General features: G+C 36.1%; 15 protein-coding genes, 1 long non-coding RNA gene and 1 other non-coding gene across 19 annotated transcripts in view; 8 read left to right on the forward strand and 9 right to left on the reverse strand.

Moving 5' to 3' along the window:
* Window positions 1–11,276: 11,276 nt before the first annotated feature.
* LOC130737006 (uncharacterized) lies at window positions 11,277–12,158 on the reverse strand. The gene has a single exon (XM_057588777.1). The coding sequence runs from the start codon at window positions 12,156–12,158 to the stop codon at window positions 11,277–11,279; it is 882 nt and encodes a 293-aa protein (XP_057444760.1).
* An 11,631-nt stretch (window positions 12,159–23,789) lies between these two features.
* Window positions 23,790–28,492, forward strand: LOC130739391 (SPX domain-containing protein 4). The gene is made up of 3 exons (XM_057591664.1): window positions 23,790–24,217; window positions 27,399–27,564; window positions 27,758–28,492. Exons 1-3 carry the CDS (start codon window positions 23,942–23,944, stop codon window positions 28,243–28,245), a joined length of 930 nt encoding a protein of 309 aa, XP_057447647.1. The 5' UTR covers window positions 23,790–23,941; the 3' UTR covers window positions 28,246–28,492.
* Window positions 28,493–29,848: 1,356 nt separating this feature from the next.
* On the forward strand, window positions 29,849–32,852 carry LOC130739392 (transmembrane emp24 domain-containing protein p24delta9-like). The gene is made up of 4 exons (XM_057591665.1): window positions 29,849–30,156; window positions 30,528–30,740; window positions 31,516–31,592; window positions 32,370–32,852. The coding sequence occupies exons 1-4, from the start codon at window positions 29,947–29,949 to the stop codon at window positions 32,512–32,514; spliced, it is 645 nt and encodes a 214-aa protein (XP_057447648.1). The 5' UTR covers window positions 29,849–29,946; the 3' UTR covers window positions 32,515–32,852.
* Window positions 32,853–34,738: 1,886 nt separating this feature from the next.
* Window positions 34,739–37,040, reverse strand: LOC130739393 (uncharacterized protein At5g39570). Its single transcript, XM_057591666.1, has 2 exons — window positions 36,072–37,040; window positions 34,739–35,073 (listed from the first exon to the last, which is right to left on the reverse strand). Exons 1-2 carry the CDS (start codon window positions 36,951–36,953, stop codon window positions 34,990–34,992), a joined length of 966 nt encoding a protein of 321 aa, XP_057447649.1. The 5' UTR covers window positions 36,954–37,040; the 3' UTR covers window positions 34,739–34,989.
* Window positions 37,041–38,592: 1,552 nt separating this feature from the next.
* On the forward strand, window positions 38,593–42,009 carry LOC130739395 (pectinesterase 31-like). The gene is made up of 6 exons (XM_057591667.1): window positions 38,593–39,173; window positions 39,281–39,385; window positions 40,257–40,334; window positions 40,622–40,809; window positions 40,972–41,145; window positions 41,722–42,009. Exons 1-6 carry the CDS (start codon window positions 38,931–38,933, stop codon window positions 41,882–41,884), a joined length of 951 nt encoding a protein of 316 aa, XP_057447650.1. The 5' UTR covers window positions 38,593–38,930; the 3' UTR covers window positions 41,885–42,009.
* A 1,823-nt stretch (window positions 42,010–43,832) lies between these two features.
* On the forward strand, window positions 43,833–45,716 carry LOC130739396 (uncharacterized). The gene is made up of 5 exons (XM_057591668.1): window positions 43,833–44,063; window positions 44,161–44,247; window positions 44,601–44,750; window positions 44,998–45,198; window positions 45,438–45,716. The coding sequence occupies exons 1-5, from the start codon at window positions 43,887–43,889 to the stop codon at window positions 45,546–45,548; spliced, it is 726 nt and encodes a 241-aa protein (XP_057447651.1). The 5' UTR covers window positions 43,833–43,886; the 3' UTR covers window positions 45,549–45,716.
* Window positions 45,717–47,668: 1,952 nt separating this feature from the next.
* Window positions 47,669–47,741, reverse strand: TRNAA-UGC (transfer RNA alanine (anticodon UGC)). The gene has a single exon. It is a non-coding gene; the product is annotated as a tRNA-Ala (tRNA).
* A 62-nt stretch (window positions 47,742–47,803) lies between these two features.
* LOC130739397 (pentatricopeptide repeat-containing protein At5g15340, mitochondrial-like) lies at window positions 47,804–50,207 on the reverse strand. The gene has a single exon (XM_057591669.1). It carries the CDS (start codon window positions 50,052–50,054, stop codon window positions 48,153–48,155), a length of 1,902 nt encoding a protein of 633 aa, XP_057447652.1. The 5' UTR covers window positions 50,055–50,207; the 3' UTR covers window positions 47,804–48,152.
* Window positions 50,208–51,251: 1,044 nt separating this feature from the next.
* Window positions 51,252–55,104, reverse strand: LOC130739398 (vesicle transport v-SNARE 13). Its single transcript, XM_057591671.1, has 6 exons — window positions 54,953–55,104; window positions 54,619–54,735; window positions 53,709–53,767; window positions 53,431–53,619; window positions 52,022–52,192; window positions 51,252–51,642 (listed from the first exon to the last, which is right to left on the reverse strand). The coding sequence occupies exons 2-6, from the start codon at window positions 54,710–54,712 to the stop codon at window positions 51,490–51,492; spliced, it is 666 nt and encodes a 221-aa protein (XP_057447654.1). The 5' UTR covers window positions 54,713–54,735; window positions 54,953–55,104; the 3' UTR covers window positions 51,252–51,489.
* A 2,557-nt stretch (window positions 55,105–57,661) lies between these two features.
* On the forward strand, window positions 57,662–68,203 carry LOC130739399 (CSC1-like protein HYP1). Of its 3 annotated transcripts, none has more exons than XM_057591674.1 (12): window positions 57,683–57,814; window positions 57,945–58,021; window positions 59,740–60,119; window positions 60,657–60,806; window positions 62,182–62,245; window positions 62,342–62,551; window positions 62,894–63,082; window positions 63,795–64,093; window positions 65,058–65,334; window positions 66,377–66,652; window positions 67,368–67,601; window positions 67,724–68,203. In XM_057591674.1, exons 3-12 carry the CDS (start codon window positions 59,839–59,841, stop codon window positions 67,871–67,873), a joined length of 2,130 nt encoding a protein of 709 aa, XP_057447657.1. In that variant the 5' UTR covers window positions 57,683–57,814; window positions 57,945–58,021; window positions 59,740–59,838; the 3' UTR covers window positions 67,874–68,203. The 3 variants fall into 3 exon arrangements, with proteins under 3 accessions (XP_057447655.1, XP_057447657.1, XP_057447656.1); XM_057591673.1 differs by lacking the exon at window positions 57,945–58,021 and adding an exon at window positions 58,546–58,692 and having other exon boundaries at window positions 57,694–57,814; XM_057591672.1 differs by lacking the exon at window positions 57,945–58,021 and having other exon boundaries at window positions 57,662–57,814.
* Window positions 68,204–73,393: 5,190 nt separating this feature from the next.
* LOC130735653 (ethylene-responsive transcription factor ERN2-like) lies at window positions 73,394–74,897 on the forward strand. Its single transcript, XM_057587573.1, has one exon. The coding sequence runs from the start codon at window positions 73,548–73,550 to the stop codon at window positions 74,793–74,795; it is 1,248 nt and encodes a 415-aa protein (XP_057443556.1). The 5' UTR covers window positions 73,394–73,547; the 3' UTR covers window positions 74,796–74,897.
* Window positions 74,898–84,890: 9,993 nt separating this feature from the next.
* Window positions 84,891–87,757, reverse strand: LOC130735654 (SNF1-related protein kinase catalytic subunit alpha KIN10). Its single transcript, XM_057587574.1, has 6 exons — window positions 87,531–87,757; window positions 86,826–87,010; window positions 86,525–86,707; window positions 85,971–86,102; window positions 85,632–85,817; window positions 84,891–85,235 (listed from the first exon to the last, which is right to left on the reverse strand). Exons 1-6 carry the CDS (start codon window positions 87,721–87,723, stop codon window positions 85,068–85,070), a joined length of 1,047 nt encoding a protein of 348 aa, XP_057443557.1. The 5' UTR covers window positions 87,724–87,757; the 3' UTR covers window positions 84,891–85,067.
* A 2,005-nt stretch (window positions 87,758–89,762) lies between these two features.
* LOC130739400 (cyclin-dependent kinase C-2 C-like) lies at window positions 89,763–95,618 on the reverse strand. The gene is made up of 9 exons (XM_057591675.1): window positions 95,045–95,618; window positions 94,050–94,334; window positions 93,502–93,819; window positions 92,338–92,565; window positions 91,919–92,016; window positions 91,193–91,304; window positions 90,775–91,119; window positions 90,403–90,478; window positions 89,763–90,039 (listed from the first exon to the last, which is right to left on the reverse strand). The coding sequence occupies exons 1-9, from the start codon at window positions 95,384–95,386 to the stop codon at window positions 90,032–90,034; spliced, it is 1,812 nt and encodes a 603-aa protein (XP_057447658.1). The 5' UTR covers window positions 95,387–95,618; the 3' UTR covers window positions 89,763–90,031.
* Window positions 95,619–106,279: 10,661 nt separating this feature from the next.
* On the forward strand, window positions 106,280–112,295 carry LOC130737007 (telomere repeat-binding factor 5-like). The gene is made up of 5 exons (XM_057588779.1): window positions 106,280–106,429; window positions 106,539–106,665; window positions 111,831–111,907; window positions 112,057–112,128; window positions 112,248–112,295. The coding sequence occupies exons 1-5, from the start codon at window positions 106,280–106,282 to the stop codon at window positions 112,293–112,295; spliced, it is 474 nt and encodes a 157-aa protein (XP_057444762.1).
* A 2,851-nt stretch (window positions 112,296–115,146) lies between these two features.
* Window positions 115,147–116,859, forward strand: LOC130739402 (uncharacterized). Its single transcript, XR_009019862.1, has 3 exons — window positions 115,147–115,386; window positions 115,896–116,191; window positions 116,373–116,859. It is a non-coding gene; the product is annotated as an uncharacterized LOC130739402 (long non-coding RNA).
* A 2,649-nt stretch (window positions 116,860–119,508) lies between these two features.
* On the reverse strand, window positions 119,509–125,201 carry LOC130739401 (purple acid phosphatase 23). The gene is given in 11 exon segments (XM_057591676.1): window positions 119,509–119,736; window positions 120,191–120,261; window positions 120,347–120,418; window positions 120,795–120,917; window positions 121,087–121,368; window positions 122,555–122,745; window positions 122,840–122,884; window positions 122,887–123,056; window positions 123,150–123,486; window positions 124,561–124,752; window positions 124,844–125,201. Coding segments are annotated over 11 exon segments (1,761 nt in total). The 5' UTR covers window positions 125,115–125,201; the 3' UTR covers window positions 119,509–119,729.
* Window positions 125,202–139,959: 14,758 nt separating this feature from the next.
* Window positions 139,960–142,537, reverse strand: part of LOC130737008 (uncharacterized) — a 15,894-nt gene continuing 13,316 nt past the window's right edge. The window contains exons 3-4 of the mRNA XM_057588780.1: window positions 140,661–142,302; window positions 139,960–140,519 (exon numbers count right to left, since the gene is read on the reverse strand). Of these exons, the coding sequence (XP_057444763.1) occupies window positions 139,960–140,519; window positions 140,661–142,302 (2,202 nt within the window). The remainder of the gene's footprint in view (window positions 140,520–140,660; window positions 142,303–142,537) is intronic.

Here is a 142,537-nt window from a genome sequence, read left to right on the forward strand (position 1 = left end):
AAAGGACAATTGACCTATACGACTGAGGCTATAACATTTATGGTCTAGCGTTGGCCATGTCAACCAATGTGTTGCATCGATTTAGATTTAGTTTAACCGACACTAAATTGTACCATCTACCAAATGATTTTTGCAAAGTGTTAGCATCGAGCCTTTTAATTAACATCAACCCCGACACTAAAATGATTATAGCGTCAATTTTTGTATTGTTAGCTTCAACTTTTGGTCAACACTAATGAATGTTTCTTATAAACGAATAAAAAACAACTTACTTAGAGCAGACATGTTTGGATACCGGTTAGTCGAACTCAAAAAGCACATTTTCCTCTTTCTAATGCTAAATAGATTATGAAAAGATTAATTGTTAGAATGTGCTTTTTTTTTCTTCAACTTTTAAGCAAACACACAGTTTGGTAAGAGTATTTTTCAATGCGTCAATATGTGTTGACACGCAAAAAGAAAACTGGATATATATCAAATTGTAGCTAGTTGTTAGCTGAAGTCGGGAGCAACAACTGAATGGAGAAGAAATCTTGCACTTGGATGAGATTAGTGGACAAATATGAAAGTCTAGGATTGAGAGTGAAGATATTTTTTCAGGAGTACACACAGAATCTAGGGCTAACCACGTGAAAATCAAATATGACTTCTCTCGTTAAATATATGAATGGTTGTTGCAAGTTAGGAGCCAGCTGATACGATGAAGACTAGTCTTTTAAGCTGACTAGAAGTGAGAAGACACTAACACTTTGCGATTTGTAGTGGCTTGAGCGGAGTTTAAGACGTAAGTTAGTAGTTACATGCAGGGGCGGATTCACCACCTGGCTTGCCTGGGCCCTTGCCCAGGCTCAAAGGAAATAATTTTTTTTTCTTTGGACCAGATAAGCATTTGGGTCAAAATTGGGTGAAGGTGAAGCAGGGTGATTGGGTGAAGGAGGATGAGGGTGAGTGAACTGTGAAGAGGGTTGTATGTGGGTGAGGGTGAGTAAAGCAGGGGTAGCGGCCTGTGGGTGATTTCTTCAAAATCGATTTTCTCTCCCAAAATCGCATCTGACCGAAGCTGAAAATCTTAGCTTCTGCATTCTTGTTTTTTCACTCTCTGCAACTCTCATCCACTTTTGTTCTCTGCATGCACAATACTTTAGGTAGAAATTCCAACATCAAGAAAGCTAATTGTCGTTGTTTGTTGCAGAAAGAAAAAAAAAAGAGAGAAGGAGGTGAATTGTGGGTGTTTTTTTTAGGCTTAATTGCACTTTTGGTCCCCCAACTATTGCCTTCATGCGAAAATCGTCCTCAAACTTCAAAATTAGCAAAAAAACGTCCTCCAACTATACATGTCGTTGTACTTTTGGACTGCTGTTTGCCTTCCGTGAGAAAAATAATGGGCGAAGCTGGTGTGACTCACTCACGCGTGTCTCCCGTGATTTTCTTCAGAGTGCTTGATGACTGGACAAGTCACATGCTTCTCACGTGACTCTAAAATGGTTCATGGTGAAGAAGACGATGAAGGAGAGAGATGATCATTGGAGCCTTTGAGAGTCACGTGAGAAGCATGTGACTTGTCCCGTCATCAACCTCTCTTAAGAAAGTCACGTGAGACACGCATGGGGGAGTCACATCAGCTTCTTACGTTAGTTTTCTCACGGAAGGCAAACAACAGATTGAAAGTGCAACGACATGTATAATTGGAGGACGTTTTTTGCTAATTTTGAAGTTTGGGGACAATTTTCGCAAGAAGACAATAGTTGAGGGACCAAAAGTGCAATTAAGCCTTTTTTTTAAAGGGAATTGTGGTTTGTTGAAAAAGACAGATGTGGAGTATGGAAGGATTTTTTTTGGGTAAGCCAATAATATTATATATATAATGCACAAGAAGTGCTAAAAAGAACAGATACAGATTCAGGTTCAAAGGAGAAGAAAAGAGAAAAAACAGAATTGAGAAAAGAGTGGAAAAAACAGGAACAACGAACACAGGGGAAGGATAGAGGTGGTTAGACAGCTTTGCAATGAATAAAAAGATAAGATACTTGTGGCTGGGATTGTTGGAGCTTAGTGGAGGGGTACAACTGTCATCATGTTTATTTTTTATTGTGTTTGTTTACAATTTTTTTTTAAACTCAAAACTAACCAAACAAACGTTTATTTACAATACATTTCAAAAAAAAAAACGTTTATTTACAATATTTAATAATTATATAATTTGTTTATTTCTCATTAAAAATAATTTCTCCAAGCATGTATATTAATTATAATATTTGTATCAATTTTCGCCATTACACACTCAAAATCAATTCTAATATCCAAACAAAATTCTCTTACAAGAATCTCATTTCTCACAATGTATCTAAGCATAAATTAAATCACTCAAACTCACGTCTCACGTTTACCAGATCCAATTATTGTCAGATCTAATCATGCTAACGTTAATCCAAACACACACTCAATTCTTTAGCCGCACACATACGCGTTTGGCCTGAAGCCCTGAACCCACTTTCTCCTCCTTCCTTTGCCCGTTCGCCGGCCGCCGCCTGCTGATTGGTCGCCACCAGCAGCCACCATCCATTGCGGTTAAAAATATTGCCCATGCTTCACAAAATTTATGGTTCCGCCACTGGTTACATATCTAAACAACAGTCATAGTTAGCCAACTTCTCCCTATAAATTAAATAGGGGGAAAAGTTATTTAAACAAATACACAATTAAATATACAAATTTCCCAAATTATATTTTTATTTTTCTACTTCTTCACTTATTTTAACCATTTATTTATAGACTTTTACTCTTTATTCATTTATTTAACCGTTTTTTAGTTACTACTTTCTAGTCATTTTTCTTCACTACCTTAGTTATATTTAGCTACATTGTCTCTCACATTTCAATAGTAATGATTAAGAGCCTTTGAGAATATCTAAAGAACAAAGACTATTTCTTGAAATCATTTGTTTAGACAATTATTATGTTGGGCTTTTCAAGTGACATTATTTATTTCATTTTTTGAACCAACAATATGTAATATATATTTTATTCAGTTTAAATTTTAAATATTAATGGAAAGAGAAACATGTTGTTATTATAAGTGACACGATCCTAGATTCTAGCTATTCAAATATATACTATACAACGCCATACATGGAAATTCAAGTATGTTCATAATTAGTGAATTTACTATATACAAAGTACACGGAAATTTCAAGTATGTTCATAATCAGTTAAAATTAAGATTAAGATGTGTATCTATGTTTTCTTATCATCTTTATCAGAAGGAAATATGAAAGAACCAATGCCCGCCAGCCTACAATATATGCGTGCCCACTCTAAAAATAATCCTGCACGGCACGTTTACTTTGATGAGCCGGCAATCTAGTTGTGATGTATGGACAAAGAAAAAATTAATTACACAATCACTTTCTACTAGAGAACAAACAGAGCTTTGGGTCTCCATTCAAGACAAATAACTTGTGTCCGGTCAATTATTTACCTGTACAGACTTTTTACTGAGATTTGCTTTGGTATCTCCCAAAATTTGTCTTCATGTGAAACTCTATTTTGTAATATAACAAGACATTTCTGACTAATATTTTGTTATAGAAAAATTTAAGACAAATTTTCTTGCATATCATGTACTTATATAAAGGGATTTTATATTTTAATTTGTCATGTTTTCTTTCATAATTTTATAATTTATAATCTAATTTTTTGTATTCTAAAAAAATAAACGGGAGTTATGATACCCTCTTATTTTAAATGAATACTAAAGCAACATCCAAAGTTTATTTGTGATTTTAGCATATGAAAGTATATTTTTGTCACAAGTTTTAGCAAAAAATTAAAACTTGTTGTTATCTCAAGATAGAGCCTGATGAATTTTGTTGCCATTTTAAGACGAAATTTCACTTTCCAGCACATCTTTTGATGGTATTTGTGTTTTCTCCCAACTTCAATAACAAATTCTTTAATTAGCATATTTGTCCTACACACCACCATTGGAAATGGAAACTTGCCATATTTTCTATCAAAAGATAATGTGTTTTTTTTTTCTTTCAAAAAAGACAAGATTAAGATGGTTGAATATTCTATTCTCGCGATTCATATGATTTATCGCGGATGGCTAGATTAATGTGCAATTTAATAATTAAGCTTGTGGTACCTCTTCATGAAATTAAGCTTGGTCAGGTCTGATTTTTTCTCATACCAGCTGCTTCTGAATGTTAGTCCAGGAATCTCAAGAGTAACACAAAGAAGAAGAGTGAATGAAAAAAGAGAACACACGTGTATGGGGGAAAATTCTGTTTTGACTATTATTCAACACACACTCTGATTTCTCAGTACAATTAGCCTTATTTATACTATCTAGCTTACACACCTTCCACATCATCAGCTAGTGCCACATAGGCAATTAAGACTAACAGACTAATTAACAAACTAATCAACTTTGAAATTACATTCTAAACCCCCCCTGAATTCCAAAGTTCAACAATTCACAACATTTAACATCAACCTCAAAGTTCTAAACCTATCACCTCTAAGAGGTTTAGTCATAATGTCTGCAATCTGCAAATCTGTAACACAATGCTTGAGCTTGATCCTTTCCTTGCTGACTTGATCTCTAAGGTAATGAAATTTTGCTTCAATGTGTTTACTTCTGCCATGTGCCACTAGATTCTTTGCTAAATCAATCGCAGATTTGTTGTCAACCATAAGTGTCACAGCTTCTCCAAGATTCAAACCCAATTCATTCAACAATGTTAACAACCATTGTGCTTGACAAGCAGCATAACAGGCTGCTATGTATTCAGCCTCACAAGTGGAAAGAGCAACAACAGTTTGCTTCTTTGAACACCAAGATACTGGGGTTCCAGATAAAGAGAAGACATAGCCCATGGTGCTTCTCCTCTCAATTTGATCTCCACACCAGTCAGAATCCGAGTAAGCTACAAGTTGTAACTTAGTGTGTTCCTGCTGATGTGGGAACAAAACACCAAAATCTGGAGTACCCTTCAAATATCTGATGATCCTCTTCATTGCTACCAGATGTGATTGCCTCGGATCATGCATAAACCTGCTCACCAGACCCACACCAAAAGTGATCTCAGGTCTGCTATGGCACACAAATCTCAGACAACCAACCACTTGTCTATACAGAGTGCTATCTACCTTTGATTCTGACTCAGCACTAGTCAATTTCAGATTACCTTCCACTGGTGTATCAGCTGGGTTGCAGTCCTTCATATTGAACCTTTTCAAAATCTCAGAGATGTATTTCTCTTGATGCATCAGCACTCCCTTTTATGTCTGAGTAAATTGAATACCAAGGAAGTAAGACAACTTCCCTAGATCAGTCATCTCAAATTCCTTCTTCATGCTTGACTTCAATCCTTCTATCTCAGTCTCATTATCACCAGTGACAAGCAAATCATCTACATACAAGCAGATGACTAGCACACCTCCTTTCACAGTTTTGATGTACAAGCCATTTTCCACTGAGCATTTGGTAAACCCAGAACTGCTAAGAAAGGAGTCAATCCTTCTATTCCATGCCCTTGGGGCTTGCTTCAAGCCATAAAGTGCTTTTCTCAATCTCAAGAACCTTTTCTTCACTTCCTTTTACAATGAAACCAGGTGGTTGTTGTATGTAAACTTCTTCTTCAAGTGACCCATTCAAAAATGCTGATTTTACATCCAATTGCCACATATTCCAATTGTTCCAGCTTGCTATAGCAACAAGTAGTCTCACAGTCTCAAACCTGGCCACAGGTGCAAAGACTTCTGAATAATCAAATCCCTCTCTCTGCATAAATCCCTTGGCAACAAGTCTTGCCTTATGCCTAGAGATTGAACCATCAGCATTCAATTTTACTTTGAATATCCACTTAACAGCAATAGGTTTCCTTTGATAAGGAAGATTCACCAATTCCCAGGTCTTGTTCTTCTCAATGGACTTGATTTCTTCCTCCATTGCTGCCTTCCAGACTTTGCTAGTGATTGCTTCTTCTATGGACACTGGTTCTGAATCAGTTAACAGTACCATGTGAATCAACTCACCACCATCACCAATTGCACTATCTGGAAATACTTCAAAGTCTCTCAGTCTAGCTGGTAGACTCCTATTTCTCTGGGGTCTAGCTGCATGATTCAACACTGGTTCTGGTTCATGTGCTTCAAGTCTGATTTCTGATTCCTCTTCTGAGTCCTCAAGATGCAGTGTGGTCTGCTCAATGGATGATGACCCTTCATTCCTGACTAAATCATCCCAACATCTCATTTCATCAATGAACACATCTCTGGAGTAGACAATCTTCTCAGTTCTAGGACAGTACAATCTGTAGGATCCAGTAGGATTATAACCTACTAGAATCATTGCTTCACTTTTGTCTTCAAGTTTCCTTCTCCTCTGGTCAGGAACATGAGCATAAGCAAGAGATCCAAACACTCTCATGTGTCTAACTGTGGGTTTCTTTCCAGACCATATCTCTTCAGGGACTTGCTCCCCTAAACTCTGAGTTGGACACCTATTAAGAATGTATGCTGCTGTAACTGCAGCTTCTCCCCAAAACTTCTGAGGTAGCTTCTTGTTCCTTAACATGCTTCTGACCATGTTTAGAAGTGTCCTATTTCTCCTCTCAGCAATACCATTATGCTGAGGGGTATATGGTGCAGTAATCTCATGTATTATTCCACTTTCCTCACAGAATTTGCTCATTTCATTGGAGCAAAATTCTCCACCCCCATCAGTCCTAAATACTTTGATGAATTTACCAGATTATTTTTCAACCTCAGTTTTGAAAGCTTTAAAAACAGACAATACTTCATCTTTGGTTTTGATCAGAAATAACCAAAGCTTTCTACTGAATTCATCAACAAATGACAAAAAATATCTACTACCAGCAAGTGATTTTGTCTCCATTGGTCCACACACATCAGAGTAGATAACATGCAGAATAGAAGTGGATCTAGGTGATGTGAATGTGCTAAAATTGCTTCTAGGTTGTTTACTAACTAAGCAATTATCACATACCTCTTTTGGAATTGAAATCTGAGGTAAACCAATCACCAATTCTTTATTGCTCATCATGCTGAGATCCTTGAAGTTCACATGTCCCAACCTTTGATGCCACAACCAAGAATCATCCTTCACAGTCTCACTCTTCAAGCATTGAGCATCTAATGCAGAGATCTTCACCCTGAATGTCCTGTTCCGTGCCAATGGTGCCTTGAATATTTTCCTCCCATGTGTATCATACACATGCAGAAACCTGTCTTTCGTGTTCATCTTGAACTCCTTTTCCACCAATTGACCCAAACTGATCAAGTTGCTTTCCAGATTTGGCACATACAACACTTCTGTGATCAGGGCACTTCCTCCATCTTTTCTCTTGACTGTAATGTCTCCCATTCCAGCAGACATGGTAGATCTGTTGTCAGCAAACCTCACTGGAGTAATTTTACTCTCATCAAAGTTGACAAACCACTCACGATGCCCAGTCATATGGTTGATGCATCCTGAATCAATATACCAAGTGCTCTCAGATGCTTTGTCGGAGCATGTGGTCATCATTAGCATAACGGGTTCGTCATCTCCATCATTGCTCCCTTTGGCCATGTTAGCTTCTTCATCCCTTCCCTCACGGTTGTCTTCGCCAGTTGAGGGTGAAGCTTTGCATTCTGAAGAAAAATGACCAATCTTCTTGCAATTGAAACACCTGAGCGTCTTTCTATCTACCACTTTTCTGCCTCCCCGATACTGGTTGTACCCCTTCTTTTTCGATGAAGATTCTGGTTGATCTTGATCGTTCTTGGACTGGGTTTGACTCTGTTGAGATTGTCCTTTCCCGGAGTAGTTCCGATTGTCTTTGAAGTCACGTCCTCGTCCTTTACCGCGGAAGCTTCCCTTTCCTTGAGAATTTCCTTTCCTATCGGTCTGGACCTGTAGCGCCTGATCAATGGCTTTGTCAGAGGATCTTTCATTGAGCCTCTGCTCGTGAGCTTCAAGAGAACCCTGCAGTTCATCAACCTTCATAGTCCCCAAATCCTTCGATTCTTCAATGGCTACCACGATGTGGTCAAATTTGGGGCTTAGGGTTCTTAGGATTTTCTCAACAATCGATTGATCGGAAATCGTTTCCCCATACAGTTTCATTGCATTCGTCAGTGTGGTGATGCGATTGAAGAACGCAGCAATCTTTTCTTGATTCTCCATCTGCATAATCTCGTATTGACGTCGCATCGTTTGAAGCTTGACCTTCTTGAGCTTTTCTGCTCCTTCACTGCACCTTTCCAGAATCGTCCACGCTTCCTTCGCGTTTTTCGCCGCCGAAATCTTCTCAAAGTGCGGTGGATCGACGCCTTGATGCAAGAGAACCAGCGCCTTACAATCTTTCTTCTTGTTCTCCTTGTACAGGTTCTTCTGTTCCTCGGTAGCGTTGTTTGCTAGCTCTGGAAATCCTTCTGTAACGATTTCCATGACCTCTTGAGAACCAAGAATGGCCTTCATCTGAACACACCATCGATTCCAGTTCTTTCCGTCGAGTATCGGAAAGTTCGCAACGAGGTTGCCGAAGGGCGGTGCCATCGTTGTCGTCGTTGTGCAGCGGATGCTTGAACCAATAGCTCTGGATACCACTTGTTAGTCCATGAATCTCAAGAGTAACACAAAGAAGAAGAGTGAATGAAAAGAGAGAACACACGTGTATGGGGGAAAATTCTGTTTTGACTATTATTCAACACACTCTGATTTCTCAGTACAATTAGCCTTATTTATACTATCTAGCTTACACACCTTCCACATCATCAGCTAGTGCCACATAGGCAATTAAGACTAACAGACTAATTAACAAACTAATCAACTTTGAAATTACATTCTAACGCTGAATGATTTTTCTGTAAGATAACATCTTATAAATCAGGAATGGAATCAGTTCCATTCTTTGTAAATTTTACGGCATATAGTCATGAAGCATCATGATATGAAGTCAATTCACATTTTCCTTTGGGAAACTTGTTTAGTTACTTACTTTTGCTTACTTAGTTGCGATTATGGTAATATGCAGATCTCTGGTTTCATAATGTTTTAAATTAACTATTTTCATCTTGTAGAGAGTAGAAAAAGACACACAAGACTTTGGTCACGTACTTCGGTCAAATTGCCTACGTCTGTGACTATAGAGCAGTTATAGTTATGTTTATTGATTAGGACTCAGAATACCATAAGTTGCAGTACAAACATATATAAAGATATTAATGCATGTTCTGCGCCTCGCCCCTTACCCACTTAACATTACTTATGAGTCATACTCAACACATATATGTAAGCGTTATCCCCAATAGTGGTAAGTTTAGTATTAAGAAGGATCTTAGTATGCAGATACACAATGGGATGAGAAGATCTAAACAAAATTCAAGTGTTAAAATTATTGTCTATCATCATTATAAAGACACTATACTCTTTTATGAAGATTTGATGAGGTTGTGAAACTTATGAGAAGCATAATGAGCTTGAACATAAATCAGATAAATGCTTCTTTGCTGGATATTTAAAGGAAACTAAGGGTATGTTTGGTGGTCAGAATAAGATATGATATGTGAGCATGATAGCAACAGGATAGGATAAGAGCACGATAGACTCTTATCATATCCTGTGTTTGAGGTGCACATGATAAGGACATGATATGATAAGGAAAAATGTTATATTTGAATAAAAAGATATATTTAAAAATTGATCATTCTATTAAATTTAATTTTTTTATATTTTCATGAATGAGTCTATATTTTAAAATAAATAAAATTAATTTAAATTTTATTAATTAGCCTATTTTATTGTTTTGAAGATAACCTATATTTTAAATAAAATTATGCTACTAACCAATTGATTTTCACTTAGTTGTGACATGTGATAATTAACAATAAAAGTTAACTAAATTAAGAATATTATTATTTAAAAAGTACTTTATATTTAAATTATAAATTATTATATAAGTAGATAAATAGTTTTAAATAATAGGAGATGAAAATAGAAAATTAGTCCATTACTATTAAAAAATAATATTTGTAATCAATTGGTTTTCACTTAGTTGTGACACGTGATAAATAATAAAAATGAACTAAATAAAAAATATTATTATTTCAAAATACTTTATATTTAAATTATTATTAATTTTTAAATAATAGGAGATGAAAAATATTAAATTAGTTTATTACTATTAATACATCAATAGTTGTAGTCTATTTTACTATTTATGAATAATAATTTTATTTATTTTTATTTTATTTAAATTAATATTTTTATATTTATTAATGAATATTATTTTAAATTATATAATATTAAAATAATTTATTTGGAGTTAGGATACTGAAAGAAAATATATAACTGGTATTCTATCCTATCCTGTTCTATCCTACCTCCCCCTCAGGATAACGTTTACACATGATGGACATGATAGGATAGGAGACATGATAACGTTATCCTATCATGCTGGTGCAACAAACAACATATAACAACATGATATGATTACTATCCTGTCCTATCATATCCTGTCCTTGCCACCAAACGGGCCATAAGGATTACTATTTTTACAAATTTATCAAAGGTAAAATATTTGTCGCTAGAACGGTTGTGTTCTTGGAAAGAGAGTCTATTACCAAAGAAATCTGTGGAATGAAAGTATAAATTGAAGAAGTGCAAGAACCACCAAGCAGAAATGAGCCTATGATGGAGCAAGAGTACAAATCGATCAATATCATTCATAGTTGTGGTACTTGATCAAGTTCAAGTAGCGCAAGATACGATTTTTTGTTACTTGTGATGTAGGTTGTACTAGTGTTAATACTAAGATTTCAAATTGACTAAGCATGGAGAGAAGGTCAAAGTTGATGTTTTTTTTTTTGTCAATGGTTCTTGGATTACTGAAAACAGGCCCAAAAGCCAAGAGAAGGGGGCACGAGGCCCAGAGGATACAACACGGGGACACAACCCCACAGCAACAGAACGCATAGCTTCTTAGGTTTGCAGGGAATCACTAGCTAGCATGTTGACACAACAAAGTGCTATGTGCACACTTCCACTAGTGGTCAGGCAGAACAGCAATGAAAGCAGTAATAATTACAAGCACCTACTCAAAACTGAGAGGTTTGAAAAAACTGACTCTAATAGACACTACCAAAAAAATTCCCAATGATAATTCACAGCCACACCCATCTCCGATATAAAAAGACTAGATAGAGAGGATGCCTGGACAAAACTACTTCTTCAACAATGGAATTCCTCAGCCGATTGCCTTCTACTACCCGGCCCGAGCTTCATCTCTACGGAGAGCCTCCACCACACGCCGAGGCAGGACCCATGCCCAATTCGGAGCAAGCTGTTTTTTCCTTGCTAGATCTCCAATTATGTGAGCCACTTCATTGCCTTCCCTGGGTGTCCAGATGAATCTGCAGTGAGCAAAACCTTGGGAGAGAAGCTGGATGTCTTGGATTATGTTACTGATTTCCCCGCAAGGCTTGACACCATTGCATGCTTGGATGACTTCCAAGGCATCAGCCTCAAATAAGACATGGGTGCATCCAAGATTAGAGGTGTGGACAGCTGCATCCCTCAGGGCTATGGCTTCAGCCACCACAGGCGATCTTGTGAAGAAGAGCCTTGCATGGGCAGAGAGAAGGTGGCCAGAATCATCCCTCAAGACAAGACTTCCTGCAGATCTGACGTCAGGTGCCTTGAAGGATGCATCAGTGTTACACTTTACCAGGCCAGCACCCGGTTTCTTCCAGCTGGGCTGCTCCCTGACCCTTAGGCTCTGATCTGGATGGCGTCTAGCAGCTATGTGCTCCTTGAAATATTCCCCTTGAAGGCTTTGTACTAGCACGATTACCTCAGTTGGGTTGAGAGCATGGCTATTGAAGACTTTGTTGTTCCTTGCTTTCCAAATTCCCCAAAGGAGGAAGGCAAGGTAGGATAAGGAATGGTCAGCACTATCATTGCCCATTCTGAACTGGTATACTCTTGTTGTCATCCACTCATCCATTCTCTGCACACCACATAAAGAAGCACTGAGATGTAGTTGCGATCCAAACCAAACGGGTCTTGTCCATCCACACTCAAGCAGGGCATGAACTACAGTTTCTCTACCTCTGTTGCAAACTGGGCAAGAAGGATTTTGGGCCATGTTCATTCTATGGAGGTTGTCTTTTACCGCAAGAGCATTGTGGCAGACCTTCCAAAGGAATTGTCGAATTTTTTGAGGTGCAACTACTCCCCAAACGGCTTTCCAGAGTGAAGGAAGTGGTGAGAATGACGAAGAAGCTCCGGGATCACTAGTGTGGTTGTGTTTGTTTGCATGGTAATAACCTGAACTTATAGTGTATTCCCCAGACTTATGGTGTGGCCAGATAAAGAGATCTTCATGGTCATGCCAACTTATGGGGGTTTGAAGGACTTCAAGCATCTCACTGTGCTGGATTTCCTGGCTGATCTTGTCAAGATTCCAACTTCTCGGTTCCAGATTGATCCAGGAGGCAAGGGGGGTTTGTTCGCGGTTCTGTCCATTCTGCAGGAAGTTCCCTGAGCTGAGCCATCTATCCTTCCACACATCAATGTTCCCCCCACTACCTATCAGCCATTGCCCATGTTCAAGCAACAAATCCCTTCCATGCAATAAACTGTCCCAGCCCCAAGATGAGTTCCTGCGCCTTCTAACCCGAAGGAAAGAGCCATTAGGGAAGTAGAGCTCTTGAAGGGTTTGAACCCAGAGCGCATTTGGATTTGTAACAATCCTCCAGGCTTGTTTGCAAGCAGTGCAAGGTTCATTGTTTGGAAGTCTTTAAACCCTATCCCACCCTCAGATTTTGCAGTAGTGAGGGTATTCCAATTCCTCCAATGCACCCCTCTTTCTTTGTTTGTCTGGCACCACCAGAACTGAGACACCTTAGAGCAGAGCCTCTTGCAAACCCCTTTTGAAAACCTCACAACGGCCATGGCATAAGAGGGAATTGCCTGGACCACAACCTTTATTAAAATTTCTTTTCCTGCCTGGTTTAGCAAATTTCCTTTCCATCCTGAGATTTTAGTCATAACTCTGTCTTCTATCCACTGCAAAGCTCTCTCTTTTGCTCTCCCCCATTCTGCAGGCAAGCCTAGATACCTTCCAGGATTTTCCCAAACTTGCATTTGCAGGATTGCTGCCAGGTTATAGCCACCACTCTTGCTGGAACATTTCTTCCCCCTATGACTCCAGATTTTAAGGTGTTAATCCTCTGGCCAGAGGCTAACGAGAAAAGGTTGAGGATAGCTTGAATGTTGTAGAATTCAGTAGGAGTTGCCTTAGCAAATAGGATGGAATCGTCAGCGAAGCGTAAGTGAGTGAGACACGGGCTGTGGGGTGTAGGCTTAAGCCCAGAGATTATTCCTCGAGACAAAGCACCCTGGAACATGTGCAAGAGAGCATCTGAGGAAAGAATGAAGAGGTAAGGGGACATGGGGTCCCCTTGCCTCAGGCCTCTGTGAGGGATGAAAGGCTTCCCGACGAAGCCATTGAGTTTGATTCTATACGTCACCCCTCTGACCATGAGCATAACCAGATGTACCCATGGCGCTGGAAATCCATAAGTTAAGAGGATTTTTTGCAAGAACTCCCATTCCAGCCTGTCAAAGACTTTGCTCATATCTAACTTGATGATAGCATGCCCTTCTCCTTTCTGATTACTTTTCTTAAGCAAGTGGAACATTTCCTGGACAATTACAAGGTTGTCTTGGATTTGTCTCTCTCCGACGAAAGCGCTTTGATTCTGGGAGATTAGGGATTTCATACTCTCTTTAAGCCTTAGCACCATGATACGGGAGATGATTTTGGAGGTGAAGTTACTGCAACTTATAGGACGATATTGGCTTAGGGTTTCAGGGTTGTCGACTTTTGGCACTAGCACGAGGAGCGTCTCATTTATCTCACTAGGGAGTTGGCCATGGGTGTAGAAGCTTTGGATGGCCTCACAAATGTCACCTTTGATTGTTTGCCAGTTCTTCTGGAAGAATAACCCATTATAGCCATCGGGCCCAGGAGCCTTTAGGTGACCAAGGCTGAAAACAGCCTTTTTAATTTCATCCTCCTCCACGGGCTCAAGCAACTGATGTTGGAGGCTCATAGGAACGATATTAGGGATTTCCCGAAGGCATTCTTCGATGCGCTGCATGCCTTCAGACTCAAAAACCTTATGAAAGTAGGATTGAGCCTCACAGCTGAGCCTACTTTGCCCTTCCACCCAGTCCCCTTATTCAAGCTTTAACCGGTGCACCCTGTTAGTTTCTCTCCTCTGGAGCGTAGAAGCATGGAAAAAACTCGTATTTCGATCACCCCAGTTTAGCCATTTAACTCTAGATCTTTGCCCCCAATAGATTTCTTCTTGTTTCCACAATTCTTTTATTCTCGTCTTGATTTGATGAACCTCATCCCAATCCACGCTGCCACTGCTAACATTTTGCGCTTGCTCTAGAGCTCTCTTGAGATGTTGTATTTCCTGGGTAGCACTTGGAAATTTCTTCTTATGCCAAATCTGAAGGGACTTCGCGCAATTCTTAGTCTTTTTAATAAGGGTTAATGGTCAAATTAGTCCCTGTCTTTGTAGCGAGTTTTGATTTTAGTCCCTCCCTGGAAAATATTAAGCGATATCTCCCTGCGTTTGCATGCATTTTGGTATTAGTCCTCGTCGGAGGACGGAGCTCCGGTGAGATTGCCTAGTGGCAGATTAACGCTTATGTGGCATGCCACGTGTAATTTTTAAATGAAATTTTAATTCTACGTGTTAATTAATAATTAAAATAAAATAAAATTATTAATTCAAAATTACAAAAATTATTTAACACTAAATTATACATAGAAAAAAAATTAACCAAATTATTATTCACTTTGTAATTATTATTCATCTTCAGCATGAGTTCATCCCCTTCACCTTCATCCTCTTCATCTTCATTATTCAACCACCCCCAACCCTACCTCCCAAAACCCATTAAACCACCCTGACCCCCACTGCCAAAACCCCACGCAACGAACCCAAAGAGGAATCGGAGGAATTTTGAAACCCTAGATTGAACCTGTGGAGTCCGTTTTCAGAAAAAACCCAAGCCCCACCCCCAGCCAGAAACTGAGCCCACAAACCTCATCCAGAACCAAAGAGGAAGATGAATAAGCAGAAAACAGAGGTGCGATGGCTGCAGATCTATCCCTCTACCGGAACTAGATGGTGGCCATCACAAAGGTTGAGGCACATATCTGGGATCTGGGATGATTTTCAGGTTTTGGGGTTTTTGGTGGCTGGGTGAAATGAAGGGAGAGAACAGAGGAGGTCGTGGTGGTTGTGGGCTACGACGGAAATTCCGCGGTGGTTGTGGGTGAGGGCGGAGATTCACCTGTGCTACCATTCGGATTTTTTCCTTGGATAATTCGAAGGATTGTGGCTAGGTACACATGCAAAAGATTTTCTACTACCCTCTGTTGGCTTTTTGCTGGTGTTTTGGGGCTTTTGATCATCAATGCTGTGAATGTGGTGCTTTCGTTAGTATCTGTTTGAGATATTAATCTAGTTTTCTCTTTTTCCCTTGGCTTTTTTCTTTTCTTCGTGTTTTAATTGATCTCTTCTTGCTTTGCATAGGAGGAAATTTCTAGCATTCTTTTTCTATGTAATCTGTTTTTCTTTTTCTAGCAATTTTTAGTTTTTTTTTTGTAATTTTTATATTAAATTAATTATTTTATTTTATTTTAATTATTAATTATACACGTGGAATTAAAATTTCAATTAAATATTACACGTGGCATGCCACATGAGCGTTAATCTGCCCCTAGGCAATCTCACCGGAGCTCCGCCCTTCGGTGAGGACTAATACCAAAATGCATGCAAACGTAGAGAGATATCGCTTAATATTTTTCGAGGAGGGATTAAAATCAAAACTCGCTACAAAAACAGGGACTAATTTGACCATTAACCCTTTTAATTAGTCTTTGTTATATGTGGTCCCTTCTTAATGGGCCAATGACCTTTGAAAGAAAAAAAAAATAGGAACAAAGCATTTAGTGGGCCTTACCCCATGGTTTGTTTTAAATTAAGGGGTTTAAACCTTTATTTCCTTTTACGAAAAAAAAAACCCCTTATCTAGTCCGTTTTAATTAAAACTTGTTGTTTTAATATATTTTATTTTAGGTTTTATCTTCTCTAGTGACTGATTTATTGTGTTATTATGTTGAGTTTTTTTTTTGTGTGCTTATTCCATAATGGTTATTTTGATATTTTTTATAAGAATATATATTATATTGTATCCATCATTTTCTATAGGGGATGATTTATGATTTTTTTTCGTGGTTTTTTTATTCTCTCACATTGTGTCTCTATTTTACTTTATTGTTATTATTGATTTTGTTTGGAAGTTTAGCGTTAAGGTTCTCATAACTAAAGAGAAATTTTTGTGCTCTCCACTCTCCGTTGTGCCACTCTAGTACCAACATTTGGTATAAGAGGTTAGGCTATTTTGTGGTGATTTATCTTGTGGTGAACAATGAAAGTCAATTCAAACGGAATAATTTTTTATAAGCTAGTAGAATGTATTAAAAGGGAGTCCGAATAGTGACTTTGAATGACATAGAGTCACTAACTATTTCCTTTGGAAATAAATAATGGAAGATTTGTTTTATGTGGAGAACTTCTATCAACCTATGTTTATTGAAGTGAAGCTTGCAAATTAAATAGTTGAAGTCTGGACTCTCTTACATATCCGTTAATGGGTCAATGACAATGTGTTGAACCACATTAGTAGAGTGACAAATGCTCGTAACATGTGGAGCCAATTAACTTGAGAACTTATATGTTAAGAAGATTGAGGACAACAAGATGTTTTTGATCAAGTAGGTGATGACTTTGAAAAATTAAGATGGTACTCCGCTGGCCGATCATTGAATAATTTATAGGGTATTATGAATTAATTGTTCGCCATGAGACTGGATTTGAAGGTTACCACACACACGAAACATAAATCTTTCCGTACGACGCATTCGTCCAGAACCCTCACATGCACCATGCATGAAGCATTATTCAGTTTTTCTTAAGTAGCCTCGTTTGTTCCGTTCGCACACCACGCCTTCATTGAACGTGAAGAAGAAAGTGGAAGAAGAAATGGGGAGGTCGAAATAAAGGGGTTAGAATATGAGTTTCTCCCTATTCATTTTTTTTTTGCATAGTCTGAATTTCCCATGTATTTCTCATCTACAAAAATTGCATGGTAATGAGTGATATAAATGGGTGAGATACTGAGATTACAATGCTAAATTAGATAAAAATCTCAAGTAGGAAGAGGAGCCATCATTCAAGCAATGAATATTCTCAAGAATTACAGGTTAAAACCAGCATATGCTATATGGCGGTGAAGCCAATTTGAAAGAGAAAAAAATAACATATTGAAGCCAATTTGATTTTAATTAAATTGAATCAATTTGCAAATTTGGATCCAAACATTATCCAAACATCGTTTGGCTCTCCATCACTGTTTCTCTCCGTCTCCAAGCAACCCCAGCTTGCTGTGCGTGTTGCCTCTGCCTTTCTACCCACTTTGTTGTACCTTCATCACCTTCTGTCAGCGTGCGTGCGTTCGTTCGTTGGCCTCATCTATTTCCGGAAAAGGTGGGAAATAAGCTTCACACGTTTCCAGTGGCTACTGTGAAAGAGATTGATGTTGCCCGCGAACCCCTTCTTTACTTTGGCTTTCATTTTCAAAATATTAGGTCATTTTCCTACTTCTTTTGATGAAATTACTTTATATAATCTATCATTGTCATCTGAGACATGACAAAGGAAATTTGAGTATAGTTTGTTGGAATCAAGAAGTAGTCCTTTCACATTTCAACCCTCTTAGTTTGGTAACACAAAGTATGCTGGTATAATGCACAATAGGTTACCTTTTAAAAATGCATTATCAATGTAATTATTAATTGAAGATGGGTTCCTAATAGATAACACCAAAGTTGATTATCGCAGCTTGATTATTCGTCAGGACAATTTATTACTCAGATTTATTTTTAAATTTTTAATTGCTAATGATAGGGTACTCTATCTTCTGATTTGCTGCGTGACTTATAATGTTATTTTCTCAAGCTAATTTAGTAACAAACAATGTATGATTTATGAAGTATAAGATCATCTACTTTTTTCTTCCTTAATCTATATTTTCATACCTTTACTTCTGCAGAAAACTGGTACTTTATCTGCATTGAATTTTCGACTACCATCTTGGACTCTTACAGATGGTGCCAAGGGGATATTAAATGGTGAAACTTTATCTCTGCCAACACCAGGTGTGAATCTCTCTTTAATCTCTTTCTATTATAAAACATTTAAGATTCCCCTACTTATCTAATCACAGACATAGGTGCATAGATTCTCGAATGTTTAACCACCAAAAAAAGCTGCTAGGCTATTAAGTTAGGACACATGCACACACACACACTAGAAAACTAAACTATATATCTGTGTAATTTAAAACAGAAAATTTTGACACCTGAAACATAAAAACACTCAGACCATGGCTTCTCCCCTAAAGGGTGTGCTTGGTACAACTAATAGATGGTACATTTTCTATGGAAACAATATCTTGCTCTCGCTACACTCATCAATTCTTGCTAATGTAATTATTTGAAACACCTTAGAGTTCCTGGAAACCAGTTTTATTGTTTGTTTCAAATATGATTTTCTTTTTTATTAGTAAGAGGCGTTTGGCCGTTTTGTGCTTTTTGCTTTTGCAGTCAAGGTTCAAAGAAAGGTGTAGTAGGATGCCAACAGTATTGTTAGATGGATCTAAGATATAGAAGAGAAAACAGGATGTGGTTAGAAAAAAAAAACAACCGGGGTTTCTTTCTTTTTATCCTGTTTTTATGTGTTCCTCTCTCTTCCTTTTTCTCACATGAACCGGTTCATGAGTTAACAAGAGTTTGAACTAGAAAAAATTTCCTTTATCATTTTTCTCACTTGCTTCAGTTAAAGCAGAGTGAATTATGGTGTTTTTTCCAACCTTTTGTTACATGTCCCTCTTTTCTTCATCCTCCTTCACCTGCTTCTTGCTCCTCTCTTCTTATCCTTCTACATCACTTTTCATTTTCCTGCATATTCTCATCCTTATTCTGCAGAATTTTCATTACCTTAGATTTGATTCATTCTCTAAAACAGCCACATGTATGGTAGAGACTTATTCTCTACAGCACTAACACTTGATAACCTGCACTTGATAGCACCTAGAGCACTAACACTTGATTAAATCTTATAATTTTTAATTCTTAGATGGCTTCCTTTTTTATTTTTGTAAAGTCTCATTAGAACGATTGTAATGAATATAGGAATTACATGAACTTATGAAGTTTGTTTTAAATTGACAGATAATAGAACTAACTGATACTCTTTTATACTTTATTAAGAGTAGATAATTGGATTGTTCATTGTTGAATATCCTGTTGACCCCATTTAAAGGAAAATGGAATATCATGACAGAAATATTTCATACAAAAGTAAATGATGACTGATATTTTAATTCTTTTGTGACATGTATATTGGTTGAGTTTTTTGTTTATATTGTTTTTTTAATATAAATATCATTTTCCAAAATTGATAGAGGGTGTTGACAGCACCCATTTGCAGACGTTGCTCTTACCTTGGATCTTCAATATTATTTTTATGGCATCGATCTCTTATATATTTGCTCATTGTCTCTTTGTGGGAATCTTCTTTCCAGATATATAATGGGACTAAGAGTGACATGTACTTATTTATATTCTTCGTTACTTTCACATCTTTAAGCTAATTATGATTGGGGAATTATTAATGTATTGGTAAAAAGTGTACTTTTACATTTGAGCTATTTAGCCAACACATTTTAGAAGTACAGTCAATTTAAGCAAAGGTTAATGTTATCCAGAATTTTTGTGAAAACAAAAGTTAACATAATTTGTTGCTTTTCCAAACTACAGTCAAAGACATGCTTCAAAATTCAAATAATCCTTTTTCATGCTACATTTGCTACTTAAGATTTGTGTGACATGCTCATATACTTGCAACCGTTTGTGTCATTAGTTTTCCTAGATTTTTTAATCTCTTTTAAACTTTCTGTTCTTGGCTATTATCATGAATCTGATTTTTTTTTAATGGTTGTATTTGCTTCCTTTTATTAGCTGATCTTGGTGGATGGACATGTGTTATTGTAGAGAAACCTTTTGGTAAGGATCTACAATCTGCAGAACTCAGTACTGAGAGTGTAGAGTTGTTTGAGGAGCCACAAATTTAGCGCATTGATCATTAGTTGGGAAAGGAACATGTGCAAAACTCGGTAGTTAATGCATATATACTGATTTTCTTCTGGCTTGATGTATGCATTATGCTTAATCCCTCTTCATTTGACTCATATTGGCAGTTAGTGCTTCGATTTGCAAATGGACTTTTCTTGCTTCTTAGGAACCACAACATTGTACATTTTTTAGACTTTTTTTCTTTTTAGTGGCAGTTCTGGGCTTTTTTATCTATGATTCTCATTTTCACGCTTTGGTTTTTGGGTTTTGGTTTTGAAATGGTCATGGCTTTCTTCTTCAATGAGGATGGCAGGGGTACTGCATGGTGAGGAAGGTTAGAGCTCTTGAGGGAAATTAAGGCCTCACAGCATGGATTATTGGGCAAAGAAAAGATTAGTAACCTTGTACCAGGTATGAAGTACCTGGTGTTCAGGTTGATCCGGGTTTTAAAGGAATCGATGGTGGAATTAGCAGCTAGGTGAAATTGAATCCTGTTGCAAATTCCAAAGGCTATTTATAAATGAAATTTCCATAGGACCATGAATGTGCCTTTGAGTTCATTGCATTCAAAAGGATACATTTTCAATTTCCATTGATGCACATGCACCAGGCCTGTTTTACCTGGGCAATATGAAAGGGAGGTTTTTGGTGGTGGCTGGAGGATGGCAAAGCTAAGGAGCATGGTCTCCACAAAGGAAATATAAACCAGGATGTTGGGGCTCAGCTTAACCGCAATGGTGCTGTCCATGCAAATGACACTGCCACTGTCATTCACATCTTCAATACTTATTTAATAATCATAAATAGTATTATTTATATTTTTGTGCATTAAAATAAATATTAACGTAATTTTTTTTATCATTGGTGTAGTTTGTGTCTTGCAGCATATTAATAATGTTATTGTAAAATATTTATAATTTATAATTATAATAATATTGTAAAAATTCTATATATGTGTAATGTATTATCTGCACTTATATAGTGGTAAAGAAAACAATTAAAACGAGTTGAGTTTGGAACTCCTGAATTGACTATTGGTATGTAAATTGCTTATTTCATGGCAATTGATCTCATTCTGCTATTTTATTGTGATTGCAGAGTATGGAGTTGATAACTATGACCTTGGAGGATCTAAGCTCTTTGAAAGATAATTAAGTTGTTAACATGGGAAATGATTGTGTTTTCTACTATATTTTCCCTGGTCAATAAACATATTTGAAGGTATGCTTTTTACCTTTTTATTTCATCGTGCATATGATTTTTGTGGTTAAACATATCTTATTGTTCTCAACTAATTTTGAAATTAGTGTGCACAAATATAATTACTATATTTTGAGACTAAACCCCTATATTTTGAGACTAAACCCCTTTTGCTGCAGCAAAGTTTTTTCAAATTTACAAAATTGGAATGATACCATTTTTCCTATATGCATGACCTAACAAGAGTGAATCTGATTTTTTTTGTCCTTGCAAATGTTCTGTCTCATAAGCTTAATCTCATTGATTTTGACTATTTAAACACTCAACTACTGTAGTTAATGCCCTTTTGTTCTCTAATTACTAATTAGTGAATAATTTGTAGCATGTTTTAGATGCCATTGAGGATGTTTTATACCCCTTTGAAACATATGATGTGAAAACAATTAGAGCAAGCATACCCATATTTCTAATGTTTATGAAGATTAAATCACTTTATGCCAAGTGGGTAATCTCTGGAGAAGGATCTGATGAGATGTTTGGTCGGTATCCGTACTTCCACAAGTCACCTAACAAGAGTTTCACACAGAAGTATGTCACAAGGTCATGGACTTAACATGTTTGAAATTTCGTGCAACACATTTAGGCAGAAAGAAAAATTCAATGATTGTATACTTTTGAAGGTTACTTTGGTAGCGAATGTATACTTTGGACATGACACATGTTTTTTCAATAAAAGGAATTGTATAAATTTTTTGGGTGAAACTTAGAAGTATGTAGAGAACTGCAATGATATATATTTCTTATTTTTAATGCAAAATTGGTTTATTCAAAAGGAACACATTCACAGCAATAGTGAAACCAAATTTCCTCTTTGGTTGTTACAGCTTTTATGTTGTTTCTTTACCACCAAATTGTTGTGTCCCACCGTTTTAATAAAATAATAAAAGATGTTTCACACATTCCGTATGTTTGTATGGTTCTATATCGAGCATTCTACTCAAACAAGTTTTTTCACACACCCATATATTTGTATGTTAGCAAGAACTTTATCTTTAAGGAAGTTTTCTAAAATATTTACATCATCAATTAGTTTGTATGATTTCCTAACTTTTTTTCGATAAGGTGGGTACTAATTCAATTAACCAGCATTTGAGCAACATATTATATACTTTATTCATACCTTTTTGTACGAATTATTTATTTATCTTTTATATGCAAAATTGCGTCGGAAATCACAGCCAAAAGCTCCATACTAATCGTAAAAGGCGAACCAAACCTAATATTGCACAATTATCCAATTAATATTTATAAGTAAGATGAAAGGGAAGATAATAATAACACTGAAAATTGTATGTTTTAGTAAATATATCATTCTATTGCTCCATATATATCAAATACTCAATGATTATAAATAACAATTGATTCTTAAACACATAGAGGTTAAACATAGCGGCGGTTGCAATCAATGCTAAACCAACAAATTGACAGACGCTAAACGAGCGAATTTTTGTAGTGGCGCTTATGATGTGTTTGACAATGTAGTAGCTCCATATATATCCAAAAACCATCTCCTATCGGTCATCCCTAATTGGCCCAATAACTTTTATTTCATGTTATAGTTTTTTGTGACTTTACTTGACATGTACATCCAATATTGTGCATAACACCAATCATATAGAGATGTAGCTATTACAAACTTGAAAACTATATATCCAAGTAATCTCCACTCAGTTCAAACAAAAAGTAATCTCCACACCGAAAGTGAGATGTATAAACATCTATAGAAAATAATTACAATCAATAACTACGTCATTGCAATATTCCATATATATCAATACTCATCTAAACTCAATCATAATAATTAGTAGTTAATTCAAACGAAAATTCCCCGTGCATCGCACGGGTAAACGGGCTAAAAACTAGTAAGGAGAGACCAACACCTAAGATGAATAGTTCAGTTGGCAATGCAAGTGTGTGAGAATGAGTAATGATATATACACACCTCCTTATTTATACACTTCATTTTCACCTATTTTTATTTCTATCTCTCTCCTCTTATCATTTATCACATCTTATACTTTCTCTCTCTTACTTTTTCTTTTCTTCCTATCTCTCTCCTCCTCCACCTCTTTCCACCTCAATTTAGAGATGTGGACAAATAATTATTGGTGTGAGAATAAACTTAGAGGAAGAATTATGAATATTAACTCTGTGACTAAATCTCAAATTCGACGATATCCATGAGGGGCAGTGCCGAGTCTATATACCAAAAGAGGAGAGACCAACTTGTCCCCTCACTACATTCCATTTTACTATTTCTGAACAATCAAATATTCTAGATTCCTCCGAATCTTGAACACACTGTCTTTCTCTCTCTCTGAAATATCCTCAAATATGCAAAGCTAAATTCCAATCATTGAGCTGCTTTCAATTCCACAGCGGCGATGAAATTCGGGAAGGAATTCAAGACCCATTTGGAAGAAACCATCCCTGAGTGGAGGGACAAGTTCCTCTGTTACAAGCCATTGAAGAAGCTCCTCAAGCACCATCATCTACCCACCACTGTTGCACCACCCCTTGACCTCCATCTTCATCTTTTTCAACAACCCATTTCACCACACCTTCTGCAGGCTTGGTTTCTTCGGATTCTCAACCAAGAGCTTGAAAAATTCAATGATTTCTACGTTGATAAAGAGGAAGAGTTTGTCATCCGCTTCCAGGTTTTTCTTGTTGTCTTTTTCCGAACCATTCTGCGATTCTTGTTAGTTTCTGTGAAATTGAGTAATTGATTCAATTGGGTATTTGAGAAAGTTATTGCCTTGATTAATTTCATTTTAGGCATGTGGTTTGACTTCTTAGTTGTGACATATATATGAACATGATATGTTGGTAGTGGTACTGATCCATTCTTATTGGTTTGGATCAAAATGGGTCATTGCTAATTAGCCAATTGAGTTTCCACAATTGGGTATTGAAAAAGCTCATGACTTGGTCAAGTTTAGACATGAATTAGTATGCTACCTTAAATCAGTAGGGACTAGGGAGTTCTGCTGAATAACATGGCTGCTGATACTATGGGAGTTGTTCAAGTGTTTTTAGCAGTCTTTCTAAATAGTCTAGGTTGAGAATGAACTTGGCCATTACAAATTGGTACCATAGCTTTTGATAATTGTAGTTGAAAGGTTCAGTAGAATCAGTATCATCCGTCTGTTTTATTTTCATACCATCAATAGTCTATCAGTCTTTAGGTATCATTTTCATTCAATATATATGTTTAGGTATAAGGGTTGGACGCTGATGATTGTTGGATCCTAGGGTGGTTGATGTAACCAATGAACAGTAGAGAATTATCAAACAAAAGGCACTCCAATGCAAGTTAGAATTTCAGCATAATGATTAAGGTTGAAAGAATAGAATATAATACATATAGAAGACTAATATTGTTATATAGAGAGTGCCAATCATTCGAGTGAGAGGCTGCATGGTGCCATTATGCAGATAATTGGATATTCTCTCATGATTGAGGTGCAATGTATGCACGTCAAGTATGAGCCATGAGGAGCTTTGTGCCGAGGTTCCTTGAGGACCCATTAGGCCATTACCAAGTCCATAACAATTCCTGTACCCAGTTGTTTGCTGAGTCAATCTATTTGTAAATTGAGCCAGTATGACTTTGTAATTTGTAAATTGTTGGGAGTAGCAGATGAAAATAATATGGTTGCAGCTAGGAGTTATTAGGAGACACTCTGTTTGCGTTGGCAACTCTCACATACAACATGAAAAATGAATTAAGATAAAAACTGGAATGCTACTAACTTCCAAATGGTTCACTCATAAATCATAATGCTTCTTGGGTTTGGTCTAGTATCCTACATAGTACATAGGAAAAGAGTTATTGCTAAAAATTGTCTCTTATATGGGCTCAAACTGTCTCCCCATGCTTGGCTTTTGAGGCTCACTCAGACTATGATTTCCCTTGGGTATATACAATGTTAAGGTGATCATACTCTATTAACATTCTCCGGGAGGCAAACTCACTCTTCTGATCTATGTAGATGATATTATTATTGCATGTAATGATGTGCCTGAAAATCTGGAGCTAAGGGAGAAGCTAGCTGCCCAATTTGAAATGAAGGACCTTGGGAAGCTAAAGTACTTCCTTGAGGTAGAGGTTTGCTACTCTAATAAATGAATCTTTATCTCCCGGATAAAATATATCCTTGATCGTCTTAGAGAAATTGACCAGATTGGCTACAAGACCAGTGGAGCACCCATAGAATAGAATTACAGGATTGGAGATCATAAGGAGATAGCCCCAAGGTGGAGAAGGCCCAATACCAAAGACTTGTGGGGAAACTTATATATCTAGCTAAAACCTGACAGATAAAGCATAACATATGTAGTGAGTGTGGTGACCCAGTTCATTCTCTACCTGTGAGAAAAACATTAATAGGATGTTAATGGAATTCTTCTATATTCGACGTCAATCCCAGGTCTTGGTCTATTATTTAAGAAAGAAGGGAACCTGTCCTTGAAAGTGTACACGGATGCAGATTATGCCAGACCGGTTGTTGATAGAAGATCCAACATTGGATATTGCACATTCCTAGGTGGAAATTCAGTAACATGAAGGAGCAAGAAACATAACATTGCAGCAAGGTCAAGTGTTGATGCAGAGTTTAGGACAATGGCTCATGGGATTTGTGAACTGTTATAGATGAAAATAGTTATTGACTGCCTCAAAACAAGGTATAAAGCTCCTATGAGATTGTTGGGTGATAAGAAGTTGACCATCAGCATAGCTCACAACCCGATATAGCATGGCAAGACTATACATGTGGAGATAGACCAATATAGTTTGACATTTCATTGAGGAGAAGTTAGATAGTGATGGAAAGACTGAGCATGTTTCTTCGATGCATCAACCACATGATTTTTTGACAAAGGGCTTAGCAACAAAGCAATTCCAAAAGCTTACTTGCAAGTTGGGAATAATAGATATTCGTTTACCAGGTTGAGGGGAGTGTTGTGAATACTATCATTATTTTCCTATTTTATTTCTGATCCTGTAAATCATTTGGTATTGTACTGTTTTTAGAATAGATCTATTTCCTTTTATATAGCTTGCACCTGTCTATAAATTAGTGCTTGTGGCGTAGCTCATAGTATAGATAAGACAATTAAGTAAAGTTTTCAGTCCTTTTAATTTTAGATTCCTCTCAGTTCTTCCTACAAGCTGGATAATGCCTCTTCCGTGAATAGTTTTTTCCCTTAGGTTAACGCAAGACACGAAATCTGCAATGGCGTAGCTCTAGCTAATTTTATTGATGATTGTTAAGAAGTTCCACATTGACTAGAGATATGACCAAATAAGCCTTTATATATGGAAGTGCAATCCTCACTTCTAAGCTAGCTTTTGGGGTAGATTAGATCTAACCCAAAATCTAATATTGTATCAGAGACCACCCATATATGGGTCACCCGCATATGTTCATTCTTGTAGATCTCACTCTCCAGATGTCCATCCTTGGGCATGAGGGGTGTGTTGAGAAGCCCCACATTGACTAGAGATATGCCCAAGAAGCCTTTATATAGGGTAGTGCAATCCTCTCCTCTGTAGCTTTTGAGGTAAAGTTAAGCTTAACCCAAATTCTAATAAAGATGTTCAATAGTAACTCTTGCTAATCTGATGTCTGCTTTTCATACTTTTCGGGGGTAATTATTGACATTTCAGTTATAATTTGTATAATGTACTGAATCCAATTGTTGAAATGCTTAGTTAAAAGATCAATACAAAAGATATTGGTCACTGCCCAGAGAATATCTTCCAATTAAAATGTTATTTCGTTACAACTGGGCAGCTCTGTTTCTTTACCGATTTTTGTCTGCAACTTTCAACAGGAGCTGAAAGAGAGAATTGAGCGTCTTAAAGATAAAAGCTACCAACGTGAAATGTACACTTTTGACTATGAATTTAGTGAAGAAATGATGGAAATCAGGAAGGACTTGGTCACCATCCATGGAGAGATGGTGCTCCTAAAAAATTACAGTTCCTTAAACTTTGCAGGTACAACATCTAATTAATCTGATATGTATCAAATTGCCTCTTTAGTGTCGAAGCGAGCATATCTATGAAGTTTCTTGATATGCACGTACATATTACATGATTCATATATATATCACCTTTCTTATATATTGTTTGATGGGGTTTGAGTTAAATTGTTAATTGTGAAGCTATTAACAGATTTCCACTTCCACAGGATTAATTAAAATTTTGAAGAAGTATGATAAAAGAACTGGTGGACTGTTGCAGTTGCCTTTTACACAGCTTGTTCTCCGTCAACCTTTTTTCACTACTGAGCCTCTCACGCGGCTAGTTCATGAATGCGAGGAAAATCTTGAACTACTCTTTCCGCTAGAAGCAGAAGTAGTTCAATCTACTTCCCTTCCAGAACATGAGTCTCGACCAGCGGTAGATAATGCGACAAATGCCTTACCTGAGACATCCTCAAATCTTGGGGATGAACCTATGTATCTATATCGCAGCACTCTTGCTGCTATGAGAGCCATAAAGGGTCTTCAGAAAGCAAGCTCCACCTGCAATCGATTTTCATTTTCTTCCCTCTTAAGAAACCAAGATGCTGATAGTACTGGTGCTGTAACTGCTGAAAACTCTGCAGCAAATTCTCCAGATACCTTGCAGAATGAGGAAAGTGCTAGTAAAGAGGAATTCGACCCTAAACCCTAAACGAAACAGTATCTCTTTACTCGCGCAAAACAATAAATCAAACATAAATAATGTACTTTCTTTAACTTCGAAAGTAATACTTGAACACTGTCTCTTCCCCCCCATAACTTCTATACTTTGTTTGCTTCCTTGTAACACTTGCTGTTTAAAGGTTTTGAATTGTGATTGTAATTTGTAAGTGGTGACATTAATATACAACAACTTAGGAGTAACATGAGGTATACTGATTTAGCATAACTTCAGAATATGATATGTGCCCACTGGCTCTTAACCCACCCCCCCCCCCCCCCCCCACATTTACATGTCACCTTTCTATGTCTTACGTAATTAATCCAATTGTTTATTTACTAACATATAGTTATATACAAACTAACAATTAGGATTTCCAAATTTTCTAGCTACTAATTACTGAAGATAGGTTCATTCCAAAACAAACTGAATTTTACACATGAACTCTATGTATTAACATGGTATTCTATGAAATCCGTTGCTAATTTTATGTTGTCTTTCTGCCATAGGTTAGGTCTATGTTGTTTTTCATCCCTTCTTTAAAATAGAGTTTGCAATTAAAAAAAAAATAAGGATACACATAACTTTTGAATGTATATTGATGTATTTAAATCATTGCATTGTTATAGTTATATTTTTTTTTTTGATAGGCATAGAATTACTCGAACCCACGAAGATTCATGGATATTTTCTTTACCTAATTATTAATGAGGCAAGTATAAATATTCGTACTCATGGATACTCATTACTCGATACTTAATATGCTCCTAAATATATATAATAAATTTTCTTAATCTCATTCTTTTATATGCATATATGTAAATTATTATTATTTAAATTTTCTTAGTCTCAACCATTGACCCAGTTAACCCCCTGACAGCCACCCCTCTGACGATCTAGTCAATAGCGACTACCCTTTCACTAAGAAGCAAGCACTCATACGTCTCAGAATTCATAACTGAATACCGAAATTAGGGGACTATTGTTTTGGTGGATGACTCAGACAACCCGTCGGGTTGACCCCGCCAACTTTCCGACAATCACCCCTCTAACGATCAAGTCAATGACGACCACGACCACACTCTCACCGACCGAGTTCTACCTTGGATCGAACACCCCCTCTGATCATGTTACCCTAGAAACATATTTGCATGATCGTTACCTCCGTAGGAGCTCTACCTCCCTTGAACCAAGAACTCTCAAGTCTCAAGATACCATTTACCTTTTCACATCCCATTGAAAGCCCCCATCCTAGCTACAACTACAGGTGTAGGCTCCCAGCTCCAGATCCGGTCATATATTGATTTACACTGACAATACATATACATTTATTGCATGTTTGTGTATGTTTACTTGAATATTCAATTGAATTCTATCAAATAAAAAAAAACATTTTAATGAAAATAAAAAATGAATGTAACTCTTCATCCTACGCGACATACATTGATTGAATGCCATTTACACGATTTAACACTGAAAGTGCATATCCATTAAACTCTTTATAAATTACATTTTATTTTTTACCTTTTAAAACAATATTTTATGGTAGAAAATTGTTTTTCAACATAATTTAGTTTCTTTTTACTGTTGAGTAACTGCTTCTCCATTGCCGTTTTGTATTTCCCCCTTGTTTGTGAATTCGAACCCTAATCCGATCCCAAATTGGAAGCCTCGCGAATTCCCATCGTCGCAATGCTCAATTCAATTCTTCTTCTTGCTGCATTTCTTACCCTCGCATTGACTTGTAGCCTCGCGAATTCACTGAGATTCGAGCTGAAATCGGGTCACAGCAAGTGCATAACAGAGGACATTAAGAGCAATGCCATGAGCGTGGGGAAGTACAGTATCGTTAATCCCAATGAAGGGTACCCAATTCCTGATACTCACAAGATCACGGTCAAGGTAACAAGCTCGTGATTCTGTCCCAAACAAACCCAATTGTGTGTGTGTGCTAAATTTGAGTGCTTTTTGCCCTTTCCTAATTTGACTGACCATGAAGTATGAATTAACCTTAACAACTAAAAAAAGCAGTTTTCGAAGTTTATAGTAGGAATTAGGAAATGCATGTAAAAAAATTAAATCTTTATATGATATAATATTGAATCTCAAATGAGGCAGCTGTACAATGTTTCCTAGGAGCATTGGTTAGTGGAACCTTATGATTTATTTTGAGTTGTAAGGTTTCTTAATTTGGAATGCTTTATAGTTTTTATGATAATGTGATCCTGTGGCTTGTCTAGAGGGTTGACTTTGTTATGATGTGTGGTTGCAAGGTGAGTTCTCCTTATGGAAACAGTTACCACAATGGGGATCAGGTGGATTCTGGTGATTTTGCATTTACTGCAGCTGAGGACGGCGACTACACAGCTTGCTTTTGGATACCGGATAGTAGGGCCGGTGTCTCAATTGTGACCATTGAATTCGATTGGAGAACTGGGGTTGCTGCCAAAGACTGGTCCAAGGTTGCCAAGAAAGGGCAGGTTGAAGTAAGTAGCATTCTGTTGTTCCTTGACTTGTGATTTATGTGTGTCAATAGGTATGCGGTAATTTTTGTTATTGTTGCATTTATTTTTGTTCCTTGACTTGGGATTTATATGTGTGGGCCAATTGGTATGTGGTAATTTTTGTTATAGTTGTTGCATTTTAACTCTCTATGTTGCCAATCCCAAGCCTTAATATCGAGGAGGGCTGTATTAGAAAGCTTGTTGCCAAAGGAAAACTTTGTTGAATCTGTATTACATTGATCAGTGATACACTGGTGCTAAACTTTGCGAAAATACTATTCAAAAGCATTGCTATCTAATTGGATTTATTGAAAATTTTGATTTTTGATAGAGCTGAATAGGTTTATTTTGAACCATGTTGGTAAACCCACCTGGTGGATCCATTTGTAACTCCTTAGACATATTTGCCTGAATGATATTTCGAATATTACACACAATGCTCAAATATGTTGGTGTGCTCTTCGGACACCTACAATATTGATAAACTAATGCTATGCTGGTGTCCTCTCATTCTATCTGGAAAGCTCTGATACAAAGCAGCACTGTCTTGCTATGATTGGCTACATGGTGAAGATGTGAATAATATTCATATAGGGAATAGTATCACAATGTTCTTGGTTTCAATTACTTCTCTCCGGAAATCCTTGACAATTTAACTTTTATATTAAAAAAAAATCATCTGTGATGAATTGCACAAGATCTTTCTATAAATTTAAGTATTTTGGTATTTAATATGTTGTTACTTCCCATTGTCTAGGTAATGGAATTTGAGTTGAAGAAGCTATATGATACAGTTGCATCCATCCATGAAGAGATGTTTTACCTTCGCGAAAGGTATAATTGTCATGAGACTCTGATTTCTGCCAACAAGTGTCCTGATACTGTTTAGTAATATTATGGTTGACCATGTATCTTTGATGGAAAAAGTATTTTGCTGAGTTCATTCAAAATTTCTTTAAATGGAAGATAGAAGAAATATATTGTCGTTGGGTCATAAGAGATTGCAATCATTTGCTGAGAGGGATCTCTTGGGCACAAGCACAACTAAGTGCATATTTCTCGTCGTTTTTCCATATACATATGCCTTTTGCATTGCATCAAAGTTTTACCATCCAAGAAGAGTCTATTATTCATTTAATTTTTTCTCTCTCCCCCCTGATATAGATTGATGGATGAAATCTGGGTCTCCATAACAAATCCTAAGGCCTAACCAATAAAATAGAAAAGGGAACAGTTCTAGATAATTCATGACATTACTTTTTTTGTCCCGGTTTAGCAGATTATTATGTCTCATTTACCATATCCTCCTTTCTAATAATTTAACGTGTTGGAGTGGATCAGAAATTTGTTGTTATATCACCAACATACTTATTTCCTGTGCTCCACATAATGAACCTCTTTGCTTACATGTTCTTTTGTATGGTTCATTAGACTGATAAGTGATAAGCCAACTAAGGAAGTAAGTACTTTTATATATATGTCAAGTTTTTGAATGTCTGGCTTTGGCCTCACATGGTCATGCACTCTATTGGAGCATAATAATTTTTTGTTCATTCTGATGATGCTTTTTACCAAAATTTGATGATCTTTTTATTCATGTGGCTGATATAGGGAGGAAGAGATGCAAAATCTTAACAAAGCAACTAACAGCAAGATGTTCACCTTCGGTTTTCTTTCAATTGTGGTCTGCTTGTCCGTTGCTGGTATGCAACTATGGCATTTGAAGACATTCTTTGAGAGGAAGAAGCTCCTCTAAGTTCCTCCTCAAATTTTTCTTTTTGTCTTATTTTTTTATCATCTGTTGCCCGTTCCTTATGTATTCTAATATATGATTAGTTCATCTTTCGTGTATACTTTATGATAGTTAGAAATTGCTACCGCATCTTAAGTCATTGAAATGGTAGATCTTAGAAAGAGTTCATGGAACCGGCCTTGTGCAAATGCAAGGTAATACTGCCTACAATAGATCCATAATGAGATTGACCCTTATTTGGAACGAGACCCTTTGTAGCTCCAGCTACATTTCTCTAGGTCCTTTGATTTGTAATTTGAATAGTTATCTTTCAAATTCTGAGCACTGATATTATGACTTAATGTTTTGGTAGTTGATATGAGGACTTCCTTCAATGTACAATCGGTACATACAATTGGTAAATATCTTCTCTTTATTTTTTTAGTCTGAAACGTGAGGAACAGATAGAGGGAAATGATCAAAAGAATGCTGAATGTACTTCTAATGCAAGTGGCAATTTGCTCTTTCTGTTGTTTTGTCAAGCTTCTGTGATTTGATGAACCTAATTACTAGTCTAGGCAACTAGTGGTGACAAGCATAAAAGAATGGCTTAAAAGCACTTTTAGTCCCTCACAAATGCGTTTCGTGCAAAATGAGTCCCTAAACTATTTATTTAGCATTCTCAGTCCCCCACGTTACATTCCGTCAATAGTTTTGATCCCTCTTCAGTTTTCCGTCAATTTTCTATCGTTTTTGTCCTACATGGCAATTTTAAGTGATGTAGAATCTTATTAGGAGAGAGAATTCATAATTAAAAAATCATAAATATATTAAAATGAAAAAATATAACAGAATAACATTTGTTATTTTTATTTGATATCTCTAAAATTAAAATTAAAATAGAAAAATAATCTAAACAAATCTAAAATCTAAATAGAAAAACAAGAAAACTTAAACAGTGAAACACTCCAGAACTTCAACCTTTCTTCTTCCCTTCCAATGTCACTATCCCTCTCTCTATTGTTTTCTTCATTCGTTGCAATGTTTCTTTTTAACCGTAAAACCTTCTGCAAACAAAAAGGAGGAGGCTTCTCCTCTGCCGTCGGAGGTTCAAGAACTGGGCATGGGTTTACCCGATTTGAGAATCGAGAAAAAAGGCAAACAAAAGGTTTCTAAAGATACCCATGTCTCCGAAGCCCTCAACAAGCTCAGGGAACAGACCAAAGAGGCTGGAAAACCCTCCCTCAACCCACACCCAAACTCACCATCGCCAGATCTGGAAAAAGAAAACTCGAGATAGACACCATTAACGAGAGAGAAGGAGAACACGATCGATGGCTGGGAGAGGGAAAACGCGATGGCTCCGAAATGGCTTTGGGGTTTTGGAGGTTGCAGGCAATGGCTCCGAGAGACATGATTTTGGGTGTTGTGCAATGAAGAAGGAGTCTGGCATGGTGAAGGTGTTGGGTGGTAGGGACTGATTTTGGGTGTTGTGTTGTGGCTATGGGTGGAGAAGGTTTAGGCCCCGTTTGGAAGAGCTTATTTGAGCTTATCTGATAGCATAAGTTCTTATGCCAGTGTTTGGGAGAGCTTATGCAAACAGCTTATAGTCTACCATAAGCTGTTTTGAGCTTATTTTCATAAGCTATTCAAAATAGCTTATGAAAAAGAGCTTATGCTTATCTATAGCTTATTTTCAATTTATGTCAATAAATATTTTAAAATAACTTATGAATAAGCGCTCATGATAATCATAAGCGCTTAATTAAGCTGTGTTTCCAAACACGGCCTTAACATAAGTGGAAGACTAAACTGTTGAAGAAGGTTACAAACTTACAGATGAAAGATGAAGAAGCCAGATGAGGATTGTAATTTTTTTTTATTGGAGTTTTTTAATTAAAAAAAAAATCCTAATTGAGATTTAAAAAAAAATGAAGAGTCAGCACTCAGCATGTGGAACTCTCTCCTACCAACCTACTTCTCTCTCCTCCAAGTCACTTAAAAAACTCCACCAAGGCAAAAACCGTTTAAAATCTAACAGAATGACTAACTATGGTAATAAGAGATAACGTGGGGGACTGAGAATGCTAAAAAAATAGTTTAGGGACTCATTTTGCACGAAACGCATTTGTGGGGACCAAATATGCTTTTAAGCCTTTATCAAACTTGGCATGCACATTGTGCCAATATTCAAATCTTTTGAAGTTTAGCCAGCGGCAATTACAGGATGGGCAATTAGGAGGCAAAATGACAAGATAATAAGTGTAAATGCATTCAATCTTTCCAAGTAAGAAATAATTAAACACAACAACCCAAACATGAGGGATATTATAAAAACTCAAAAGCCAAATAACACATTCACTTTAGACCAATAGTTCTGAAAGCTCAAGATTTCAGAGTAATAGTCCAAACAAACTGGGGGATATAAAGTGCCAACCCTTTATTTAGTAGGTAACTATGGGATGGCATCCATTCACACGGCCACAAATGGCATTTTGTTTACTCATCATCATAGTTCTTGCGATGGTGATGCTTGTGGTGATGCTTCTTCCTCTCATCATCATCATCAGAGCCATCATCTCCCTGCAATGGTATGAAAATAACATAAAATGAATAACAATTTGAATATGAACAACTTCATATACAATGCAAATCTAATATTTACAATTATTAGGTAGGAATTTATTCTGCTAGCAAAATCTATTTAGAACACCTTGTTGAGTTATGATTCATACACACCTCACGAGTGAAAGGTTGTGCTAAAGAAATGCCACAACTCAAAAGTGAAAGGTTCGTTGAGTAACACATTCAGAGCCTAAGGTTGTGCTCCAACACATTCAGAGCCTAAGGTTGTGCTTGGATTAGTAGTAAGTGATAGAATGGAAATGAAAGGTAATAGGTTCCATCATTTGGAGTACAAGAGACAGAGAATGGAATGAAAGTGAATGGAATCCACCCCACTTCATAGCATCTCATCCCCCCATTTTTCTTCCCAGCAAATTGAGGGAATGAGGGGTGAGAGATGTATACTCCCAATTCCCAAAGTCAGACTAGTTTCAAACTAAACATAACATGTTAAGCAATATTTGACTAAGTTACATATATCGCTTCTTATTCCCTTTTCACGCATTCATCAAATGAAGTTAAAAAAGGATCATGACATTTTAGCATTCATCAAATGAAGTTCAAAAAGCCTCATGACATTTTAGCATGCGGTACTACCAAGGATCTAGATATATAGCAGTGCATCAATGTAATCCACTCAATTATATCAACTAGAAGAACCAATGCAGCTAAATACCAACATAAGGTTTTGACTTTTGAACTCTATCTGTACATAATAAAGAAAATCAAGCTTCAACACTTCAATTCTATGAAACTAACAAGCTATATATGTGATACTATACCAGATACACAGAGAATTACACTACTAAATCACCAATTAGTTTAAGCAATTACACTAATAATAATTTAGGAAATGAATCAGACACATGATTTGAATCAGAGTGAGGTGCATTATTAGCAATCAAAAGCTAAAGTATACCAATTAGTTCATGGAATGGAATGGAAAGAGTACTCACATATTTCTTACGAGCATAGCCCTCATTATCATCATCATCATCATCAAGCCTTGGAGGGCGCTCACGACCATACTCAACCTCCTCCTGTCCCTCATAGTTACTCCTTCCATAGCTCGGCTTCTTCTCCTCATACTCACTCCTTCCTCCATACCCACTACCCTGTTCCTCCCCATAGCTAGGCTTCCTCCCACCACCATACCCGGATTCATATTCTGACCCACCCGTCTCATACTCAGTCTTCCTCCCATACCCGGGATTCTCCTCCTCACTCCTCCCACCATACCCACCTCCATATCCAGAACCTTCCGTCCTTCGACCATACCCGGGTTCCGGAGCCTCATACTCCTGCTTCCGCCCATACCCGGATTCAGGGGCCTCATACTCCTGCTTCTGCTCATACCCTGATCCATATTCAGATTCGGATTCCTGCTTCCGCCCATACCCGGATCCATATTCAGATGATTCCTGCTTCCTCCCACCATACCCGGATCCATATTCCGACCCGGTCACCTGATGCTCCTGCTTCCTCCCATACCCAGATCCATATTCCAATCCAGAATACTCCGACTCAGGCTTCCTCCCATACCCGGGGTTAAACGAAGCCGGAGCAGGCCTAGGCTTAGGGCGAGAGTAGCTACTATACTCAACATCGAGAGCTTCATTGGCATAAGCAGAAGGCTCAGCGTGAGAGGAGTACTGAGGACGATCGTAGTCGAAGGATTCATCTGATCCTCCGATCGGGTAACAGGTCTCGTCGGAGGGAGGAATGGGGCGGCCGTAGGTGAGGTTGATGTCGTAGCCGCCGCCGTAGGGGGTTGGATCGTAGTCGTCGAAGTCGTCGACGGTGTCGTCGTCTCCTCTGTTCCTTGAAAAGAACCCCATGTGTTTCTCTCTGGTTTTGGGATCACACACAGACACGGACACTGATTGATGAAGATGATTGAGGATCCGCAAAGAGCGTTTTATTGCACCGGGAAAAACTCAACACTGCTTTTATTAAACGACATCATTTTGACATTTTTTATTTTTGGGCCGGATCCGGGACCAATGAATATTTTTGACAGGTTTCAATATGATGTTTTTGAACAATAATAATAATAAAATGATGATAAAGTAAGTGTGTGTTTAGGTCCTTTAGGATCAGCATTAGCAGAATTGAATCTACCCAGAATTAAATTTGATCAGAATTGGATTTGGTAAACGTGAGTTTGAATTACGTATATTAGTGGCAACTTTCACAATTCCACATAAGTTGCCGGTTAATATCAGCTCATTGACATGTTACTTCTAAGGCAGCAACTTTGGCTTACCCAGGGAGTGCACTCGATCAGCGTCAAGTATCGGACCATTGTGTTTCTTCGGGGGTTCCCCTTAATGTGGTTTTCTCTAGGTTTGAGCCTTTTTTTCCGTTGTTCTTATGTGGAAAAGGAGCTCGTAAGGGCCTAGGTTCTTATGTTGGGAGAAAAAAGAGGTTGTCCTAAGAAAGTCACGAAGAGGGGCAGGAAAAAACAAGGTTCTCAGAGGTTTTGGATAACTGAATTTAGTTTGGATAACTTTAGTTAGAATTGATTTTGACTATGCAAAGACTAAAATGGGTATGAATCTTTTAAATCATTATACAAGTAAGATTCATCATTATTGTGGTGAGCTCTTAAATGAAACCCGCAACTCTCATATATAATTGTTAGATGTTCAGGTAAAACGTAGGAGTTTGAACCATAAATGTTGAGCAGCCATTGTAAACTCATGGACATACAATGGGTCGTTAGTTTCATTTCGTAATATTGAGCATTGCCCTTTTTTATTCAAGCTTGGACAATCATCAAGTCCCCCTAACTAGCAACTCACTTGGGCTCTTGCCTTTGATATTATTTTTTATTTTCTAAGATATCTGTTGAGGAAAAGAAAGACACAACTTGATTCAGACAGTACGATAGAGCGAGAAAGCACGAATAAACCACACAGAATCTTTGTTCACGCAGTTCGGCCAATTGAGCCTACCTCTGCGGCTATAGAGTAGCTATAGCTCCTTTTATTGATTCTCAATAATCAATTGTGTTTACAATAGCAATTTCTCTCAACTGCCTAACTGTCTCACACATATGCAATAACGGTTTCTCTCAACTGCCAAATTGTTGTGTACCCTCGCACACTCCGCACACACCTGGTGCACACTAGCACATGACACACTTTTATTGTTAGAGGTCTTATCTATTTATAGGACACTACTAACTCTAGTATTACAAGATAAGATAATCTAAACATCTTATCTAAACCCATAATAAGATAAGATAGAATCTTATCTAAACCCATTAGATAAGATAGAGTCTTATATAAACTCATAGACAAGATAGAGTCTTATCTAAACCCATAAGATAGAATCCCTCTAACCCAATATCACAATCCCCTTAAATCAAATTCAACTAACTGATAAGATATGAGTCAATCCCAACAATATCTCCATAATCAATAGTTGTGTGATTAATCACCCGATACTCCAATACTCTAATATCGAGTAAGTCTTCACTACAAATCAAATTTTATGAAACATAATTTGGGACACATAAGATTTTGATTTAGCATAGCATATGTATGCGTGATTCATGCATTTGCATGTAAGATCAAGCACAAATAATAAGATTCCGTAAAAAACAAACCAAAAGATAAAATAACAGAGCACTGACCAAAGATTCTATATGCTATGCATGTCTTTTTTCTTTCTCTGCGTGTTGTGTCCGCAACCAAGGCTACTTAATACAGCAAAAACAACACACTGCACTCATTATCATACATTCAGACCAGCAATAATCACACAAGAAAGCAACTGTTATTGAAAGTGCAAAGTTTTCAGGAAAGAAAATGGCAGCTTTAGTATTGACCGTGTCACAAGATGGAACCGGGCACTACAGAACAGTGCAGGAAGCCATTGATGCAGTGCCACTCGGCAACACTCGCCGGACGGTGATTCGGGTGTCCCCGGGAATCTACAGACAGCCACTGTACGTGGCCAAGACCAAGAAATTCATCACCCTCGCTGGTGTGCGCCCTGAGGACACTGTTCTTACATGGAACAACACTGCCACCAGAATCGAGCACCACCAAGTAGGTGTTTTTTTTTTGGGTGTTCTCTTCGTTTGGGGAAATGGGCATGTACCAAAGATCACAATTGTTTTATTGTTTGGTGGTGATACTTGTGAGTTTTGTTGCAGGGTGCTCAGGTAATAGGGACTGGAACCTTTGGTTGTGGCAGCATCATTGTGGAAGGGGAGGACTTCATTGCTGAGAATATTACTTTTGAGAATTCTTCCCCTGAGGTAATCATTTGTTGTGTTTTTGATGTGTTAGCTGGGTTCTCTGTCATTGTTTTGTTGGATGAAATTGACTTGGTAAGTGAACATTAGTGCATTTAGGTAGAGTGGTAGACAAATTTAATTGTTGTGATGGGTCTATGACAAAAATAGTTGATCAAGTTAATTATTTGGAACCTTTCAAATTTCAATACTCTCTCCGTTCTAGAAAGTGTGTTGTTTTGCATCATTTTTCAATATCCCAAAATGTTTGTTGTTTTAGAAAACCAATGCATTTTTTGCTAATTTTTTTCCACTTATAATCTCATTTAATACATTTTCTCTCACTTATCACCTTTCATATTAACCAACCACAACTCTTCTCTATTAATTACATTCTTCTCTATCTAAGTATATTTTAATAGTTGCACATCATACTAGTAAAATTAAATAAGGGCAGTCTAGTCAAATTATACTATCAATAATTGTTTTCTTACTCTTTGTGTCACAACCTTAAACTACAAACTTTCTGGAATGGAGGGAGTACTATTTTTGTTCATGAAAAGATAAAAAAAAACTTGAATGGTGCCCTTTGTAATTTGAAGCTTTGCATTTTCCTTTTTTATTGTGAGAAATAAAGAAAAGAGAGAAATGAAAAATATGAGGGGTGATGTGATGAGAAATAAGAAGAAAAAAGAGGTGAGATTGAGATGGAAGATAAGTGAATGTATCAAAGTTGGGGTTTGGGGGGTGTAAATTTAATAGACGTTATAGTTCTTTTCTGAATCCTCATACTAAATAGTGTCTAAATAAGCTTATTGAAGAAAGCCTTTTTAACTGGTGCACTAACCAAATTGTCATATACCTTTTTATTTATTTTCCTCCTTTTTCCTCAAAGGGTTCAGGGCAAGCAGTGGCAGTTAGGGTAACAGCAGACAGATGTGCATTCTATAATTGCAGATTCCTTGGATGGCAGGTAGCCACAATCTCTTAATGTATAAGTTAGAGAGGCTAAAAACAATATCTTATATTTTTTTTTTTCCGGTAAGCAATATCTTATATGGTGATGTATTATTAATTCCCATATTGACTAGAGATACGGCAAATGAAATGAAGTACTTATAAATGAGAGGGTTAGAGTAAGGTTTAGCTTAAATTCTAATATGTCATCAGAGTTAATCCCAGTTCCTTTGAAATGTCAAATAGTGATTTTTGTGTTGGATGGTGTCTTTTAGTATAACTTCTTCAATGAGTATGATGCAGGACACAGTGTATTTGCATTATGGCAAACAATATTTGAAAGACTGTTATATTGAAGGAAGTGTGGACTTCATTTTTGGTAATAGCACTGCACTCTTGGAGCACTGTCATATCCACTGCAAGTCTGCAGGGTTCATAACTGCACAGAGCAGAAAATCTCCACAGGAAACAACCGGTTATGTATTTCTGAGGTGTGTGACTTTGTCTAGTGTTAATTAACAACCTCATCTTCGTACCTATCAGGCTATCACTGCATTTTATTCCATAAGTTCAACATGGAAAAAGCTAGTTTCTTAATTAGTAACATGTTTTCCATACAACAATATATTGAGTGATTTCTGGTGTCATTGCAGATGTGTTATCACAGGTAACGGAGGAACTTCATATGCATATCTTGGACGACCATGGGGACCTTTTGGAAGAGTTGTCTTTGCATTTACTTACATGGATCAATGTATAAAGCATGTTGGTTGGAATAATTGGGGAAAAATTGAGAATGAAAGAAGTGCTTGCTTCTATGAATACAGGTATATCATTCCCATTTTGCAGTTCTAGATGTTGCTGATATAAGGCCCAAATCTTTTTCTCATTAAATCAATAACCAGTGAAAACATAGGATGAGTTAAGACAGTGAACTAAAACATATAAGAAGAAAAAATACTATGTTAACAAAAGGGATCCAGATTTTCAGTCTCCATATGATGTCTCAAATTCCTGTCTCACCAATGAAATATTTTCATGTCACTTAAAAAAGACATAAGTGGGGAAGTTGCAAACTTATATGGTGGTTTTCAATTGGCATTTCAAATTTGTTTTGGTGCAACAAAAAATGAGACACTGTTCGTGGACAGAAGATTTCAATCCTACCGGAAGATACAAAGATAAATTTGATTTGATACAATAATGCAACATATGCTACCAATTACATGACATAAACATGCCAGGGTTGTTGCTTCTTCCAAGTGTATGTATGCTTGTCCCATTAGACATACAAAAGAGTTATTTGACATGTATATTTAATTGAAATAATTTAAACTTTTTCAATGCAAAATTGTTGTTTATTGAGTACAAAAGCTTAGAGTAATTTCATATAAAAAATACAGGTGCTTTGGACCGGGTTGCTGTCCATCCAAACGAGTAAAATGGGCTAGACAATTAATGGATAAAGAAGCAGAACAGTTTCTCATGCATGGCTTCATTGACCCCGAACCAAAGAGACCTTGGCTTGCTCAAAGAATGGCCTTGAGGATTCCATATTCTGCTTAGAAATTGTTGGAGACATTACCAGAAAGCATTGATACCATGACATATGAATTTGATGTGTAATAACACTATAATACAGCAACTTTTTTAAAAATAAAATGATATTACATGAGTATTGGGCTATGAAATGATGTGTGTAATTAATATAAATCTACAAGTTGGCTGAACGGGAGAAGTTAAATATATTAATATGAGGATCATAATATTTATCACCAATATTCATTGAATTGCAGGGAAGCACTACATAATCAGCTACAAATCGAAATAGCATTCTATTTAATATTTCTTATTACTTCTAGCATACATTGAATAGAAAACGTTGGAGATGAAACATTTGCAGCCACAATATCTGTAGTGAAACTTTACCTGTAGTTGCTCCATATCAGTTAAAGACATGTATTGGTTAGTTGCTTCTGCTGAAGTATAGATTTTCCATTCTCTTGATGCTTGGTTTTAAAGCTAGTCTGCTAGTGCTGCTACCTAGAGAAGATTATTGTCAATCAAATAGTTAAAGGGCAAGAGGATGACATAACCCTGTTAGCAATGTTAGCAAAATCTATAGAGATTTTGCGATTTTGCAGCACTGTTCCGATTCAAAACGCATGCAAAATCTTTTTTTGGTGGAATCCCGTAGAATCTTAGATTTTAATCGTAAAATCCTATTGAATCTTACGATTCTAGTATTTTTTTAATTTTTGAAGCTGATTCCTAAAATTGGGGAAATTAGAGAGTTTTTTTACTTTGTGGAAAAAACAACCCACCACCCAGCATTTAGGGGATTTCGAAATTGAAGCTCTAGTTGATTGTAGTTGCCAAATTTGAATGGTTAATTGATAAGAATTAATAACTGATTGTATATTTCGAAAAATCAACCCTTGTGACCCAACCTTCATGCCTCTAATTGCCTATTTAATTCACTCATAGTAGAGTGAATTGAATCACGCATTCACGTTCTGTTTTTTGTACTCTCTTCCTCTTATGTTTTATCTTCATTCTTCAACATCTTTGTTTTCCTTTATTCTTCAACGTCTCTGTTTCATCTTTTAATTTCATGTTCTAGTACTCTTATGATTTTGGACTGAGATTATGACTCATATGGATGTTAATCTGATGAATTTTTATTCCATTTTTTGTTAAATGATGTGACTTACAAGATATCAATGCTATTTTTTTTTTCTATTTATGGTAGAATCTTACGATTCAATTTAGGATTATACGATTATACGATTTTGAACCCCCTCTCCGATTCTACGTAGAATCTAGTTTTTCACAACATTGCCTGCAAGTGAAGAAGACTAACCTATCTTTTTTAACATTGCATTTATCGGCAAAAGAGGAGTCAAAACAATTTTCCATGCATACATAATGATAATAGTCTTGTGTTGGTTTTAAAGTGCTTTCATTTAGCAGAGAACCAAAATGAAAGATATTTTCTTTTCTGATCTTCTACCTCCATGCTTATGTTCTGATTTGCAAGACTAATAAATAAAATCTTAAGATGAATCAAACTACAATATAGAACAATTAGGATGTGCACTATAAGGAAAAGGAGTTTGTGCCTAAATCCTTATTCTATTCAAAGTTTATTTTCTGAAAGGTATTTGCTTTTTAACTACAAGTAACAAATAATGAGTCGATTAAGGGAAGTGTAAACATTCATACCTAATTATGAATCGAGCGGTTCTGAGCCTTGTGGGAAAGAAGATGGCAGGAGAGGGGCCTTGCCTAATATACCTTTCTTGGCATATGTTGCTGTCTGCACACAAAAACTACAAGTTTTGAGCCACATGGACCCAAATATTGTGGACTGAATTTCCACACCTTTCCAAAGCCAAATACCACCGACCTTTCACTTCCCCATCACAATTACTATTCTCCAACCATGCATAATTATGATTAATTAGGACTTAGGTCAACAACCTAATGAATTTATTTAAATACCATTCCATGCATATATAGAACTGAGAAGAAAAGGCCTACAAACATCTTAATTATTGTTTCATTCATGTATATTATGGCAAGTGTTGTTATGGTTCCTTTCCAAACCCGGTTACTGAAGAAGCATGTCCTTAGAGGGCATTGCCATACAAAGTCAGCATCATACCCAATGATACGGAATGAGAAAAAATCCTCATTCAGATACAGAAGCACTGTTGATGTTCCTCTTTATGAGTTGCCTGGGGTATTTAGTTTTAGTTTTACTTAGCACCCTTACATTTTCCTCTTATAACTTATATGCTAGCTAGTTTGTCTAAAACACATGTTAAGTTGTTTCGCAGGCTTCCTTTGATCAATATATGGATGACAAGAGCAGAGTCTTCAGAACAATGTTTCCTGACCAAAAAACAATGGAACAGCTCAATGAGGTATTTTTCACTCATTATCTGGAAAGGGAAAGAAACTAGGGAATTGTGTTTCTTCAGGAAATTTTCTTTTTTCCATTCATCATCATGGGCGATGGGGAAATGGCGATAAAATTTTCTAAGGTTTTGCAATGAAAATGTAGTTGCCACCAGTATTTATTTAATCGGGAAAAATATTGGAAAACTCGTTGAAAAGATTAGTCTGTGAAAACCAAGATGAATTCGGGAGTCGGTGTATGCGTAGGAATGTTCCCTTCTTATATGGATTCTCCTTAATTAAATATGAAGGCAAGGAAATCTATGAAGCTATTGTCACTTTGAAATGCTTGTGGTAATATTGTGTTATGTGTATGCAGGAAGAGTGGAGGATCAAAATGCCCCCCATACAATTCTTATTCTGGAGTTTCCACCCAGCAGCAGATGTCAGGTTATCACTCAAGTCTAATGGGGAAGATTACCCACCTAACATTCCACATCATGTGACCAAAATTATTGAGCTTAATTTTGTAAGAACTTTCTTTGGAATATATGTATTTCTATAACTTGTTTTTATTAAATTTTGTAGAGTTCATCCTTGTTAGAGATATTGATAGCATGTTCCGATGCCAAAATCAATTATGGGAAGAAGTTTATGTGATTAGCTTCTAGATGCTATAACTGATTCTGGACTGGACGGCATAAATAGCTTCAGCTTTTGGGTGAAAGCACGTCTATGACTTTGTCTTATATCTAAAATTTGTTTTTCTTTTGTAGAAAAGGTGGGAGCTGCAGGGCCTCAGTAATGGTATCATCGATCCTGATGATTTTAGCCTAGATTTTAGAAGTGCTATTTATCCAGAAAGGATGAGAAAAAGTAGCTGGCTTAAGAATCAAACGGAGATGCATATAAGCTTTAGTGTCACTCCAGCAATCACTTTAATCCCTGAAAATATCATGCAGGATGCCATAGAGTTGGTTAGACTGCCTATGCTTACTTCCTTTTCGAATTTGAATTCTCTGCACTTAGTGAAATCTCGCATTCAAGTATTTTGAGTCGTCTGATCAAAGATCAGAGGGCTCACATTCTAACGTGAATGCGGGATTTTCCTGGCGGCAGGAATCCAAATTCCTTTCTTTCCTCCTATTTACCACATGCATGCTGCAAATTGGATTTGCTTAAACCAATTCTGATAACAGGCTGATAAAATTAACAGGTTTTCAAAACCATATTGGATGAAATGAAGGAGGAATTAATCGAAGACAGATTATTAGTAGATTATAACAGTTTCAAGAGAAGCAAGCTCCAGAAGATTTCAGTCCAGTAGACATGCTGTTCCATTCATCTATTTGTTGAATCCATTGGCAATAATACCATTCATTTTTCAACTGCATGTAAATCCTGAGTAACTCTCATGAATCTTTGTAAAGGAAAATATGATTCTGTTACCTCATCTTTAATTGCTTACAAGTTGTTACCACTCTTCTTTTCAAAATTTTATTTGTACTCTGTTTTAAGCATAAATTATTCTACTTGTTTTTTCTCTTTTTAATAAAATAAGGGTCTGATTTGGAATTACAAGGAGTTGGAGGACAAGGAAAGAAAAGGTACAAAGAACTGAGAACAAATAAAACAAGCAAGGGTTTGCTTTCCCGGGCTATATAGGCGTCTCAGCACAACTATTACATTACATGTATATGAACTTGTTTCAAGTGACTTGGATTTGATAATTGTTAATAAACACCTCCATATTGAATTGGTTTAATTTATTGAAAATCCTGCACCACGAAATAGTTCTTAACTACGTGTATAATTGATTGATTTGCCTGATTTTTTTTTTTTTTGTATTTTCTAATAAAGATATCATTTAGTCATAAATTAGGAACTCTCTGTAACCCAAAAAAAAAATAGGAACTCTCTACCAAAGAGTCTGATAAACCACCAGTTATTCTTCCCTTTCTAATTTTGTATGGACCATAATTTAATGCCCTTCAATGTATGGTCCAAATCGAACATCCTAAATGAGATGTATACCTATTTTGGTACATAAATGGACGGATACCTATTGTACATACTTAATTAGGTTATCCCATAATTAGGTTATCCTCGCTCATAGGAATATAGCACATTTGTGGCTAGCTTTTTATTACTTAGTGTAAGTATTCACAATAAGAGGATTAATCACTGCTATCGGCGGTGGATAAATGGTTTTAAAAAGTTTCAAGTGAGTGGATGAGTGGCAGAAATTACATGCAAGCCGGTGGATAAGGTTTTCAAAAATTTCAAGTGAGTGGAAGAAATTACATGCATAATTAAACAAAACTACATGTTTAAAATTGAAAAGGACAATACGAGATTTGTTGCATCTTTTGTCATTTAATTTAGGATTTGGATCCTCTCCATCCAGCTTCTCTCCATTCTCTCTCCATCCAAAATCTGAGCCATTGATTTTGAATTTTAAAGGTGAGGATTAGTTTATGTTTTCTCTCTCTTCTTAAATTGATTCAAGCCTTTAAATACAATTCATTTTTTCTCTCTCTTCTTAAATTGATCCAAGCCTTTAAATTTCTAAATCAATGGCTCAGATTTGGATAGAGAGAGGATGGAGAGAAGCTGGATGGAGAGGATCCAAATCCTTGGATTTACCCTTACATGACCTTTAGGCTTTTGCTATGTCATTAAGGCTTCGTTTGGATTGATGGAGGGTGAGGGGCTGGAGCGGAAAGAAGGGGAAGGTGGAAGAGATCCATTTTTTGAATTATTTAAAAATGAATGGAATCTAATAGTACACATTCCATTAGATACCACTCTTTACTCTCACTTTTGCTCCCCCAAATTTTGGGAGGAATGGGATTGAGCAAAAAGGTACTAAAGCATTAAAATTATGAAATTATTAATTTACCCTCACTGAAACCACCAAGCCTGAAGAAACCGCTCACGTTGCTACCAATCTGCCGTTGCTGCTAATTTGTCAATTTTTTCTTATCACAATCACTTTTTGGCTTGTTGAGGCTTGGCTTTCATCATCAATATACAAAAATGCGCGTTTCTGTCAATCAGTGAAGTGGTTATTGGAAAACAATTTATTCTGTAATTCAATTGGTAATTTGTAGGGCTACCTATTCAAAGTATGATTACGCAGCAAGGTAGAATATATATGCAATTCGCATATCTTACGTTCATCATTTTGGAATTCCTGTAGAAACAAAAACTTAAAAATAAAAAAAAAGAAATGGGTAAATAAGAAAATTGGGTAATAGATGCAATTCCATTCACTTTTTGCAATTCTATTCATTTTGGTAGGAGATTTGAAACTACACTGTTTATTTTTGTGTTATTTGCAAAAGGAATGGTTATCGAGTAAAACATCAAAAAGCTTTTTATAACTAGGGTAGTATAGGGATGAAAAAATTAAAACTCATTCCATTCCATTATAATAGTAAAAAATGGAGATGCAGGGGATCGAACCCTGTACCTCTCGCATGCAAAGCGAGCGCTCTACCATTTGAGCTACATCCCCATGATAAAATTATACCATAGTTATAGTATATAACATCTATAACTTCAGAAAGACAACTCATTAACCTGGATTGATCATGCAAACTGAAAAGAATTGGTGATATCTTTCATGTCTATTCTTCTAGGTAATTATAAAGTTCAAGTGCTGTTCAATAGTTACAATGTCATACATATTAAGTGAGATATCGTTCTTGTTTAGATTTAGAACTTCCCAAAAAATAGGTGAGGGAAGTAAACACAACATAGGTCTTGAAACTGAAACCAACTCATTTCATTCTCTTTGTAGTCAGCCTAGCTTTCACTTTCCCCAACAATACTTGGTCTGAGGATGGACCTCCTCATAATGTAAACCGAGTTACTCTAATGAGTCCCTGATGATTGAAACTTCAACTTCCTCGTCCAAAAGGTTCACTCACCAATAGTCAGAGCAAGAACAAGAACCCTGCTTGAAACTGTGGAAACGATAACGATCTCGGACAACAATTTCACGTTTGTATATGTTAGAGGCAATCTTAATAGCAGAATGACAGTCTTGGCATATCCGTAGGTTCTTGAAAATATATAGTGGAGAACCAGATGATGTGCTAATTAGGCCAAAACACAGTGCCAGCTTCTCACTATGAGCGAACAATACCTGTTCTACCTCCTCCAATGCTTCAGTACAATCACCACTGCTGGAACAACCAAACAAAACTTGACAAGTTGTATTGGGGACATAGCCAGCCAACCTCAACCTGCAAATCATGTCGTCTAGCTTTAAGTAAATCTCTGAAGTTCGCGGGTGTGACTTATCCCCTGCGCTGAACTGATGAAGTTGACCATCAACATATATGGAGCTCATTCCTGGCACCTTTCTGATACCTCTTTTCTTAAGAACCCGCCTAAAGGAATTTGCCTTTTCTACTTTCCCAGACAATGCATACATGTTGGAAAGGAGGATATGATACTCTGTGTTGAGTGGATCCATCTCAACCAACTCTCGCACAATCTTTTCGGCCAGCTGCAACTTACCATGTGCATAACAGGAACCCAAAAGGGACCCCAGAACAACTTCATTTGGACGAATTGGCATCTTCTTCACCAAAAGCTCAGCTTCTTCCAAATGTCCAGCTCGACCAAGAAGATCTACCATGCAAGCATAATGCTCTATTTCTGGCCTTATCTCGTAAACAGACTCAAGATCACGAAAGTACTGCCGACCCTGTTCAACTAGACCCGAATGGCTGCAGGCACTTAACAAAGCCATAAAAGTCACAGCATCCGGTTTCACTTCTTCCACCATGTGAGGAAACATATCCACCACAGCTTTCCCCATCCCATGCATGGCCAACCCACCAAGCACAGCATTCCACGCCACCACATTCCTCCTTGACATGTTCTTAAACACCACCAACGCAATACTTATCCTCCCACATTTTGCATACATGTCAACCAAACTTGTCCCCACCATAACACCCAAGTCCCACCCCATTGCTTTCACAGCAAAACCATGAACCCACCTACCCACACACACATCACCAGACTGAGAACAAGCTGACAAAACTGAACAAAGGGTAACACAATTCAACTCAAAACCACAACCAAATACCATTTCTTTCAGGAGCCAAAAAGCTTCCTTTGTAAACCCGTTCCCAACATAACCGACAATCATAACCGTCCAAGCAACCTCATTCCTCTCAGGCATTCCATCAAACACCACCCTCCCACTCTCCACACCTTCCCACTTCACCACACCGTCCAAAACCACTGTCCAAGACACAACACTAGGCACCTCAATCTCTCCAAACACCTTTCTAGCCTCACCCAGAAGCCCAAACTTCACATACAAATCCATTACCGCATTGCACACTCTGGTGCACTTCCCAAACCCGAACTTCACCACACCTGAATGCACCTGAGGCCCAACATTCGGGTCTCCGAGCCTGGCACACGCGTTGAGAGCGCAAACCATGGCGGCCGCGTCAATGGAGAGGCCCAGTTGGCGCATTTCAATGAACAGTTGGAGGGATTCGAGAGGGGGACAGCGACGGATGAGGGCGGTGTAGTCTACGGAGTCTTTGTGCGATTGGGGAATTTCGTCGAACAGTTTACGTGCGTGGGAAGGGAGAGCGCAGGCAGCATAGACATGAAGAATGGCGTTGCGGAGGAAGAGGTTGGGGGAGGAGAGGAGGCCGGTAACGGTAGCGACGGCGTGGAGTTGCTTGCCGGGGCGGAGAGCGGTGGCGCGTGCGCATCTTCTGAGAAGAGAGCGTAACTGGAGAGCGAGGGATGAGGAAGCACGGTGTAGCGTTATATGTGACTGTGACCATCTCATTTACCTGTTCCTCTTAACTTCTCAAAGTTTTATTTGAGGGGGTTCAAATGTCACATAGATCAACAAACTAACTTCATATGACCAGCACAAATGGGTTATACTGCAATGCTAAATGCTACACTAGGCTTCTTTTTTTCTTACTTATCTAGTAAGTTCTTGTACACACGATTGACATACATATTTAGTGTCTATTTTTAACATACATATTTAGTGTCTATTTTTAACCGTTGTTAAACATACAAGTATAAAAAAAAATGTTTAGTGGAGCTTTCCCAAACCATTGGAATTTTTTTGAAGATACTCGGTAGGATTCACCACAATCTGCATATGTTAAATAGATGTCGCGCAGGCACGTATGCACAATTACTGTTATCAAACCCTACGCTTTTTCTGGTATGCTATTTTCAACTTTCAAGGCCTAGCTAATATGTGATGTTAGAGATGGATGATGAAAAGTGGTGGTTGGATGAGGAAGTGGAGTAGGAAGAACATGAAAGAAATAATAAAAGGAAAAAATGATGCACGAAAGGATTAAAAAAGAACCTCACAAAAGAGGGAGATAACTTATCTTAAATGGGTAGAAGACCTCCCATGAAGAGGAGGAGCCCTCCCCATAACAGAGAAGGTTGAAAAGTCATATATTGCGGTGTTGTGTGATAAAGAGAAAAAATAGGGTTTGGAGGGCGTTCTCTGGCGCTTGGGGTGAACAACCTGATGATCTTTACTTGTTTTTCAGGGAAATTATTAGTTTATCAATGTCTTAAAAATCAGAACGATCACAAGACTTGAGCTCTCCTCTGGTCAAGCCTCCCATGCAGCGTATTGGATCCCTCCAGCTACATTGTTGTTAAAATTTATGCTTCTTTTATAAAGAACACTGGTGCAGACTTTGGTCTTGTAGCCAGGAACTAGAGTGGAAGTGCGATGAATGCTTCCTCCTACTGGTACAGAGACATTTGCCCTCCAATTATTGCAGAGGCTATTTACTTCAAATGGCCATTGCGTTTGGATGACGAGCTTTGCTTTAGACATGTAGCATTGAAAGCATGGAACTGCAAGCTACACCAGAACGCAATGAAAGTTGAAACATGTAGCATTGTAGAAACATTATTTACTCCCATTTACAGCCAAACTTCGTTTAAATTTGAACAGGCATAACCACAAAGAATTCTGGTTCCTTGAAACTCACGCAACTCGTCAAAACAAAATATAAATTTCATACATAGCAAACCAGCACAATACACTCATAGAATAAGCCAACAGTGTCAAATTAGCTTGAAGCACTGGACAACACTACATCTTTGTCCCAGCACTCACAAATCAGAATAATAACAATGCTTGTATCTTTGTTCGAGCACTCACAAGGGGAATAATAGTGATGCTTTTTATCTTAATGATTTTTATGAACCATTACGAGAAAAAAGTCGGCCATTGCCTATTTAGAAAGCTTGAAGTATAGGATCAAGGCGATAGCAATAACCAGAACCAAAACAATGCCACAAATAATCCACTTGTTCTTGTTCATCCTTCTTGTCATGTTAGTCAAAATTTTCTTGCTCTTGCCTATGTTATCATCTACTCCATGAAGCTGCATGAGGGAATATAACCATCAGTAGATAAATCATAAATGTATGCTCACTACTGGCACTAAAGAAAAAGAACAGTCAATATTTTCTCTTAAATTTAAAAATTATATGAGTAGATATTTGTCATGATCCAACTATCAGTAAAGTAAAGCTATTGAGTGAACACAAGAATAATACTATTCAAGCATTCTGAACCTAATGCAAGAGTCTTTTCGACCTAAAGTGTGAAAAACGCAAAAGTCCATCCTATCTTGGTCTATCATTTATTTAATTATTTTAGAAGAATGGAAGCAATATAGATCAAACTCAAAATATATGGCCAAAGAAACTAATACCACGTCAAAATCCAACTAACCCAAACACATCATGTCTTAAAATTACCGTTGTATGAGCATGCAACAGAGATTGTCGCTGTGAATGCAAATCTTGAAGAATCGAAACACCGAGCTCTTCTGTTTCCAACATTGTTTTCCTGCTTTGCTGAACTCTATCACCTGTCTTGTTCAACCTGTCAGTTGACATCATTAATCTTGACCTCTGATCAGATGATGCCTGCATTCACATTAGTAGTTGGTGTCAGCTTTGGTTGTGCCGATCCGAGAAATATGAATGCTCAGAAATGAATATTGAATCTGTCCTAACTCCTAACTGAATCTAAGCTCACTCATCCTCCATATCCGAAAACCAGACAAGAAATGCAATTGGCCACAATTGGACGGAAGAAAGGTGATATTTTTAAAATAGTAGCAGAACAATTTTATTATCTAATATAAAATCTTCAAGGCCTCATCAACCTGTTCACCAAATAGTGTCAAAGCACCGATTGGTAGAAAAAGGTATATTAGTCTAATTAAAAGAAGCTTAACTATCAATTAGTGATCAGTTTAAAACATTAATCCTTACTAAACTCATATGAATGAGAAAAATATCAATGTTGACCATATTTTAATTTAGTCTGGATTAGTTAAATACAATTTAAGCAAAAATCATAAACCATTATTACTTTCAAAATTAGTATGAAGTTATCTTTGAGTACTGTTAAATGTCAATACACTTGTCTACTTTGTACAAGTAGCAAAAATGAACAGAGAGGCTGTCATAGAGCCAAATATACAGAGTTATAGAGAGAATCAATTGCGTCTTAAAGAAAAAGGTATTTCTACCATAAAAAATGATGATAAAATCAATTTGGCCTCATGCCAATGGAACAATCTTATAAAAAAAATTGAATAAAAATAACTGCAATCACTTTCAGACGAAAAATCTCACATTTTAATGTTTTGGTTGTATGTCATCTAAAATATATCATCAAGAAAATCTAAATCTGCTCTGTACAATTATCTACCATTAAAGATTGCATCTTTTCCACTGAAACCTAAGCTTCATTTACTTTGTTCCACCTGTAATGAAATGGATGCATCTCCTAAATTATTGTGATTACCAAGGACAAAGTCATCAATCTATTCAACTAAGGACAAATTGCTTATTGACCAATAAGGGTCAAGTACTATTTTGGTCCACATACTTTGATCTTGATTTACCTACGTCCTTCCCATTCAAATAGCTTCAAAGCTTGTGATCTACAGCTCAAAGTTTGTTTTCGACAGATAAAGGATCAATAATGAGGGAGTAATGTGGCTTTCTTTAAAAGGAAAAGCCCATACACTTTACCAGAAAAATATATAATTATAAAGAAAAAGGATGATCAAATGGTTTCCTCATTATAATTTCACAACAATGTCAATCATCTATGAGCATCGAGAAAGGATGTTACCATAAATGAATCATACCGTCAAAGTATCTGCCATGCCTGATTCCAACAACTCATCCCGTGCAGATGGGTTTAGATTACCAGATACAATTTTCTTAACCTCACTTTTAAGATTGTTTAGATCTGACTTATACTCCCGCAACTTAGCAAGAAGCACAGCCCTGACATTTGGCTGCAAACTTCTTGCCTCAAGATCCATTTTGCGAATCTACATCATTCATTAGCAAAATCAGATCGAAATCACAGTGTGCAAGAAGAAAAATGACCACTTTCCAAATGGGGGTAAAAAGAAAGTACCAAAGCTTCTGCTTCATCAATTCCAGCCTTTATTTCAGAAACTTTTTGCTTCTTTTGCTCTGCAAGATCAAGCAGAAAAAGATAAAAAATTATAATGGAATATACATTGCTCCATGAAAAATTCAGAACATTTGACGCTTTTTTCACCGCCCCTGATAAAAGCATTCAATAGTCTGTCATGCCTATAGCTCAATACTTCAAGAGAATTAATACATGCTTTCATGGATATGTTAAATTCACCGGAACTTTTAGTGGGCCAAATACCACCCGTATAATGTAAAATGAGTATGAGAATTCACTTTTTTCTATGATTAGAGCATTAGAATGCTTCCTCCAACAAATCAACTAACCAAAAGAACAATAACCGGGAGGGTCATCAAACATAATGGGGAAAAAGTTCTGAACTATTATAGTAACGAAGGTGCAGAAATGATCGCATGGTGCAACTTTACCTAGCCATTGTTAACCTTAATAATCTACCGTTTGAAACCCACAGAATGCAGGTTAAGCCCTTAATCAGAGCTTAAAAGTTCAAGAGACAAAAATACTTTCCAAGTTTGACATTCAGTAAGACCTAAGACTATGAGAACGTTTACTGGTTTTGGAAATATATCGCGGATTTCCATCAACAGGAGCAACACATCAGTACATTTTCTGTAGGAGATACACACCAATAACCGAAAACGGTCCTGATTCAAGTTATATACAATTATCCAAATTTGAGCATTCTATTCAAATTCTGTAAAAAAGAGGTTTCAAGTTTCAACCATGATTTTAATTTTTTTTCCAAAATGAGAACTCAAGCATATAGTCAATATTCTACAATCAAAACTAATAATTAACATCAAATCAACTGAAATTATGCAATCAACCACCATTGATTGAAAATCAAGGTAGAATTCTCAAGTACCTCCATTAAGAGAACCAGCTGCAGTGCATTTCTTCGATAGATTCGCCGAAAGCTCGCAGTACTGGCGTTCGTATCCCTCGAACACGTTGCTCATCGTTCAAAATCTTTCTACGCTCTCTGTTCAATTCACGATCGACAAAAACAAAAGCAAACGAGAATAAAAAAGAAACTTCTAGATGATTTAGCAAAACGAAATTGAAACCTAGAGATCCAGAATCAGGCACCGAAACCCTAATTCGATCAACGCGAGAAGGAAAGTGTAAAATTCTGGCGATGATCGGCGACGGGAACAACGGGGAGAGAGGTGGCGTGAGATCGAAACGGAGGGGCGTACCTTAGATGGCCGGCGGAGGTTTGAGAAGTCGCGGGAAATTTGACCGGAGAGCGGTTGCGAGCGAGGAGTGGTTGCGTTTTGTTTGGATGAAAGATCAAAACGGCAACGGTACGGTGATAATGATAAAGGGCTTGTAATGGTGGTGTGATGGTGACTGGATTATAATATAATAATTAAAATTAATTGGGGTTAAATTTATTAGGTGGAATTGTGGAGAATGATTAGGAGGCTCTAATGACCTTTTCATAATAATTTATTATTTATTATTTATTATTTATTCACTTCTCTTTATTGAAAATAAATAGTAAAATATTATTTATGCAATTTGAAAGTAATATATTTTTTTTTAAAGAAAAAAAAAGTAATATATTTACTTCTAAGGTTTCATTTAGTGTACACAAGAAAATTCTTGTGTAAGGTTGCACCACCCTAGATTTACATGTTATCACAAGTTTACTATCAGGTCATTTTTTTTTAATTAAAAAGAGTTTAAAAAAAAATCTTAATCTACCATTACCATTCTTAATCTTCTTCTTTCATATTGACCCAGAAATTCATCTTCATTCTTCATCTTCTAAATCAACATTTTTTCAGATTTTGGAACCCCCAAAACCCAGACCTCACCACCACTGCTGAACCAACACCGCACCACCACTACCAACCCCACCCGGCCAGCCCCACCGCACCACCACCATCAAGTTTATGTCTTTTTCTTCGGATCTGGCCCTTGTTCAACATTGAAGCTCAAAGATGAGAAAAAAAGGTGAAAGCTTCAAGCTATTCAACCAGATCAGAAGAGAACAAAATCAAAGCTTTTCAATTTCATAAACAGAAAGCAATGAAGCTGGAACAAAACCACCCCCCATCAACGACAATAAAGGACGATGAATATTAATTTACAGTGAGAAAAACAGAAACTTATAAGTTCAAACTAGTGCAGAGAAAGTATCCAGAAGGTTAAGGGGAAAATGGGGAAGATGAAACAGACCCAGATGAAAAAAAGGAACAAGAGAACAAAAAGCGAAAACCTTTAGTACTCACAAAATGAATGAGTTGAAAAGGCAAAGGAAGTATCAGAAAAGAAAGGAGGAATCTTAGAAGAAGGATTCTCCTGAGAGATGCGATTTTGTTGCCTCGTTCATGTGATGTCGACATTGATTCATTCATTCGAGTGTTTCTAGTTTGCTTCAGATCTGACCTCAGCATCTAAGTCTGTGGCACGCCGTCATTCCTCCTTGCTTCGCCGTCGTTCCTCCTTGCCCCGCGGTCGTTCCTCCTTGCTCAAGCCCAGCCGCAGCTCTAGGTCTACTTCCATGAAAGAATCGGTAAAATCGAAAGCTCCTTACGCTGCTGTTATTTTGGTTGGGTGGGGTTTCGGTGGAAGGTGGTGGTGATTGTTGAGGAAGAATGAGAAAATCTGGTGGTGGCGGATGGCGTTGAGGTTGAGGTGGTGGTGGTGGGTTTTTTCTTTTTGTTGAACAGGGGTGGTGGGTTAAACCAGAGTTAGAAAATTAGTTAACAAATTAAAAAAAAAAAATTTACCTGGAAAGTAACCTGCTATAACAAGTGAATCTAGGGTGGTGCAACCTTACCCAAGGATTTTCTTGTGTACACTAAATTAACCCTACTTCTAACTCAATTGCATTTATCAATTTATATCTCATTGACTTTTGTTTCATAGGGTTATCGCTTGACTAAATCATAATCAAATCTAAAATTTAAAAATGTATTTTTTTATGAGAATTAATCTGAGAATGACACGTGAAATTTTTTTATGAGAATTAACGTGAGAATGACACGTCACTAAGAATTAACGTGAGAATGACACGTCACTAAATCAGCCTGATAGAAGTTCTTATTTTCTAATATATATTGATATTGATATTGATATTGATATTGATATTGATTGATATTGATATTGATTCATTTTGTAATTTCGATCCGAGTATGATGAAGGTTAAAGATCTCTCAAGAATGCGACTCCTTAGAAGGTGTTTGTTTCACGGATTGGAAAATGATACTCGGGAATAAGATTCCCGAGAATGTTATGATGGGAATGTTATTCCCAGACATCTTTAAAAAATTCATTTGGTTCACAAAATCAGTTTCTGGGAATCTTTTTTAATATTCCTGGGTATAATTATAATATATGTTTGGTTCAAAATGTATATTCCTGGGAATAGATAGTAAAATTCTTAAAATACCCTTCGCGGTAAAAGACATGGGTAGTGGGTAGTGGGTAGTGGCAATTCAGAGATTTCACACCAAAAATCTCATTCCCTTCTATTCAGGATTCAACTTACCCACCTCTCCATCATGGGAATGAGAAATGCTTCTGGATGGACATATGACTTACCCAGGAATGAAAGATACCCGAGAATATCTTTTTCAAATCTGCTACCAATTAAACACTGGAATGTAGATTCCGGCCTAAACATTCCCGGAAATCCTTTTCCAATCCGTGAAACAAACGCCCCGTTAGAATTGAACTCTCAACCTGAATTGAAGCAACCACTTTTATTAGTGCAACTAACAGGAATGGGTAAGCCAACAATACATGTATCTAAATATAGTTTTTTAGACCCAAATTTATCAAATTAAAATTAATTAATTTAATAAATCTTTTAACTTTTTTGTTTTAAAAAATCTGGTAAACCTTGAAAGTTGAAACAGACGAAACCAACCTATAGTCAAAAAAGCCCGATGAAGTGAGACTACACCACGTGGATGTTGCTTTCATTTGAGAGAGTGCCACCGAAGACACGTTGTTGAGTAAGTAAGTGGCTTCCTTCCTTCTTCAATCTTGGTCCTTCCTATTCACCGCCAACGCTACTTCACTTTCCGACGTGCTTCTCTCACCAGGTTCTCTCTCTCTCTCTCTCTCTCTCTCGCACTAACTCTTCATTTTCTCTGCTTTCTTCACCTCAGTTATACACATGATCTATGTTCGATTACTATGAATATTCTAATTTGAGCAAATTGCTATTAACAGTGTTTCTGGGTTGTGCTTCATTTTACGCTTAAGGGAATGGGAACTGATGGATGGAGTATCATGAACCCCAATTAGAGGTTTTATCATCCTAGATTTCAATCACTTTTAAAATTTCTAAACGTTTGAGTGAAATTATTCAGACTCCAAAACCTCCCAATTTTGGGGGAGCTAAAAAATATAACCACAACAAGGTTTTATACGGGTTTAGCGGGTTAGGAGTGATCATGGTAGTAAGTGTCGTACAATTCACCGATACGATACGCGATACGATACATTTTTTAGGGGTTGGCGATGCGAATTGTATGTGTGATCTGTCCCCTGAAACGCAAACGAATCGTATGGATTGAATCAGGAATCGTTGAATCGCGATTTGTAGACGAGTGCGATTACAAATCGCACTGAGTGATAGATATTCATACACCAGCTTGAGGGGAGAGTTGTAGTAGCCTATTCTGGGGTGGAATATTTTTTCTTCCTATGTGCAATTATTAGGACATATTTGAATAAAATTTATTAGGATTCATGTGCATTAGTCTGTAAATATTAGAGCCCATAATTTATATATTCTTTGTGAATAATCTCTTTTTATCATATTTATTAGGAATTGGCGAGAATTCAAGGGCCAACGGTATGCTTGGATATATAATAATGGTGGAATGAAATGGAATAAAACAAACTTACTATACCATTCTTTGGATATTGAAATGAATAAAGCTTTCATTCGACAGTAAACAAAGTAACTGGCGAGGTAAGTAGATTAGTGAATAATAACTTGGTTCCTTCCATACACCCAAATTGAGGGAAAGAACAATTGGGGTGTATCGGGTGGAATGGAATGGAACGTTCCTGTTTCTTTCATATTCCATTTCATCTGATTTAAACAAGTCAAGCAGTGACAAATAATGTCATTCAATACCGTTTTGTTCTATTCCATCAATCCAAACATAGTCTCCAAGTCTTCCATTAAAATCTAACCAAGATTTTTCCTGTTGCTTTTCCCAATGCTTATAGATTGAATGACATTTATTCTATGTTTGGAGAACTAACTCAAGGTTTTCCAAAAATGTTAAATCAGTTATATTCTAGATATTTCAGTATGCGAATGAAAAATCAATTGGTGGTCAGTTTTTAAATTTACTCAATCACATAATATAAACATCAGAAGAACCTCTTTTCCAGTAGGTCATCAGCATAAATCCAATGAAGGCTATAAATTGAATGAAACATTGAATCTTAGTGGGTGCCTGGCGTTCCATGGATGAGTAACTAGAAGTGAAATTTACTGCTAAATAAGCAAAACAAACATGCTAGGACCAAACCCTTCTACCTGTTCGTGAAGAAAATTGAACAGATAAATGAACCCTGAAAACATCCTAGATTAAGATTTGATGGGCACTGGAACATGTGAAGTTTGCTGTTAGAAGAAAGAGAATATAGACACCAAAAAACTGTAAGGATTGTACTCAACCCATAGTTGTCCCTATTCTTTATGCAAGAAATATCGCCTAGCTTCATTCCAAAGTAAAGTAAAAATAAAAAAACACCCTTTGGTTGAATTCAAATAATGTGAGAAATTTGCACTCAGTTCATGCTTATGAAGTCACCTATTTTGTTGGAGAACATGCATATTATTATTACCATATGCTAAAGTGAGGATCCTACTGTATGATTGGTGGTAATCGTGGATAATTAATTGCCAATTATTTGAATACCATATATGTTAATTACAAGGGATTAGGGATCTTTTTATTGATTATGTTCCAGATCGTGTACTAATGGTGTATTATTTATGCAGGTTCAGCAATTGCGAGATTCATTTCCTCTGATTTCAGGCTTACAGTTGTGTTACTGGGTCTAAAGAACCAATCCTGTGGTTTTGAACCAGATTTCAACGATGATTCTTTCTGCTCTTCTAACTTCTGTTGCAATTAATCTTGGTCTCTGTCTTTTATTTTTCACCCTATACTCTATATTGAGAAAGCAGCCTGGTAATATCACTGTATATGTACCGCGCTTAGTCGCTGAAGGAAAAGTCAAAGAGGGTGGTCAATTTAACTTGGAGCGGTTGTTACCTACTGCTGGTTGGGTTAGAAAGGCATGGGAGCCTTCCGAGGAAGATTTTTTATCAAATTCTGGCTTAGATGCTTTTGTCTTCATGCGCATATTTATCTTTAGGTGATGTAAAATGTTTGATTGATTGCAAGTTTGAAGTTGTGTCATGTCATTTCTTACTACCGGAATCTATTAGCCAGCTGAGGCTCTTAGGATTTTACTTATTTTGATGGATATTCCTGCATTGTTAGTATTGAGGTTCAGTGCCAGGCTTAATTTTTATTTTTTGTATACGTTAATGAGCATATATTACTTCTGCATCAGAAGAGGACTTTTTATATTATTCTATTATTGGTTCATACAGTTATATTCAATTCACTTCTATTTATTCTTATTTTCTTACTTGATTGATATCTAGTTTTTGCTGCTTATTTAGTTAAATGTCTAACTTCAAGTGGATTTATGTTTTCAATATGTCACTAACTAGTTAAAGTGACACTTAAATTTTACCTGATTGATGAGGCAATGACTTGTTCATGAGAATTTCTATCCACATTGCTGCAAAACATTTATTCGTCTTTCTATTCTATGTGGCCTTATTGTATTATCTTTGAGCGGCTCTTTTATTTGCTTCAGCTGATCCTGTTCCCTCTTGTACAGTTTAAAAGTATTTACTTTTGGTGGAATTATTGGGATGTTCGTTCTACTTCCGATTAATTACATGGGGAGTCAGCTTAGTGATGATTCAGAGTTTCAATACAAGTCTTTGGACTCCTTCAGTATTTCTAATGTTAACAATGGTTCAAACAGGTGGGTATTATAGACCTAGGTGGTTTTAACTCTTAGGTATTATTTATCTACGGTAAAGAACAATACATATATGGAAAATTGATATGTTGTAGCCTTGTAGGTACTCTTTTGACATCATATTTATTCAGAAAGTTTCATTTTCTTGAATCAAAGACCTGTTTTCATATGTGAGGATTTATGTGTATGAGTTGTTGTAATTTTCTTTATGGTGAATGAAACTGAAGAGTGAAGAAGCCTAGTCCTGCCTACATTTTTACCATCCAAGTATATTTAAGCAAGTATGCTCCAACTTGACATGCTTCTGACTTGCATGGCAAGGCCTCAGTGCTTACAAAGTAAGAAATTAGTTTTGGATTTTTACCCTCAAGATGACCATCAACACTGTAACTACTACATAGATTAATCTCAATCATTGTTTTATTGCCTGCCAACTTTGTGAGAGAAATTGTTCATTATGCAGAACTCCATGAACTTCTCCTGATCTTTGGAGTTTCATTACCATGTTTATGCGCAATAAAACATTTTAAACAAACTACAATTTCTGCACTTTCAGCACCTTTGTTCTCTATTCGTTTTTTCACCACTTTGTTTTCTTAATTTATTTTTCCTCAGTGGTGAAAAGAAAAAAATTGAAGAAATTAGCAGTTAGCTATTCACCTCTATAGACTAGAGCTAATAGCTGGAACAGAAAACTTATTGTTATTTGATTCAACTAAATGAAACAAAAATTATTGGACAAGCAGCATATCACAGGTGTTGGGGTCTTGGTAATCTCACAGTCATCACTAGTGGTTTCTATGTTTATTTTCAATTAAGTTGATTTTATCGTCTTATAACATTCTGCATCCTTGAGTGAGTGACTTCTATATATTCCTATAAAATTATTTGATTGAATGAGTATGGAGTGTTGGATATACTCCAGAGTTAATCTTGTTGTGGTTTAAATTTTTAATCCATAACATTATTGTCATAAATTCAAATCATAAATAATCCATCATTTTGATGTATAAGAGGAGATTGATGTATAAGCTTATACAATACAATGTGAGCACCAAACAATGGATAAGCCCATAATGTATTGTATAAGCTTATACTATCATGCCTAATACGGTGTACCAAACGAGCCCTTAGAGTAAGATTTCACTTTTCAAGTTATGTTGTAAAATCTTGGTTTTAGATACTTATTTTCTTCAACAAAATATGGAACTTTATTTGACACCTAGGACAAAATTTAATGTTTATTCAGTTTTATGATTATACATGTTTAAATGAAATATGTGTTTCTTTTTCCTTTATTTTTCAAAAATTTGTTGCTTTCTACTTAGTTATTATTTATAAATGAAAATTCTGATACCTAGATTTTGCTTTCATCAAGGTTATGGATCCATTTTTCTGCTGCATATGTTTTTACTGGAGTTGTTTGCTATCTTCTTTACTACGTAAGTTTTTGCTTTGTAAATGCTCTCATATTTTTCCTCTTATTTTGTTAATTTAATGATTGAATATCTTGTTTAATTTTATTGCCTTGTATATAGGAGTATGGGTACATTGCATCGAAAAGAATTGCTTGCTTTTATTCATCCGAGCCTCAACCTCATCAGTTCACGTTATTAGTCCGTGGTATTCCTGTTCCACCTGGAAGCACATGTAGTGATACTGTTGAGCGCTTTTTCCTGGAGTATCACCCTTCTACATATCTTTCACATTCAGTGGTCCGTCGAAGCAGTAAACTTCAGAATCTGATTGTAAGTGTTTCTCTGGAGCTCCAATTGATTCAATCTTTTCCACTGATAGTTGTTTAATTTTGCATTGTAAATTGTTTGCATGTACTGCCTCGCTTTTGTTATTACGGGGAGAGTATATCTTATAAATATCTGCATGTCATCTGTGGATCATTGATGAAATAGAAATTTTCTTACCATTAAAAAAGAATGCATTAAGAGAGAAGAAGTCCAGTGTTTGAGTATCAAACGATATGTGTCTTCAGAGTGTTGAACTTCTTAAATTTATACTTGTACCTAGATTCAATTCTTTCTTCTAATATTGCCTATGTCATGCTTTTTACTATTAAAGTTTATTCTTTGAAGACTGATGCAGATAAACTGTACAAAAAGCTTACCCATTTGAAACAAAAAAGTGATCCTCCAAAAAGGCAGAGGCGTGAAGGGTGTTTGGGACTTTATGGGCGTAAAGTTGATATTTTAGATCACTACGAAAGGCGACTGGGGGATATAGAAGATAATGTGAGAATGGAACAGTCCTCAGCGGCAGCAAAGGTAAGTAACTATTCATGTCTGGACATTATTAACCTTCAACGATCACGTGTTAATTGAATTATCATATTTCTTCGAAGGGTTTTTTAATATCTTCTCTGTCCAATAATGAACTGAACTAATCTGATTATCATTTTAACTAAACCATCAATTTAAACCCAAAGTGATTGTCATGGCATACTTAAATGAAATTGTTCTGTTGAGATTTGGTTTAATCTGGTATACCAATCTCGTCAATAATGGAAAAATGTGGTAGCAGGTAGCAAATATTTGCAGAACTGCATCTTCATATACTAGCTCTATTTTGAATGAGATTGGAGAAAGAAAATATGAATGGAAAAGCACTTGATCAGTTTGGCTTGCATATGGAGCAAATTGTTTCCAGAATTTCAAACCACTAACCATATACTGAACTGAAAACCAGTTTGGCTTGTTAGATAAATGAGCAAAACATGGCCATTTATTCTTAAAAGTTAAAACCAAATATGATCAGCAAAACAATTTCTCAGATTAGCTAGTGCAATCAGGATTGATTTTGTTTAGAACAGCACTGGTTTTCTTCTTTAAATTATATGTTGGTTACTAGATTTGGCTTTTGAAAAGTTATAGGCACGGATATTTTTCTTACAATAGGTATAACTTTAAAGTAGTTTGGTTCTTTTGAGAATGATATCTAATTCATCCATTTGTTCTATTAATCACATTCAACTTATAGGAAGTTCCTGCTGCCTTTGTCTCATTCAAGACACGATTTGGTGCTGCAACAGCTTTAAACATTCAAGAAAGTGTCAATCCTACGGAGTGGATTACTGAACAAGCTCCTGAGCCTCAAGATGTTTATTGGCCTTTCTTCAGTGTTTCATTCATTAAAAGATGGATCAGCAAGCTGGTGGTTTTTGTTGCATGTACTTCTCTTACAGTTCTATTTTTAATCCCAGTTGCAATTGTACAAGGTCTTACCCATCTTGATCAGTTGGAAACATGGTTTCCATTTTTGAAAGGCATACTAAGATTGTAAGTGGGAAATCTTACCTGAATTTAATCTTTGTCTATGATAACATGCATCGAAGTCATATCATGATATTACAATTACTTTTGCATGCAGACTTCCCTTCTCTACTTCATTGATATATGCAATATGTCATTTGACTTAGTCCTATAAAGCCTGTATAGGTTGTATTTCTTAGATTCCAAAGTCTTATCTAATTATAAAGTTCTAAAAAATGTTGATTAAATTTGTGATTATTGCTGATGCCATGTTGATAAGTACCAGCCTCCTGTAAGGGAGGTTTATGTGAGAAGAAATAAGAAGCACGGATTGGGAGCTAATGTTCCTTCACTTTTGGGTTAGTTAGTGCAACTGTATAGGGGAATAAATTGTACATGGTCTGTTAAGGCAGTTAGTGAAGTCAGTTGCTAACTACCTTAGGATATAAATAAGGGTAGTTAGTTGTAGTTGGTCAGGCAATTCAGAGACTGGACTCTTGAATTTCCAGAGGGGGATTCTTGTAATCTTGTGATTCCTAGGGTTCTTCGGTTGAAGGATCTCAGGGAAGAGTTGGTGGAATAATACGATTCTTTTCTTCTTGAATAAACTCCTCACATGTCAAACTTTGTCTTTTATTTTTTAACTATAAGAAGTTATCATCAAATGTATTTGCTGCCTAATATGTTTACTGAATTATTTATTCCCATTCACAGCTGCTTACCCGGAGAATTGGTTTGTTTATCTTTTTTTAGTACTTCTCCTATATAGAAATCCTTAATAACATAGCTAATATACTTATCATAGTATGTATACACAAATCTGAATACATGGTTTCCAGGATTACAAGATTTTCTATTCTTAAACATTTGACAACTTGAGTTAGTGATTGCAGAATTGTAGTTTTTTGTTTTATCATTAGCACCGACTCTTTTGGTCTTTCCTTATCATGGATTTCCAGCTGAAGTAGACTTGCCTGATATTTGTTTGCAGGTCAGTTGTGAGCCAGGTTATAACAGGATACCTTCCCAGTTTGATTCTTCAGTTGTTTCTGTCCTTTGTTCCACCTATTATGATCATGCTTTCATCCTTGCAAGGATACATTTCATGGAGTCAGATACAAAAAAGTGCATGTACTAAAGTATTATGGTTTACCATATGGAACATTTTCTTTGCAAATGTTCTATCAGGGTCAGCTCTTTATAGAGTGAACGTCTTTCTTGACCCCAAAGAGATACCCAGAATACTGGCTGAAGCTGTTCCATCACAGGTCAGAATAATTACTATTTGTCATCTCAAGAGGCAATTGTATAAACTATAAACTTTGTCAAAGTTCTCCAATATTTTGTTAAAGGAGATTGAGTTATCAGTGGTTTTCATTTGGTTAAATATGTTTAGTTCATGTAAAATAGTGTGTAATCTGAATTGGCCCCCGCAATTTTTTTGCATAGGTTTTGGTCCCTTTACAAAGAAGTTTGTTCAAAAAAGGTCCATGTGATGTCATAATGTTGACAGGACCCATTTTTGCGTAGTTACCAACCCACGTTGTAATCCTAGTCAGATGAAGGGCTATCCACATGGACTTTTTCTTCAGTTTTGTTCCCTTACAAATTTTTTCATCAATTTCAGTACCTTCTTTTAGAGTTTGAAAAACCCTAACAGCCAAATAGCACTTGAACAGGGGCAGTTAGGTAATTTAGTGAATAAAACACTGAATCTAATATTAAATAGAAACTCAAGAAGGAAATCCTTATTTACAAAGGGAAAACCTTTCATGAACAATTCCTACCTCTAACCTAATGAGATAGCTAAGTAGACTCTTAAAATAAAAGATGAACTCCTAAAATAAGTTTTATCTTCTTTCCTTTCTTTCGTTTGTGTAAGTGTGTGTGTGTGTGGGGGGGGGGGGGGGGGGGTTCTTGGGCGTGACAGATTAATCATTTTTAGCCTCTTAACCAATGTGGGACTTTATCATTTACACTTGGATTTTCAAAATAATGTAGTTGTTATTGAATTATAATATCTTTAACAAATGAACAGCAGGCAGCACCTGGTTTCTTGCAATTTTGAGCCCCTTTGGCTCCCTTTTTCTTTTATTGTTTATTTTAGAGGATGCACTACCTCCTATTTTAATCTGTACTGTTTTCTCTAATATAACTTATTTTATTTGTTAAAATCATTGTCAGTTCTTCAACTTGCTACTAATTTACAATGTCTTTAGTTGCAAGAAACAACATCTTTTATGAGGTTTATTAGACATTATTCCACAAATTTGAGGGCATGAATTTTAATATTTTATGTATTTGGTACAGGCATCGTTCTTTATAGCATATGTTGTGACATCTGGATGGACTGCTATAGCATCAGAACTCTTTCGATTGACTCAACTTATTTACAATTTTGTAAGTAGAATTTTTTGTAGAAACGGTGATGACAATTTTGAGCCCCCATCTCTTCCTTATCACAGTGAAATCCCTCGGATTCGTCTCTTTGGTCTTCTCGGTGTAACATACTTCATCCTTGCTCCACTGATACTTCCGTTTCTCTTGATCTACTTTTGTTTGGGATACATCATTTTCCGTAACCAGGTTAGCAAATCTATTTTTCCTTTCCAGTACATGCCTTTGTATTCATTTTTTGTTGTATGATATGCATTTGTATAATTTATTTCTGAAACAAGTGGATGGCATATCACATGTTTATCCAAAGTGCATGCTTTGAATACCCACTTAGATGAGAAAAAGGATAATGATAGTTAATGTGTTTGTCATAATTTTTATTTTGCTGCAAAAACTCACCAACAGCTGCTGCTTTTTTTTTTACTTTTGAGAGGAGGATGGGAAAAGCTTAAATACAATATTATGAACTTCTTTTTTTTTTTTTGGCCTTCTGGCTCCTCTTTGATTGTTCTTTCTGGGCCACTGTCCAATATTCTGTTCAATATAAAACAATATAGGATCACTTGATTATATATATGATTAATTTACTTTTTTGTTCTGTTATATATATATATAATGTAAACCTGAGATAAGATATTATTCTATATTAAAATTTCTGTTTCCAAAATTTATCTTGTGCTATCATTATTTTGTGGCTATGTTGGCATCTGATGTTTATATTTTCATCCATATAATTTAATTTAAATTTTAGATCTTTCTGACATGGACTTTAAATTCATAAACATTTAGGGATGAAACTTGAAAGCAGCACTTCATGGTGTATTGAATAAATTGTTGATATTATTTCTTTCTCTGTTTCATACCTTCAAATTCTAATGATATGTTAAATATCTTTTGGTGATAGCTGTTGAAAGTTTATGTTCCAAGGTATGAGACTGGAGGACAGTTTTGGCCTACAGTGCATCACTCCACCATATTTTCATTGATACTGATGCATGTAATTGCCATTGGACTTTTTGGTTTAAAGAAGCTTCCTCTAGCATCATTGTTGACTCTTCCTCTTCCAATTCTCACACTCCTATTCAACGAGTACTGCCAGAAACGGTTTCTCCCTATATTCAAGGACTATCCTGCTGAGGTACATTAATGGTTTGATAATTAAGAGACTCTTGTTACTTCTTATTTTGTTTTCCAATTGATTCATCACCCTTTGTTGTGTTTCCCCTTTTGTATCCTTATGAATAATCTTCTCTTATGCAGTGTTTGATTAAGAAGGACAGAGCTGACCAAAATGATCATAATATGTCTGAGTTTTATGATAAGATGGCTGATGCATACAATGATCCAGCTCTGAATCCAATCAAATATTCCGAGAGGCCTGATAGTCACACCTCTCCACTACTTGCATAGTTCTGAAGTTTAGTTCATAACTAAATATATGGCAGCTTGTAAATTGATGCTGGTTGCAACTGTATATACGGCAGCTTGCCTTCAATTCAACTTCTTTTCAAGTTTTATTTAATTTTCTTTGGTGTAGCTTGTGTGCCGTTTTCTTGTATATTGTTAGGATTGAGAATTTATGCTTGTAACGAGAATGGGAATGTGGGAACTTTTTGTTGTAAAATTATCAGAATAAGCAAGTGCCTGGGCCTTCTCTCTTGGCAACGGGAGTGTAAACTCGTTCTGGAAACTGCTGCAGTTCCTCCTAATAGATGTCTTTCCAACTTCCAAGGGTTTCAACTCGTGTCTTCAGTCTTATGGGGATTTAGCTTGCGTAACACCATAAGGTGAAAACAGAGACAATAACTGATCGAATTTGTAATAAATGTTTTCACAAAAGGATAGCCAAATTTTACACTACAATGCACCAAGCAAATTCATCTCTGCAGGGGAATGCTGCTTGCATAATATCAGTTTAAATATTCTTTTTTTGCAGAGAAAAAATATATTTGAAGCAGAATAAGTGCTCTTGCATAAGATATTTTTGCCATAGTATAAAAAATATAGAATTGGTCAAACACTACATGGGTTTTGTACTTTAGGGCCAACTTTGCTATGGATCTAAGCTCTAGTGAAATAGAGACAGGTGATTCTAAGTAACTTCCACATGGCAGAAGAATATTGCACAATGATATTTTCTATTTGGACCCAGTCAATTACTATATCTGAGATTTTTCTTAATATTATTATTATAAAGATGAATAAAAACTCTTAATTATTAATCATTCATTGCTAAGGAGATAAAGCATATTCTGTTATGCTAGAAATTGATTCTAGTTATGATAATAGAAAAAGGAATCAGCACACAATGGAGAAATTGTCTGCAGCATGTAACTTGTAAGTTCCAACTGAAAATTTATAGGAGCAGGTATTATCTTACTCATAATATGTCATGCACACTTTTGCCAGATTGAGACCTGTGATTTAAAAAACAGCATAATCATTTTTTTATAAAAAAATTTGTGTGGTGGTAGTTAATTTCAAAGAGATGACGATAGAAACTAAATTAATTGCATAAAGGCAAATTTTGTCAGTATATGAAGGACTTTGTCTCTTTTCTTTATATGGTGGTCCCAAGTGCATTCGTTAATTATATGCACCTAACCATTTGCTTATTATTATTATTGAAATTTATGCTTCAGTTGGGTTTCTCCTTAAGACCTTAACCATGGTTCTCAAATATGGTCCATGTACTGTGATATTATCTTGGAAGATGCTCTATGACTATGAGTATGATTGAGTTCAATTCCAAAATGTTTGTTGTTTAAACCATTTATTTTAAAATAATTTTTTTTTTGAAAGAATTTTAAAATAATTTTTTAATCGGAATTCAAGATATTTTATTCTATTTTTTCATTTACACCATTATTTAATAATTATTTCAGATTAATCAGTAAACTTTTTCTCATCTATATGGGTGGAATTGTGGAAGAAAAGTGTTAGTTATACTTTTGTCTAACATTTTTTGTTACTTAGTTAAAATTCATGTACGTTCTATATTTTTAGTGGATCACATTTAAATTTTATTCGATGTAACAAAAAAAAGTGAATCACATTTGAATTTTATTCAATTAATGAGAATATTTAAGAGTGTTAAAAATAACATTGCTAGCATTTTTTATAGACGAGATTTTACCTAACCAAGTATGAACTAATAAAAATTTAAGGCGTAAATCTTACCTATTACTTGTAATCGATTTTTTTTTCAGTTCCAATCTTGTCGTTAGGAAAGCATGCTATTGTGTAGTTTTATTTAACTAGATGGACTTAATGGAAAAGGAAGTGGATAGACTTAATGGAATTGATCAAAACATGACTCAATATTTCAAACCTGATCCCGTGAAAAACTTCTTTAATTTGAAACTATTTGTATTGACAAGGTTTGAATCTAGTTCTAGTAAAATTGAGACAATTGATCTCTTGGAAAGCTTCCACGTGGAAGGGGCTGAGCTGCTGAATGACATCTTACCTTGAATTATGTCAGCATGTCTTCCTCACGTACGCATGCCTAGTCAAGTTTATAGGGTTTAGTTTTGATATGCAGGGCCGTGTAGGGCCTTAGGCAAAATAGGCAATTGCCTAAGGCCCCCAATTTTTTTTTTTGGTATGTATATAGGTTATATTATTGTGACTTAAAAAAGTAGTGAAACAGTAAAAAATTAAGTAATATTAATTGTAACATGAATAATGCAATGTAAGAACTTAAGTGCAATGTGAGAAGCGCAATTTTGATAGTTATTAATAGTATTGTTTTGTATTAGTAAATTTATATTTTCTAGAAAAAAAATAAATATTAAATAAAATATATATTGTTTATACATTTAAAAAACTCAAAACAATAAATTGTGTTACTCATAACAATTAGTTTTTTTTTTACAAGAGGAAAATTTTATAACAATTAGTTTGCTTTGCACTCATTGTTTCTTCTCTAAAAAAATTCATTTTTCTACGTTGTAGTGAATTATCAAAGGAGATATTTGTTATTAAAATGTTGCAAAATCCCTCATTGATTCATTCATTGTCAGTATGTGAAGGACTATGTCCCCTTTAAAAGTGGTTTAATTTTAAAGGACATAAAGGCAAGATTTGTCAGTATGTGAAGGACTATGTCCCCTTCTTTGGTAGTTGATTGAAGTAGACTCCTCAAGATACAATACGCCCTGCATTCTTTTTTCCATGTTTGTTTTTTCCTCTGACTTCGACATAGGTTGCTTCTACGAAATTTCATATTCTACAACAGTCAGGATAAATAAATTTAATCAATTTGGATAATTTTTAGGAAGAGATGTTTTTATCTTCCAAAAAAGGTTTGTAAAATATTTTATCCATCAATAACATTTTAAAAAATGTTAATATAATAAGATTTATGTTGGTACATAAGTGATTTTAACTATTAATATAATATTAGAATGTTGAACGGTTAAGATTAAACTGTTAAAATGACTAAACAACCATCGCCACCGCACACGACCATTGCCATCCTTAGTTGCGTATCCTGTCAGGGATGTAGCTTATATTCAGGGGGTTCAAGTGAATTGTACTTATTTTCTTATATAATTTTTTTTAACCCCTGGAAATTTAAATTATACTAGTAGACCAAGTTTTACACCTATTTGCACAAAAAATCCACATATTTACACAATTATGACTTGTATAATTTCTGATGTATAAACATATATAAAGTTGTTTTTAACTTTATTTTTACCGATGTGTTCATTTGAAAAACTTGAACAGCTGACCCCGGGTCCTGGATCCGCCACTTGTCGGGAGTCCACCTTGATATGTTCTTCCCCACCACACCTGCCCTCAATCTCCAATTTTTTCTCAGACCTCTCAATGTAGATGATCGTCGCCAATATCTCAATGTAGGTTTGGGATACTCTGTTTTTTTTTTCCACGGTTCGAGGCTATGAGCAATTTCTCTAATATTCATCTAAAAGTGGAGGGGTTATATACTTTTATTTTAGAGTGTACTGAATCATGAGATAATTGAGAGTGAAGTATAAACATCTTTCTATGGTTGTTATCTGTATAGACAATTGTCGTGGTTTTTCTATGGTTTTAGAGTTTTCCAACACCAAAAATAGTAGGTGAATTTGTAGTTCTTAAGTTAATTTGTTTATGTTATGTAATGCACAATTAGAAAATTAGGGTTTTTAGTTCAATTTGCAACTCCGAGAGATAATTTTAATTTCTTAAATGTCAGGAACCTCGTCCTTCATGTTCCACATATATTGAACTTCCAAATCTTCCTCTACGTTTAAATTGTATGTTTTCTATTGGTCTATATCATTTAAGGTACCACACCTTGATCTGACTTAAGGTACTATAGCAAGCACCAAAATACTATACTACACATTATTGTGCTATTCTTGTTTGAAAAAGAAAAACAATATTAACTTATTAAGTGTATAAAGGTTGCTGTAAGCCTGAAACAATGAGGTTTGCGTTTTATTTGCGTTTGATGTACCATATGGCTTATGGGCATAAATCACCACAAAAAAAGGGCATTAATCAACAATATTTTACACGAAAATTAATGATTCTTAAGTTAGTCCAGAAATATCACCATCCAAGGTCGATGCATGGCGAAAATCCCATAAAAAAATTTCTCATTAAAATAATATTCCATGTTAACAATAACTTATTGATCAATCAAAGCTTGATGACGACATTACAAAAGTTTGTAATGAAAATGACATTCTATCAAATTTTCACAATAGGTTGCTCTTGGCATGATGTTCATAGTGGGGCATTGGAGGAATCGCATTTCTTGACCCTCATCATGAATGACGATCACAAATCATTTGTTACCTTTTTGTGTTTTTATGAGCCTTGTTTTGGGGTGAAAGAGACTCCTCCAACTGTTAGTAATTGGAGTCAAGATTTGTTTGGTAATTTGTTAAGTTTCCAATTCAAAGAGCTTCACCTACCTTAACCAATAGCTAAGAGAGTAAGAGCATTGCCTAGATCATACTACATCTTCAATGTATTTTTGTTTTTTACTCTCTCATTCTTTCCCTAAAACAAACTTGTATAAATCGTATAATGGATTGGTATAGTTAGTCCATCATGTACCAACAAGTTTAACAGAGGCAATCAGAATTGAAAATGGAAATATATATATAAACCAACTATGTTTCAAGGTAAAATCCAAACATCAACTGCAGCTAGTTAATTAAGCAGTCTAGTTCCTGCTGTAGCACTTAATTGGCTACTCTGGTTGTTTTTCTTGGTGTTTTTCATGTGAAATACTCTTTCTCAAATCTTGATGCGTCGAATCTTAGAATTTTGGTCCGCACTAGCTCTATCCTATAAGCTAGCTCATGTGTTTTTCTTGCAAGCACTAGCTTTTATAACAATTAATTTAGTCGTATCTCTAGTCAATGTAAAATCTTAACACTTTTGAACTAGCTTTGGATAGAGTTTGGTCTAATTCAAATTCTAAAATGGTATCATTTTTAAGTCCATTTATTTATACCACTTGCAGATATCTAGCCTCTTGCAAACTTGACGTTCCATATGTCTAGTCCTAGACTTGTACAAAGTGTGGTGGAGGTCTTATATTAATTAGAAATATGATACCTAAGCTAACATTGATATTAGACTTAGGTTTAGCCTGAATTCTAATAGCTAGTGCAAAGTGGCATGAAAGAGTAGAATGTGAACAGAACATGAGCATGATAAAAATTGAAGTTAGAAAAGATAACATGTATTTATTTTGTATAATGACCAGGCTCACACTATTGCACAGAATATGAAGTTCCAATGTGAGTTCACACTAGAGAAATCTATATATGTGCCCTTTGGCCTGGTCAAACAAGCTGCACCAATTACAAAGTCTTAAGACACTGCCAAATGTTAGGATATAGCAGCCGAAATTATAAAGAAACAAACAGAAGAGACTAATCAGTACTGTGACCAATTCAACTCTAAAACTCAACTAGTTCAAAGGGTCACTCACTATCCCCCACATATATATAACCACACAAACCAAAGCTTCAGTTCCATCCAAGATTCATCCTATAAGCTCTTAACCAAACCAAGCTTAAGTAGCTTCAAAGAATCACCCTATAAGCTTGAAATGGCAAGGAAAAGAAAGGTTTCTGAAGTGGTGGATGAGAGAAACCTATCTGAGGGTACCATGGCCTGGGATGAGATGTTAAAGCAAGCTGCAGAACTTGGAGGAGCAAGGAAAACCCGAAAGCGATTCGTTGGGGTGAGGCAAAGGCCATCTGGTAGATGGGTTGCTGAGATAAAAGACACCATTCAGAAGATAAGAGTATGGTTGGGAACTTTTGACACAGCTGAAGAAGCTGCAAGAGCCTATGATGAGGCTGCTTGCTTGCTTCGCGGCGCGAATACAAGGACAAACTTCTGGCCTTGCTCCCAATCTTCCTCAACTCCAGCACTTTCTTCAAAGATCACCAATCTCCTTCTCCAAAGGCTTAAAGAAAGAAACAACTCTTTCTCTTCTTCTTCCTCCATGTCTCTTCCTACCAACCTCCAACAAATGCAACAAGTAGATGCATATGGAGCAGGATCATCAACACAATTTTCAATTGACCAATTCACTGATTTCCTCAATGATCCGGAACCAGAAGATTATAGCTCAAGCAACCACACTTTCACCAAAAACAGTGCTGAAATTGATTACATTGCTAGTGGTTTCGAGTCATGCTTAACTGAAAAGGATAGCTTCAAAGGGGTAGAAATGGACATGGAATATAAATCCAGCAATGTGACACAAACTTCAAGCAATGACAGCAATTCAGGAGTGGAAAGAGAGGAAGAAAGTGAAGAAGAAAGTGTCCAAGGGACTAATTTGGATGTCCCAGATTTTCGATTTCTCGACACAGTTCCTCCACCAAGCTACTACTCTCCCTTTGAGATTGCTGAAGGGATGGAGGAGCCAGCAGAGGAAGCAGAGAACTATGCTGATGAGCCTTCAATGCTTAGAGCTGTGATGAAGAGGATGAAATATGAGAGGAAATTCTCAGCTTCTCTCTATGCCTTCAACGGGATACCTGAGTGCTTGAAGTTCACACTAGAATCAGGGAACATGAAGGGGAAAGGACTAATGGCTGATCAATTAGCCAGCCTCCAAACAGCTTGCAGAAAAAGCAAACTTGAGAAGAAGAATGTGGAGGAGAAAGAGTACATGATGGCAGCAAGGGATAATGGGAAAGAGGAAGAAAACCATCATCAAACATCAATTTACATGGATTCCTCTTCTTCATCTAGTGTTGATGAAGAACTGTTGCTCTGGAATTCACTTGATCTTTCTCCTATTTGCTTTGTTAACTTGCTGGAAAATGGTTCATTCAATTAGTAATATCATTCATTTCCTTAACTATATGTATTATAATCTCAAAGCAATATATATTTTGTAACACCTAATTTGGTACTAATGAAATAATGTTTTCTTATTTCATTCATTGTTCCTAGTATCAGTGTGTCTGTAATTTGGCTCAGTAGGTACTGAACCTGCACTGAAAGAGCTTTTCTTCATTCTAGTAAATTTTGCAGAAAGTTACCACATCATCAACAATATTCTATAATATTAAACTTATCAACTATCACCTGATAAGTTCATTCAACAACCTATATGTTTTGAGTTGTCAAAATAAATAAGATTTACCCTGAGTAATATTTTGACATGTGTCTTATAAAATCTAGCTCATAACACATGTCAAAATATTATTGAACCACTCGAGACTAGGATAATTTTACTCAATATTTACCTTGGATGAATTAGACAATTCCATATGTTTTTTTAACTCTAATATGTTAAATATCCTTAATTGGTGAACTTTTGAAAGTTTAAGTGCCCATAGTTTTGGTCCATCACTGCTTATACTCAATTTCCTAAGATTTTTAATAAAGATGCTGTTGAGTATTTGACTCTTTGTGAGAATACCAACCCATATAGCATTATTATCTCCTTGACATCTCATATATAAGATTGATGTATAAGTGTTGTGGTATCGTAGCAAGCACCATTAAGTAAAGTTCTCCAAGTAAGTTGTCATGTGCTTTTATAAAATGAAACAGAAAACTAACATATGAACCATTTGGTAAATAATTTTTTTTATGGAGGACTCATTAAGAAAATAAAAAACGAAAAAAAGTCATCAATTGGAAAAATTATAAAATTTGTAAACGGACTAATAATTAAATCTATATCTTTTAAAAAATTAAATACACTCTTTTGTTTAAGAGAATTTAAGCGCAGTAAAATCATTTTCTTTCTGAAATAGACAATTAAAATCGTAAAGAATATGAATTGGTCAAACACTGAAATGACAACATGACAATGATTTTGGAGCAAGAAATGTAAGAAACAATAATAATATGATAAAGTTAATTGTATTGTTTCACTTAGGGTAGTTAGTGATTACTAGCTAGTGATAACTACCTCTTCTTATGTTTCTTATCGTAGTACTCAATTACAAGTATGAATACAACATTGTTTGAAGACAAAAAAAAAACTACAGTAATATTCCAGTGCAATGGAGACACCTCTTATTCCAAATACCATCCACGTGGCAGGAGAACATTGCACAATGACATCTTCGCCCTTCCACAAGCTAGCAGACCCTGTCAAATTTATATGTGAGATTTATCTATTTGTCATTAGGAAATTAAATGAATAAACAACTCCTTAATTAGTCATCCATAGGCCATAGCTAAGCAGGATGAAGCATATTCTGTTATCCTGGGTATTGTTTCTACTTATATATATGAGATAAAAATAGAAAGAAAGATACTGCACGCAATTGAGAAATTAATAATTTAAAACTGTTAAGTTCTATTATTAATCCAAAATTTATAGCTCCAAGTGTTTTCTTAATCATCTCCTTTCTTTATGAGCTGTACCAAAACAAAAATGGCATGCACACTTTATTTTGATGTGCACCCGGTATTGATCGCAAAATGAGATTAATTCTCTTAAATCGCATAAGTAGAGCTTTTCCAACAAATTTTTTCCATACACATTAGCATTGTACTTGTCCCCGAGGGTTAGCTCAAGTGGTAAGAGCAGTGGCGGAACCAGAAATTTTGGGAAGCTGGGGCAAATTTATTATTGAGTCCTAAATTTTGTCTTACCTTGTAAATTTTGCCTTTTTTTTTTGCCCAAAAACTTACTTGGTCCAAAGAAATTTTTTTTTTGTTTGAGGTAGGGCAATGGACCCACCAAGCCTGGTGGTGGATCCGCCACTGGGTAAGAGCTACGGGACATAAGGGCTAGGGAGGGGAAGATCCAGGGTTCGAATCCTACAAAGGAAATTTGAAGGAATTTTTTAACTTACTAACAACTAACCACTAACATTCCTATAAATAAAACAGTAGCATTGTACTTACCCATCATATGTCATGCACACTTTTCACCTTTTAGTGATTGGTGTTTGGTGAATGGTAATCCATATTAAAGATTAAAGATTGAGAAAATTAAAAGAAAAATCTTTACTTTTTTAATGTATGGGTGGACTGGTGGTACTTAATATCAATGATTTCATATCATAGAAACAACATAAAATGTACAAATGCAAAATGTCAGGAAATGAAGGACTTTGTCTCTTTCTTTGATGAGTTGGTCCAGCTTGTGTTTTTTATTTATATATAAAAATGTATGAAATAAAATCCAAAAGGTTGCCAAACGGCTACAACATGCGAGAGCGGATCTCTAAGAGTGTCACAACAATGCACAAAACATAAAACATGAGGAACAAGTATGCATACTCAGGTTGATAACCAACTATAAACATGATGCAAAACCCTAAAGATCAATCAGAAACCCCCTAAAAACCCCAAAAAGCAAAGAAGCTAAAGACTTCTAAGCGAAAGAATACATCCTTTTGATCAGCGCTCCCAAACCAAACAACTCAAGACGGCTTGTGTTTCAAAATTCAAGTCTAGGGGTGCAATATGAAACAACTGACTCCAATTCGCCCCACCCCACCTGCAGCCGGTAAAAAATGGGATAGAACAGGCTAGCCCGCCGTTTAAAAGTGGGCTAGAAAATATGTCCCGCCCCGCCAATGAGCGGGATGGCAGTCTTGTTGGCTGATCCATTATAAAATGTCAAAAGAAAAAGTTCAGCAAAGTCATACAAATAAACATATTGAACAAGACAATCTGTACTGCACAAGACATGTACTGCACGAGACAGTTCCCATTGAACAAAGTATTGAAACTAATAGACAAACTACCCTTTATCGTCCATTCAGTTATGTCTACATGAATGAACCAACATTCAACGCAATTATGCTACCAGTCCCTGCAACAAATGTGAAAATTGATAGCAATTCTACATTTCTACTTGTTCTGAAAATACAACAGAACAGGTAATAATAGAATCATATAATAAATACTTGTCATATTCCAAGAATATAGGAGCTTAGCAAAAAAAATTCCAATATAGTATGTATAGCGGTCTTCATGGGCTCAATCACCCTACTAACAGTATTGGACAAATTACCCACTATCCAATATCATAGAGAGCCAGGAGATGGAATTAACGGGCTAGGCCGCTTGACATGGTGGACAAACAGGCTGAGAAAAAGAAGAAAAAACAAACACGGCCTAATACAGCACATGGGTCGCCTTCAACCCGCCAATTTCCGGGCTAAAACAAGGCAGGTTACTGACTTCCCTATCCCAACCCATCCCGGCCCAAAATGTGGGCGGGCTGGTAGGGCTTATATTGCCACTCCTAGAGTCGTGTCCGTCATTGACTCGGTTGAGATATTGAGTTAATGTAACATTAGTTCAACCATTGAGTTAATAGTTAAACTGATTCAAACGGGATATATATGAAATATTCTTAAATATGTTTTGAGCCCCTGACTTTTAATTCAATGACCCAATTTCATTTCCCTTACAAAGTTAGAGACTCCAAACATATTTGAACCTATAAAATATGATATGATGAGGACATTGTCAAAATGTCATTTGGTTTTGGTCATCATGTTTTTGTATTTTTCTTCAATTTTTGGGTTCGAGTCTCACCCATGATAAAAATATTTGGCTTAAGCACGTTTTTGGTCCCTCGTTTTACAACTGAAATTGGTTTTAGTTCCTACCATCTTTTTTATTATGTTCTAATCTCTAATTTTACTATTCATGTGTGTTTTAGTCTCATAAATATTTAATTTCCTTATTAATGCTAATGTGGCTAGGAAATTAACGAGTCAAATTTTCACATGTAATTTCTTCTTTTATGTGGCTACTCCTACGTGCTTGCCTGAGTCTTTCAAATTTTTTTTTTTGAACATGAATTGGAATGATATTAAAAAGTGGGCATAGAAGCCAATAAGTCATCGTGAAGTAGAGGAAGAAGACCCGGAGGCCCCTCTTCTACCCAAACAACATCATCAAGAGAATATGCATGCTTGGCCATGAAATGGGCACAAACATTACCCTCCCTACGAGTAAAAGAAAGATCAACATGATCAAAGAAACCGCACAGTTTAAAACAATCCTGAATAATCATAGCCAAATAAGAATCACCCTCACGTCGTCACCATGCTTGGTGAAGTTGCAAGGAATCCACCTCGAACTGGACGCGCCTAAAGCCAAGTCGTGTTGCCAAAGTCATCGCCCATCTCAATGACAAAGCCTCTGCAATTGTAGCTGACAGTGCCACGACTGGATAAAAAGAAGCTGCGGCCATGATGAGGCCATCTTTGTTCCTCGCGACCATACCAAAACTTGCAAGTTTGTCCCTTCCAAGCGCTGCATCTGTGTTCACCTTGATGAGCCCAGGTGCAGGTCGTACCCATGAAGCTGTCCGGCGAGAACGCATGGCTGCTGGAGCTGTTCCCGTGGCTGGAGGCGCACGAAGAGCACGGGCACGATCCAAGATTGAGTCCCAAGCGTCCGTCGTGCCCTCGAATAGCAGCTTGTTCCTTGATTTCCACAGGGAATAAATCAGTTCTTGTGAGAAAGAAGTGACATGATCATCATGTAACAGAAGCACCTCAGCTATGAATTCATGGAAGGGAAGAGCACCATTAATTCTCAGTCCCAAATCAGATGCAAACCAGCAAGCTCTGGCCACTGGGCAACGAAGGAAAACATGCTCAATAGATTCATCCTCTTCCCCACACCGCATACACGATGGATCAACATCTAAACCCCGCTTCCGCAGCGCGCCACGGACCGGCAAAGCCCCATTGCAAGCCCTCCAAACCAGCTCCTTGCACCTTGGCAAGCACGAGCTCTTCCAAAGCTCCTTCCAAAACTCAGCGCTAAACCGAATAGTGGAGGATGCCTCGGAGAGCTGTTGAGATACCTTGCCTCGCAGGAACTCATAACCAGATTTCACACAATATTTCCCATCTCCCGAACCAGCCCAATACATATGATCGTCCTGAGGTTGGAAAGGTAAAGGTACAGCTAAAATACGCAGTGATGTAGCTGGACAAAATGTCCATTCAATAAGCTCTTTGTTCCAACCTCGTCCATCCGGCAAGAGAAAGTCCACAACCCTCTCAAGGCCAAGCTCTTGAACCACATCTTCCCGGTAGTTAATAGGGGAACCATTTGGTAACCAATTATCATGCCAAATTCGAACCGTGGTGCCATTGCCAATACGCCATGCGCTACCCTTGGAAATAAAATCACTTGTCTTAAGAATACTAGACCAAGCGTAGCTTGGACGGTAACCTTTCCTAGCACCAGACAAGGATCCACTTGGGAAATAGACGCTTTTGAAAACCCTTCCCATGAGAGAATTTGGGTTACTTTGGATTCGCCACCAGTTCTTAGCTACTAGGGCCAAGTTGAAGGACTTAAAATCACGAAAACCAAGACCCCCATCAAATTTGGGCTGACAAAGTTTATCCCACCTTAGCCAATGAAGACTCCGCTTGGAGGCATCACCACCCCAATAGAACCTGGAAATCATCCCCTCAATCTCCTTACAAAGGCCGTCTGGTAAAATAAAACATGACATTACATAAGAGGGGATTGCTTGAGCCACCGCCTTAATCAATACTTCTCTCCCAGCACGAGATAAAGTACCCTCTTTCCAGCCTTTTAATTTTTTCCAAACTCTTTCCTTCACAAACCTGAAAATCTGCGACTTAGATTTTCCAATAATAGTTGGAAGACCTAAGTACTTGTCATAGCTCTCCACTGCCTTTACACCCAAAAGCTGTTTCAGCTCATGAAAACTATTCTCTGGCACATTGCGGCTAACTGAGAGCATTGACTTGTCTAAGTTGATTTTCTGTCCAGAAGCCCGTTCATAGGTCGCCAGGATGTTCAAGACACATTCTGCTTCCTGGACCGAGGCTTTGGCAAATAGAATACTGTCATCTGCAAATAAAAGATGTGAGATCACTGGTGCAGAACGACTAATTTTAATTCCATGTAAGGAAGAAGTAAGGATTGATTTCTGAATCAAAGCTGAGAAAACTTCACCACAAAGGATGAACAAGTAAGGAGACAGAGGGTCTCCTTGTCGCAAACCCCGATGGGGTGCGAAAGTCGGTTGAGGATTTCCATTCACCATAATAGAAAAAGTAACAGAATTAACACAACTCATAATTAAATTTACCCAATTAATTGGGAAGCCCATTTTCAAGAGAACCTGTTTCAAAAAAGACCATTCGACTCTATCATAAGCCTTTGACATGTCAAGTTTAAGTGCCATCATACCATTTTTACCCGAAATCTTTTTTTTCATATAGTGAAAGCACTCATATGCAATTAAGGCGTTATCTGTTATCAGGCGACCCGGTACGAAAGCACTTTGGGTCTCACTAATTAAATCAGACAGAAACAGTTTCATCCTATTAGCAATTGTTTTAGTTATAATTTTAAACACCACATTGCATAAGCTAATAGGTCTAAATTGATTTGCTAACACAGCTTTCTTAACCTTAGGGATAAGAACAAGCAAAGTTTGGTTGACCATACCTGGCAATGAGTCACCATTCAGCACTTGCAAGCAAAAGGTTGAGACATCATCACCCACAATAGGCCAGAATTTTTGGTAGAAAAGCGCTGGAAAGCCATCCACACCCGGAGCTTTGGTAGGGTGCATTTGAAAGAGTGCCTCTTCCACCTCGTCTCTGGTAAAGGGGACCGACAAGATAGATCTATGAGCCTCGGTAACACGGTCAGCCATCAGGGATGCCAGCTCTTCCTCCCCTGAAGGGTTAGAAGAGCTAAAAATATCCTCAAAATAGTTTTTCAGAACTCTTGCTATGTCCACATCTCGCTGGAATTTAACTCCATTAGCATCCTCAATTTCCTCAATCAAGTTTCTCTTCCGCCTCTGGGTTGCCTTTGTGTGGAAGAACCTCGTATTTTTATCACCACTCTTCAGCCAAGTAGCTCTAGAACGTTGTGCCCAGGCTATCTCCTCAATTTTCAGAAGCTCCTCTAATTCTTTTTCGGACTCTTTGGACGCTGAGACCACCTGTATTGTTTGCACCTCTCTCTGAAGCCTCTGAAGTTGCTTTTTTGTTTCAGCAATTCTTTTCGGAATATCACCATACTTGGCTTTACCCCATGCCTCCAAATTCTGGCCCAACTTTCCCACCTTCTCTAGGAAAGGAACATCTTGATCATTCCAACATTCTGTTACAATTTCAGTGCACTCCTCTCCACTTTCTAACCAAATTTCCTCAAAACGAAACATTTTAACACGATTCCTGGTAAACTCAGACCTGCGATAACCACAATGGAAAACAATGGGGTTGTGATCAGATTGGTACCTCACTAAGTGTGATACCTTTGAGACCGGCCACATATCTTCCCACGTGTGATTGATCAGAGCATAATCTAACCGTTCTTCCACCGTCGCCGGGTGGGCCCTCTTATTAGACCAAGTGAAAGAGTAACCGGAAGATTCCACCAAGTGGATCCCACAATCTGCACAAGCTTGGGTTGCCACTTGCAACTGACCTAAGTCAGGCGGATCACCCCCAAGCTTATCAGACGGGGAAATAATATCATTAAAATCACCAATGCAAAGCCAAGGCACTGAGCCTGTAGGCTTGAACCGTCGAACCAATTCCCACGTGCGAAATTTATTCTGCAAATCAGGAAAGCCATAAATGGCAAGGACCTGCATAGAAACACCCGGGTTGTCCTGGTGTGTTAGCACAAAAAGAATATGATTTAAAGAAGCATTAACAATAGTTACCTCAACCTCTGAGCCCCACATTAGGCAAAGACCACCCGCTCTCGTCTTTCCATGACCCTCACACTGGACAGGAAAAATATTTTGTAAGCCACCCATACCGCGGTGACGAAGCATTTCAGTAGTATACCGTCTAGTCTCTGAAAGAAAAACCACATCAGGAACTTCAGAATGGATGAGCTTGCGCAAAGCCCCCACTGCCTCCGGGTTCCCAAGCCCGCGGCAGTTCCATGCTAAGATCCTCATTGAGGTGGGCGGGGCTGCTCCGCAGCCGCCGCCGAGCCCAATCCACTATCAGAATTCAGTTTTTTCAAAGGTGGTAAGTCAAAAGTCTTGCTTGCATCAAAAAGCGGGGTTGACCCATACCCACTAGCTCTTTTCTTATGCTTCTGTTGATCATTATCCTCCACTGATGGTTCCTTGATGACAATACCTCCCCGAGGCTTGAACTTGTGAGAGCCCCTATATGAAGGGAAATAAGGTTCTGTGCTGGCAGACCCCTTGTCCTTTCTAGCTGAGAAAAGAAAAGCTTCCTTCTTTCCCTTGTCTTGGCTCTCCTGTGACTTCGCATTGGCCAAAGGATCAACTTTTCCTTTTCCTCCATTAACCTCTTCCCCCAGTACCTTGTCATGTTGCACATCCTCAACATCATGGTATTCTTGTTCCCTACGGTTGCCACCATTCTGGCCATTACCGCCACCACCTTTTTCCTTCTCCGCCCTCAACCATGGACCAAACCTCTGTGGCTGGACCTCGAGATTATCACCGATCACCCCACACTCCTTCTCAATGTGATCGAGGTGTCCACAACTGAAACAGAAGTTCCGCAGTTTCTCATATTTGTAGAGCGCCTTGCATGGTTTGCCACCCGGCACGGCCACTAGCTTCCCCTTACGGATGGGTTGGTCGATCCTGACCCACACTCTGATTCTCAGACACTCTCCGTCACGCCGGCGATCCCAATCGAGGAAACCGTCAAAGTCACCGGCGAGAGATTTTGCAACTTTCTCAGTGCGAAACGTGATCGGCAAGCCATGCACCTGGACCCAGAAGGGGACCCTGCTCATGGGGATGGCTGCAGGGTTGATGTTAACGTCGAATACATTCAGCGCCATCATGTGGCGTTCAAAAAACCAAGGCCCTGTTTTGAGAACCAGGTCCCTATCCTTTGTCTTGGCGAATCTGAATGAGAAGAGATTAGGACCAACATGTCTAACCTCTATGCAGTTACGGGACTCCCAAAGGCCCTGCATCACTGTTTTGAATGCCCCAGCCGAAACCTTGGTTTTGGTAAGGATTTTTCCCACGAGCCACACGTCCTCAACCAGGACCGGGTCAATCTCAGGTGCCTCCACCACCAGAATGTTCGCCTCATCACCATCCAGGACCACGTCGAAGTCGTCAGCCATGGCAGCAAGAGAGGACGAGACCGCACAAAACCAGAAAAAGCAAGTAGTGTTGTTTACGTGGTCAGAAGGTGAAAACCCCGACCCTCCACCACAAGGAGAAGACGTGCACGCTGAAGAAGGAACTCACCGATAACAGACAGCGGCCCTCAGGCCCGGTACCACCTACGACGGCGGCGGTCGTTGACTAGCACGAAGCAGAGTCGGCGCTCAAAACCCTAGCAGTTGACCAGAACGTGTCAAACCCTAGGAGAGCCATTGTCCTATCAGAAGTTAAAATCGGGGGTTATCTTTGTTGGTTGGCCTTGATGAGTCTTTCAATTAAATAGAAAAGAAATTGCTTCTTCTCTCTCACCCTTTGCAACTGCAACATTATGAAGGGAAGAGAAGGAGGGCTTCGTGCAACCATGCAAATTTAGGGCTTGCGTGCGCTGAAAGATTGAGGAAGAGGGAGATAACTCCTCTCTCAGGCTATGTGATTGGAAGTTCTATTGAAGAAAATTAGGACTTCGTTTGCACGGCAACGACAAGGAACAAGGCATTTTCCAGTTCAACCTCGATGTCAGCCTCACGAGGGGAAAATGCAGGGAGCAAGGGAAGAAGATACTGTTGGTGTTAGCTAGTGGGAAAGACTTGATATAATAGCTAGAGGCATAACTTCTATATCAAATGAGATTAAGGAGGTAGTTTTTCTTTTAATTTGTGATTTTGTAAGCAAGCATGTTATATTGTACTAGTGTTTTATTCTTAAGCATTTTAGTATTACTCTTTTCTGCTTATATGAGGTTTATCTTCCTTTATTTACTTGATGTAAGTATTGTTTGGGAGCCATCATGACATTAATCCAATTACTCTTGAAAAATAATCAAATAACAGGTCAACTTCCCCTTCATCAATTTAGTGAAACCATTCTTTTCAAATATGAAAATTAACATCCTCAGCCTCACATTACACATATTCACTAATACCAAACATCAATACACTTGGATCTATCATAGAAAGTAGGATTTTTATTCGAAGATGGATAACACTACAAATATCACACAATGTGAGCCTTTCTTGAGTAAAACCAACTCATTGTGTCAAATTCTTCATCCAAACATCCAAAGCAACTCTTTACAAGTTTTGATGGCAACAATGAACTAGCTCTTGACAGTAAACAAATCATCACACTTTTCCAACCCAAACTTTCATGCCACAACTCTCCCTGCAAAATCAATCAGATAGCTAAAGATGAAATTAACTAAAACAAAAAAAAAACACAAAAAGGAAAAAGAAAAGAGCAAGCTTGTGAAGTTCTCGTAAGTTGACTCATTTGAGCAAAAGAAAACAAGAAAGTGAAATTTCAAAAAATATAATAAGTCATGAAACTCTTTGGTTTATAAGCTTATCATTGTTCTTCACTTCACCTCCACTACCATCAAAAGAATGCAACTAACAACAACATAGTTCAAGAAAATATTTATCAACAAAAACATACTTCTTTTCCATCAAAAAATTTGCAATTGGCAATCATGTATATAGAAGATAAAATATATTCAAACAAGAATTATAATACAAACAAAAATCAATTAAGAAGATAACAAAATAATTTAAATCAAACCTTGTCATTTTTCTGCATTGTGTCTGGTGGTGGCACTACTAAATATTGCTTCAGATGAACATAGAACCATGGGTGTTGACATATCTCAGGTATGGTTATTCTTTTCACAGGATCCACCTCAAGCATCCTTGATATTAGATCACTAGCACTAGGAGATAGATGACTAGGAAGAGTGTATATCCCGCTCTATAAGAAATAATAGGTAGAAAGGTGCATTTCAAAAGCAAAATTAATTCTCTTTGCAAATTAAAGAACATCAATGGAAGTATAAATCTATTTTGAATTTAAGGGTTTCTAATAGAAGCATCGAATAGGTAATTAATTCAAAGTTATCAATACCTTTATTTTTTTGTACAAGTTGGGAATGTTTTCATCATCAAAAGGATAAGTGCCACAGAGAATAGCATATAACATTACACCACAGCTCCATACATCTACTTCAGGTCCAGCATACAATTTCCCAGAGATGAGCTGTGAAAAATAACAGTTTGTTTAAAATTTGAATGAAATAATCATAAGTAAATGGTAGGTAGACAAAGCTAAATTTTCTTGATTCATGGTAGACAAAGGCAGAAGATGGAAGAAAATGTTGATTCTCTAAAATAAAATAACTTCATTCACACTTCATATTAGAATATAATATAAAATCAATAAAGTAGCTCTTTATTTGTTTTATATTATATTCTAATACTTCAAACTCATCCCGATCCACATATAGAAAAAGGAAGAGAGAAGAGAGAGAGAAATGAGAGATATGATAGGTGATCTGATAGAAAAAGAAGATGGTTGTTAGTGGAATAGAAATGAGATGTGAACAACCTACTCTAAATTAAAAGTAATGATCATATAATAAGTAATAGCCTATGCCATATACAATCCAACGATTTACAAACCTCAGGAGATGCATAGTTAGGGGTTCCACAACTTGTCTTGAGAAGGATACCATCTTGCATGATGGTGCTCAAGCCAAAATGAGCAATTTTGACATTGCATTCTGAGTCTAGAAGTACACTTTCAAGCTTCAGGTCTCTGTGAACCACCTTATTTTTGTGACAGTGCTCCACACCAGAAATTATCTGAATCACTCCAAACAACAGAGAAGTTCAATTTGCTTAAATAATCTATGACAAACATAGGTTAATTATCTCCAATCTCACAAGAACACAAAATATTAAAAATTATTTAATTGTATACCTGCTGGAAAAAATTACGAGCTTCATCTTCTTCCAACCTACCCCTTTCTACTATGTAATCAAAGAGGTCTCCAGATTTCATATGCTCCATAACAACATATACCTCTGTTGGGGTTTCTACCACCTTATAAACTTGAATAATGTGAGGATGTGATAAGGATCTTATAATATTGGTTCCTCTCAAAGCTGCAACAAAGTTGAAGAACAATTGATTTCAAAGTCAAAATTAATTTTGAAAAAAAAACTTTTTCGATTAGCTTATGGCGCCGGTGCCCTGTAGTATTGATTCAAACATGTTATTACTTAAAGCAAGCAAACATGAAGAATTTGAAACCATAAAGCAAGAGAAAAATCAATTGTAAATGCTCATATTTCATGCAAGCACATAATTAATCAAAATTGATAGTGAAAAAAATGAAAAATAAAAAGAGCAGTGATGAGTAAACATACGAAAATACCGAGATCTAATAGACATACATGTAAGTTGCAGGTTTTAACATTCACATACATTTTCAACAGTTGAAAACTGTCACCAGGCCAACACATATGTCTATAAGATATTACTGATTTTTGTATGATTGAAATAAAAAAAACAATTGAAATCAAAATCAAGCGCCATAATTAGATAGGAAGTGAAAAAACCTTCAAAGCTTAACAAAAAAAAATAGAAAGGGAAAATTATTATTGGTATGCTAACTATACGGACCTTTTTCTTCAAGTTCCATGTTATTTATATTGCGGCGGTTAAGGATCTTTATGGCGACTTTATCACCAGTTAATACATGCTCTGCAATTCTCACCTTGCCCAAGGTCCCTATGCCAAGTGTTTTTCCCAGCTTATAATTTGATAGAAACATGTGCACACTTTCACCACTACCATGGCCATTTGATCCATCCATTTTTAAGATCTAAGAGGCAAGTTTGAACAAGAAAAGAGGAAAAAACAGAATTCAATATAAAGGAGTCAATATTAGTTAATATCAATGTCATGGTATATAATGGATACTAGAAAACACCGTATATGAAGGTCAAAATTGTCTCATCTTCTCGTCATGTAGTAACAATTTTTAATTTCTTTGGGTCTCTTTTCAAGTAACATAGTTAAACATATCACCATTTGTTTTCTCACGAGTCACCATTGTCCTTTTTTTTTTATTTGTTTGTTCATTCAATTCATTAACATTAACAACCCCGATACATACCCAGCAATTAGCAACACACAATCAACATATGTTCTAGTGATGGTACGAAGTGTTAAAAAGAAAATATGCACGTTTGTAGCAATGTCAAAACTGTCACAAATTGTATGTACATTTTTTGATGCAAAAGAAAATGAAAATTTAATAATTTCATGCATATAAAAATTGAGTGAAGAGTCAAATTGCTTAATTTTGTGATTAGCCAAAAAAAAGGACCAAAATCACATAGTGTAAACTAAGGGGACAAAAAATGCAATAACCCGCTTTTCTCTATTTGTTTTGATTTTTGGTAAATATGGACAAGATAGAGCTATTTTCAGTCAAAATGTACTTGTTCGAAAGAGAGACGTGATTTAGAATTAGATGGGAGTAAAGATAATAGATACAAATGACAAGTATCTTAGATTACCTACTATTATAGTCTCAACTAGAGCTGTCAATATGGGCCAGCCCGGCCCATATGGGTGATCAGCTCGTATGGGTTGGGTTGAAAACAGGTTGGATTGTGTCAACCCGAGGTCTTAACGAGCCAGGAAAATATGAACCCAACCCGGCTCGCTACGAACTCGCGGGTTGGCGGGTTAGCTCGCGGGTTGAGTGAAATAAATAAATAAATAGAGAATTTGGATTAGAAAATGTTTGAAATGTTCTAAAAAAAATAATTTCAAAAAAATACTTACATAAATTGGTACCAACTCATAAGAAAGAGGTTTATTAACGCAATTACTTTTATCTCACATTTGAAATATAGAAATAGAATTTAGTTTACAGGTTTGAGAACACAATTATTTTACTGTCACATTTAAAATGAGATAAATAATAGAATAACAATAAATAAAACACAAAAAATCGACTCAAATTTAAAGAAATGAAAATTTCCATTTTTCTATCTAAAAATAATCCATAAAACAAACATGAAATTAAAGACAAATAAAATATTTTTTTAATAAAAAATGACTCTAACCCGACGGGTTGGCTCACTTGATCCGCGGGTTGGCCCGTCTAACGCGCGGGTTAAATGAGCCGGGTTGCACTAACCCAAGTTCTTTTCGAGCTGGAATTTAACCAACCCAACCCGGCTCATTTAGCCAACCCGTCGAGCTGGCCCGCGGGTTGGAACTCATATTGACAGCTCTCTCTCAACGTTAGATTTTTACAAGTTTTTAATGAAATGCCTTAAAGCAAAAAATTTCCCTCATCGGCATATTTTGGGACCATCACTTGGTTTTCACCCAAGCTATAAATGGATGAGTTTTTTATGGAATTATTATTTCTTCACACCTCATTTTGAGGTGGAAGGAGGTGGAGGAGGAGAGAGATAGGAAGAAAAAAAAAGTATGAGAGACAAAGTATGAGATGTGATAGATGATAATAGGAGAGAGGTAGAAACAAAAATAGGTGGAAATGAAGTGTTTAAAAGATGAGGTGTGTATATATCATTACTCGTTTTTTAGGTGGAAGAAGCATATTCTAGCACTTCTTTTAATTGACTAATGACATCTAAGTGAGAATTTTAAAATACTTAGGATTACATGAATTAAAATGAGTGTTTTAATTTATTAATATAGCAATTGATAAAAATTGTAATTGGTTTTTTAATATGAATCACCAGTGAGTCATTCACTTATTGTCGCTTGTCAATTCTCTCATTTGATTAGTTATAAAAGGTCCTTCCTCACAAGACACTAAATCATATAAACATGTGACGATGATCTTAACTCTGTTGTAGTCCAAATAAATTTCGCAAGAACATGAGATATTTCAGAATACTTTTGCGATTTTTTATCTCAAAATTAAAGAGAACTGCACAGAAAATAATTCCATAAGAAAAGAAAAAACAATCTTTATGTTTTATAATCCTATATGTTTGTGCCACCAAGATGTCAGGAGAAGTCAAGTCAGAAGCTAAAATGGTGCAGATGCTGCTAACAGATACATTGGCCAGAATGTTTTGTCAAGCACCCTTGTATGTAGATGTGAGGATTGCTCCACTTCTGTAATCCATGCTTCATCTGTCTGTAAACCACAAATTGATTTCAGTACTCATTCAGAATTAACTTGTAATGTTGTCTTAAACAACAATAACTATTACATCACTCCTAAAAAAAGTTTGACACAACCAAACATGGACTACATTAACCAAATTTCAGAAGCCACAAACCAAGCCATTCCATAGTTGTCTAGAAATTTAAAGACTGCTAGTCTATATAGTCATTGGATTATATGTTGATATGTTCAGAGAAGAATTTTTGTGATGCTCACATATTGATCCAAAGGTAAATGAATCCAATGGTATAATAGAATTAGAAACAGGTTAAAGTTTTTGTATCACTGACTTCTGTTCTGTACAACACCTCTTAAAATTATCATATTATTTACCTTGTCCAAATCTTGATTTACGAACTATACGCCGCGTGCCGTCATTCCAAAGTGCCCCTTGTTCTTCTCTATGGCCCTGTAATTTTTTTGGTGAACAAAAATAGATGTAACTTGATTCAAATTTTATATAAAGCAGCAAAAATTACATTTCACCATAAAAAAATTATTGGTATAAATCCGCGCAATGCGCCTGCCAATTTCTAGTGTAAAATAATATAAATAATGTGTGTGAAATTAGTACGCAAGATGTCAATAATATCCATAATATTAAATGTCTTGCGTACTAATTTCACACACACTATTTATATCTTTTGTGTATTATTTTGTATTCCAGTCCCCTGAAGAATTTTTTATGTTCACATGAGCATTTACCAGTTCTTTGGGATCGAAGTCCATGGATACCCTTTGTTTGGACAAATCATATGTGCCTTTCGCAAAGTTGGGATCCAATGCACTAATTTTGCTTCTTGAGCCATCTGATAGTGTGGATGATGCATCTGGTTTTCTCCTTTTTACCCATGTAAAGTTGTTAGATCCGGAGCCTTGTAATGGTACACTATAGCCATTACCATCAGCAACATTCGCCAGCTGGGAAGTCTCTGACATTGCATCCATTGAAGGTTTTGAGTAATCTTTGTACACAGATCCTCCTTTTTCCTTTGTATGATGTGTTTTACCATCATCTCTACGAGCTTTGTGAGAAATGTTCAAGTTGTCCTTCACAATGAAGTTAAGAGACGTCAATAAAAGTAGTAACTTCTAGTGATGTAGCATTGGACTGAAGAAGTACCTCTTTTGAAGCTGTTTTGCCAGCATTTTTAGATTCTTGCAAAACTTTAGATATTCTTCTTTGCTGCCTTCTTGATGTCGCAGCCTCTCTCGTTTTACTTCCAGTCTTTTTCCTGAGATTAAAGATCATGAAATAAAATACTCAGCTTTATTGGAATCCATAATCAGGTAGACTATCCACTTTCAATTACTTGCTTGACTCAGATGCCCAATCTAAACTTGGGTAATGGTTTAAATGAACATTTTAAAGTATAAGGAGGTTACAAATAATAAAGGATGATAGGAAAAAAAAAATTACTCCAATTGCTCTACTGTGTTTAGGGTTTGTTTGAGTAAACATTTTAATTAAGCTCTTATTCAGAAGCTAATTAGTGAAACTTACATAAAAATAAGCTCAAAATAGTTTATGTATAGGTATAAGCGCTTATTCATAAGCTAGTTTAAACAGCTTGTAAAAATGAGTGATTTTGAGCTTATAGCTAGGTCATAAGCTATTTTCGTAACTCACTCAAACACTTCATAAATGCTTATATCATAAGCTCAAATAAACTCTTCCAAGAGGGGATCTTAGGCCCTATGCAACCTCTAAATTTCATTCCATAAGCACAAGATCCAATACTAAAAACTAGACTCAACAAAAAGACTTCAAGCTGGAGAAAAAGTCAATTACATGATATTCTTATGTCAAGACAATGTTTAATTAATGATAAAAACCAGAATAACTTACCTGGATATATCTTCCCGAGTTTTAGCATCCATTTCTTTGCTAGGTGAATACTTTGGCAGGCTTGAAGGATTACAAGCATATGGCATGGTGCTGAAATACTATAAATGGTACACCACGAAACACAAAATCAGAAATCAAACCTCATTAAATGCAATTGGATAACATTGAGAAAAAATCTTAATAAATTAACGTATTTACACCCCCTTACGCCCAGGGCTGGAGCGTGAAGTTTGCAGGTGAGGGTTTCTCTACCCTTTATATGGACTTATTTGGTCATATTTTTTATCAATGTGAGACTTCGCACCAAAAGCCAATTCTTTATCTTAATATAAAATCATGAAAATAACTCTACTCCAAAATAAGAATCCTTCTAGAAAAGAAGGATCCACAATTTATAGACCAAACTCAAAGAAACTCACCTCGGATATTAGGGCAGAGGAGGCAGTCCCACGCATGCTAGGATCAATGGCCAGTAAAGTTTCAAGTAGGTCTACAGCAGATTCAGGAAAATCTGCACACCTCTCCCGAAGAGAGCTTTCATAATTAGTATGAGGTTTGAACATTGTTACATGAGGAAGCTTGCACTTTTTCCAGTACTCATCAGATGGAGAACCACACAGCTTAAATACTTTGTGCAATTGTTCAACCTGTAGACTCAAGAAGAACATATATCATGTCAAAGTGCAACAAAAAAAAGAGAGATTTTGGTTGTCCTCTTAGTCCTTAGTGATCATAAGTTTAATATGCTTTTCTAGTTAAAAGTTAACAGCAGTTTGAAGCTAAGCAGAGGGGTTTCTTTCTTTCTATCTTCTATTTTCCTTCAAGAATTTTGAACTGTATAAAATATGTTTGCATGTCCACATTTTTAAAAGTACAGAATACACAGACACATTATAGCAGGAATACTGAGTGAGAGTCTGATGTTTAGCTAATAAAAACTTAGAGTGTGTTTAGTTACACGTTGCGGAACTCCAGATTCAATTCTGATAGAGATAAATCAATTCTGGGAAAAGCTAGAGAAAGTGGCTTATGTGCTAAACATAATTGATTCTGAGATTTTACAACTGAATTTCATAACAATACTCTACCAAAAAACCATTTTTTTCTTAAATGTAGCCAAACATAAATCACATCATAATCATTTTGACTCTTGTTACCATACCAATTCTACTCAAACCAATTCTCTCCGGAATCAATTTTTCTAACGCTGATCCAAACACACTTAAATGCAGTCAACAATCTGATAAGAACCTTGGAGAACCATACAACAAAAGCTAGCCATTGTAGTTGGAGAGCTCAAGACCTTATAGACCCAGATTAAAACCCTATACTTCCAATGCGGGACCCAAACCCATACCTTGCAATTGGAACCTAACACAATCTTAAAGACAATTCAAGCACCATTTTTTTAATTGTATATGCTGTAATTTCCCCAATACTATAGCATCTGAAAGGCAAGGAGGAACTGTTTTACTAGTGAAAGTTTCTTTTTGTCCACACACAAATAGTCTTAAGTACATGCAAACAAATGCTTTATGTTTCTTAAGAAATGATTAAAACAATACATCAATTACAAGGATTACCTCAGTTCTCCCTTTAAGGATAGGCTTCCCAAGAAAAAGTTCTGCAAATACACAACCCACACTCCACAGATCCACTGATACACCATAATTGGTTGATCCCATCAAGAGCTCAGGAGGACGATACCATAGAGTCACTACACGACTTGTTAACTGATGCTTGTTATTTGGGCTAATTGTGTTTGCTAATCCGAAATCTCCTATCTTGAGAACACCTTCATTGTTTAACAAGATGTTTGAAACTTTAATGTCTCGATGCATAATACCGCGAACATGACAATGCTCAAGTCCACTTAATAGCTGCCTCATGTAACATTTTATCTGTGGGAGAAAACAGTTAACAATGATATAACATTCAATGTATAAAAGTAGCCTAAGCTAACTAACACCCAAAAATAAATGAAGATGAAGAAAAGTTAACTAAATGGAGAAACTAAAAAATTTTGCAGCATAACAAGAAGCCTGAGAATGTTGCTTTTTCTTTCCTATATTGTAGAATGCTCACAGTGATTCATTCTTTAAAGACAGATTTATTAGAGATGCTAACAAACCTGTGAATCGGTGAATGAGATGTCAGAACGAGATATTAGGCCAGCAAGATCATGCTCCATGTATTCAAATACAAGGTATATGCTATTTGATAGCCGGGAAGTGATTATGCCCTCCAATTTCATGATGTTTGGGTGGTCAAGTCTTCGGAGAATTGTTATTTCTCTTGCCATGAACCTAATGCTCTCAGCTTGGAAATTGTCAAACCGCACCTTCTTCAAAGCAAACATCTTCCCAGTTTCAACTTCACGTGCTTTGAACACACTGCTATATGTACCTTGTCCAATCTATACAAATGAAAATGTAGAAAAACTAATTGTTAACATAACAAAGAAAATGTGGTTCAGTAAACACGCAATTCATCATTGTAAACCAAGAAAATATGCTTTATAGCAAAGAGTTTGAAGACACAAAACTTATCTTGCTCTACTCAGTTTTGTACAAGCTTGTTGCTAACTCATCATAAGCTGGTTCACTAGTCGAAAGTTAAATAACTCCGTATCTTTAGCAGTTAAACACAACAATTTGCATGACAATTAATACTTAAGTTACATATAACCTAAAGTTTGTTTTAGTATTCCTTTTATTTTGATAAAAAAAAATGAATCAGTGTTCCAGAATAATTTGATATTGTGGTCATGTGTTTGTTTTTTATAAGGATTGTGAAAATGACCAAAAAGAAGAAAGTGGAAGAACAAAAAAAATGATGATAACAGGAAATAATGGAATATCTTGAATAATGTGAGTGTGTTACTAATACAAAAACACAAACTTCATGACAACTGAATTTACCTTCAATGTTTAAAATTTGTCAATTTGGTTGGCAATCAGAATTAGTATACCATCAATGCCATATAACAACTTATTATCCTTATGATTAATTTCTATAGAGTTAATGCATTTTGATCAATTTCAAAGAACATAATTATTCAAAAGGAGGGGAAAAGTGAAAGTAAAATTTGAATGGTGCCATGCAATATGCAATAGAAAGTAGTACCTTTTCTAACTTCTGAAAAGAATCAGCTTTGAGGGGGATCCAACCTTGAACAGCTTCTGCTGCAGCAGCTGTGAGCCAAGGAGGCCAACCAGCAGCATTCTGTTCAGCCTCCACATACCTATGGGTAAAACCAAGCCTGAAGCTGAAAGAAGAACCACTTCTTCTAGAGCTGTTTTTGGTGAACTTGTTCTTACTATCTTCTGATGATGTTTTACTTTTAGGTTCCAAAACCAGCAACCCTGAATTTCCCTTGGAAGCAAGACGAGCCTCCAATATTTCACCGTCGATCGGCGGCGGAGGAGAGGCTCCGGCAACCGCTCTCTTGGAGTTAATGCAACCCATTTGAGGAAAATGGACGATGATGAATGTAGGGGAGATTTTCCCCTACATCAGCACCCTCCAATGCGGCTGCTGGACCTGAAACGGAAGGTAATTCAGAGGAGAAGAAAATGGGCACCACCCAGAAACAAGGGCATTTGGAAAATCGCGGCAAAATTGTTGTTTTGTTTTGTTGTCGGAAGAACAGAACAATCCCCTGTTTTCTCTGACTTCCCCTGTTTTTCTCTCTCCTCCCCTGTTTTCCATGCAATTCGATCCAGTCCTTTTTTTGTTTTCCCCAACAGGACATGCGAGATACATGGAGAATTGAAGGTGGAGGATTTTTCAGGTCCGAATGAGAGGGAACAGAAATTCATGGGTCCGAATTGGTTTTATTTATATGTCACATTCCAAAAATATAGTGTAATGTACATGTGATAGTTTGGATTTGGAGGGTATGTTATGTTATGTTCTGTTTGTTGCTGACATGCTTTGGTTGGACACAGAATGGGACAGTGAGACAATGAGAGAGAGAATGATCTATGACGGTGTGTGTTTGGATTAGTGTTTGAAGAATTGGATCTGGATAGAATTGAATCTGGCTGAATTGGATCTAGTAAACGTAAGTTTGAGTGACGTGATTTATGTTTGGATACAATTACAAGAACGTGATTCTAGTAAGAGAATTTTGTTTGGATATCTTTGATTAGAATTGCTTTTGAATGTGTAATGACCAAAATGGGTTTAAATATTTTACAAGAGTGATTAATTAGTATTTAATTTTCAATATTTTACACAATATATTAAATAATATTTTATAACAAATATGATATCTATAAATTTGAAAAAAAAAAAAGCATATATGATCATAAAACATTGACGTTAATAAAACTGAGTCATGACATGAAAAAAATTGAAAGTTTTACAATATCACATGAGATTAGATGAAAATATGAAAGGCTGATGATGGTATTTTTTTGTAATAGATGATGGTTATCACTTGCTTCTGGACTTGGCCCATCTGAGTTTCTTTTGCCCCAGCAAGTTTATTATTACTTTTAGTTTTATATATATGGCCCCACACAATAAAACCCTAATAGACTCATTATCCTTTCTTCTCCTAAGTTACATGCGCAGCCACCTTCTCCTTCCTTCTTCCGTTTTTTCTGTTTCTCTGCCCATTTATCTCTGTACCACAGTGCAAGAAGGGAAGGGGTATAAAGGGAATCATGATTTCAGATGCTTCTCAGACCTGGAGAGACGCGATTCCTCTCATGGAGAAGCAACCCTGGGTTGCTTCAGCCAGATCCACGTTCTCTTCTTGAATCGGATCTCAGACGCGAGTAGCCAAACATCAATTTTGCTTCAGTGATCCACGTTACAGCTTCAGATCCGATTTTGAGCCTCAGATCCGCGTTTGATCCATGTTATGGTGGCTTTGGTTGCAAGCCAAACAGCTCCACTAGGAACATGCATGTACAATCTGTCACTTGTTTTGAGTTAAGTTTTTATTTTGGATTTTTAATGTTTATAAACTCGTTCGAGAAAGTGCGGTTGTCCCTCTAATTACATGTGTTTCTTATGATTTAAACTTGTGTCACCACATTAGAGGGATCTAATTTGTCTAGCATTTTAGTTAAGTTTTTTAATGTTTTTATTAGCAAGCTCTATTTTATGAGCTACCCTACAATATTCATAATACGTGTAATTGGATTTAAGGTGTTTGGGTAAACAATTTATTTAAGGGTTTATGTGTTTATTGTATAAGCGTTAGCTAATTTTAGAAATTTATTTGAATAAACAAAAAATAAGTTATATGTGAGCATAAGTTCATATTTACATAAGCTCTCACAAACGCCTACATAAGCATTTATATTATAAAATAAACTCAAATAAGCTCTTTTAAATGGGATAATACATTTTCTTGTTTTTTCCCTCTGTCAACTTTTTGAATGTCTACCACAACATTAGCCAAATAAAATTATGAAGAAAAGGAAGAGAATTTATGATTAATACTTGGAATTAAAATGATCTAACTCAGAAGAAACGAACGTTGAACCATTGAACCATGAGCAAGTAGATGAATCGCAAACTTCGGAAAAATGACAAAGAGAGCAAAGAGAAGTCAATAAAGAAAACCAAAGAAGAAGAAAAACTCAAAGTAAAGAAAGAAAGAGAAGAAGTTATTTAATGTTATCATAATGGGAAGGGGATAAGTCAAATGACAAAGAGGTCATCACAAATGAAATTGCAAACAAGTTGAAGAGCACACAAGGAGATAAAATTGGTAAGGAAAAATTAATGAGCAACAGATAGAAGTAAGGCATTCCACAAAAAAAAGCGCCTACATTTCTCACCAGCAACAAAATTAGGAAAATCAAACTATGCAGAATAGGAAGAGAATATATGATTGGTACCTGTAATTAAAATGGGGAGAAGAAACGGGCGTTGAAGCAGGAGCAAGAAGATGAATCGCAAATTTCAAGAAATCGAAAAGAGAGCGAAGCAGAGTCAATGAAGAAAACAAAATGAGGAAGTGAAACCTAAAGTAAGACTTTTGAAGACGTTATTTAATGTTATCATAATGGCAAAGAATAAGCATGATAAGTCAATTGACAAAGAGGTCATAAAAGAATGAAATTGCAAACAAGTTGAAGTGCAGACATGGAGATAAAATTGGTAAAGAAAAATTAAGGAGCAGTAGATAGAAGTAAGGCATTCCAAGAAAAAAGCGCCTACATTTCTCACCAACAACAATATTAGGGAAATCAAACTATGCAGAGAAGAAAGAGAATATATGATTAGTACCTGGAATCAAAAGGGGGAGAAGAAACAGGTGTTGAAGCAGGAGCAAGAAGATGAATCGCAAATTTCAAGAAATGAAAAAGATAGCGAAGCAGAATCAATAAATAAAACAAAATGAGGAAGTGAAACCTAAAGTAAGACTTTTGAAGACGTTATTTAATGTTATCATAATGGCAAGGAATAACCATGATAAGTCAATTGATAAAAAGGTCATCAACAAATGAAATTACTAACAAGTTGAAGTGCGGACAGGGAGATAAAATTGGCAAGGAAAAATTAATGAGCAGCAGATAGAAGTAAGGCATTCAAAAAAAAAATGCATACATTTCTCACCTGCAACAATATTAGGGAAATCAAGCTATGCAGAGAAGGAAGATAATATATGATTAGTACCTGAAATCAAAAGGGGGAGAAAAAACAGGCGTTGAAGCAAGAGCAAGAAGATGAATTGCAAATTTCAAGAAATGGCAAAGAGAGCAAAGCAGAATCAATAAAGAAAACAGAATGAGGAAGTGAAACCTAAAGTAAGGCTTTTGAAGAAGTTATTTAATGTTATCATAATGGTAGGGAATAAGCAAGGTAGGTCAATTGACAAAGAAGTCATCAACAAATGAAATTGCAAACAAGTTGAAGTGCAGACATGGAGATAAAATTGGTAAGGAAAATTTAATGAGCAGCACATAGAAGTAAGACATTCCAAAAAAAAACGCCTACATTTCTCGCTAGAAACAATATTAGGGAAATCAAGCTATGCAGAGAAGGAAGAGAATATATGATTAGTACCTGGAATCAAAAGGGGGAGAAGAAACGGGCGTTGAAGCAGGAGCGAGAAGATGAATCACAAATTTCAAGAAATGGAAAAGATAGCGAAGCAGAATCAATAAAGAAAACGGAATGAGGAGGTGAAACCTAAAGTAAGGCTTTTGAAGAAGTTATTTAATGTTATCATAATGGCAAGGAATAAGCAAGATAGGTCAATTGACAAATAAGTCATCAACAAATGAAATTGCTAACAAGTTGAAGTGCAGACATGGAGATAAAATTGGTAAGGAAAAGTTAACGAGCAGCACATAGAAGTAAGACATTCCAAAAAAAAAGCGCCTACATTTCTCACTAGCAACAATATTAGGGAAATCAAACTATGCAGAAAAGGAAGAGAATATATGATTAGTACCTAGAATCAAAAGGGGGAGAAGAAACGGGTGTTGAAGCAGGAACACGAAGATGAATCGCAAGTTTCAAGAAATGAAAAAGAGAGCGAAACAGAATCAATAAAGAAAACAAAATGAGGAAGTGAAACCTAAAGTAAGACTTTTGAAGAAGTTATTTAATGTTATCATAATGGCAAGTAATAAGAATTGGCGTAGGAGAAAATGAAAAAATTATAAGATTTAATGCCACCTTTTTTTTTGGGTCAAGATTTAATGCCACCTTAAAAAAAAAATTAGAATAGTCCACATCCACCCAAGTTATGAAAAAAAGCCACATGTCGCCTCATTTTGAATGTGTGTGAAGCCCGAACGTGTGAGATTAGCATAAAGGGCTAGCCCATTGGCCAATGGTTTTTAAACAGTCCACTTAAAAAAACTTTTTTAATTGACCAAAAAAAAAACTTTTTAAAAATAATTCAAGGTAAAAAAATCACTAATACGAGAAAAAATAAAACACGTAAAAATAAATTAAGAAGTTTATATATTTTGTAATTTTTTATTTTATTTATTTCATTTCATATCTATTTCAACATGTTTATTATTAATAAGAATAAAATATTTGTATTAAGAGACGAGAAGGCTGGCTAGCCCAACTTATCACAGGCTAGCCCACGATATGTTGGTCAATTTTTAGACTGAAGGTAAGCATGAATTATATTCAGAAAGTTCAGTGGCAAAGTAGATGGAAAATAACGATAGGTTGATCGGCAAAGAGGTCATCAACAAAATGAAACCGCAAAAAAATATAAATGAAAAGAGGGAGATAATTCAGGAAGGAAAAATTAACGAGCACCAAATAAAAGTATGCAACAAAAAAAGCGTTCACATTCTACTCCTGCGACAACTTTTGGGAAATCAAACTATGTGGAAAATGAATAGAATTTATGGAGAAAAAAATAAAGGAATCAAAAGGGGCTGATTGAGAAGAAACAAATGTTGAAGGAGGAGCAAGTAGATGAATTGTAAACTTTAGAAAAATGGCAAAGAGAGCAAAGCGGAGTCAATGAAGGAAACCAAAGAAGAAGCAAAACTCAAAGTATGACTTTTAAAGAAGTCATTATATGTTATCAAAATGAAAATGGCAAATAATAAGAAATTAAGAATTGACAAGGGAAAAAATTGAAAGATTGAGATTTAATGTTTACCTCACAGAAAATGAGAAGAGCCAACGCCCATCCAAACTATGAAATATAGTTACGTGTTGCCTCATTTTGAATGTGTGAAGCCCAAACATTTGAATTATATAACGGGCTACCTCATTGCCCATTGCTTTTTTAAATTTTCACCAAAGCAAATTTTAAGAAAATAATTCAAGGTGAAAATTTTCTACGTGAACAAAAGCACTTTTAGTTATAATACCTTTATTAGATTTTTAATTAGTTATAAAATTTATATACTTTTTTATTTTCCGATCTGTTGAAAAAATATATATATTCAAATAATATATAAAGGAAAATTAATAGGGGGAATGCTTGCGTGAATTTCTTACGCAAAGCGGGAGCTAGACAAGATTCTGACTTCCTCCTAGTTCAGGAACCCCTTCCTGGCATGGAGCAATTGTTGTTGGCAGACTCTCTAGGAGTTATGACTGTTAAACAGTAGGGGTGTTTCTTTGTTTTGCTCTTGTTTTTTCTTTTGGTTCTGTGTGTTGTTTTGCATCAAAAAAATATCATATTTGTTCTTATCCCTTTTCTATTATTTTTCTCTCAATTCAAACAACTTAAAAACCACATATTTTTTAGTTATATTTTTTCCTCTTATACTAGTGGAATTACCCGTGCCCTGCACGGGTGACTTTTGTTATTTAAAATTTAAATTTTCTGTAACACATCATTGGTCAATGAGTACATTAACATCATTAGTGTTTTAGCCAATGTGATAGAAATTATATTAGAAATTTTTATGAGATCTTTGGGGATGAGTACTGTAGTACCCTACCCAGACCCTACCCATTGCCTTCCCTGCGCAGTGTACACCTCAAAATTTCACTACCGTTGTAATTCAATCGCTAAAGTAAATATATAGTTTTCAAATTAAAAAATCACAAGAAGGTTAAATTATATTACTTACTCTAGAGCATCCAAATCAATAACATTATAGTTGACTTTTTATCTCATTTTTTTGAAATTAGATAGTTCACCTTTAGATACGACAAAAAATATGACATCTACATCAAAATATTGAAAATGGTGATCTTTATATTTTTTTCTTGGAAAAAAATTAGAAATATGTCTAAATTATACCGATCAATTTCTCATCTCTATGGGTTTTTCAAACATAAAAGGATAAGGTGTGAAGTTAACCCATAAAAGGGAATTTGTAAACTTTCTATTGGTTTCACTGCGGGGGTTAGCTTAAAGTACAACCTGCATGGAATGCAAGGTGGTTACTCTAGACCATGCACTGAATTTTGTCACCCTAAAAAATGTAATAGATTCGGTAAAACATTTTATGAAAGATTTTTCATCGTATTTTTTGGAACAAAACGTCGACATACTCATATTTTGTTACACATTAGATTTTTTTTCGCGCAAGTAAGAAAAAAAAAGTAAAACTACTAAAGAACATTCTATTCATTATATAAGTTTTTTTTATATGTTTTATGTCTTTATATAAGTTTTTTGTATATACATTAAATCGATATTTTAAATTTTTTAATATTTGATTCATTATTTTCTTATCAATGTTTATATTTATAATAACAATAGGAAAATGCTTAATAGGCCGAGCATATTGTATACGAAACATAAGAATGACGTGGCATGGCATGTCTGTATCATCTTTCAATTTCTCTATCTTCCCATGCCTTAGATCAAATCCGGTCTTTCTCCTTCACTTTCATCTTCTCATCAATCTGAACAGAGAAGTGTTTTACTACCTACCCGTAGACCTGTATCCGCTCTCTATTATTCTATAGTGGCTCGTGCAGCTCTAGATCTCCTATTTAGTGGCAAAGAAACCTGCCATGGAGAATATACGATGTTAAGCGGCATGGAGTTCGACAGCTTGTACCTGTACATGAAAGATATCATTCACCCATATTTTCACCCATGATAGCGAGGTATGTAATGATCTTCTCTTCACCCATAGATGTATCTTGAAGTGAAAACATCCAGAAAACATATGTGTAAGTTTGTATAATCGATGGATGATGAATAAAAAGGGGATGATGTGTTGCAAGTTGTTGAACAGTACTTGAAGGAACGGAGGCAACGAATGCACATGGATGAGGTTTAGATGCGTTGAAGAGTTGTGTGGTTCCTAATCAAACCTTTTGTTCTTATTTATTTTATTTAATCAATTAATAATGTTTAAGTTGCCACGTAGGGAATTCGATAGTTTCTTCTAACTTTCGATCGTACGATATAACACTTCTCATAACAATAATAATAATAATATATATTTTGATTCAAAACAATTTTTTTGTTCGTGCCACAAATGTATTATTTTTTTACCTCAGAGAGGATCAAACCGGGCCAGAAGCCTAGGCGAAATCCCTTAAGGAAATGAGCATTCACCACTTGTGGTTAACACCAAAATTGTTAATAAATAAATAAAATGCACATGCAAAAATAAACAAATTAATTTCAAAGAGAAATCAACATGTAACAACCAAATGAAAAGAGATTAATTTATTTGCACTAACAGACTAACAGTGTAATTAAGAAACTTTGTACACTGTTAGTGGATAGAAATTAATCTCAAATGAAAACCCCAGCTCTAATAAAACTCGAATCAAATCATAGGAAAAAACCATCAGAATAAATAAACAAAAATAATAGAGAATATAAAAAAATTATTTAGATTCAAAGGCTTCTCTTATTTTTGAATAAAGTCTCACATGACTATTATTGTTAACTCTTTCCCCTTTTTTGTCTTCAGCTCTTCACTCATACCACCACCTATCAAGGACGATGGAGGAAAAAAATCCACTTTATCAATCTAAGTAGAGAAATTGAAGGATTTCGGTATTTCTCCTTCATGATTTAAAAAATGGGGTGAAACAATATATAATGGTGAATCAAAAATAGAAGAATGAGTAAATAAGGGGAGTATGAAACATGAAATAAACCATTGGACACAACAAATAAAAGGGAGTGAATAAGGGGATAACGTAACCAATAATAAACTTACGATATTGCGATCATACAGTGGTGGTGGAGAATTGTAAAATAAAAATGGAAATAAAACCTGGAAAACAATAAATCAAAGTAAGATAAACACGGTGCAACACATAACAGGTGAAATAGAATGTTATAAACTAAAGAAATAATGTGAGAAATGTCTAAAAAAAACAAAAGAATTCTAACCAATGCGCAGGTATAGTAAATTTAATTATTTTTGGATTAAGATAAAAATCATTACCTTCACATGATTGACAAATTATTTTTCTATAGAGTTGTTTCAGATTAAAGAAAAATTGAAGGTGAATGTTCCTTAATACGAAATCGAATCGAATATTGAAATGAGAAATAGAAAAATGAAAGGGAGGAATGAGGAGTATGGAAAATATGAAAAGAATGTTGAAAATACTTACCATGAAGTAGACGTACGGAGAAAAAAAAAAAGATGATTTTTTTTTCATAAGAAATTTCAAAGATGGAAGGAAGAAGTATAGGATGAATAAAAAATGAAGGAAAATGAAAATCCTTGTCTTGTTGTCGAGGAGGTACGCACGAAATGGTGCTGAAATTGTTGCCAATGAACATAAGAAAATATGTTTATTATTAATTTTTGTTATAAAAGTAACATGTAATTAATTTTATTTCCTAAATTAATAATTTCGATTATTAATGCTTTATTTTTTTTCCTAAAATGATATATTCATTATTGGTCAATGAAAAATTTATCAGAAATTAAACATATCACCAAAATTAGTTGTATTAAATGCTCTAAGGGTACATTGATTGTGCTGGTATTTGAGCCAATGCAACAGAAGTTCCATTATGATTTTTTATGTGATACCTAGTTTATAAAAATGAGTAAATGATATAAGTAAAGAAAATTAAAACGTGCTAGTGAATCAAAATTAAAACTCATGACTTTATTTTTACAATAAATACCTTCTCTGAAGGTCTTGAACTGCTGGAACATCTAAGTTGAATAACAGTTTGGAGTTGTAGGTGACGTTTGATACTCCCATCGTACTTGCATGTTTCAAAAGGCCAAAATTAATAATTAGTAAGATTTAATTATTAACTAATAAATAAAATATTTTTTCATAATACATGTCAGTACCTTTGTACATTTTCATTTTAGACAACTGTAGAATAAGAATCACTGGACCATCGTGTCCTTCAGCAACATATTGTAAAAACTGTTGAGCGAAATCTTCCCACAGTGTGCACCTCAAGATTTCACTTCCGCTGGAATTTAATTGATAAAATGAATATTTGGTATAATCAAGGGAGGAGTATATTATTGCTAGAATTAGGATTTTAAATATAGCATAATGCAATCAAGAAAATTCCTCGTCCAAATTCAGCATTAAAATATCATTAAAATGTTTGACTAAAATAGGAAAAAAATAAAATTTAGGGAGTAATTAGAGAAGAAAAATAATGATTATGAAGAAGCTTAATAATGATGGTTTTTTTTTGAATAAAAATCATGGTTGTTTAAAATAGGAATTTTTTTGAAATTTGAAAGACTTTTTCAATATAGTTGTATTTTAAAATAAAAAAAACGAAGCTGGAATATCTAAGTTGTATTTTTTTAATATATTTTTTCCGGTAATATTTGTTTAGTCAATTTTTGCCGGAAATATTTTTAAAACATTATTTTAAAACCTATTCAATCAATTTTAGCATTGATGGTTATTAAAAATAGGAAAACATTTCTAATTTAGGTAGAAACTTAATGAGTTTGGCGGTATTAACAATGGTTGTTTAGATTCAAAAAAAAAAAACAATTGTTGTTTAAAATAGGAAATTTTTTAAAATTATTTGAATGAATTTTTTTAATATAATTGTATTGCAAATCATCTTTTCTTTGGTATTATTTTAAAAGCTGGGTTGTATTTTTTTTTGTAAAAAAAAATATGGGTTTTTTTTTTTTGATAAAAACAAATATGGGGGTTTAACTTATAATTTTGCATTATTTATTTATCATGTTAAAACATTATTAAATTTTTATTTTAAAAGTTGTGTTGTAATAATTTTGTATGAAAGAAAAGCTGGGTTTCAATATATTTTGCTGTCAAAAAAAAATTAATAAAAAAGAATCTGGGTTTCAATCCTTTTTTTGTTAATATCTCTTTTTACATAATAACAAATTCCATTTATTATGTAACAAAAAAAATTCCGTATTGTTTAATTTTTTGAATGTTAGGCATGTGTTTTGCAATTGTTTCAAATCTATATATATTAGAAAAGAACAACTTCTAGCATGACGTGTCGCTCTCACAGGCCAAGTTAGTGACGTGTCGCTCCGAGATTAATTCTCACTTAATTATTTACACGTCAGCTTTTCCACCTATTAATTCTCATTTAATAATTTACACATCAGCTTTTCCACCAGACCCTATTTCCCACATGTGCCATGATTTGGTTAGGGTTTCCTCATCAATGGCCTCCACCGATAAGGAGCTGGAAATAGGGACGGAAAACGGAACAAATTGAAGATTCAAGAGAGTGGGAGAACTTACCGTACCGCCGCGGCCGCCGAGGGTGATGTTGTTGAAGAGATGACCACCGTCCGTCATGGTTGCGAGTGAGAGGAAGCAGATTGAGGTGTGTGAAGGTCCACAGAGAAAAGCGAAGTTACCGCCAGAGACCACAATCTCTGTATATCATCAATATCGATGTAAGCACTCTCCTCCCTCAATTTCGCGTTTTCTCTGCGTTTTTTTTGTGGGCCTCATCGACTCAGACTTTTTCTCTATCAAGTAGAGTCAGGAGTGATGGGAAATCAGAAACAGAAGTGGACGGCTGAGGAAGAAGACGCCCTCCACTGCGGCGTCCAGAAGTACGGCGCCGGCAAGTGGAAGAACATCCTCAGAGATCCCGAATTCGCTCCTTCCCTCACGAGCCGTTCCAACATCGATCTCAAGGTCAGAACTTGCCATTTATTTTCCTTTTGATTTTTTCCAATTTCTCATAATCTTCTTCTAGGGTTCGGGTTTGGATTATGGTTCCTTCAATCAATTTTTGATTTTTCAGGATAAATGGAGGAATTTAAATGTTGTCACTGGACAGGGCTCCAATATAAAGTCTAGAACTCTCAAGCACAAACTACCAGCACCTACTGCAGTTACAACTCCCGATCCTACTCTGCAATTCCTCCTCAGTATGTAGCCTTTTAACATGAATACATGTTATACCTTACTCTATCCTAACCTGTGTTCGCAAATTACCAAGACAGGTGATGTTAGTTCATGTCCATTCAAAGACAAGTGTCGCTTCAGCCATGATTTGTTTGGAAATTATTGTAGAATTGATTTTTAAGTGAAAACCACTTATAGGGAGAAGCTTATGTTACTGTCATTGTTGATTGTGAAAAAAATAAGTCCATACAATCATGTAATTAGAATGCTGGTTATTAGACATCTGCTCTTAATTGATGGCTTTGAACATTTGCATGATTTTTTTCCATGTTCTTGGGATTTTTCCTGTGCAGTGAGCAGAAAGGTGTTGACTTCAAAAAAGTTGATGCTCACGTTCACCAGTTAAAGGGTAGCAGCTCAAGGTATACAATTTTATTAAAGGAAGCAAAGAATGTAAACACCTACAGAATCTGAATGAATAGGACTTTTTGTGCCATACCAGCTATGCATGTGTAGCTGTAGATTCTTAAATGAGTAGAGTTTTATTCTCTGAAAATCACAGTAGACTAATCAAGCTTTACAGCTGAACCTTAATTAAGAAAAATTAAAAAGGTAATCCTCCTAGAACATGATGCTACTTACATCATGATGAACAAATATTTGGTTGGGAAACATGGTAGATGTACAAATTGTAATAGCATAGCTATTTTATTTATGCAGATGAAAGCCATCATCTTTTAGTTGGAGCTAATATGTAGCTGCTTCTAATGCTGGAGCTGCAACTAGCATGTTTACAAATCCACTTTGGGTTGTCACTACCAGGCCTCAGGTTTTATTCTCAATTTTACACTTACCTATTTGGTTGTCTTTGCACCTTATCTCATTGATTGGCATGATGCAAGATTGCTTGATTTCTCGGTGATTTTCTACTTTAATGCCCTTTGGTTTGTCTAATTTAACATTCGTGTCTTGAATTCAATACTTCAAATTTTTCTTTTCTTTCTGGCATACAATTTTACCAACTGTGTGGAATATTCATGTCAGCACCTGTCTTCGCCATTGTGAGTTTCTTGCTATTGAGTTTGGATGCTTTTCTTGCACGCACTAGCTTAGCTAACTCAGTAAAACATATACATCTTATTTTAGGCATGAATCTTAATATAGGGTCCGTGCTGCATGATTTTCAAGTTCAGGACACAATTTGGCTATAATATTTTTCAGGTAATTGCCAGTATGTAGTTTGTATCATAGTATTTGTCAAATCATACTAAAACGGCCTCTCTTCTTTAGTTATAACTTATAATGTATGTTTTGTTTACAGTAAATTATAGAGATCAAGCCATCAAATTCCTTTTGTTCTTACCCGGGAAAACTAGGCAACTTACTGAATTAAAAATTGATGTAGATTACCTTTTCACCTTTCATTCATAAGAGTTTACGATGAACTATGAAGTAATAAACCAATAATGATGCTACTTTTTTTTGTTTTGGCAGATGTATGTATACAAGAGGATTATGAATAAACCAATAATGATGCTACTTTTTTTTTTTGGATGTTTGTTTCCAAACATGCTTAGGTTGACTCAGTTTACAGATTCTATTTAATTATGCACATTCTTCCTAGAACATGAAGAAGCAAATGTTCTTCACTGCCTTTTTTTTTTCTTCTTTTTCTCTTTTGTTCCTCCGCCTCCTCCTGGAAACTTCATCACGCTCACGGTGGTTTCCACCGGTGACAGTTACTGAATGCTCTATGCATCTCAATTAATTTTCATGTTCTTGATGCTAATGTCAATGACCATATGTAGTCTTATTCATTTTATTCCTGCACACTTGAATTAGGTGTTCCACATGGATCGAAATGACTACTATATAGCTATGGAAGCGATTCAGGGGAGACGACAAGTAACCAGATTTGAAAAGTTTAGAAAACGATTATAATTTCAATAATCTAGGTAAATTTTCCTTCTTTTTAAGTTACCTTTTCTATTCTTGATTGTTGTTTGAACATCTATTCGTAGAACTTGCTTTGTTCCCTTTTCCTATACAATATTTTGTACTATAACTGCTCTTTATGCTACCTTTAATCCATGGAGACTGCCTTCTTGATGGAATAATTGACTTTTACTTAACTTTGTGGTAATTATGGCTTCATATATTCAGATTTAGAAGTTTCAATTGCTACTGTAGCTGCTGTTATTCAATCACGTCATTAAAATTATAGCTGTTTAGAATATTAAATCTATTCTAATATCTAAAATCTTTAGCAAATCTAATCTGAAAGCTATACTTTTTATGTAGTTTCCAGCAAATCTATAGTAATCTATTTGCTTTAGATTTTTATGTAGTTTAGAATATTAAATCTATTCTAATATCTAAAATCTTTAGCAAATCTAATCTAAAATCTATACTTTTTATGTAGTTTCCAGCAAATCTATAGTAATCTATTTGCTTTAGATTTTAGATTAGATACAAAAAGCAATATAAAATCTATAAATTCGTTTTCCAGCATATTAGATTTAAAAAGTTTAGAAACATATAAGATTTGTTTCCAGAATATCAACACAATCTATAGATTTTAAATTTTAAAATTAGGCAAAATAGATTTGTTTTGGCTAATTTATAAGATTTATATATATAGTTAAATCTATAAGATTTTGTTTCAACATAAAAAGTATCATTATGAAATTTATAAGATTATGTTTCTAAAAGCTGCTGCACCATTCTATGAGACTTAGAGGTGCTACTGAGCGCGGCATGCATGGCTTAAAAGGGCTGTTATCAGAAGAGCATTTGAATTCAACATGGCTCATTTTTTTTAGATATGGCCAAGCTATTAAGATTCAGTAAGCATTTATAAATCTTATAATTAGTGTGCAAGGAAGTTAATATGTTGGAACCAGTGGTAAGCATTCGCACTCTTCCTCTTCTAATTTTTCTTACATCAATTGCCATTCTCATATGCTCCATTAGTAGCTCCACTCTCCAATATTTTTTTCATTGTTCTTCCTTATACTAGAAGCTGTAGCAGAAAACATTTGGCTAACTTTGTTGTAAATGTTAATTCCAGCAAGTATTTGCAAATTGTGAATTGTTGTCAGTATTTGCAATTCATTTCAGTAAATAATCTGTATGCACCAGAATCTCCCATGTAAATAATGATTTACTTTTCATACTTTAAATAAAGTGTACAATTTAAAGATTAATGCAGCAATTTCTGTTTCCATGTTAGGAGTAGAAGACTTTCAATGTAAGTGTCCATTTAGAATTTACAGATACACATTTAGACTTATAATGTTAGTAGTAGAAGCCTTATGAACAGTCTCACGACAATGCATCAACCACTCCAAGTATTGTAACCTCTGCCTCTACCAAGCAAATTTCCTTCACTAAATACCCCAAATTCTGACTGGTGAAATTACTGAGCGAAATAAAACTGGATGCACCATTTTCGTGGCTTGAGGCACTAAAGCTGCAAGTGGTTAACAAAAAAGGAACTGTTAGTTATTGAATTTATTATGTGCTTTTGTTTGCTTAGACATGTGATTTTTTTGCCTATAATGTTTATTCATTCAATAATCATTCTGTGTCACTGACATTTTTCATGAGGAATTGCACCTCATAAAAGTCTATCAAGCTGTACCTTTTCCTACATACCTATCTTACTTTAACTTGAAACTTTAATATATCTCACCACTTAACTCAAGTCTAAGATGTTATATGGTAGAATTGTGAAACCTTGCGAAAGATATGGCCTAGCTGCTCTCTTTTTATAGGGATGAGTTATTGAGTTAAGTAGTTGTCAAGAGGGTGCAATCCTGTAGGACAAGAAAAAAGATTATTGTCATTTAGGTCCAAATCAATGTCTCCTGCTCTGTCCACCCTGAAAATGACAGCACTTTGCAATTTGTGTGTCAACCATGAACACTTTGTTTGCACTGTGCATTAATTAACCAAAGGATATGCTACAACCAAAGATAACTCACTCCTGGAAAAAAGACCAAAATACGAGAAAGAAGACAAAGAAACACGTTTTGGAAAGGGGTGAGGGGCCTCCTTTGAGGGGAGGCCAACGTATAGTAGTAGACTTTTAAGGGTGATGTATGACTATGACAAGAGGATTTCAGCAAGCACATGACCCTTCTATAAAGATGAGGTGAATTTCAATATTTTCACTGCATATAAACTGCCACATAGTTTGTTTTTAGACAATACATAAGGTTGTAGGTATATGTTGTTTTCTTTTACTCAGTCGAGAGAGTTATATTCTCAAGTAAATTTGGAACCTTTCAATAAAGCAAAAAGATGGTGTTTTCTGCATTTGCTTCCTTCAGCCACCATCTGCAATTCAAAACAAGGTATTGCTGAATGGAAATTTCAATATTCTATCACCTTTCTCAATGGATTGCACACTTGAATGTGGCAGCAGTCATGCCATGAACCATGGTGTTTTCTGCATTTGCTTCCTTCAGCCACCATCTGCAATTCAAAGCAATGTATTGTTGAATGGGAATTTCAATATTTGGAGCATATTATGTAATAACTAAAACACTGATATTTCCAATATCTGTGAGAAGACTTATAGAGTTTATATGACTCAAATGATATGTTGGTGGCTTTCAATTTATTGTATAATCACCAGGTGGAGAAAGATGGATTGTATTGATTGATGATGAAAAGAGATAATTCCAAAAGAGAGCAATGTCATGTCCAAAGCAGTATCATAATGTAAGTTCAGTCCTATCCTGTCCTGTTTGTTTTAGTGTTTTCTATTACATATGTTCATATTTCATTCATGGTTGAGTCTATGATGCAATTGCATTTTGATTCTAAGATATTGTTAGTTCCATTTAGATTATTTGAATTTTGAAATTAGTTGTTGAAAACTGCTACTTCATGCCAGACGCTATGGCACAGAGTCGCAGAACGAAATCTGTGATTGCAACAGCCCATGTAACACATTTCCCTTTATCAGCTTCCTCCTTTGTGAATGGATTTTACTTGGGACATGACGAAGAGGAAGTGCTACTGAAAATTTTGTAGAATATATTTAGATATGCGCTGTATGTTCAGTCTCACATTTTTATTTCCATTCATGTCAGGCTTATACCATGGAATTGGAACAAGAAGTTATTTTGATTCTAAGATATTGTTAGTTCCATTTAGATTATTTGAATTTTGAAATTAGTTGTTGAAAACTGCTACTTCATGCCAGACGCTATGGCACAGAGTCGCAGAACGAAATCTGTGATTGCAACAGCCCATGTAACACCTTTCCCTTTATCAGCTTCCTCCTTTGTGAATGGATTTTACTTGGGACATGACGGAGAGGAAGTGCTACTGAAAATTTTGTAGCATATATTTAGATATGCGCTGTATGTTCAGTCTCACATTTTTATTTCCACTCATTTCAGGCTTATACCATGGAATTGGAACAAGAAGTTACAAAGTTAAAAGAGGAGAATGAAGAACTTCAGAAAAAGCAGGTACTTTGACTCTGCTGCATGTTACATACATTAGCAGGAAGAGATTTGCGCTTTAATTCATTGGCTTAAGTTCACTTCATTAAATTTTTCCCTAATCGATAGTTATTTGGATACTGCAGGAAGAAATCATGGAAATGCAGAAAAATCAAGTATGGCTCTGGGTTTAGATTCTTTCTTATACTGGGCTGTTTCCTTTCTTCTTTGTTTTCAGACATTGCATGTACTTCAATTGACCTTAACTATGGAAGTCAGGTTTCCCTAGGATTAAGGACCATATTCTTATGCCCCATTTCTTTACCAATTGGTTAAAGATATCATGATTCGTCTTTTAAGCTTTCTAAATGTAGTAACATGCTACTTTTTCTTATCCTCACCCGAGAGCAATTTTTGCTGTATAAAATATACTCCAATCCATTGAGGGTTTGACTAATAACTACCCTCTTTCTTTAAGATCACATGAAAGGCTTCAAATGTGAAAGAGAAAGCAGCAACCTAATAGTTAATGCAGCTCATTGATTTTTAATAATAGAATTAGTTCATAGTCCATTTTAAATGCATTAGTAGTAAAAAAAAGGAAGGATTTACAGGAAGTTTTGAGCTAAAAGATGGATATTTTTCTGAAATTGCTTCTTCTGTTGTGCTAGAATATCAACTTTCTGCTGCACTTTTATATTGTCAGCGGTTGTTATTCATAGTATTAAATTATAGTCATGTACGTTAAGTGACTGGTTAGAGAGCACTTGGGAATGAGAAAGGTGTCAGTCTTTGAAGGGTCAACTTGGAGTGGATTCTATTCCATGAACACATTATATTAGTTTTGAATTAGGATTTTATAGTAACTCTTTAGGATTTGTTTGTTTGGACTCTATTACTCTTATCTTACATCTAAAGATTGCTCCTAATCCACTAACTCTTACACATTTTGTTATTTTTAGATTTTGTAATCCTTTTGTTCATCTCACTTAATTTCAACATTGGTTTTTCTTCATATTATTCCTTCTGTGTTTTAGTAATACTTCTTTCAGTAGCCTATTTGACGAAGTGAAAATTTTCATGAGATTGATTTTTGAGTGCTGATCATTTTGAAATAGTTGTCATGTCTGAATTATTATGTGTAAATTTTGTTCTTATACTCATTTATCAAGAGATCTTGAAAATGCCCCTCAAACTTGTGGCTTTTGGGGATCTAGCTAAGAAGAGGAAAGGTCTATCACTCTATAATGCACTCTTATTTTCCCTTTCCTCAATCTTCAATTTTAAAATGTTTCATTTATGCTTGCTCTACATCAAATGTCTCAGAAATCTTAGAAGGAGATCACAACAAAAATGCAGTTTAACAACACATATATCAAATAATACTTTTTAACTAAGCACCAGTTTCTACGTTGTATGTGTACAAGTTCATTTAGGCTTGAGTCATCTTTGGCCATTTGATCTAGGTAAGTTCTTCCATTCTATGTGAAATGCAAAGATGGTAATAGATTTGAAGACATAGCCCAAGATAAGTAGATGTGATGTATACTCCAAAAGTGAATTTACTGCACTCTATTAATTTCAATTTTGTAACGAAGTTATTTGCATTCTGCACTGTGTAAATGAGATTATATTCAGATTGAAGAGCCACCATACAACCTCAGCCCAATTTTAAAGAGCATGAACTTGAAAAAAAATGCAGTTAAAAGTTTAAGAGATGAAGTTAATGCTATAAAAAATTTGTGGGAACACTGACTCTTTGCTATAAAGAAGTTATTTTTTCTCACTGAAATCTACATTCACAGTAGTTAGTTGACATCAAGTGATCTTTATTAAGAAGCTTTGTGGATAAAACTTTGTAAATATATGGAAATCCTTAATTCCAATGGCCATAAGTTAACAACCTGATAAGCTAATTGAGTCTGACAGCTAAGAGTAACAAACCACAATGCCTCTTTAAGTTATCCCTTGCTACTTTTAGCTCCTTTTAAAGAATTAATTTGTACTTTGAAATGATGATAAGTTTGCTCATTTGACTACAAGGCCTTCCTTATTTGTTTTGCTCCGTGGCTGTGTTGATTTTTATGATTTCTTTACCAAGAATTTAATATCTCAACTTTTTCATAATGTCTAAATTATAATAGCAAATTTCGCCGTGCGTTCACGGACAAACAACTATAGCACGAATTATTTTGGGCAATCTTTGCTTACAATGCAGAAATGATCTTCTCCGGGAGGCCATAAAAAACCAACACGCGTAATTGCATTTACTACAGATTAACTCAGTTATTATTTATTACCCACCATTAAACCGTCCTCTTATATGTTTTGCAGAATTTGAGATTGCGTTAACAAAACTTTTTATTAGTTAATCAATTTTTTACTTCGCATTTCAGACTCTTATATTTCATCTGTTATTTAATATATTTAGAAAAACAACGTATTGATTGACGTTTCAAATACAACAAATCGTCCCCTTATATGTTTTGTAGAATTTGAGATTTCGTTAACCAATCTTTTTATTAGCTAATCAATCGTTTGTTTCGCATTTCAGACTCTTATATTCCATCTTTGTTTATTATAAGTTTAATAATCAACGTATTCATTTACATATAAAATACGACAGACATACTACCCGTGCATCGCACGGGTAAAAAAACACTAGTTTCTGATTATAAAAGAAAACTGAAAATTAAAATTGTAATTAAATTAGCCCACAATAATTATGGTGAGTCATGGTTTTATGTTGGGACAAAAAAGTAGGATGAGTTTTTTTTTTCTTGGAGGGAAAATGGAAGACTTAGGAGGGGTGCCATGTGTCATAGGTTTCTAGAAGAAAACCTTATTTTCATATATATATATAATATATATATAGATTTTATCGCTTATATTGTTTTTCACTCATTTTCACCTCTATATATATTCAAATAGAGCATTAAAAATCAAAACACATGTTGTCTAATGTGTGGAATTAACTTTTTATTCATCTGAGGCCCAATTCGTTTTAAACTTCGGCCCATACTAAAAACCTTCACATAAGTTGTTAGAAACCCTACTTGCCGTAGAGAAGCTGCAGCCGCACAACTCACCACTCTCTTGTTGTATGCAGCTGTAGTAGGCTCGGTGCAAGAAGGGCTACGTTGTGGATGCAGGATCATGGTGAGACCACAGCGGAGACCACGGCGGAGGCCGGAGAGGGAAGGCAACAAGCTGTCTCCTCCATCTCGATGCCATGGATCATTCTCCTTCTTCCAACAAGTGTGATTTCCTTGATTAATATGATAGGTAACATATAATAGATTCAACATTGCATGAAAATAGTTTTGGTCTGAATGTCCAGGTTTTTAATGGAGTTTTATCTTCAATCTCTTTAACCGGTTAAGATTATAATTGGATCATGTTTATATTATTTCAATAATAACAAAACAGCTTTGTATGAGAGGTTCTCAACTTCCTAATATTTTCCTAATATTTTTACTTGCATCCGTTTAACTTTGTGATATTAATGACATTTGTAATCCATCGCTAAGGATATAAGATATTTCCCAACCAATGCATTCTACTAAACAACTTCATTATCTCTGCTAAATGCTTAAATGCTTTTTTTTGTTTGTCTCTAATCAATTGGCATTGTGTGGTTTGTTAAGACATGATGAAAATGCTTAAATGCTTTTTTTTTTTTTTTGTCTCTAATCATTGGTGTGTGGTTTGTTAAGACATGAGGATGAAAATCATGTTGTGGATAACATTGATAAAGTTCAATTTGCTTTTTAATTATATAGTTTTTGTAACAGGTGGTTTGGCAACCCTATAGCAACCAACGTCTTCGGCTGCCTGAGGAATTAATGCCTCAACTAGCCATGATATATCGGCTGCCTGAGGAATTAATGCCTCAACTAGCCATGATATATGCTCGTGTGCCTTGCATCTGTTTTGATCTTGTCGGATATAATCGCCCAGATATTTGCTCCAAACAACTGGGATTTAATTCATTGGATCTGTGGCGGCCTCGACATCTTGCGAAAAATATGATATATTCAATGATGAGTGGAATCGGAGGTCGCAATTTATATTGAACGATGATTATAGGGTTAGTAAAAGCAGTGGGCACATGAATAGTTCCTACTTCCTACTAATATTTTTAGTGGCATCCGTTTAACTTTGTGATACTAATGACATTTGTAATCCATCGCATCTCTAAGGATATTTCCCAAACCAATGCATTCTACTAAACAACTTGCTTTTTTTTTCTCTAATTATTGGCATTGCAGGTGGTTTGTTAGACATGATGATGAAAATCATGTTGTGGATAACATTGATAATACTACCTCAGGGAACGAGCGGAGGAGAAAAGATTAAGCAAGGGAAAGGCTGCGCTTAGTTCTTGTTCGCACACAACAACAGCTCGCAGATATCATCATTCAAGAGTATACTAGGCAAGATGAGAATCCATCTTAAACTGACACATACCACTCCATAGCCCTCATACCAGACTTTTTGATTGTGTAGATGGTGCATTTTTCGGTTACTGTAATACTATCCACATACATGAGAGATGATTTAGTAAGCACGGTACGGAATAAAAGAACTAACTCTTGCGTCAAAAATGTAGCAGCTGGGGAGTATTACATATAAATTATATTGTACATGTGGACATTAGTTTGTTCAGTTAGAGTGTAGTGCAGATTAGAAAAGTTTCTGTTAGATTAACACTTGTATATATAGTTCAATCAATGAAAGAATGAATGATTCAGATTCTATCAATTCAATCTCAATAACATAACCAAAAGAAGTAGCCATTCACTGTCAATCAAAACTACTTAACTTCTTCAAAAACATTTCTTCTTACTAGTTCTAAACATTTCTTCTTACTAGTTCTATTACTTTTAGAGAAACCAGCTATCCAATTAAACTTTATGTATATTAGAAAAACCAGCTATCCAATTAAACTTTATGCAGAGCTTTAATTTTGGTTTTTGAGCTGCAATTTTGTTTCAGATTTGATGTAACAAATACTCTAGCATGTTCATTCAAAGTGAAGGCTTAGATTTTCACTTTTATACATGTTTGCTGCTCATTTCTCTGGTTACATCCCCAACAGACATTGGTATTTTCTTATTTCTGCTGACCCTGATTTTTTTCTTTGATGAATATATCCAGCCTCATGCAATTTCTTAAAATTATTATAAACTACTACACTAGTTAAACAAAATTGGAATTCAAGTAACCATCGCCTTTCTTCGACTGGTGTGACTAAAATTTGAAGGCTAATTGCTTTCCAGAATTAATTCAAAACAAAGGAGTTCCTCTTTTCATATGTCAGCTTTTTATAGTCCTACTCAGTGCATCCCTGTTTAGTATGGAATTCGAAAAGGTAAACATTGTTGCGTGCTGTTGATACTTGATAGGAACCAGCCAAGGTAGAGATAATAGCAAACTTAAGTGAATAGAATCTTATTAAAAAAGCTCTCTCTTTTAATGGAAAAGAAACCACTTCTCCACTTGGTCACCATGAAATCAAGCTACGGATATTCTAATGCTTATGTTGGGTTTATCTCCAAGGCAATATGTATCCTTCACAAGCGACAAACATGCTTAGAGTCCAATAAAACAACTTTATATAATGAAGTCTTCTTATTATTTAAACATGCATGTTCAGGTTTTCAACTCAAAATCATTAATTAGGCTATACCAAGTCCGACCGGTTAATCCACACACTTAGTGTTAATTTTATTGGATTTTTTTAACAATATTGATGATATAACCGAGAAAAAACACATCTGCGTCTTTGCAAGACAGCGTCGGGGGATCTCCTGGAGTAGAATTGCTCATCAACTAGGATTTTACTAGACAGATAAGGGTCTATCAAAAAAAAAAAAAACTAGACACATAAGGATTCGTTCTTTTTTTGTGCCAACTAATTCATTCTTTTTTTGTCGGGTTCATTTAGTGTACACAAGAAATTTTTTGTGTAAGGTTGCACTACCCTAGATTTACCTATTATGGTAAGTCACTCTCCAGGTTAATCTTTTTTCAATTAAGAATTTAATCCTGATTTAACTCCACTATTCAAAAAAAAAAAAAAAAACAAAAACCACCACCACCGCAAGATTCACCACCAGATTATCTCATCCTTCTTCAACAATCACACCACCACCAACCGATTGATGAAAACCCAAAACAAAACCCAAACTGAGCCACCTTTTCCCCCAATCTTCTTCTTCTCCAAGGAAAAACCCAAAACCCACCTCATGAAAAATCCCACAATTGAAGATAACCCCACAATCTTCTTCTTCTCCAACACAATTTCTTCTTCTCACTCAATCAACTCCTTCCTTCATCACTGGAAAATTAACCAGGTCTGAACAAATCGTCGATCACAGTGGAGGAGGAGCATCAGAGAAGATGAAGCAAGAAGAGGAAGAACCCAGATCTGTTTTCGATCCGGTAGTGGGAAGAAGAATAGGGTGAGGTTGAGAAGGGAGTGGTGGTGGTGATGATCGGGAGTAGAGGAGGAGGGATTGGGGAAGGAAGGGGAGTAGATGAGTTTATGGGTGGTGTTGTTGGGTGGAAGTTTTTGATGCTGATGTTGGTGGGTTCTAGGGGAAGGAGGAATACGGGGAAGAGAAGGCGGGGATTGGTGTGGGAGGGAGGAGGTGGTGGCGGCAGTGTCGTCGGTCGCGGTGGCGGCGTCGGCGGTAGATGGGGTGGAAGATGATGGGAGGAAGGTGGTGGAGAGAAGGAGAGATTAAACAACATAAATTTTTAAATTAAAAAAATAGAAATTTAAAAGAAAAAAATTAAAAATATAGATGACCTGAAAACCTACAACAGCAGGTAAAAATGACATTTGTGCAACCTTACACAAAAAATTTCTTGTGTACACTAAATGAAACCTTTTTTGTCATATATTATTTTTTGGTTACATGTTTAATTGATAGTAATATATATTTTACAGAAGTTTAAATAAACCATCTCACAGAACTAAATGTAAAACAATTTCAATCTCCTTGGTTAGTTTACGTCTAGTAACTTCCTAGTTGCTGGTGGTTGAACTTATAATACTTGGAAGTTGGAACTAGCATTAGAGAAAACAAGAAACAATACCAAAACCTCCCAAAAGGCAAAAATTATGTCCAAATTGTCTCATTTAGTTTTTAGCCTGATTTAAGCACTCACTTTTCAAGTTGTCTTCCTTCAAGATTTAGGGTGCGTTTGGGTCAAGAGCTTACTTAAGTGCTCAAAATATGTTATAAGTAGGTATAAATTTGTATCCATATATAAGTTAATCTCAGCAACTTATGAAAATAAGCTCAAAATAACTTATAGCTAGGTCATAAGTTATTTACATAAGCTAAGTCAAACACTTGTGTAAATGCTTATATTGTAAGATAAGTTCAAATAAACTATTGGAAACGGTCTTAATGGCATTTCAAGTTTTGATCTTCTTTTGATGTATCTTCCTAACTTGCACAACAGAAAATGAAAATTAGAAAAGTAAAGTAACATTTACAGTAATGCTCAATTATCATAGCTGAAGTTGCACACATTTTGAAGCCCGATCCATGGATGACAACTACCAATAAAATCTCTAATTATAGTGACAGCAATGTAATTGATTCTAACCCTTATTTCCTGTATAAACCATAAAAGAAGTCAGATAAATAAAAGACCAAACAGTATATAACCAGGAGAGTGGAAAGTGGCAACAGTAGAAAAACAACAACGACGACGACAACAACAGCAACAATTACATAAGCCTTATCCCACTAAGTGAGGTCGGCTATATGGATCACACTACGTCATTGAGTTCGATCATTAACCAGACTATGAGGGGACAACATTAGAAAAATATTAAAAAAAACAATTGAAACATAATTAAGTTATATCCTCACCACTATTTGGCATGATTTAGAAGTGTGTTGAACAAAACCTAGATCCAGTCCAGCTTCAACAGGAGAGGGAGAAAAAGCAAACAATCAAGAGCTAAAGATATACTAGAATATTTAATTTTGTTATGAAAAGTTTGCTCATAAGCACTGCACTCTCACAAATCAGACACAGACAGGTAACACAAGATAAGATTTACCTGAGAATATAGACCATGAATAAAGAGAACACCAAGTAATTGAGAATTTGAGATATGGTGATGGAAAGACCCTGGTTGATCAAATTGAATGAGTTGATTCTTTATTTCATCATAAAAATGTGGCTTTAGTGAAGAAGCAAACACAGTGAAGCTTACCTGAGGGAGGCATCTAGGAGCAGAAGAGGAAGAAGATGAATTGTGTGGAAGTGACTTCTGTGAGTCCTGTGCCTGTAATAACAAAGGCCAATGAAGATGGAATCATCACTGAACCAAAATGTAAGTTAAGTATAGTATGTGACAGTTAAGTTCATGTTTGGATTTCTTTATTTTGAGAAAGCAATTGTCTCTTTTTTCTTCACAGCTTCCTGTAAACCTTTATTTAAAATAAATATTGAGTAGTTATTTCTTCCAGAAAAAGCTAAACCAAAGACAAAGCAAACAAAGTTGTGATTTGAAAATCCAAATGATATTACATTATCTATAGAATTTTGCATGCAATGAACTTTTAGAAATGGGTAATGAGAAAAAGGAAAGCAATAAAATCATCACATTCACATGTACTTTCATAAATCATGAAAAACCTATGAGAAAAAGGAACTAATACTTTTGAATCCTTCAAGCACAATTCAGGCTGCCGCACAATGTATATTTGGTCACCAATTGCGTTTTCTTTGTAACTATCTTGATTTCGGTGCCAAGTCCATAATGCATATGTAGAATTCACTACCTGCAATAATGCATATGTAGAATACAGTGATAATTTTTGTAAGGAAATAATTAATATCATATAAATGGGAATTAATGGATGGCATCCATGTTATAATCAAGACAGGAAACTATATAGGTATTATTATAGCCACATACAAAGATGAAGCTTCACGATATGATGACTTTACCTCGAGGATCCCATGTCCAAAACTGCTTTCTCTAAATGCACTCCACTCAGGTTGTTTGTTCCAACAAAAGTTTCCTTTGGCAGGACCAAAGGAAAAATTTGAATGGCAAACTCCTCCAAATTCTGGTATGTTATCTCCAGGTGAAGGACACTTTCCAGGGTCATCTGCATGATCGACATCTACTTTCTCAATATTTCCTCCATCTCCAACAGTAATGTAAATAGGTCCACAAGGGTCCAAGGTGTAATTATAAACTCTATTCATTCGCTCATAAGCATGAACCTGCAAGATGTAGGAGAAAAATACATTAAAATAAGCTTTATTTAAGAGAACGCTATCCAAATAATTTTATTTCTGAATGAATAAATTCAATTGTCTTTCAAAAAAAAAAAAACTGGAAGTAACTTTTACTGAAAATGCATTCCATCTTCAATATTTTTCCCACACAAAATTAATAAGTATCAAACCAAATCAAATAGATCTTAAATCGTTGACAGTGGTAAACCAACTCTCTAAAAGCTTAAACTATTAGCTGAAAGCACATGAATGGTTTTATACCTAACATATGCCACTCACACAAGAGCTCTTCAGACTAGAAATATGAACAATGCACAGGCCTGGCCAACCATGTGTTAAATTCTAAATTTTAGAGTCTTGATCACTCGGTCAGAGGTTTTGGTAGCTTGCATTATCTTAAAAGTTTCTATTAGCTAAAAGCACATGAATGGTTCTATATCTACCATTGATAACAGTTATAGAATCAAGCCACAAAATCCTGTGCATTTGGAACTAATGCGCGTGCAGAGGATGCAATTGCCAAACAGGTGATACATCTGATAGGAACAAACACCAAAGAAGAAGAAAGATTGAGGTAACCGAAGAAAACTATTGAATGTCCTGGATATTCGAAAGATCCAGGTCTCTCCCAGAAATACCCAATTACAATACTGATCATAAGTGATTTCCCTCTCCATCTCTCTGTCATTTATAAAATTTCCCCTATCACTTTGTAACTAAGTCTCTTTAACTAACTAACTAACTAAACATCCATTTACCTCTTTCAACATCACTCATCAAGAAATTTCAGAATTTATCACCTAAACTGATAGAATATAACTCAAATTCTAAATTTATTTGGAGCTTCACAAAATGGCAATCCTATAATTTATGGTGGTGTTAACTATTCCCAAACGAGAACCAAGACTGAGGATAGCTCTGAGGCAAAAGCATTGCATTCAGATGACTATGATTATGATATGATAAATGCTATTTGTACAGATTTTTAGGCAGGAAAATAATGTATTTCTCAGAATTATCTAACCCTACAACAAATTAACTCCATAAGTTCATTGTAAAAAATTATCTAGAGAAAACTGCAGAAGAATCTTGGATCTTGGATATTTGAAACATGATATTACAAACTAATGATAAAAACAGAAACCAACAAAACAGAGTAAGTTTAACTTACATGACCATTGAAAACAATGTCAACCCTGTATTGATAGATAAGTGCTTCCATTTCCAATCTCATGCACTCAAATTCTTGATAGTGTGAAGCATAGCTGTTATACCAAGGAGGATGCCATGTAGCTACTAACCAAGGGGTAACACCACGATCTACACTTTGCAGATCTTGCTCCAGCCAAGCATACTGTGCACCTAGATTGAAGATCCCACGGAACACATCAAGTTACAACCATATGTTTTGACTGGTTCACATAAGATAAAATACACAGTATCAACTATCACTTACCAGAACTATTGTAATCAACGTATGCTCCCAACATGATGAAGTGTATCCCCCAGCATTAAAAGAGTAGTAGAAGTTACTTTTAGAGCCACTTTCTTCAGCAGGAACAGCGAATCTCGTCAAGTATGATTCAAATTCAATCCCACCAGCTTGAGGTTCAATCTCATGATTCCCTTCAATAACCATCATAGGAACTTTTGAGGTCAAAGGCTCCATAAACCTGATGTTTCAAAAATAAACTAGTGATTCATACCAACAGAAATTTCCACCTAAGAGATGTGTTGCCAATAGCTATTTGTAGAAGGGATTCTACCTTCCCCACCCATCCCATCGGGGTTGAAATGTCTCCCTGATAGGTGCATCAGGAAATGCACATGAAAAACATGGAACTCCCTTTCCGCCGGTCGTTTGATACTGATTTGCATACGTTAAATCTCCAATCATTAGAATCATTGAAGGATCATTGTAAATTAAATGATCAATAGTTGTTGAAGAATTGCTTGTGAGACCCAAATCTCCAATAACTCCTATTCGACGAGGATAATTTTTAGGACTGGGTTTTGGAGAAGTCTCAAAAAAATGCTCTTGGCTCATGGCTGGAATAGAACTATCCCCACATTTGTAATAATATCTGGTTCCAGGTTCAAGACCTACACCAAGAGAGAAATATCTCAAAACCTTCTCCAAACTGAATGACCAGAGTCACTGCACTTATTTACTTGATACCATTCTTTTTTATTTGTTAAGGTGACTCAGAATAAACTTTCAACATATCATCATAAAAATCTTATAGTGTATCATACAAAATTTACAGGAAAGTTCCATCAATCATTTCACATGCTGATCTGAATTTTTACTTCAAATATGCTCTTTCACAAATACATTGGACAAGTAAATATTTCTATCCAATAATCAATTGTTGTATTACCAATAATGTCATAAGGCAGACATCAAATACTGTTTTACCAAATATGTCACAAAGTAAGGCACCCAAGAACTTAAGGCAACCCATCAAAGCAAATTATTTACTCTGTGTTCTCTCCAAAATTCTGGGGACTGGACTAAATGTTGGGGGTGCTCAGCCTAGACTCCAAAATCAGTATTAGAGTGAAGATGTCCATTCTAATGGTTTTAACTGATTAGTAAGACCTCTTAAATGTGATACTATTGAGGAATTATTACTCACTTAATGAGCATTCAAGTGGATGCTATGATTTCAGTCTGTCTCACCGGCTTCTTTTCTTTCACCCGGTTAGGCCGAGCTAGGGTTATTACGGTATGTAGTATGTACAGAGCCCCCCGAGTCCTTAGAATTTTTGCTTAGTTGACTTGTGTGTCCGAGTTATGGTTGCTAAACCCGGTATGTACACAGCCCCTCAAGTCCTAAACATTTTGCTTAGTGGACTTGTGTGTCGGAGCAAAAGGGTAGCTAAACCCGGTATGCACACTTTGTATATCAAACTATTTTTATAGTTATAACACCATTAGGATATTCATAACTTTTAAAATAAGCAACATAGCACCTTGTTAAACATGTTGAACAAACCAGTAGGTACACATCTTACATAGGTTCCATGAAATGGAGCAATGACAAATTTCAGACTATAGGCTTTTTTTTCTTACCATTCAAAAATTCATTGAATCACTGATCACTGCTTCCTACTCAGCACCAAACACTATCATCCATATGAGCAAAAGCTTAAACAGCAAATAATTCAACATACCTTCAAGTTTGACATGGTGAATTATGCCTGAAGTGTAATTCCAGAGTCCTTCAAAGGGATACAACTGACTGTAAACAACCGAATCACCTTTGGCAACACTTGTGTACTTGCCACTCTCTTTCCCAAACCACACCACGCTTCCAACAGATGTAGGAACAAGCGGGGTGACATTGAGGCCAACCTGTGCATCCCCTTATCCATAACAAAAACAGCGCAGTAAATTAAAGTTTGATGCTCTATAAAAATTCTGAATTGAGGGAGATGAAGCAGTGAAATAAAATACCAGTAACCCAAGAAACCCACATAGAAGTTGGTGAAGAAATGGCAAGAGCAATCTGCTCAGGGAAATTTGCAGTCACATTCTTTCTAAGCCTTGGATCAGTCATGGGCAAGTCATCACTGCCTCTTCTCAGTGACGGATCAAACCGGCGAGTCACTGGGTCAAATGGGCCATCCAGGGTGGTGGGTATGTGACCCTCAGCCACTGCCATGTTGAAGTTGGCCGCCACCACCACAACCACCAGAACGGTGGTGCAAAAGGTGCAGATTTTCATTGAGTTGAATCCTCTGTTTTGAGTGTTTTCTGATCAGGACGATGAAGATGTTGTTAAGTATTATTAGCATAGTTGATTAATCCTCATTGTGTTGAAGACTTGAATTTTTTATTTTTATTTTTATTTTTTTGAAAGAGAAGACTTGAATTTGAAGTAACTATAATTTGTGTTGGTTAACATGTGATCATCGGCATCTCCGTTTCAACATTGGCATATGCTGTTTATTGTTGTTATGAATCAAAAACGAATTTTTTGACCAAAAAAAAATTCAAAAAGGAATTTTGATATGGTTAGGGTAGAAATGCATTTCACTGTACCCGTAAGTGGTAGGAGCTGAGGGACATATGAGTTGGGTAGGGGAAGGTCTAATGATCGACTTTTGGCGGGTGCAATTTATTTTTCCGATATAACAAAAGAAAAATGCATCTCATTATATAATTAAATTGGAATATTATATCATGTAAAATTCAATACAAATGACCTAACAACTATGTAATTTCTTTAAGAGTTTAATTTATATGCACTGACAGTGTAAAGATCTCTGGCACATCCTAAAAATTTGATTGATTGACGGTGTAAAAAAACTTTACACCGTCAGTGTATCGAAATTAAACTCTTTCTTTAATAATTCATTAATAGAATTATAAATTAGTTTTTTACTAGATGGGAAGTATTTTGGTGGATTGAAATTGATATTCAATTTGTCTTTCGGATCAACTTGAACTCATTCTTTTGTGGTTCGGTCTTTGTTAAACCTGCACCTCATCGAATTTCTTCGAGTCTTTGTAAATTCACAACAATGCGTGGTCACGTGACACGATAGTAGAGGTGGTGGACATTGGCAATATCTAGTGGTGACGACGGAGGTGGTGATGGTTACCTAGTGGCAGGGGTGGTGGCGATTATGGTGGTGGGGGTAGGGATTGTGGTAGAGGGTGGACACAAAAGTGACAATGATGACAGCGGTGGATGGTGGTGTTGGCAGTGGTGGTGGTAGGGGTGATGATAGTGGAGGTCCTGGTGGTGACAATGGTGGCGGTGGATGTGGTTGTGACATCAATGGCAGTTGTGGAGGATGGTGGTGGTGGTAGAGTTGATGAAGCTGCTAGTGGTGGTGGAGATTAATGTTACTTGGTGGCGACGATGGTCGTGGCAGAGGCAACGACGATGTTATAATGGTGGAGGGTGGTGGTCTTATAGATAGTGGAGGTGGAGGGTGAAGATAGAAATGAAGGAGACGATGGTAATGATGGCGGTGGTGATGGCAACAACGGTGGAGACGAAGTCGGTGGTGGTAGTAGTAGTGAGGCGACAATAATGATGGTGGAGGAGGCAGTGGTCTTATTGATGGTAAAGGTGGTGGTGGAGGGCGAAGGTGGCGATGAAGGAAGCAGGGGTGATGATGATAGTGGTGGTAACGACGGTGGCGGTCACTGCGGTGATGAAGGTGGTTGCGGCATTAGAGGTACTTTGACCTCCGCAAAAAAGAAGGTTTTTTTTAAAAAAAAAAAAGCTCCTCTTGATACATTTTCTAAAAACTTCTTATCATATTTTTCTTCAATAAAATTAAGTTACTTATTTTTCAAAGAACTCATCCTCAAATGTGTTTGGTCCGACTTTTATTTTTAAGGAGTTTTTAAGTCACAAAAAAAGCTGAGACATACGTTACCTAAGTCATTTTAGACTAACAAGACAAAATGAAGATGTTGTTTCAACATGTTGAGATTGAGGTAAAAGATGACTCATATCTAGAGTTGTAGGTTTCCATTTTGTATGAAGTTTTTTGCATTTGAAAGATAATATTCCACCTAAATTTTTTATTTAAGGACCATATCTAATTCCAATGTTCGAATAGTAAATAGCATATCAAATTTGCTTAGAAAAATTGAAATTCACACCAAAGTCAATCATTAGTCAACACTTTTCAGTCTCACATTGACTAAATCTCTCTCCACTCATCTTTCCTTCCCTTATATAAATGGAACTCATACTCATATATGTCTAAGATTAATGCTCATATAAGTGTTTGGGTAATGCATACAAAATGTGAAAAGCACAAAATGTGTACTTCAGTTTAAAATTTTCACTGATCCATTTTTGGATCATGAGTTTAGTGTGAAGCACATTTAAGAAGGTTGTTACCTCATCTCATTTGTTTTTTGTTTTCTTTATTTCTTTATGTTTTTTATTCTCTTCTTATTTTTAATATCATGTAAGTACTTATTAAGTTCAATATTGTTGTAAATATTTGTTTTATGTTTTGTAAATATTTGTTAAGCTTAGTGTTCTTGTAAAATATATGTTTAGTCTAAACTATCTATAAAAAATCCCAAAAATATGCTTTAATTGTCAAAGTAAAAATTCCTTAAAATACAAAAAAAAAATTCAAAAAATATCATGATTAAAATCAAGTTCTCTTAAAAAAATACTTTTATAAATATTAAATCATGGCTGTTTTGTAAACCTTTGCTCCCTGGGTCTGTCTTGTTGATTAGCTTGCGAAGATCTTGGTTTTTGTTGTTGTGTGGTTTAGTTCCTTTGTACTGGTGGCTTGATGAATGAGGTCTATTATTCTATCCTGGGAGATTTAAACAGGGTCTTTTTGGGTTGTTTTTTTAGTTGATTTTGGTCAAGGATTTTTGCAGTTTTATTGTGCCTCTTGTTAGGCTTTGGGTTTTTTTTTAAAATATAAATTAAAAATAAAATCATTTTTGGGTAAAAACTAAAAAGGATAATTTTAGATTTACTAAATTTTGCACAATTTACATTGGTAACTCCATGCTTTAATTTGTTTATTTTGTTGAGTTTTTACTGTCTCGTCGTAACCTCAGTTGCGTGTGTTGGGCGTTGTTTTGCAAGAAAAATGTATATCAGTAAAAAAAAATCATTGGTTTAATTTGTAGTAATGTAAGTGTAATCTGCTGATCAGTGGCGGATCCAGGACCCTAAGGTCAGGGGGTTCAAATTTTTCAAATGAATGCATCGTAAAAATATAATTAAAAACAACTTTAATATGTTTATACATCGAAAATTATACAAGTGATAGTTTTCCTCTATGTGATTTCATATTCTGAAATCGTTGAACATTAAGCTCAGAGTCAATGTTATTGAATACATCACTCTAAGTAACTAAACAATCGTTCATCAATGTATCTCCAATTCGGTTACGCAGCATATTCTTCACAATATTCATAGCAGTTGCTACTTATTTTCCAAGTTAGCGACTGATTAAGGAGGTAACAAGACACTTAGTACTGTTGTGTTGGTGCATACTAATCACGATCAACAAATTTAATGGCATACAAGGCATAAATTATATCAGGAATATAGCCCAAAATAGTAAGAAGCAAGCAAATGATGAATTCAACGTGCATAAAATCAATCACAATCACCAATCTGTCAAAAATAAATACCAAATCCAACAAACTAATAGTCTAATACTATCATATAACTTCAGATTGGTCAATTAATATCCAATTAATTAAGAATCCAATTTATTTCACAGCTTCCATAGTTTTAATTCACTCAATATTCAGATCAAAACCCATAAAGGGGAAAACTGTGAAAGAGATAAAAAAAACCGATTTTGAGAATGGAAAAAGGAAAAACAAGTCAAAGGGGTGTTGGTATGAAAAATTGGGACATATTATACATTCAGTGCACAACAACCCGTGAAGATCGACGAGCAAGGAGAGTGGGAGGCGCAACGTGACGGGTGAGGACGAGGAGGGAGGCGCAGTGGATTGGTTTGGTGGCTTGGTGGGTGCTTGGGTAGTTGGGTGGGAGCCTGTGAAAGACTTAGGATACGCCGTACGCGAGAGAAAGAGAGACAAAGTGATAGAGTGAGAGAAATAAGTGAGTGTGAGTATTTAGTGCAAAATTTGGTATACTAGTATAATTTAAAATTTTCAAGGGTTCAAAAAAAAATTATATACAAAAAAAAATATTTATATAGGGGGTAAGTACAATTTTTGTTTTGTTCAGGGGGTTCATTTGAACCCCTGAAACCAACACAGGTCCGCCCCTGCTGCTGATGATTATTTAAGAGTTCTAGTTTCATTTTGTATTTGGCAAACAGACATGGTCTTATGATGAGCATTTTGATATGGCTCGACCACAATTTCAAGATGTGGTTTTTACATTCCCCGGTGTCGGTGGGGGAACCTCACAAAAGGCAACGGGGTACTTAGCATCTGCAATTCTGCATGATACCATGTAACTTCTACGGTTTTTTTCTTGTTCAAATGCTTATTAACAATGTGGTTGTTTGTTCTTATATTGGGAATAGGACACCGGCAAGTTTATGATGTCATTGACGTGAATTCATGGATCAGACATTTTCTCAATGAGCACTAGTGATGAAGCATATACAAAGTAAGATATCAATTTTGAAACCTGAGTGTTGAGTGTGAAGAAGATACTTACAAATGAAGATTGTTGTCTTACTTCATCAATGGTGCTCATTAGGAGGTGTCTAACTCTCTGAATCCACGTAAATGACGCATGCCATGTCAAAATCTCAATCATCAATGAGATGAGAGCATACAACCACATTCTTAACGAGAGAGTTGCAATTATTATGAGGTTTAATTTGGTTTTGTAATTTTAGTTCTTTTATTTAGTTTGGGGTTAATTATGTCACTGAATTAGGGTTAATTTGGTAAATCTGAGGTGGAAATGAAAGAAATTAAATAAAAAAGGCTTCCATATAAGTTTAAGTTGACATATGTCACTACCACATAGAACTGATGAGGAAACTTAACAACATTGTCGAAGTTCAGCCTACAATGAAGGCTAATAGTGAGTATTTTCTAAAACAGAGGAATGTTATCTAAACTTTACTCCGACGGTGGACTATAATCAAACAACTCATATTTTAGAGGAAAGGAAAACTTATAAACCCAAAAATAATTGTGTTTGAGTTCCTCAGCCAATGTCATTTTGAAGTTGGCCCCACCACCTGAAAGATGGCATGTGACATGCAAAAGGTGAAGATTTTCAGTGTTTTAGGTCCTCTAGTGACACAAAATGAATTTATGCATGAACTCAACTCTTTGCTTGTAGAAGCTTCAAATCTTACTTTTTAACTTTTTAGAGTGTCACCCAGACTTGTAGGTAAAAAGAATAAAATATAGTGGTTTAGTGATAAGAAACTCCTAGAGTTAAAGATGCTCTTAGATTAAATTTTCATTGAAATAGGACCTCAAATTTGGTTTAGTCTATGTTCCGGTCTAAATCTCCGGTTAGGGCTAAGCAATTAAGCAACAAAAGTAGAGAATGACAAAATAGCAAATGAGCAAAAAAGTGTTGGATCCCCCACCGCATGGGCGGTGTCCTCTTTATATATTATCACTACAGAAAAAAAGGCATTTTGCAGCGTTTCTGGAAGCATTTTGCGGCGGTTAAAACCGCCGCAAAATGTATAATGAGGCGTTTCCTTGAGCGCCGCAGTTACGAGCGTCGGGGGCCGTTCTGCGGCGCTTATATGCAAGCGTTGGAATAACCGCCGCAGATTCGGTAATTCATTCTGCCTCTTTTTTGCGGCGGTTTCTAACAGCTGCAAAGTTCTACAATGATTTTTAAAATATCTTCTATTTAATTACATTGAATTGCGTAAAATCGTTTTTCAATTTTTTTTAAAAGTCAAATTATATATTCAATCAATAAATAAAATGAAGAAAATGCACAAGAAATGCCTAAACATATAGAATTAATAAAAAAAGATAATTTTTAAATATTGAGACGCCAAAAGAGTAATGTAAATTAGTATACACACCCGGTCCTTACAAAATTGATCATATACACAGGGGTAGTGCAGAGTAAAATACAGGGACATCTTTATAGTAAAATATACCAGGTTATCTTTCATCCATGGTTGATTCAATAAGTGCAGCTTCTTCTTCCTGCAGGGGCACAAAATAAAATGGAAATGAGCATGGTGAAACTTAATATCTAAAGAAATGATCACTTGGAAGAATGGAGCCACATACCACCAAGGCATTAAATTCAGTCTCCTGATCTATGGCGTTTATGACAATAGGATCTTCAAGCAGGTCCTGTTCAAAAACTTAGCCATTAGCAACCTCAAGCTATGTGTGTACAAGCAACAAAAGATGAAACTTAAAATCATTGTGGTTAAGTAATGGACATTATTATTAGAGTGAATGCCACAACCAGAAAATAGTAAGGCTGCTAAAATTTGAAAACCATTGCTTGAAAGTGGCATTCTGACCTTTAAGAATAAATGGGTAAAATGCAGAAAATAGGAGTCAGTTTATATTGAATATAAGATTAGAACTACAAAAGGAAATTGTGCACAAACTCTACGTCCTATCTATCCACCTCTCCAGACACAATATCTTGAGTACCTATGATGGTGACCACATCTGCTGGGGCTCTAGACAATCCCCGTACCGCCAAGGGGGAGGACTCGTTGGACAAACTCTATAGACTCCGTGCAGATCTAGCTCACAGGGGAGTCTGATCCCGGTCCTTTTGTCGTTGGTGATAGCCTACTTACATCATCAGCAATTTGCAATATCCCGTTCTCATCCTGCAGAGTAAACGGCCTAATTAAATACCATTATGTATTTTACCATGGCAATTACAAACTCAGTAAATGATCTTTGACACTATATTCACACTGGTATAAGAGAGTAAAGGGTCTCAACTCTCAAGTATATGGAATGCTTCCACTGTTCCGCAGTATAGTAGTTTCTCTATGAAGCTTGTACCAGCTTACCTTCAAAGCGACAAAAAGAAGTGGATCTGATGGTGTGTGAATCATGTAGCGAGCACCTTCCTGCAACAAAAGGACTACAAATTAGTGCACAATCCATAGCTCTCTGAGGATTGTAATAGGCCAAAGGTTCCTTTATCAATCTTCCAAGTTCTATGTTTTAAACATAGGATAGGACAGATGAACAAAATATACATCTACACCTATTGTTATATTAAAATCAAAACCTATTGAAAAGAAACAAAAAAATACAAAAACACATTGTGTCAATGAAGGTAATAAAATTACCAGATTAAAATGTGTAATTTCTACACCTTCAGTTGGCAAGCCATCCACTCCTCTCTCATCGTCTGCAAAATGGTAAAAACACAATGCATTACACTTGTCGCATAAAATTCAAACAGTTGTGCATTAGATTACAGCTTTAGGAGTAACTTGTAAATATAATGTTCATCAATCATCATCATCATAAAACTGCATGGTAGAGACAAAGTTAGACAATAAATTGATAGGAGCTTCCTATAGATTAACCTTTTATTTGATCTGTTAAATCGGATAAGACATGGACTATGGGGAAATGAAAATTATGCATTAATCGTAAAAAGTGTTTGGGGTCTATATATCAAAACCAGAAATGCAAAATACAATCAAGTGAAATAATATGTATATATGACTTGTCTTTAGGATTTCTATTTTTGGTCAATGCATTGTCTCATTCTAAATAAGCATAGACTCATGGTCCACAACTTGCCCATGAAATTAGAATAAGGGAGAAATAGCAATCCAATGTCAGTATATACAAATTCCAATTCTGCAGTATGATATACATTACTTTAGGCAAAATTTAAAATAGCACTATGATACTAATAGACAGATCAAAAAAAAGGTTTGCATTCATAATATATGTGAGCAGCAACCAACCAAATGTCACTAAAATAACTAAGAAAATTCATTTTCCTTAACAAAAAGATATCCAGTTCCCAACAAAAAGCAAAGCATCACTTAACAAAAATATATCCAGCTATGTTGGGGCCAAAGAGACCGCTGGAAGGTTCGAACCACAATATGTTGGGGCCAAAGAGACCGCTGGTTGAGCTATGATGGAGTGGAAGATTTCTGCAAGGATTCCAACCATACACTTATTGAGGTTCCAATGGTAAAATTCTTTAGATTCCCTTTGCCCATTCTTGTTGGTTTTTAGTAGTAACATACTAACATTTCTTCCATGCTTACCACATTTAGTAGAGAAAGTATGCCAAAAATACATTTTCAGGGAAGTAGGTTTGTTGAATGCAAAGTTTGTTAGCACTCCTACGGGTTTAGATACTAACATGTGCCAAATACATTTGTGCCTAGAAGGTTTCTTGCAGAAGCCATTAATTATATATGAAAGGACCAAGTACAAAGATTGATAACCATATTATCAGAAAAGAGATTCATTTAAGGGAGATTAGTACTGATTTTGTGAACTTCAAATAGGTAGCCAATAGTCAACTGTAATTAATACTAATTAGCAGTGATGACTATCTCATTGATTGGATTTAATTCAGCCATAAGTGCTCCCTTGTTTGTATTGTTTCTTTACTATATATATTACTAACTATGAAGATTCTGCTAATTAGCAGTGAAGATTCTGCAATATTACTTTCAATGGAGTAGCATGAACATTGAACAGTAATGTCACTATGGTTCCGAAAACAGCAACCCAACATTTAATTTGAATTGACCCTATGATCCTCCGTCAAGGATTCCAACCATACACCAGAGTTTTATACTAACTAAAGCTATGAAAAAACAATGAGAGAACAAAAATTTATCATCATAATCCTCTATAATTCACAGCTTAATCATAAACACCAGAGTTTTCTAGAAACATAACATTGCATTCAACCATCCAAATTGAAATTGCACATCTGAGAAGAAATTGAAACTGAGAACTAGGTGCTTACCTTCAATCAAAGCTACAAGGAGAAGAAACTGAAACCCAGGATGAAAATCTGAGTGAGAACCGAGAGCACAAACACGAGTTTTGATGAGAATGTGGAAATCTGAAACCTAAAATCCCTAATTCCTAACCAAAACAAATAGATCCAAATCAAAAACCTGAAATCTAAAACCTAAAATCCCTAATTCCTGATCAATTCGCGAGATGAAACGAAGTGCTTACCTTCAATCAATGACCGAGCTTCAATCTGGAACGCCATTTACGTGAGCTTTGCTTCTGAGGTGTTCGCCATCGCTGAGAGAGGAGTGAAGAATTACGATGCTAAGAGAGGTGAAGAATCACGATGCTGAGAAGAATCGCGATGCTGAGAGAGGTGAAGGTGTGGTGGGTATTTCCTGAGATGAAAAAAACGCGATCTGAAATTGCTTCTGTGGTGGGTTCAGGTGAGGTGGGTTTATTTTAGGTTTTCCTGATTTAATCATTCTGCGGCGCCTGGTTGAACCGCCTCTGAAATAACCCCCGCAAATGTCTAAAAAACCGCCACTAGTTGACACAAACCGCCGCAAAATTGTACGAAAACTGCGGCGGCTGGCATAACCGCCTGAAAAAGTGCCTCAAGTTTACATTTTGCGGCGGTTTTTGCGTAACCGCCGCAAAATGCCCGTCGCTAAACACCAGTTTTGTTGTAGTGTATGAAGTTTTGACCCGTTCGGGTCATGGGTCACCTGGCCCAATAGTACAAATTCGGTAAGCCCACATAATACAAAGGTTGTAAGCCCGCTAACAGTACACAAGCCCACAAGACACCTAATCTTAAAAGCCATTTTAAGGTGCAGCGTGTCTTTTAAATAAGCCCACAATACAATACTCAAAGCCCTTTAACATATAAAGTCAATAACGCTAAACTTAGATAACTGTTACATGCAAAAGATGACACATAAAAAACGACATAAGCTTCGCCCTTGTAACAAGCAAAAGACGCTTCGCCTTTTTCAATAAGCAAAAAGAAGCTTCGCCCTTGTCGATTATTGAAGTGACTTCACTTGCTCTCTTTTTTAAGACTCTGATTGAGATCTTTTCCCGTCACTTCACCATCATATTCCTGTCATAATCACAAACAAGATATGCAAATATTTTGAAACTTGAAACTATCCATTATACCTCATGATGAAACGGCGCCTGACAGTTTCCCAAAACCCATATCCACTCAGCATTTAATTCCCACTGACATTTCTGTGTCAAACGGTACAAAAGTAATAATTATTTAACTCAAACTCTTCACACCCATTCATTTTCAGAAAACGTTTCGTAGGTAAAAATTGATGGACCATCAAGTGACACGTCTTGGAACTTACATCCTCCATTATAGGGCGAATCGACGCGCCTGCTCTTCACCCCACTATAAAGCTTGACCCTAAAAACCTTTTTCTTACCATTCTCCACTCTTCTTATTTCTCAGTAACTTTCTCTAAAAAACATTCGCTGCTTTGCCTCAAGTGCTTGAAGAATTTCTGGGAATTTCGCTAGAAACACTTCCCATCTCCTTCCAGGTCTTGTCATCCCTCTCCCTGGTAATCTCTTCCTCCCTTCAACTTTTATTCACCTTTTCTATTTCTCTATCCTGTCCACCCCCGTTTCTTTTAAGCCTTTTCCCTGTTTAAACTTAAAATCACTCTATCACTTCTATAAAGATAAATAATTTTCCTCAAAACTTAGAACTTGTTTACCCAACCTACCTCACCACTTACTCACAGAAAACTCCTACCTGACAAACCCCATTTCCTCTTAATTTTCAGGAAACTTCGCTCTCAAAAATGGTTGCAAAAAATCCTCGTAAATCACCTAAGAAACATAAAGAACTTCCTGTTGCCGACTCCCTATGGATCTCACGATCAATTGCTACTAGATACAGCGACTTCCGCACTATTCCCAAAGTGATGGATTTGATAACCCAATATAATTTTAGGGCTGATGGTAATGACGCACATTTAGACATAGTCGCCTGCGCCCCTGATGAACCTTGTTGCTTCGGTAAACCTGACCCTAATGGTAAAAATCACACTTACTTCTTTAAAACCCTGTTCCAAGACCTTGAATACAAACTCCCCCTTCCTGACTTTACCTGTTCCAGCTTAACCTTAATGAACATCGCCCCCACCCAACTTTCTGCTAATGGTTGGGCTTACCTTCGAGCCTTTGAATTATTATGCGTCTGTCTAGGCATAATACCAACCTGCAAGAAGTTTTTCTTCTTTTTCGAAACTTCCGGCATGAAGGTAAAGGGCGAATATATTTCCCTATCCTCTGCCAGGGGGCGTGGGGTATTTACTCTCTTTAGGAGTAATTTTAAACACTGGAAATCTAAATTTTTCAAATTAAAGGAATCCGAAGAAAGTAAAGATGTTTTCTACTTTGATGATGGAACCCCACGATTCCCTTTCTATTGGACTGATAAGCCCCAACTTATCCACAATGTTCCCGAATCCTCTCTTAGCCCTGATGAAAAATATGAAGTTGATTTCTTGTCCACAATTCACTTGAACCTTTATGATTTCTATGAAGCATTCAAGAAAAGAAACTTAGCCCGTTTTGTTGGTAAGAACATTTTTCCTTCTTAACTTGACTCACCCAAAAATTTATGCAAAATCCTAACTGCTATATATATATATATATATATATATTTTTTCTTTTGTATTCTTCAGCGAAGATGTCTCGCCTTTCCGAAGATGACATTCTCCGCTTCCGCCGCGAGCAACAGGCGTTGAAGAAGAAGCAATCCCCTGCTAAGTCCCTGACCGAACCTGAAGGGAGTCACTCTGAAACTGAGAAGAATCCAGCCCAGAAAAGAAGAAAAAGAAATCAGAATTCTGAGAAGTCTGCCGAGAAAATCGCCATACAAACTTCACTGGAAAAATTCGCCACCAAAGGGGCGAATCAGTATGGTTCTTCTAGCACTCCACCGCCCTCGTGGAAGTACGAACTGAAAGAATTTGAGGATATGACTTCTGAGGAAGTTACTTCCTTATGGGATTCCCGAATCAACTTCAACTCCCTTGTGGAAACAAACCTTGTCTTTGAAGCTGATAAGGAAAAGATAAGAAAAATTGGGCTTCAGGAGGCATGTCAAGCTGTCATGACCAAGAGCTTGGAAATTGCTGCAATTTCCAAAATGATAGAAATCGAGTCCAACGGCTTTGATGGGCTTTCTAGCGCTAAAAAACTTGAAGACAAAGAAAAAGAGAATGAAAAACTGAAGTCCACCATGAAGCTGTTAGAAAAATCCAACAAGGCCAACGAGAAGAAAGCCGCAGATCTGGCTTTAGAACTTGAAAAATTGAAAAAGACTCTGGAAGAAGGTGAAGCCTTACTGAAGGCGAAAGAAGAAGAAACACAAAAAATGAAGGAAGAGGCGAACTCCTTGGCCTCAGAAAAACAAATTTTGAACAAGACTGTTGATGATCTCTCTGCTGAAGCGGCATCTTTGAAAACCTCCATTCTTTCCCAACTTGAAGCTGGCTTTAACAAAGCTAAGGAACAAATCTTGTTCCTAAATCCCGACGTGCCTATCAAGACCGAAGGCGTTGATCCTTATGCTAGGATCATTGACGGAAAGTTAATCACGCCCAACTTTGATGAGGAAGAAGAAGAAGAAGAACAAGAAGAAGAAGAAGAAGAAGAAGACAAAGACAACAACAACAACAACAACAACAACAACAACAAAGAGGGAGAAGGGGAAAGCAATTGACCCTTCCTGAGAAAAGTTGAAATGATGTTTTGTTCCCGTTGGTCTTATACCAAACGGTTGACTTAGTTTCCTGCTTTTTATTTCCTGCATTTCCCGCTTTTAATTAAATGTAACGCCCCCCCTCTAATATTAATGCAACAAAGTTTAAGTTCAAAATCTAAGTGTCACCCTTATACTATGCTTTAAAATCACTTATCTTCCTCTAAAATCTCCCATTCCTTCTTAAAAAGTAATAACTCAGTAACCTAACTCGAAAGTTATTGTGTTCTCTAAACTTAAAGTACTGCTCTAACAGTATAAGAATATGAAAATAATGTACTGCGAAAATACCTTTCTTCTGGATTCGTTTATCCACAAAGGCGTTGATCTTAACCAGTTGTCTACCTTATGAAGAAGGCTTTGATAATTCTTACAAAACTCGAAGCCCTGGGCTTATCAAAATTTTTTGTTTCAAGAAAAAATTGATTTTTCTTTAACAACTATTCTTTGAATTCATAAGGCCTTTGCATTTTGAAGTGAATCAAAAATAAAAAGATCAGAAGCGCAATTTGTTCTGATATAGAAATTTGCTCGCTTGGAGACTTTGTGCTTAAGTTGGACAAGCTTAATCCAAGTTAAGGCTATGCTTATGAATTCGTGGCCAAATGCTCTAGTTTTAAGAGACTTACTCTTTCTCAATTGTCTGGAATCGCCCAATTGATAGACCTAAGTTGAAAAGTAACTTAAATGCTAACAAAGCACTCAAGAAATTTTTAAAGGTTATGCCTCGTTAAAAACTCTCCCGCCCGGGGTAGAGAAAAGAGTGCATACCTGTTTTTTCATTAAAAATTAACATCATGCCTCGTTAAAAACTCTCCCTAATGGGTAGAGAAAAGAGTGCATGCTACCAAGTCTTAATAGACAAACCACATGGTCTTGACACTTAAACAAATACAGAAACCACAAACAACGAACACGACGTAATCTTTGAACAGAATAAAACACACTGAAACGAAACAAACAGAACACAACTTCAACTGTAGTAATAGCGCAAGTGTTGTGCATTCCATGCCCTTGGAACCCTGCGCCCAGATAACTCCTCCAAGTGGTAAGCCCCTTGCCCCAAATCTCGCAGAATTCTATATGGACCTTCCCAGTTAGGTGCCAGCTTTGAATCGGTTGGACTTTTTGCCTTTCTGCGTAATACCAAATCGCCCACTTTCATGCTCCTAGGCACCACTCGTGTATTATAATGCCTTTCTGACCTTTGTTTGACTACAGCCTCCCTTAAACGGACTTCTGCTTTTACCTCATCTGCCAAGTTCAAGTCCACTAGAACATTTTCCCGATTCTGGTTTTCTTCATATGTAGCCACTCGAAAAGTCATGTCTTGTATCTCCACTGGAATCATTGCATCAACTCCGTAAGCAAGCTTGAAAGGTGTTTCTCCAGTAGTGGATTGGGGTGTTGTGTTGTAAGCCCAAACCACTGTGATCAATTCATCTGCCCATAATCCTTTTGCTTCGCCCAATCTCTTCTTCACGCCATTCAAAATCACCTTGTTTGCTGCTTCAACCTGCCCATTAGATTGCGGGTGTTCAACTGAGGCGAACCTGTTTTCAATTCCCATCTCTGCACAAAAATCTCTGACCTTCCTGCTTGTAAACTGTGTTCCATTATCAGAAACAATGGTTGCTGGCACTCCAAACCTGCAGATTATCTTCCTCCAATAAATTTTTTTAACCTTCTCAGCTGTAATCTTCGCCATTGACTCTGCTTCAATCCACTTTGTGAAATAATCCACCGCCACCAAAACAAACTTGACTTGCACCCCTGCTGGAGTGAATGGACCCAGAATATCTACGCCCCACATTGCAAATGACCATGAAGAACTCATTGAACTTAAAACTTCAGGAGGTGCCCTGTGAAGATCAGCAAAAACTTGGCACTTTTCACATTTCTTAACATATTCCATTCAATCGCCCTTTAAAGTTGGCCAATAAAATCCTGCCCTCAACACCTTCGAAGCCAAAGATCTTCCTCCTATATGACTGGCACAGACCCCCTCATGCACTTCAAACATAATCCTTTCTGCATCCTCTTTGCTAACACACCTTAACAATGGTACTCCTACGCCCCTCCTGTAAAGTTGTCCACCCATCATAGTATAACGACTCGCCTCTCGTATCTGGTCCTTTGATAATAGAGCTAAATCTGATCCATCCGCTTCCAGGCACATTCGAATTCTATCCATCCAATCTAAAGTTGCTCCGCCCGTTACCATCATAACATCATCCTCCTTCACACTTGGACCCTTCAAAGTCTCTTGAATCACAGACTTGTTGTTACCTGGTTTCTTCGTGCTTGCAAGTTTGGATAGTATGTCAGCCCTTGTATTTTCCTCCCTCGGAACATGATTTACCTGAAACTTGTCCATCTACTTCAACAATTCTTGAACCTTTACCAAATACTTAGCCAACTGAACATCCTTCGCCTGATAATCTCCCTTTATCTGATTTGCCACAAGCTGAGAATCAGTTTTTATTACAATACAACGTACATTCATCTCCAAAGCAAGCCTCACCCCTGCTATTATTGCTTCATATTCTGCTTGATTGTTGCTCGCCTTGAAGTCAAACTTGAGAGATTGCTCAATAATTACTCCACCTGGTCCCTCCAAAACTATACCAGCTCCACTTCCCTTCAGATTTGATGACCCATCAACAGACAAAAACCATTCCACTTCTTCTGGTACTTTTTCTTCCGGAGACATCTCATTCACAAAATCTATCAAGCCCTGCGCCTTTATTTGTCCCTTCTTCTCAAATACTATACCAAATTCTGACAATTCGACAGCCCAAGAAACCATACGCCCTGCTAGATCAGGCTTTTGAAGTACTTGGCGTAGGGGAAAGTCAGTTTTGACTTTGATTTGAAAACCTTGAAAATAAGGCCTCAACTTCCTGGTGGTGATAATCAAAGCTAGTGCAGCTTTTTCTATTTTTTGATACCTTATCTCAGCCCCTTGTAAAGCATGACTCACAAAATATATAATTCTCAACTCCTCTTTACATTCTTGCAATAAGACAGAACTCACAGCATTATCTGATATGGAAATGAAAATTGACAACGGAATACCTGGAATTGGTTTTGACAATATGGGAGGCTTAGCTAGATGCTCCTTTAGAGTTTGGAAAGCCTGTTCGCACTCATCTGTCCATTGAAAAGCTTTGTTCTTCCTCAAACATTGAAAGAACGGAGCTGCCTTACTCCCTGAGCATGGTAAAAATCGTGACAAAGCCGCAATCCTTCCTGTTAGCTTCTGTACTTCTTTAACTGATGTTGGGCTCTGCATTTCTAGGATTGCCTTGCACTTATCGGGATTAACTTCAATTCCTTTTCTAGTAATCATAAAGCCCAAAAATTTTCCACTCTGAATTCCAAAAGAGCATTTTTCCGGATTCAAACGCATGTTATGCTTCCTGATTTCTCCAAAAGCCTCAGCTAAATCCATACAATGACCGCCCATTTCCTCTGATTTGACCACCATATCATCCACAAAAATCTCCATGTTACGCCCTACTTGCTTTTCAAAGACTCTGTCCATCAATCGCTGATAAGTCGCCCCTGCATTCTTAAGCCCAAACGACATGGTTTGATAGCAATAATTTGCTTGGTTTATCATAAATGCTGTTTTTTCTTCATCTGGCGCATACATTCGAATTTGATGATAGCCCGAATACGCGTCCATCAAGCTCAACATGCCAAATCCCGAAGCCCGATCTACCAACTTATCTATGTTTGGCAGTGGATATGAATCTTTTGGACAGTGCTTATTTAAATCCGTATAATATGTGCACATTCGCCATTTTCCATTACTCTTCTTGACCATGACAACGTTAGCCAACCAAGTAGGATACTTCACCTCCCTTATAAAACCTGCATCAATTAACTTGTTAGTTTCTGTTTTCACCGCCAGTGCTTTCTCTTCGCCCATTTTACGCTTCAACTGGGCGATCGGCTTCATACCAGGGTTCAATGCCAATTTGTGGCAAATGAACTCTGGATCAATTCCTGGAAGATCTCGTGCACTCCAAGAAAATAAATCCATGTTCTCAGCTAACAATTGCACCAGTCTGCTTTCCTGGATTTGAGTCAAGTTAACCCCAACTTTCAGATTCCTTTCGCCCACTTTTACTGTCTTTGTTTCTTCTTCTGGAGTCATCTTAAAATCAGAAAAGCCCTCTCTCGGATCCAAACTAACCTCTTCTTCATCAACATCCACCCCAAAAACTCTATGTCCCTCCTTCACTGCTCTTTTTCCCATGTGACCATACTGCTTGAAGCTGTCGGAATAACATTTCCTAGCAACCACTTGATCAGCCTTCAAAGTTCCAACTCCGCCCTTGTCCAATGGATACTTGACTGTTAAATGTCTTGTTGAGATAATCGCCCCCAGTTTGTTAAGCGATGGTCTCCCAATAAGCACATTATACGGCGATGTACACTGTACCACAAGAAACTTAATGGAAAAAGCTTTCTCATTCTTACCTTCACCAAACACAGTGTTTAGCTCCACATACCCTCTAACAAATACTTTCTCACCTGAGAAACCAACTAACGCCCCATCGTACGGTAACAGATCAGTTTCCGTAAGCCCTAACTTTTCGAATGCATCGCCATATATCAAATCTGCAGAACTCCCTTGATCCAACAGTACCCTCTCGATTTCATAATCAGCGACTTTCAACATCACCACAATGGGATCATCTTCATGAGGCTGATGTAAGATCAAGTTTTGATCTAGTAGTACAACTCTATGTTTTGATGATTACAAGTTAACCTTTTGATATGAACAATTGTGGTACTCTAACGTGTTTTTCTGAGTGTGCTATTTGCAGGCTCTGACCTCAACTCAATCTCACACAAATCAGAAGCACTGTGTATAAAGAGCAACCCAAGCAACGCTTTCGCATTCACCATGTTCAGTATGAACAGTGGAAAAGCTTCAGAAG

The sequence above is a fragment of the Lotus japonicus genome, chromosome 2 (genome assembly GCF_012489685.1).
Source record: "Lotus japonicus ecotype B-129 chromosome 2, LjGifu_v1.2".
NCBI lineage: Eukaryota > Viridiplantae > Streptophyta > Magnoliopsida > Fabales > Fabaceae > Lotus > Lotus japonicus.

Excerpts from the sequence above, each read along its gene's own strand:
- LOC130739399 (XM_057591672.1), top strand. The coding sequence starts at position 59,839 with ATGATTCTTTCTGCTCTTCTAACTTCTGTTGCAATTAATCTTGGTCTC. Across the intron at positions 63,083-63,794 it reads AGTCCTCAGCGGCAGCAAAG|GAAGTTCCTGCTGCCTTTGT; the intron begins GTAAGTAACTAT and ends TTCAACTTATAG. Across the intron at positions 67,602-67,723 it reads TCAAGGACTATCCTGCTGAG|TGTTTGATTAAGAAGGACAG; the intron begins GTACATTAATGG and ends TCTCTTATGCAG.
- LOC130739400 (XM_057591675.1), bottom strand. The coding sequence starts at position 95,386 with ATGGGTTGCATTAACTCCAAGAGAGCGGTTGCCGGAGCCTCTCCTCCG. Across the intron at positions 92,017-92,337 it reads CCTCTGCCCTAATATCCGAG|TATTTCAGCACCATGCCATA; the intron begins GTGAGTTTCTTT and ends TACCATTTATAG. Across the intron at positions 90,479-90,774 it reads ACTTCGATCCCAAAGAACTG|GGCCATAGAGAAGAACAAGG; the intron begins GTAAATGCTCAT and ends AAAAAATTACAG.
- LOC130739391 (XM_057591664.1), top strand. The coding sequence starts at position 23,942 with ATGAAATTCGGGAAGGAATTCAAGACCCATTTGGAAGAAACCATCCCT. Across the intron at positions 24,218-27,398 it reads AGTTTGTCATCCGCTTCCAG|GAGCTGAAAGAGAGAATTGA; the intron begins GTTTTTCTTGTT and ends AACTTTCAACAG. Across the intron at positions 27,565-27,757 it reads CAGTTCCTTAAACTTTGCAG|GATTAATTAAAATTTTGAAG; the intron begins GTACAACATCTA and ends CCACTTCCACAG.
- LOC130739396 (XM_057591668.1), top strand. The coding sequence starts at position 43,887 with ATGTATATTATGGCAAGTGTTGTTATGGTTCCTTTCCAAACCCGGTTA. Across the intron at positions 44,064-44,160 it reads CTCTTTATGAGTTGCCTGGG|GCTTCCTTTGATCAATATAT; the intron begins GTATTTAGTTTT and ends GTTGTTTCGCAG. Across the intron at positions 44,751-44,997 it reads AAATTATTGAGCTTAATTTT|AAAAGGTGGGAGCTGCAGGG; the intron begins GTAAGAACTTTC and ends TTTCTTTTGTAG.
- LOC130739393 (XM_057591666.1), bottom strand. The coding sequence starts at position 36,953 with ATGGGGTTCTTTTCAAGGAACAGAGGAGACGACGACACCGTCGACGAC. Across the intron at positions 35,074-36,071 it reads GCTATGCTCGTAAGAAATAT|GGAGATGATGGCTCTGATGA; the intron begins GTGAGTACTCTT and ends ATACCATTGCAG.
- LOC130739398 (XM_057591671.1), bottom strand. The coding sequence starts at position 54,712 with ATGAGCAACGTGTTCGAGGGATACGAACGCCAGTACTGCGAGCTTTCG. Across the intron at positions 53,768-54,618 it reads AGCTGGTTCTCTTAATGGAG|AGCAAAAGAAGCAAAAAGTT; the intron begins GTACTTGAGAAT and ends TTGATCTTGCAG. Across the intron at positions 51,643-52,021 it reads TGTTGCATGCTCATACAACG|CTTCATGGAGTAGATGATAA; the intron begins GTAATTTTAAGA and ends TCCCTCATGCAG.
- LOC130739392 (XM_057591665.1), top strand. The coding sequence starts at position 29,947 with ATGCTCAATTCAATTCTTCTTCTTGCTGCATTTCTTACCCTCGCATTG. Across the intron at positions 30,741-31,515 it reads CCAAGAAAGGGCAGGTTGAA|GTAATGGAATTTGAGTTGAA; the intron begins GTAAGTAGCATT and ends CCCATTGTCTAG. Across the intron at positions 31,593-32,369 it reads ATGTTTTACCTTCGCGAAAG|GGAGGAAGAGATGCAAAATC; the intron begins GTATAATTGTCA and ends TGGCTGATATAG.
- LOC130735654 (XM_057587574.1), bottom strand. The coding sequence starts at position 87,723 with ATGGATGGATCAAATGGCCATGGTAGTGGTGAAAGTGTGCACATGTTT. Across the intron at positions 87,011-87,530 it reads CATGGAACTTGAAGAAAAAG|CTTTGAGAGGAACCAATATT; the intron begins GTCCGTATAGTT and ends ACTTTGTTGCAG. Across the intron at positions 85,818-85,970 it reads ACTTGTACAAAAAAATAAAG|AGCGGGATATACACTCTTCC; the intron begins GTATTGATAACT and ends TATTTCTTATAG.
- LOC130739395 (XM_057591667.1), top strand. The coding sequence starts at position 38,931 with ATGGCAGCTTTAGTATTGACCGTGTCACAAGATGGAACCGGGCACTAC. Across the intron at positions 39,174-39,280 it reads CCAGAATCGAGCACCACCAA|GGTGCTCAGGTAATAGGGAC; the intron begins GTAGGTGTTTTT and ends GTTTTGTTGCAG. Across the intron at positions 40,335-40,621 it reads GCAGATTCCTTGGATGGCAG|GACACAGTGTATTTGCATTA; the intron begins GTAGCCACAATC and ends AGTATGATGCAG.
- LOC130735653 (XM_057587573.1), top strand. The coding sequence starts at position 73,548 with ATGGCAAGGAAAAGAAAGGTTTCTGAAGTGGTGGATGAGAGAAACCTA.
- LOC130737006 (XM_057588777.1), bottom strand. The coding sequence starts at position 12,158 with ATGGCCCAAAATCCTTCTTGCCCAGTTTGCAACAGAGGTAGAGAAACT.
- LOC130737007 (XM_057588779.1), top strand. The coding sequence starts at position 106,280 with ATGGGAAATCAGAAACAGAAGTGGACGGCTGAGGAAGAAGACGCCCTC. Across the intron at positions 111,908-112,056 it reads CTGTGATTGCAACAGCCCAT|GCTTATACCATGGAATTGGA; the intron begins GTAACACCTTTC and ends CACTCATTTCAG. Across the intron at positions 112,129-112,247 it reads AAGAACTTCAGAAAAAGCAG|GAAGAAATCATGGAAATGCA; the intron begins GTACTTTGACTC and ends TGGATACTGCAG.
- LOC130739397 (XM_057591669.1), bottom strand. The coding sequence starts at position 50,054 with ATGAGATGGTCACAGTCACATATAACGCTACACCGTGCTTCCTCATCC.